The sequence below is a fragment of the Choloepus didactylus genome, chromosome 20 (genome assembly GCF_015220235.1).
Source record: "Choloepus didactylus isolate mChoDid1 chromosome 20, mChoDid1.pri, whole genome shotgun sequence".
NCBI lineage: Eukaryota > Metazoa > Chordata > Mammalia > Pilosa > Megalonychidae > Choloepus > Choloepus didactylus.
The window spans coordinates 15,216,955-15,361,133 of NC_051326.1; the positions used below are offsets into that span (position 1 = coordinate 15,216,955).

At 45.7% G+C, this 144,179-nt stretch overlaps 2 protein-coding genes across 3 annotated transcripts; one reads left to right on the forward strand and one right to left on the reverse strand.

Annotated features, from left to right (window-relative positions):
• Nucleotides 1–1,745: 1,745 nt before the first annotated feature.
• On the reverse strand, nucleotides 1,746–2,123 carry LOC119516258 (60S ribosomal protein L31-like). The gene has a single exon (XM_037812504.1). The coding sequence runs from the start codon at nucleotides 2,121–2,123 to the stop codon at nucleotides 1,746–1,748; it is 378 nt and encodes a 125-aa protein (XP_037668432.1).
• Nucleotides 2,124–13,646: 11,523 nt separating this feature from the next.
• On the forward strand, nucleotides 13,647–114,747 carry DPYSL5 (dihydropyrimidinase like 5). 2 transcript variants are annotated; one of them, XM_037813292.1, is made up of 13 exons: nucleotides 13,647–13,851; nucleotides 57,527–57,791; nucleotides 88,527–88,685; nucleotides 90,688–90,867; nucleotides 91,796–91,864; nucleotides 93,169–93,213; nucleotides 95,283–95,358; nucleotides 96,208–96,364; nucleotides 100,690–100,831; nucleotides 102,021–102,163; nucleotides 104,403–104,610; nucleotides 109,584–109,752; nucleotides 111,803–114,747. In XM_037813292.1, the coding sequence occupies exons 2-13, from the start codon at nucleotides 57,531–57,533 to the stop codon at nucleotides 111,886–111,888; spliced, it is 1,695 nt and encodes a 564-aa protein (XP_037669220.1). In that variant the 5' UTR covers nucleotides 13,647–13,851; nucleotides 57,527–57,530; the 3' UTR covers nucleotides 111,889–114,747. The 2 variants fall into 2 exon arrangements, with proteins under 2 accessions (XP_037669220.1, XP_037669221.1); XM_037813293.1 differs by lacking the exon at nucleotides 13,647–13,851 and adding an exon at nucleotides 14,221–14,291.
• Nucleotides 114,748–144,179: the final 29,432 nt, after the last annotated feature.

Consider the following 144,179-nt stretch of genomic DNA (forward strand, 5'->3'; position numbering starts at 1 on the left):
AAGCCTTCAACTGATTGGAATAAATCCAGCTGATTGAATTCTCTCGTTGTGGAAGACATGCCCTTCGTTGATGTAATCAGTCACAGCTGCAGCCAACTGACTGATGGTTTAATAAACCAGCCTTCTGGTTTATTAACCAGCCGCAAATGTCCTTGCAGTAATGGTTAGGCCAGTGCTTGCTTGACCAGATACCTGGACACCATCACCTGGCCAAGTTGACATATGAACCTAACCATCACAATAGCTATTGAGAAAAAAAGCATTTGCTAGATCAATAGCTGCATACCAGGTACCAGGGGATGTGTTGATTTGCTCAAGCAATGACACCACATCTGGAACAGCAGCTGCAATTGGAGTCACCACCTAGTTAAGTTTATGATACTCCACTGTCATCCTCCAAGATCCACCTGTTTTCTGCACAGGCCAAATAGGAGAGTTGAATGGGGATGGTGGGAATCACCATCCCTATATCCTTCAAGTTCTTGATGGTGGTCAGCACTAATCTCTGCAATCCCTCCAGGAATCCAGTATTGCTTTTGATTTACTATTTAGCTAGGTAGGGGCAGTTCTAGTGGCTTCCACTGGCCTTTCCTACCATAAAAGCCCTCACTTCACTAGTCAGGGAACCCATGTGGGGATTCTGGCAGTTGCTGAGTATGTGTATTCCAATTATGCCTTCTGGAATTGGGAAATAAACACAGAATGGGTCCAGGGACCCACTGGACCCACTGTGAGACAGACCTGAACTAAAACTCCATCAATCACTTGACCTCAATAAGCACCTACTCTGACTGGTGGACCAGAGTGACATTTTGGGTCTTCTGGAATTAATGTTACTTTTGAGCTAATGTCTAATAACCTCTGAAATGTCTGATCATTTCCTTTTCTCCAATGCACAGTTACCCTGGTAAAAGGCCATAGGTCTCAAAAGGGGGATGTGAAATGAAATGAAATAAAGTTTCACTGGCTGAGAGATTTCAAATGGAGTCAAGAGGTCACTCTGGTGGACATTCTTACTCACTATAGAGATAACCCTTTTAGGTTTTAATGTATTGGAATAGCTAGAAGTAAATACCTGAAACTATCAAACTCCAAACCAGTAGCCTTGACTCTTGAAGATGATTGTATAGCAATGTAGATTACAATTGTATGACCGTGTGATTGTGAAAACCTTGTGGATCACACTCCCTTTATCCAGTGTATGGATGGATGAGTAGAAAAATGGGGACAAAAACTGAATGAAAAATAGGACGGGATGGGGGAAATGATTTTGGATGTTCTTTTTTACTTTTATATTGTATTCTTATTCTTTCTGGTGTAAGGAAAATGTTCAAAAATAGATTGGCGTGATGAGCGCACAACTATATGATGATACTGTGAACAGTTGATTGTACACCATGGATGATTGTATGGTAGGTGAATATATCTGAATTTAATTAAAAAAAAAAAAAAGGCCATAGGTCTCTTTCAGGAAGGCTGGGAGGAAGATTAACAGTGTAAATTTTTGGCAGTGTAACAAGGTCCTTCCCCAGGGAGACCCAGCCTCCCTCTCATTCAAGGGGCTCTGGGTCTGTAAACTGTCTCAAGTCTGGGAATTAAGCAGCCATGACTTTCTGGTTTTGTGATTCAAATTAGACTTTTTTCACTTAACCTAGAACTCTTCTGCTTATACAGATCAAGTAAGAATGTCATAGACCACCCTTCTGTTTTTTGTTTTTTTTATAATTTTATTTGACAATCAGCAGTTAGTTTTCATCCACACTGACTGTCTGTAGGTTTTTGAAAGTGGTGACAGGTACATAGGTAACCAGTGTATAGAGCTTGTCTGGGGAATCTTCATCCTCATTACATTTTCTGGACAACCGTACATGGATATGATATGGGACATTCTTTATCCCTTTGGACCGGACAGCCTTGTTGAACCTTGTGTCCATGCACACATCTGGTGTTCCCATCTCCTTCATGGCAAATTTCCGGATCTCTTTCAGTGCCCAAGGGGCATGTTTCTTGAAGCCCACTCCATGGATGCACTTGTGAATGTTGATGGTGTATTTGCTGGTAACCACCTCGCTGACGGCAGAATGGCCCTTCGTCTTCTCGCCACCCTTCTTTGCGGGAGCCATTCTGCCTAGACCAGATCAGAAAGAAGCTGCCCTTTTGTTTTACTTCTAGGTACCCCATGATCTACTAGCCAGTGTCATAGGTCTCTGCAAGTCAGACTATTTTGACTGCTGCTTTTAGTCTGCTGTCCATTATGTAACCACACCCACCTTGTCTTTGATGATTAAGGGCTGCCACTCACCTTCCGCCAACTCGGGATCTAATCCCTGTAGTGTTTAAGGATTTCAGTTCAGGGACAGCAGTTCCCACAGTAATATCTAATCTATAGAGAAGAGTGACCACAGAGTTCTTCAGAGATGATGGAGTCAGTCTCACAAATTTATTTCTCACAGTCCTGCTGAAAGGTGTATCCTCAGGACATTCCTGGGGTGGGTGAGAAGTTCTTCCATGGAAAATCTGTTCTAACACTCCAATCTTTCTAAGCCTTTGGCTCCGCTCATCTATATTATACCAGGGCAGTTCTGGCATTTCAACCTTGGGTAATGTCAGCCACCTTTTGGTCCATGTTTCAGCCAACCACCTGAATAAACTGTTAAAGTCCTTTCTAACCCCTCAAGTTACAACATTGAATCCAGAATCTCTGCTTATTGGATATCAATAAATTCAGACTGATTCAACTTTATATTCCTTCCACCATTATCCCACACCTTAATATGCATTCCTACACATATTCCCCTGATTTCTGTCTATATAAATTGGAAAACTAATGCAGTTCTTTTGGAGTATAGCATACCTCCTCATGGATCACACTTTGTACCTCACCTTTTGAGGTCTGTTTGGACTTCAGCCTAGTTATAAGTCTGGAGAAAAGAGGGGTGCTGGGGGTGGGTCATGAGAAGAATTAAAGGTGTCTTACAAGCCAATTACCTCAGGGCATTTCCTTGCATTTTCATCTGGTGAAACAGGATTAATCTCTACAGACTGGGGTGTGAGGGGTGTTTCCTCAGGGAAGGTGTTTACAGGTTTATCAGGCACTCTAGGGTTTGTCTCTTCAGGCAGATGTTGGATGGCAGATTCCTCAGGGCAGACTGGAGGTTGGGTGACTGTTTCCTCAGGGCAGACCATTACAGTTTTATCTGGCAAAGACTCAGCAGAATCCAGGATTTCAAGTCTCCACCTCCATCATTATCCACCCATATGTTCCCTTGCCAATTTTCAGGATTCCAGTCCTTCCCAATCAATGCTATGACTTTAACAGCAGAGACCCTGCAAGGTTGGGAATTTAGTTTATGTTGTAATTCTGCCACTTGCACAATGAGATCTGGGTCTGGTTTTCAGAGATTTCAAATCTGTGGCTACATGAAATAAGACTTTCTTTCAGGACACACATAGAATAGTTTCACATCTTTCATGCAGTGTTTAAGTTACGCATTTGAAGACTTCAACTCATCTCTTTCTTTTATAAATATATCAAGCATATTTAGGAACACCAGCCAACATCAATATACCTTTTAACTTCACAAAATTCTGTTAAGATGGCAAAAACACTGTCACCCAGAAGTAGATGTCTTTACAATAATAGTTGGAGACTTCAACACACAACTCTCATCAATGGATAGAACATCTAGACAGAGGATCAAAAAGGAAACAGATTTTGAATAATTTCATAAATGAACTAGACTTAACAGATATTTACAGAACACTGCACCCCATGACAGCAGGATACACATTTTTCTCATGTGCTTAGGGATCATTCTCCAAGGTAGACCACATGTTGGGTCACAAAGCAGGTCTCAATAAATTTTAAAAGATTGGAATTATACAAAACACATTCTCAGATCATAATGCAATGAAGTTGGAAATCAATAACAGGCAGAAGGCTGAAAATTCACAAATATATGGTGGTTAAAGAACATACTCTTAAACAACCAGTGGGTCAAGGAAGAAACTACAAGAGAACTCAGTAAATATCTTGAGGCAAATGAAAATGAGAACATAACATATCAAAACGTATGGGATGCAACAAAGGTGGTACTGAGAAGGAAATTTATTTCCCTAAACACCTATTTTAAAAAAGAAGAAAGAACAAAAATTAAGGAATTAACTGATCACTTGGAGGAACTAGAGAAAGAACAGCAAACTAATCCCAAAGCAAACAGAAGGAAAGAAATAACAAAGAATAAAGGAGGACTAAATGAAATTGGGAACATGGAAACAATAGAGAGAATCAAGAAAACAGTTGATTCTTTGAGAAAATCAATAAAACTGATGGACCCTTAGCTAGGCTGACAAAGAAAAAAAGAGAAAGGATGCAAATAAATAAAATAAGAAATGGGAGGGGGGACATAACACTAACCCCACAGAAATAAAAGAGATAATGAGAGGATACTATGAGCATGTGCCAGTTTGAATGTATTATGTTTCCCCAAACACCGTTATCTTTGATGTAATCTTGTGTGAGCAGACCTATCAGTGTTAATTAGATTGTAATTCCTTGAGTGTTTCCATGGAGATGTGCCCCACCCAACTGTGGGTGATGATTCTGATTGGATAATTTCCAAGGAGGTGTTGGCCCGCCCATTGGGTGGGTCTGAATTAAATTACTGGCATACTATATAAAATCAGACAGAAGGAGGGAGCTTGCTACAGCCACAAGGGACACTTTGAAGAAAGCACAGGAGCTGCAGATGAGAGACATTTTTGAAGACAGCCATTGAAAGCAGACTCTTGCTCCAGAGAAGCTAAGAGAGGACAAATACCCCAAGTGCAACTAAGAGTGACATTTTTGAGGAACTGCAGCCTAGAGAGGAACATCCTGGGAGAAAGCCATTTTGAAACCAGAACTTTGGAGCATACGCCAGCCACATGCCTTCCCAGCTAAGAGAGGTTTTCTGGACACCATTGGCTATCCTCCAGTGAAGGTACTTGATTGCTGATGTGTTACCTTGGACACTTTATGGCCTTAAGACTGTAACTGTGTGACCAAATAGACCCCCTTTTATAAAAGCCAATCCATCTCTGGTGTTTTGCATTCTGGCAGCATTAGCAAACTAGAACAGAGCAACTATATGCTAACAAACTGCACAACTTAGACAAAATGGAGAATTTCCTAGAAAAGCATGAACAACCAACTTTGACTTGAGAAGAAATAGAAGACCTCAATGTTTTAGACTAGCCAGAAGGAAATACCTGAAGTTGCTGAACTGTAATTCAGTAGCCTTGATCTTTGATAATGATTGTACAACTACAGAAATAAAACAAAACAAAACAAAAAAGTCACTCTCACCCAGAGTCTTGCCTCTTATAATCATTTGAGTAGCCATAGCCAGTGGTAACATTTTGCATGTCTCTATTGCCAACTCATGCCATGGAATATCGGTCCCAGCTTGATTAATGGAAATAGTCATTAATGTCTTTGAATCTAATCAGAGTAGAGAGCCAATTGCAAAAATCCCAGAGCCAGTTCAGAAATTCCATTTTTAAGATTCTGTTTCTTATGAACCAGTACTCAAGCCGTATTATTCAGAGTTCTCTAGGGAAACAGAACTAACAGAGATATCTGTACATATGAGATTTTATAAAATTGTGTCACGCAACTGTGGGGATATACAAGTCCAAATTCCGTTGGGCAGCCTGCAAGCTGGGAATGCTAATGAAGGTTTTCCATGAATTCCCCAGGAGAAGCTAGCTGGCTGAAGTAGACAAGAAAATCCTCTCTTCTGATTGCTGAAATCATCACTGCTCCTTTTAAGGCCTTCAGCTGATTGCATGAAATATCTCTCATTGCTGAAGGCAATCTCCTCAGTTGATTGTAGATACAATCAGCCATAGATGCAATCAACTTACTAATGATTTAAGTCCACAAAATGTCCTCACAGTAACAATTAGGCCAGGGCTTGCTTGACCAGACAACTGGGCACCATTACCTGGCCAAGTTGACACAAGAACTCAACCATCACACCTCTGATCCTTGACATAACACCTAGAACATAATGAGGCCTCAAGAAATGTTTATTTACCTGAATTGAATAGAGAATATGGAAAGATTTTGGAAAATTTTCCCCATATCAAATCTATACCTGTTGGAGAAAAAATTTCCAGGATGATGAAGAAAAAAATATTCATTATGAAGAAAGTCTTCTTTCAGAGTTCACATCAGATACAGACGATAGAGATGGGCTGGAGACCTTAACAAAATAGGACCAAAATATAGGTACTAAATTTACCTTTGCATGGTTGGTACCTCATGGTGGTCACCTGCAAGGAGGGCTAAAACTTTTTTTTTTTTTTTTTTGGCCAAAATGGTTAGGAACTTAGGAACGAGGCTGAGAGGCCTATACAGAATATGTGGGCTCTTCTCCCAGTTTAGATTTGCAGAGCTTTATGTGAATGCCTTTCCTCCTGAGAGCAAGTAACAGATGGCATTTTGTAGTGTCCATTCTGGCTATTGGGCAGGGAAGCTTATCTTCTGTGGGAATCCCCTAAAGAGGTGAGTGAGTCCACAAGATTTGTTTGATGAATAAACATTCCATACAAAAACATAGGCTTTATCCTTAGCATGTATTCTGTTCCTATGATGGTAGATTCTAATTTGATTTCCCTCATTTACTACAGGGGCTAGACCTAAGTTTCAGCACTACTTGTTTGGACAGTTATTTGTTTTTGTTCCACCTTATGAAAGCCTTTGAGAGGATAAAATCAGAGACTTGAGAGATTTAACTTTCTTCTCCATTAGGAATAGAGCAAAAAGATGGCTGGCCAAAGCACAGCTACAAAGTTATGTTATAATTCCAAACTTCACCACCCCAACCCCACCATCTCCTCCCAAGGACTTTGGAACAGCACATCAAGTCTTCCCTGGTAGGATTTTCCAGGCCACCAGATCACACTGCTCTGACTTGCCATTTTCTTCCCATTCTCAAGCAAGTAATGAACCTCCTTCTCCGTCTTAAATTTCTATTTCCAGAAAAAGTTATGTCAATATTTCTCTGGAAAGGTTTTCATAAGCTTCTCAATTCTTTAACTCTCTGTATTTGGAGTCTAGTGGAATGACAGGCTACAGACCACACCCATCACATTTCCATTGATCCAGGTAACATGTTACTTCAAGGCTAAGAATGGCTTACCAACCCCCACCCCCACCCCCAGCAAAAATAAAAAGCAAAACCAGGGGACTTTTTAGGCTCCAGATCCAATCATAATGACAATATTGATTGTCTTTTGTGTAATGGTTTATATTCAATTCAGCAAAAAGCTGGGCAATTACTTATATGTTATCTCATTTGATCAGGAGCCCAGAGGCATGGTCTGACCTTGGGGCACTTTGCCTGGACCCACGTGAGCCCAGTTCCCAGCACAAACGAGCATCTGCTGACAAGTCTGAAAGCTGAAAGCCTGCCGACACTGCGGCCAGCCCCAGCACAAATTCTCCTCCCCGGAGCAAAAAGCCGGCGCTCTGGCTCTGGGGTGTGGCATAAAGCACCCGTGTAGGCTGCTGGCCAAGGTTCTAAGCCTAGTGGAGAACCCCTGCTGTGGGCCGCACGGAGCTCTGCAAAGCAAGCAGGGCTCACTGCAGGCCAGCACAGCAGTCTCAGCACAAGGCGTCCAAGCCAGAGAGGAGTGGGAGAGGGAGGCAGTGGGGATGTTTGGATCCTGGACGCGGAGAACAAAGTCCCAACGCTCATTTGTCCCAGGTCATCCAGGCATCTGCCCCAACTGCCCGCACAGGCCATGTCCTTCTTCCAAGTGCTCTGAGTCCCTGTGGGGTTAAACAGCCGGCTCTTGTTAGGAATCCAGCTAAACACTGAATTAGGGGCCGGACAATTCGGGGAGTCAAGGTACCCATAGTTGGGGTGGGGGTGGGAGGGGTGAATGCCAGGAATTGCAGACTATTTCCATTGGATGTATGATGAAGCCAAGTAGAGTTCTTTTATTTCTACCAGGATTACGATCTGTCTACTCTAGTTTCACAATAATAAGGACATTTGTTTCACTGAACAGATAATCGTAATGATTATAAAGATAATTGTTAACAAGTTTTGAGCACTTCCACGTACCAGGCACTCTTCTAACCTATTTAGTCTTCATAACCCCTCCAGAGTGCTCTGCTAGAATGGTAAATTTCAATTGTGTGGTGCTTTCCATCATTGAATTTTCACTTTGTCAATTATAAACTTTTGCTTGAACAGGGCACCTTATGACATCATCTCCTTTATCTCCCACAACACCTGTGGGCAGCACTCGGCTACTTCCTGTTCCAGAAATGGAGAATGAGACTTGGAGACGCTGAACGATGCAGGCGGGTTTCAAAAGGTGGAAGGTGATGCGCCCACCTAAGAACATTTTTATATTTGTACCATTAATCATAGTCATCGTCCACCACAGGGTTCACTGGATTATACAGTCCCATGTTTCATCCTCTGGCTTTCCTACTAGTGACATATATGACCCTAAATTTCCCCTTTCAACCACAATTACACACATAACTCAGCGCTGTTGATTACACTCACCCTGATGTGCTGCCATCACCTCTATCCATTTCCAAACATTTAAATTCAACCTAGTTAAACTTTCTGCACACATTAAGCACCCACTCCCCATTCTCTACCTTCATTCTATCTCCTTGTAATCCGTATTCTAGATTTTAACTCTATGACTTTACATATTATAATTAGTTCATATTAGGGAGATCATACAATATTTGTTCTTTTGTGTCTGATTTATTTCACTCAACACAATGTCCTCCAGGTTCATCTATGTTGTCACATGCTTCAGGACTTCGTTCCTTCCTACTGCTGAATAATATTCCATCATGTGTATACGCCATATTTTGTTCATCCATTCATTGGTTGATGGACACAGGTTGTTTCCTTCTTTTGGCAATTGTGAATAGCACCGCTATGAAAATCGGTGTACAATTGTCTGTGTATCCTGCTGCTTTTGATCCTCACCATGGCAGAGTGCAAGCCAGCATCCATGCAGTGGAGAAGCAAAGTCTCAGCTGAGGATGGTAACTTGTCCCAGGTCATCCAGGCACCTGCCCCAGCTGCCTGCACAGGCCATGTCCTTCTTCCAACCCCTATGGGGTTAAATAGCCCGACACATGGCTACTTCCTCTGTATCTTATGGAGCACCCACACCAACCAAATTCAAAGAAATCATCAAGCTGGAGGGGGTGGCTACCACCCTGAAAATTACAATACAAATTCAAAATCACCATCACAGAATTGGGAAATGGGCGCATGGAAGTAGAATATTGTTTGATAACAGGCAGTGTGATCTAACAGAAAAAACATGGACCCTCCATCAGGGCTGGGTTTTGAGCTTGGTGCTGCCCCTTTTGCGCTGTTTGACCTTGGGCAAGTTACTTGCCTTTTAGAGCCTAATATTCCTTCTTCCAGAAAACTGGGGTCATGACATCTACCTCACAGACCTATTGTGGGGATTAAATGAGTAGCATGCATAAAGCATACAGGAAATGCTCCATAAATAATAGCTTAAGTTCTGATTAATTTGACTTAAGAGGAAAAATTAGCTCAACAGAAGGGCTCACTTCGTGAAAGAGTATCAGACAAAGTCAGGTAAAGGTAGTTTAACTTCAAAAAGGTAGTTAACTGGTCTTTTTTACTATTTTATTTCTTTGGACTGATTTTAGATACAAAAACCTAACTTGAGAGTAGGGAGGGGTGACAATTCTTTCCAATATTTTCAGCTCCTCGCAGGGTGGCCAGATGTGTAATAAAGCAGTGTTGTCGTGGAGTGTGACAAGTGGAAAACAAAAAAGGTACTTTTGTTCTCTGGAGGTGATTGGTTTTATGTGAGTCTGTTCCTTGCCTTCACCATTATTCTTGCTAACATGCAAATGAATTTTATTTGTTCAGGGAGAAAAGGGCTTAAAACAAAGGCTCTTTATCCTTATCTGTCTAATGTTGGCATTGAGACTATGCAATTTCTAGGTTCCTTTTGGCTTAAAGAATCTTGATATGTGTGTGAAATAAATGCAAATTTAAAAGTGTAGATTTCTGATACAGGGGGCTGGCGTAGCTGGAATCAACCAGCTGGTTGCTGGTTTATGGCCATTTTAGTTCTGAGAGAAAAACTTTTATTTCAAAACTCAACTTTGAAATTTAAAAAAACCAAAACAAACCCACTTCCTGGGCCAGAAGGAATGAGTTAAAGTTTTGTTATGTTCATCAGCATTTCAAAGACGGTGATAAATCATTGGGATATTCTTTGGTGTTTTCAGTTCAAACCCCACCCCACTACCCCAGCACCCTTCTTCTGGCTTGGCTGATGCACCTCTAGGGTCTCATCTCCCTGCTGTCCCTGTTAGGACATCTCACGGTCTCCTCTGTGCTTCCTCCTGTTTTGTGTAGTCCCTGGCTCCTCGCAGGAGTTCAAGAAGCATGTTCTCCCCCACCGCCACCCTGTCTTCTATTCGTAGCCCTTAACTTGTGGGTACCTCATTTTGAAGTCTGTTGTGAAGGCTATTTGGAACCCAGGACACAGTTACTCAAAGAGGAAAGGCCAGTCGCCCAGCCTACCCCACCACTCTCCTCTCCCCACCCTTGACCTTCAAACCATGGGTTCCTCAGCTGTCTTCCAAACACCCCTCAGCTTCCCCACCCACAGGCTTTTGCCACTTCATATTGGAATCTCAAGCCTCTGCCAGCCATCAGAACTCAAGCTCTCCTTCACTATCCAGGTGAAATCCAACTCCAGCACCTCCATTCCCTGGAGATCTGTTCAGAACTGAATTCTCTAGGCTGAATTCATATTCTGCTTTGTGTGAACTGGTCACATGAGCTTTATAACGATCTCATGGCATTTGCCTTTTGTGACTGTTAGAGTGGTGGGTTCGCATATTAGTATATTTCTTGACTGTTCAATAATCATTTGCTGTTGAATAAATGAATAATAATAATAGATACATTTGTTGAGTATGCTCTATGGAAGGCAGTGTGCTATGCCCTTTATAAGTAACTGAGAAGTTAGGATTTAAGGACTGATTATGATTACTGAATCATTATATAGATAATGATTTTTACTTTTTATTTTCTGGTATATTAGAGTAGACAGAGGGAAATACCAGAAGCCTGAACTGTAGTCCAGCTGCCTTGATCTCTGATAATGACTGTATAGCCTTTATCTTGTGCTCTTGTGATCGTAAAAACCTTGTGACTAATCCTCACTTGTACCCATTTATCCAGTTTTTCAACTTTAAAGTCTTATGATTGCTGAAGACAGGCCCTAATATTTATTAATGAAGGGTGTTGGGTCAGCCCAGAACTAACCCACCCCAAGCCCAAAGTTATCTTGATAACCAAAGCTGGATCTAACCAAAATGGGCCCACCTGACATGCTCAGTAGCTTACACTTTAACCTACAAGTCACCTATACCTCATTATAATACTAAAAATCATGCCCATCATCAATCATTTTCTTACATACGTTCTGTGACTAAGCATGCAATCTGCGCATGCTCAATAATTAGATCATTTCTAAATACACAAGCCAGGGCCATTGTACTCATTATCCTAAAACCTGCCCATCTTTTGAAGCTATAAAACTATCAGAATTACTGCAGTTCAGGGAGACAGATTTTGGACTGAAAGGCCATCTGTTTTCCTGCTTTGTGCCTAGCAATAAAACTCTTTCTCTCCTTGAAGCCCCAGTGTCTCAGGAATTGGTCATTTGAGCACATTGAGCAAAAGAATCCACTGCCTTGGTCTGGTAACACATCTCCTCATGTAATTATCACTATGTTAATAGAATGTATTATGACTCCTATTTTCTGCAGAGAGCTGAGCCTAAGATGGAATAATTAATTTTCCTAAGGTCAAATACCCAGAAAATGTCAGAGGCTAGGTACATGACTCCAAACACTCTGTTGTTTCAACGTCCTGGGAGAGAGGGCCTAGATTAAAAAAACAAATGCTAAAATCAAGGGCTAGGATATTTGCAATCTCAGGTTTGGGCGCGGCGATTATCAAAATCCCAGGCAGATGGAGGACCTCGAGGTAGCCCTTTCCCAGGGGAGGTGAGGCCCAAGAAAGCAAGAGTCCTAATTTGAGGTCCCCAAAACGCTGCAGAAAACGTTTGCTGCCACTAGAGGGCTCCCTCCCCTTAGGCAAAACTTGCGGCATCGCCCGCGCGCAGTGGCCTGCGGACCCGGCTGCAGGGAGCCGGCTGGGCGCTCCCCTTACCTTCCCAGGAGCTCCATCCATTTTGCCTGGATCCGTGGGTTGGTGTCCGAGCTTGGCCAGCCCTCTCAAGTTTTCCTGCTCCCGTGGCTTGGGGATGCCCTAGGCCCATTTGGGGGTTCCCTGCCTAAGCTCACGATGCAGGCCGGGCGTGGGAGAAGCAAGCTTTCTCCTGGGAGACGTGGAGATCCCATGGAGTCATCCAGAACCGCCTTCCCCCCAGTGTCAGCCTGGCCTGGTCCAGGGCTAGGACGTGCCATGCTGGGCCCGGCGCTGCGCAGGTTTCTTTACTGAGACCGGGATGGGCGGGGGGTGGGGGGTGAGTGGGCACCCTTCCGAGGAGCCAAGAGAAGCACTATTTTGTTTTGAAAATACCCGGTAGGGAACCACCTCACAAGACTCGGTTGTAAGGCGGAGGCAGCTACGGGACTCCCCATCCTCACCCTCACCCCCATTCCAGGAACCTGAGAGGGCAGGAGCCAGGTGGGGTCCCCGGGATGGGTTTGGAGGTGAGGACTCAGCGCTGCATTTTATCACTCTCAGTAGCAATGGATTCAGGGAGACCTGAAGTGAACAGAGGCAAATTATACCGCGTCTAACTACCCATACAACCACCTCAACTAGGCTCTATGGCGAAAGTTGGGGAGGGGATTAGGCTGCGGAGGTGAGACAAAGGGGCGCCCCCCTTTTCCTTTTTTAGCTTTGTTGTTTTTGTTCCATTATGTGTGTGGAGAAACAAGGTGAAGCAAATGTAAATTAGGTTATAAAACCTTTCCAGAGGCCTCGCCGTCCCCGGAAATAGGACAGGCCGCTGGGCCTGAGAGCCCTGGACCAAGCCCCGGCGCGTCGCGGGGCCACATCTTGGCCGCCCAGGAAGGCGCTCCGGGTTCGAGACCGCGGACGGGACAGAGACGGCCTGAGGTGGCCCCGGGTCAGAACCGTTTTCCTGGAAGGACGCCCTGCCCCCTGCACCGCGCACTTCGACCTCGCCGAGCGCCCACTTCGAAGGCGTCGGGCAGGAGCTCGGCGGGTCGCGGCGGCCCCGGCCGGGCCCCGCAGCAGCTGAGGAGAGGGGCCCGGGCATTGTCTGCAGGGGGAGGGGAGGCGGCGTATCCCTCCCGGGGGACCCGCGCGTTGGCGCGGCCCAGCGCCCGGGCTTTGTGAAGTGTCGCGAGTCACCATGGAAACCCCGAGGAATGCGGAGGAGGGCACGAGGGGGGCTGAGGGGGTTCTCGGCCGCGCCCTCTGTCCTCCTCGGACCCTGGCCCTGCGCAGGGCTTGTCGGGAGTTGTAGTCCGAAGGCGGCGGCCGCGCGCGGCGCCGAAGATGCGGGGCGCCGCCTGTCCCCGCCTCCCGCTAACCTGCTAGCGCGAGGTGGGGAGCGCCGGGGAGGGGACGCGCCACCGGTGATTGGCGGAGGCGGCCGCCAGCCCCCACTCGCATCCCCTCCCCCGCTCGTCGCCTCGGACTCCCGCGCCCGGCGCGTGCAGCCGCCGCCGCCCCGAGCACCCGCAGCTCCGGCGCCACGGCGAGACCCGGGAGAGGCGCACCGACCCTCGGATCCTCGCAGCCGCCGCAGCCCAGAGGAGTGGGTGATGGCAGGGCGGGCGGCGGGCTCACCAGACCTGGGCTGGGGCATCCATCTCGTCCCCTCCCTGTTTCTCCGCGAGGCGCACAAAAGGGCGGGGATCTGGGGGCCCGCGCTGCAGGGGACGCGGCGGAGGGTGTGGTTTGGACTTGGGGGCGACCTTCGGAGCTAAGCTGGGCCCTAATCGGGTCCTCTTTGTACGCTCGCAAGCGCGGTGCAGTGCCTTGCTCACAGTAGGCATTTAATGTGTGCCTGTGGGATTGCCCAGAACTGCGGAGAGAGGCGGCTGGGTGGCAGGCTTCACGTCTAGCACGCAGTAGGCGTCCAGCTCTCGCCGGTGGAGGGGCGGTGACGGCTCCGAGCCTGGGCCGGGGCTCATCGGTCGCGGGCGCGTCCTGCCGAGGGCTCTGGGTCGCCGCTGCTTCCGACCCACCGCTCGGGTACACACACTCTCGGTCCATCTCGCCTCAGGGTTGGGATTTGCCTGGCTGGGGCCGGACCCGGCGGCCGGTCCCACCCGTCCCGCCGACGGAGCGGACGCCCGAGGGGGCTCGCCCGCCTTCTCCGAGGCACCTGCCTGAGCCACAAAGGCCTCCCTGCCGCTGCCGGGCCCGGAGCCGGCGCCGAGGTCCCCCGGCTTGAGCCCAGTGCAGGAGCCCGCCCGGCAGCGCCTCGAGACTGGGGAGGGGACCCAAGTCCGAGCTGGAGAAAAGCCGGGAGGACAGAGAGGCGGAGGCCGGGCCTCGGTTTGAGCAAAGATGGGGAAGGATGGGTAGTTGGGGAAGGATGGGTAGATGGGGAAGGATGGGTAGTTGGGGAGGGATGGGAAGATGGGGAAGCTGAGCGGGGGAAAGTGGGGAATGGAGACCAGGGTTTGGGGAGGAATGAAAAGGGGGCGGAGGCCATGCCTGACGAGGGAGGGAAGGCGTTTGGTGCAGGTGGCAGCGAGGCCAGACTGGGTCTGCTGCGGACTGAAGAGGCGAGAGACGCGGGAGGGTGGAGACCGCCTGGGTTTGAGGAACGTAGACGCGAGGGAGGAGCAGACGCGAGCTGTGCAGGGGAGGGGTCGCCGTGGGGCAGAGGGGCTGTCGGAGAGGGAGGGACAGGCAGCTGAGGGGCGGGTCTCGGGCCCGAAGACCCTCGGCTCTAGGCGCGGGGCCTGGCGGCCCAAGTGGCCGCTGGGCGTGGCCCGTGGACCGGGCTCGGGCAGGGGATGGTGGATCCCGGACAGCGGTGGGCCGGCTCCGCCAGGAGCTTTGTCCCCAGCTTCAGACTAGCCCGTGGGGACTCTTTTGGGGTTTTGCGATGATCCGCAGCGCCCCTGGCACACCCCGTTTTTTCGTAGAGCTGGGAGGCTTTGCCCAGCGGCAGATGCTGCTAGCGAGGCTGAAGGGGGGTCGTCTCCCTCTGGGGAGACCCGGAGAACAATAGCCAGCACCGGTGTACGCCCGACAACGAACTGGGGCACCCCTCAGAACGTATTTGCCGTTTTCAGGTGCAGAAAATGCGCCTGGAGAAATCTCAGGGCACGTGGGAGCGAAGAACACTCCGTAATCTCTGCGGGGTTTGCGTGGGGGCACCCAGCTCCGCCGTGAATTCCGGGGTGGGAGTCGCGCGTCCGCCCTGGCCGTGGGGCCGCCAGACGGCCGCCGCCCTCCGTCCCTGGTGCCTTCTGGCTACGGCGCCGCCTGCCCAGCGTTGGTGACCAGCGGCCGGGACGTGGCGCGGATCGCGACGCTGAGCGGCCCGGCGGCGACGCAGGTCCCAGGGCCGGAGGTCCCCTCGGGGCGGAGAGGGTACACCCTCGGGCAGCTTGGCTTTGTCTGCCGAGGGGGCCCACGTCGCATAGAGGGAGCCGGCAGGGCTTGTGCGAATCGTAGGGAAATCGAGGAGACGCGGCCACGGAGATCACCCACCAAGGGTGCGACCCCCTGGCTTAGAGCCTGCAGCCAGGGGACACATGCGCCCCTTTGCCAGTGGCCGCACCCGAGCCGATGTGTCCTTTGCAGACTTCGCCTGTATTGTCTGCTGACCTAAGACTGGGGTGGCTCCGTGATAGGAGGTGGCCGCTTGCCCGTGGGAAAGCAGATGAGCAGAAATGCAAAGCACGAAACAGGGATTCAGCACAGCCTTTCCTTGGTCCCTGTGTAAACACCCTTATGTCACAGCTGCGGCCCCTTGACATGAGAAATGACAGCCAAAAGCCAGAATTACATTTTACAGGTTTTCTTTGAAAATTGTTTAGTTGATAAGTTAACAGTGACTCTTGAGCATAATAAGGTTTATAGGTTTATACTTTTAAATTGGCATTCCCTTAAAAAAAAAAAAGGAGTAGAATCATTTTTGTTCCAAATAAGGAAGAAGCTTGGTGAAATTTTGGAGCTTCATAGCACTCATCAATGCTGATAGATTAACTGGTGAGCCTTTGATGCTCTTAGTCCTGCCTTGAAACCTCACAATTTCCTTTCTTCAGCAACTTCGTCTGTAAGGTGAGGGGCTGTGCTGTGACGTTGGCTCTTGCCCAGAACAGATGGTAGTTGACAGTCATGATGGCTTCTCATCTGGGCTGTGAGTGGCCTTGGGAAAGCAGCAGCGGGCTGTGTCTGGCTGGTTTTTAAAAATGGTGCTCCGAGGCAGTCCCTCTCACAATTTACAAAACTGGTCTGGAAGGATTAGCTGGAATGTTTCTCATTGGATGTTTTTGACTGAATTAACAAATATATGAGCACATGCATCCAGAATAGGTGAAAACCAGGAATCCCAAAAATAGAAACCAGAAATTAAACAATGAAGGGTTTTTGTCATGAAAGGGTTTCAATGGGAAATGTGTTTTCATGTCATTACCCAAGGGGAAAAGTTTCAGGGGGGAATGTTTTGTTGGTTTATTCTTCCTGTAACAAATATTACAAGTTTTCAAAGGGGGTAAATCTGTTAGCGCACCATGTGAAATCTTTTTGTCATGATGGGGTGTCCATAGAGGCAGAACTTAACAGGGAAAAGAAAACAGCATCTCTCTCCCATGTGTTGCCGAAGCCCTTCCTGTGAAAACACCTGGAGCCTGGGTCCACAGGGAGAAAGGTAGAGCGGCCCCAGAGGAGGACTTTATGGCCTCAGAATTCTAGGGTGTCATTCTAAGTCCCCCTCTTCCTGAGCTTGGGGACCTCGGCTAGGTACACAAAAGAAGTTCGTGGGAATGAAGAGCTGGCCATTTTCAACATAGCTTCTCTGATGTGAAAATTTAAGTCAGGGTTGTTGTATCCTTCTCAATATGCTGCTTGTTTCCACCTCTGGAAACTGTTGCACAGCAAGGAAAGTTTCCACGATTGGCCAAAATTAGGTTTGAAACTTGGTGTAGGCTTCATTTGGGGTACCCTCACCTCTATCTACCCCTCATCGTGGATATCTGAGAATTTCCCTTCCTCAGTAGCTCCTCTAACTCAAGACTGAGCGTAGCCCTTCATTTGGGGAACTGCATGTCTCTGGAGTAAAAGTGAATTGTGTTTGCAGATCTTTTTCCTTTAAATTTGGGCTCAGATAAAAATTGAAGGCCAGAGAAATTGGTATTATAGAAAGAGTATCTGAGACTCAATGTATCTTTCTGGTGTAAAAATTTACCAACTTCTGATAGAATCTGATCCTGTTTATACATTTTTATTTTCTGAGCTATAAGAAAATATTTCAGAAAGGTCTTTTAAGATGTTAATGCAGACAATCTTTGTAGATGTGAAATTCCATAGGGAGAAGTAATATAATATGGGATCAAGAAAGAATAGGTGTGTTTCTTTAAAAAAAAATTTCAACTAAGATGTTTTTATTTCACTCATAATGAATAAATGAGAAATAATTTCAAGATTGTTTTGCCTTAAATTTTTTATTTGCTGATGAAAGGCTCAAATACTGCAGTGTGGGTCTTTAATTAATTTTGATATTTATTTATAAAAGTGGGCACAAATTATATACTTTAACAAAAGAAATTAATGAAGGAACACTGTTATTTGTTCTATTTCAATCTTTGAAACTGTAATTTAAAATAAATTGACTCAACCATAGCATCTCCTGAGCCCCCCAGTTCTCTCATCAGTCACTGCCTCGTTTTGTACTGCTTTCCTTGCCGTCCCCCCACACTCCCTCCTCACAGTCCCAGAGGAGTTGGAGCTTGGGCTCCAAAGCCAGAATGCCTGCGTTCTGTCTATGCCATTTTCTGTCTATGCTTAGGTGAATTACTGTCCTTTCAGGGACTCAGTTTCTTCATCTATAAAATGGGGTGGTGGGATCTACCTCGTAGGGTTGATATGAGGATTATATGAGTTAATACATGTAAGTCACTGAGAACAGTTTCTGGCCCCTAAGTAAGTAGTCAGTAAATGTCATTTATCATCATCATCATCATCATCATTTTCATCATACTCTCCTCCCAGAATGTGTGCCCATGAAACGACATTTTGACCTTCCATTTACTCTTTTGTCCCACGGGGCCTGTGGGAAGTGGGAGCAGAAAGAATGATTAAGACCCCTTTCTGAAGCTCCCCCCCACAACCCCGCAAATAGTAGGGGTGGCTCTGGATTGAGTCTGTTCCCCTGCAGCCTCGTTAACTACAGCTGCTTTCAGCAGCAGAGAACTTGAAGAGTTAAGAATGTTCCAGAAGTGCTGTCTCCAGCTTTGTCAAGTCATCCCCGTGTGTAGGGCTGGCTTGGAGTCTCCTGCACCATCGGAAGGAACAGACACCTGTGGTGGGGGCTGTTGTTCCAAGGCTGTTCTGGTCTTGGTGTGGGAATGAGTGTTTGTGTTTGATACAAATTGTTGGGAATAAAAATATCTTGTTTCCAACTAAGAAATATAGAATTTTGGCACCACTCAGCACCACAGAATTAGTTGTTTTATTTAACAAACACTTGCAAAACAGTTTTTTGTGCCAAGTGCTATTCTAGTTCCCATGATTAGGTGCTGTTGGGATCCCCGTTCTACAGGGGAGTCAATGGTGGTGCCCAGGCCACCCATCTAGGGAAGCCGCAGAGCCAGGCTTCAAACCCAAGGGTCCACTGCTGGGCCCGTGTGTGTAAAAAGCTGAGACTCTTACTAGTGGGTGTTCAGTTTACAATACGGTAAAGAATTTAGTTTACAAAATGTGTCCACCTCAACCATGATTAAAATAGAATTTGGACCTCTCTTTTCCCTCCATGTAGCTTCTAGCACAAAATAATGCTTGTCGGCATTCAATTGATAGTGTTGAAAGAATGACTGACTGGTAACAGGAGCTTTCAGCCCCTGAGGCCTTTGGCTCCCCATTTAAATTTAAAACCATTTGGCCCAAGTGAGGTTGAGGTTTTATGAATGACCAGATTCTTTTGAAAAAAGACTTTCTGCATTCTGAATTGAGCAGTTGTGTTACTCCCCGCCCCCTGACATCTGTCTATTTTCATTTGCTAGGCAGAATTTGGGGGGGTTGTGTCCTCCTTGTGAATATGTGTCTCCCACACATTAACAGTGCCGCATACTTAATCACACTGTCTTTGTGTCACCTCAGTGTCCATTTCCAGGCCGCCCGTTTGTTGACCTCACACCCTCCACAGGCTGACTCCAACTTCCCAGGCCTTGGGTCTTTATTCTCTCTTCTTTTGTCTGGGCCTGTCCTTCCCTTTGTCATTCTGCAGAGCAGGCTCCACTCGATGCTGAAGTCTGTCTCCTTTATCGTTTTTACCACTTCGAACAGATTTCTGCCCTTGTGGGTTGAGATGTTCATTCTATTATAAAATTCAAATGTAGCCCCCAGTTTTTTTGTGTGTTTTTTTTAATGTCTCTTCCCTTCTGTTTTCAGCATATATAAAACGCTTTCAGCTTTGTGAATGAAGGTACCTGGGTTTTTAAAGTGGGCCGCACACGTTCATAAAACGGTGACTTTGGGAGGGTGGAGTGGGTGGGGGTGTATTTTGAAAAAGGGTTGTATTTTTGAACTTTTTATTGAAGCATATACAGAAAAGTAAAGAAACCTTATGTGTAGAGCTTGATGAGTTTTTGCAAACATAAACCCATGTAATCAGCACCCAGATCAGGAAACTGGAATTTCCCAGGCCCCAGAAGCCCCCTTGGGCCCCTCCCAGTCCCAGTTCCTTCGAGGTAACTGACCACTCTCCTACAGACGAGCACCGATTAGCTGTGCCTGTTTTTGAAGGTTTTGCAAACGGAATCTCTTTGTGAGGGGCTTCTTTGGCTCACTGTTATGTTTGTGAGATTCCTCTTGTTGTGGCCTTTAGTTTGTTCCTTTTCATTGCTGTCAGGCCTTGTGTTGTGTGACTGCACCACAATTTATCCATTATGTTGTTAGTGAGCATTTGGGTAGTTTCCAGTTTAGGGCTGTTATGAATAGCGATGCCATGAACATTCTAGTACGTGTCTTTTGGTGAACATAAGGCGTCTCTGTTAGGTATATACTTTGGGGTAGGCTTGCTGGGTCAAGGGTATGCATATGTTCTGCTTTGGTGAATCGTGCCAAACAGTAAAATGAATGGTGATTTTTTTTTTTTTAATGGACACTCCAAGGTATGCAATGGTGTGATGAAACGGTTTTTAGACTTTCCATAGACTGGTATCCTGATGTGGCTTGATCAGAGATTGATTTCAAACTCTTATTCTTCAGCAAAAAGTAGAAATTTAAACTTTGTCTCTGACTTCACAGTAGGCTAATAGTTAAAAAGAAATTAGACTCATCTTCATGAATTATCCAGAAAGCAACTGGTTGATTGGCTGAAATGAACACTTTTAAACTATGGTTATGTATCAGACTTAGTCTTGCTATTAGAGTTTCTTAACTCCCATTTCTTAAGGAAAAGATGAGAATAAAACTAAAATTGCAACACTGATCCAAAGATCTTTCCAGAGGTGTCCTGAAAGCCTGGGACAAGATTTGACACATGATTTTTGTTCTCATTCATATTTCTTGTGTTGGGTCAAATAGAATTTTGAATTGTGTGATTTCTGTGGCTTAGAAATGTCCCCCCAAAAGTGTCATCATGGAATTACAGATTATAGCATATATCTCCCTTTTGTGTGTGTTTCTAAAAAGATTTAGGATGGACCTGATTTTTATAGTTGGATTATGATGGCATGAATCATTGCAACTAATGAAAAACAGTGAAGACAAAGCACAAAGATATGAGCAATATAACTTTCAGATTGTGTATATAAATAAGGCAAACAATCTCATCTCCATGACTTGTTTTTTACAGTGTGGCCCAGGGGGTGACAATGAAAAACATGGGCAGTGTGGATTAAGAGCAGTGATTTAAAAATAATTTTAGGATCGTGGTAATGAATCATACGCAGCCAAAGGAGCATGTGGTAGCTTGAATGATGTTCCCCAATTTAGTCATAATCTTACTCTTAATCTGCATTCCAGTGGGGTGAAACTATTGGAAATAGGACCTCTTGAGATGTTATTTTTGGTTAAGGTGTAGCCCAGGTGAATGAGGGGATGTATGAGTTTCCTGGCTGCTAAAGCAAATACTGTACCATAAAATGGTTTGGCTTAACAACAGGAATTTATTGGCTCACGGCTTCAGAGGCCAGAAGGCTTGCTTTCTCCAAGGGTCAATATTTTCTGGCTAACTGACAATCTCTGGGATTCCTTGGCTTTTCCAGCACATGGCAATGCACATGGTGGCATCTTCTTTCTTTTCTGGGTTCTGTTGAGTTCCAACTTCTAGCTGCTCCCTGTGGCTTTTCATTTCGTGTCCAATTTCCTTTGCTTTTAAGGACTTTAGCCGAATTGGATTAAGGCCCATCCTCATTCAGTTTGGACGCACCTTAACTAACAACATCTTCAAATGTCCTGTTTACAATGGGTTCACCTGGGGTTTACAACCCCAGAACCCGGGGTTGGGACCTGAACGTGCCTTTTGTGGGGAACATGGTTCAGTCCCCGGTAGCGTGAGCCTTAATCCAGATTATCGGTGGTACTATAAAGAGCCAGAAGCTGGAAGCCACTGGAAAATGGGAAGAGCAAACACAAGAAAGGAGAGGACATCACCATATGACCTGAGGCAGAGAAGGAAGCCGAGAACGCCGGGGTTCACCAGCAGCCAGCAGCAGGCACCAGGGTCTTCAGGGAGAAGGCAGGCCTTGCCCATATCTTGATGTTGGACTTCCAGCTTCTGAAACTGTGAGCCCATAAGCGCATGTTGTTTAAGCCAACAACATGTACGGTATCCGTGAGAGCAGCCTGGCAAACCAAGACAAAGCATGGCAAATCCATTTCCACTGTGGGCTGGTTTTCCCTCATGAGACCCAATCCTTACCTGCGTTGTTCCTGAGAAGGAGAGTTTTCCTACCAGGAGCCTGCTATCTCTGTCTTGTTCCTCATACCAGCAAGTGGGCAAGATCAGACCAAACAGTGATTTAAAACTAGATTTCCTGCTTGAACACTGAGTCCCATAAGCACTTAGATAGTTCGTGTCTTTCATAAGGTAGGATTTAATTTTGTCTTTTAAGATGTATAAATATTTTATTATTTGAATATTTAAGCAAACATAAAATCACCTATAGGCCAATGCAGCTAATGTAATTTTTGCTCGTTCCATTCAAGCCCTTGAACATATGCTGACATAATTTTTACAGAGTTGCAGTCACAATAAGGATACTGTTTCATATTCTGCTCTTTAACCTGACTTTTAGAGAAAACTTCTCCACGTTTCTACCTAATTTACAAATCTTGGCTTTTAAATGGCTAGCATTTTACTTACTGATGCCCAATTTTTTTCGTAATTTTGGATAGTACATCATTATTCGCATTTTTGTGAACATCACATATATGATTTTGTTACCCAGCTGATAATACGTTTTTGAGAATAGAGCTTATCTTTAAATTTTGTTTTTGGTATGGGGGATGTGATTTCACCCTTAGTGCCTGAGAGTTTACACATAAAGAGAAGTGCATAAATATTTGTTAATTCTTTGGCTTGAGGATCAATGTCCCATGTTCTCTGATCAGAGAATGCTTTCTAGTCTCTTAGTTGGGAAGTTGGTCATTAATGAATTTGTGTAAAAGTAGGAATAAAATTGTCTGAAATAATCATTCAGCAGAAACAGGACCTACAACAATAGTTTTGAGGGCAAAGGACTCCAAGTAAAGCTGATTTCTGTCAATCAAAATCAATTTTGATTTTATTAAAATTGTTCTGCTCTTACAAAGTTGGCCATCGTGAGAGAAATCAAATTGTCTTTCCTTCTCGAGGAGAGATGAAGCAGAGTCACGAGGGGCAACCAATATGTAGTTAAGCTCTAAATACCTGGAAAAGAATGTAAATTGCCAGGAACTGGAAATGAATGTTGGAGCAGCTTGGAAAGCAAGAGAAGTTGAATAACTGTCCAGTGATGGTGAAGTTTAGTGCAAAGGGACTTAGTTTACCCAAGAGCTGCTGTTTGCAGTGGTTTTGCACCTCCCTCAGATCTGCGTAAGGTACAGTGTGATTTCCAGGAAGGACTTGCACGCAGACGAGAGATCCGTGGTTTCAATCCTGACTGCTGCTCCCTAGGTGTGAGAGATCTTGGGCAAAAGCAATTTAACCTCCCCAAGCCTCAGTTTCCTTCTGATTTGAAGGAATAAGGAATGTACTATTTTCCTCACAGGTTTGTTAGAGGACTATTGGGATAACATGCATGAGCCTCAATAAGTGGAGCTAATGACATCTGAATGCTGAGGAACATAAAGATGTCTGAAAACATGGTCAGAGGTCCATGACTGTCAGACAACAGGGCGAACTGTGTGATTGTTGAGGCAGAGGTGATGGAGAGCTCAGGAGGAGAAGTTTAGTTGAAACGCCTCAATTTCTTTCTCTGTAAAATGAGATGATCGCGATGAGATGCTTGGCTGTCCTATGACACCCACATGGTGTTCTTGCTGAGACCGTCAAGCTTTCCTTCAGCTCAAACCGGCAGACCTGCTGATTGGCCCTATCTGAAATTGCTTACACCCTTTCACCCCGCAATGCCACTTCTAGGAATTTACCCTAAAGATCAATAAGCATATGTGCATAGTGAAAAACAGCAAGGAATATGATTGTGGTGTTGTTTGTACTAGCAAAAAACTAGACACAACCTAAATGCCCATCGTTGGAGCACTAATTAAATACATTACACTCCGTTCTTACAAAGGAATATTACGCAGCCATTCAAAAGAATAAGACAAATCTTCCTGTTCTGATAGCGAACCAGTGCAGAAGAATATTCATGAGAAAACAGAGCAGAATGGTATTCGGTGCATGCTACCATTTAAGAATGCAAAAGGGAGTATCCTTACATACATGCTTAACTATGCATAGACTGCCATAGAAGGAAACACAAAGAAACCTATGATAGAGCTTTCTAGAGCATCATCTCTAGAAGAGGGACCTTGAGAAACTGCCACTATTTATGTGTTTTTTTTTTTAAAGCACTTCTATTGAGATATATTCACATACGAAACAATCCATCCGAAGTATACAATCAGTGGTTCACAGTATCATCACGTAGGTGTGCATTCATCACCACAATCAATCTTAAAACATTTTTATTACTCAAAAAAACTGTATGATTTTAAATGTTTATCATGTATGTGCTTTACATGATAAACAATAAGAACAATAATTTGGCAGCCCTGGCTGGCTCTGGCTTACCCTGTTGAAGACTCAAGAAAAGTTTACAAGGGTGAAGTTCATGGCCCCACGCTCAAGTTCATAGCTTATACTCTCAAGTGGACTCCAGATGCAGCCCCCCTAAGACACAAGCATGCAGAGTAGGGCTTTGGGATCTGTCCTGTTTGCCAGGGCTGCTATGACGAATACCACACAACCGGCTGGCTTAAACAATGGTAATTTATTGTCTCATGGTTCGGAGCCAGAAGTTCAAGGTCAGGGTCTCTCCAGGCCCTGCTTTCTCCTGGACTCTGGCGCTGACCGGCTACCGTCCTTGGGGTTCTGTGGCTTGCATCTCTGCCTCCGGCTCTTGGCTTCTCTTTCTGGATTCTGCTTCTCCTGCTCAGGTCGTCTGTGCTCTTTGGCTAGATTTCTTCTCCTTATGAGGACTTAAACCATGTGGATTAAGGATTAAAGCCTGCCCTGACTCAACTTGGCCTCATCTAAATAGGATCTTTGAAGATCCTATTCACAAACGTCTACATCTCTCCTTAACTAATAATTTCATCTTTAACGGTCCTAATTACAAATGGGTTCACACTAACAGGAACACAGATTAAGACTTGAACCTGTCTTCATGGGGAACACGACTTAATCCCCAGCAGGGCCTACTGAAGACACAGAATGTGGAGCTCATTCAAAACAGAAAGGCTCTGAAGCCAGAAAGTGGGAATGACCCATTACTGCCATAAGCAAAGCGTATTTCCAATGCTTTCCCTTTCAGTTATTTTTACTCGGGAAATTTAAGCTTAAATCAGAATGCAAGTGATGAAAGCCCTGGGTGGGCATCATGAACCTCCGCACGATAACACATGCGTGTGCTCATCCCTTCCACCCTGCCTTCATCAGCAGGTGCTTACTGAGCACCTGAAATGGGCCAGGTGCCACCCCAGGATATCTGAGCTAAACGGAACCTAAGACAACATTCAGCCATTGCACAGAGGAGGGACCTCTGGGGCACCTTGTGCTTCGGGTGGCCTGTATCAGTGCAGAGAGAATATATGGTGGTGTTGTGCCCTCTTTGGTCCTAGGTGATGGGTTAGGAGTCTGGATCCTTCTGCAGAGTAGGTTCCCTCATGTAGAGTGTTTGCTCCATTCTGCTTATGTTTTGGTGATTTGTGGACACGTTCTCCCTCCAAGGACTGTGACAGACTTTAAGGTGGCCTCCATAATCCCCAATTCCTAGCCTTTTTGACATCCCCTCCCCTTGAGTGTGGGCGAGACCTGTGACTTGCTTCTCCCCATGGACTGTGGCAAAGGGATGTCATTCCCATAATTGTGTATCCTGTTGTGTAAGACTCCATCTTGCCAGCAAACCCACTCTAGAGGCTCCCTGCCGGCTTCGTGAGGTGGCGGAGTTGGGAAAGCCCACTTGGCAAGAAACTGCAGGCAGCCTCCAGCTGGCAGCCATCAAGAAGCAAGGAACCTCAGTCCTCCAGCCACGAGGAAATGAATTCTGCCAGCCACCTAGTGGGCTTGGCAGTGGTTCTTCCCCAGTCGGTCCTCCAGGTGAGAACACAGCCCATCCGACCCCTGGAGCAGAGGATCTAGTAAAGCTGTGCCTGGAGTCCTGACTCACAGAAAGTGCGAGCTGATGATGTGTGTTGTTTTAAGCCGCTAAGTTGGGTCATTTGTTATGCAGCCTGGAAGACTAACACAGGAACTCTCCTGTGACACTTGGCACGAGGCCTGTTCCCCACTTCCTAAGCAGTGAATGTGTTGAGTTGAATATTTTCTATTCCTTTTTGTAAATGTGTCTCAAAGTAACTGCCTGAAGTGCTCTCACTTGGGTGGCCATATAATTTATACTTCAGAGCAGGGCATTCCTGAGAGAAGGAGTTGCTATTAATATTTTAGTTGGTTCTATAGGCATAAATGACCTGTACCAAGCAAACCAGGATATAGGGTCACTCAGAGAATTACACTGTTTGTTTTCCTTGCCTGTTTTGCCCTATGAGCCCATTGCTTCATTTGTTTACCATTTTCTCCGGAATCTCTCTCTGCTCCCCCCTTCCTGGGTGGAGCTGGAGAGCAGCTGTGTGACTGTCAGAGGCAGCTGGCACCAATGGCCCCTGGGGTACAGGTCCAGCAGGGAGGGGAGGGTGTTTTGCTTGAGGTGATGGGGAGGGAGGCTGGGGTGGAGCTGTGCAGAGGAATTTACTAGAAGCAGTTGTGGGGAGGGTCAATCGTGTGTCCCTTTTCATTTTCTACAAGCTATTCTGGAAGTTGCTTCAGCCTGCTCCGGTCGTGTTTCATTTTGGTGCAGAGAAGGGTGCTTGTTGAGGACACCCTTCCTTTTTCGTCTTCTCTTGTGATACTCCTTGTAGCTGGAATCTGGCCCTCTGAGTGCCTCTCTCCACAGAGCAGGCACCCTCCCTCCCCCGCCCCCACTCCATAATCATCTTTCTTAGAACCCAGCTGGGGAGCCCAGCCTCTCCCCACATGTCACCTGAATTTCTACCCCCTGTGCCATTGGCCCATCCCGTCCTTCCGTGCTCAGCCACACACCTCTTCACGCTCTTGGCCACAGCTCTTACCTGGGCTACAGGTCCCTCTCCCTGGTAGGAGCCCCTGGCTTCTGACACCACCACACTGTTTCACAGGGTCACTTTCAGCTGCTGGCCAGGACAGTCTTGCCATTGCCTCCCAAAGCTGTACTCCAGTCACCATAATCTAATTTTAGAACACCCCCCCACACCATATGGTGGTTTCAAGCTGTATGTACCCCAGAAAGAAACATGTTCTTAAACCTAATCCATTCCTGTGTGTGTGAACCCACTGTAAGTAGGATGTTTTGGTGAAGTGACTTCAGTTAAAGTGTGGCCCACCTCAATCAGAATAGGTCTTAATCCTATGACTGGAGTCTTTCATAAGTTGAGTGAAATCCAGACAGAGCGAGAGAGAGAGCCACAGAAGGAAGAAGCTGAAATCAAAACCCAGAAGGGAATGGAAAGGCTAGGAAACACTGCTATGTGCATTGCCACACAACAAGCTAAGGACCGAGATCGCCAGCAGCCAGTCCCAGCATGCCAGGATGAAGGACTGCTTGGCTGGTGTTGAAGGAGGGAGGTGTGGGCAGCGGGCAGGGGGGGCACAGGCGCCACTGGGGGCTGGGGGCAACGAGAAGCACCCCTTTCACATCTCCATCTCTTCCTGGCTGCGCCCTTTGGGGTCTCTGTGCTGAGGGGAGTAAAAAGGCTGTCTGGGCCAAGAGAGGGTGGAAAATGAAGAGAGCTTGTCTTTATCTGCATGAGTTCACACAAACCCCTAGTTCCCCTGGGCCTCCAGATCACCCTTAGCAGTTTTTCTTTCCTAATTAAAATCAATGGCAATATAGGACCAATTGGAATATATGAGTGCATGTTCAGTGCATGTTTTTTAAAACTAAGAAAACTGCACAAAAATGCAATGTGTTTTTTCTCTTTTTAAGTTTGCATTAAAATAATGTCCCTTATTTCTCCTCTCTCTGGGAACCTTAGTTCACGTCCTTCATGCTCCAAAAAGCCAACAAATAGCACAGAAAATGCGCTTTTCTCCTGATGCTTGCAGAATTCTCTGTTCTCAGTTGAGCTGTGTAGATGGGTTTTTGTTTTTAAGTTCTATGGTGAGCTCGGAGTAATACAAGCACATTTTACTGTGTAAGAATTTTATAGTAATGGGCATGGCCCTTGATAAGAAGTCTGTGGGTGAAGAGGCAGTCAAGGGCCTGGGAAATGCAGCTCAGGGCCTCGCTAAGTAGAGCCGCCCAACCGACGGTTGCAGACGCTGGTGCCAAAGCGCAGCCCAGAGGTTAGTGCCGGAGGCCTGTGGCGCAGCCCTCACCCCTCCAGCCCTTATGGATCCAGGTGATAACAGAGTGACCCAGGCTGGAGAGCCCTGAAGGCAGGGAACTGGTGGGACTCATTCTGAACCCGTCCATCCCAGAGGGTGAGGGGTTCTTGACAGGCGCCCCTGGATGCAGGCAGGTGAAGGGGCACAGGGGTTGTGAGTCCGCAGGTCAAGTCCCTGAACTGAACAGCCCAGAAAGCGAGAGTGCTGTGCAGAGGTGGGGAAGGGCGAGCCTCGGAGGCCCACCTGGGTTCAGCCCTTGCCTTCCCACACTTGCTGAGCACCTGTGTGATTGCAGGTGACTGACTGGCTTACCCGTTGTGAACCTCAGTGTCCTGATTTGTTGCAGGATCGGGGTGAGGATTCATCCTGAAGTACACAAAACATCTGCTGCTGTGCCTGACACACTAGGGGCTCAGGAAATTTGGCTGGCCTTAAAGAGTACATAGTTTTTGCCTCTGTGAAAATGATCTCATTGCCGCCACCCCCCCAATTTTATAAATAATGCATATTTTTTTGTGAAAATTTTAAGAATTTTACTTAATTGTATAAGGAAAAAGTGAAATCCCACAACCTGTAATAGCCACCATGAACATTCTGGAGACTACCGTTTTTTGCATCTCAGTGTGCAGGCACGCGCGCGCACACACACACACACACACACACACACGACGTTCGTCATTGACATTTTTTCTTTCTTTTTTTCAAAACGAGACACTTTTGCCCTCTCCCATTCCTTCTCTCCTCCCATCCTCTTCTCTAATTAAATAATACCCCCTCCTCACCCTTTTGTAACCCATGTAAAGAAATGGGAGTCTTTCCACTCATGCTTTACTCCATGCACGTGCTATTGTCTATAAATATTTATACATATAGATAGATTTTTTTTCTGCTGGTTCATTTGACCAAAAATGAGGTCCTTCTACATTTGTGTCTGTGTGTGTCGTGGACTCGTATTGGATTTCCATTTTGGTAAAATATATGTATCTCTACAACTTGCCCTTTCTTCCTTACCAGTCTATCTTGGAAGGAGCAGTGGGTCTATTGGTATAGATCTAACTTTGATTTGTTTTATTGCACGATATTCCACGGCACGGATAATACCACGGCTTATTCAACCAAGCCCTGTCAATGCACATTCGTTTTTCTGTTTGTTTGTAGGCTGCCGACACTGCTGCAGGGAACAGCTCTGTACACACCTCCCCATGTCCCGAAGCCCTAGTGCTTCTGTTCTTATGGAGAGTCCTAAGGGTGGGTGGAGTTGCTGAGTCAGAGGCTTGTGGAGATTTTAGATGTTAGTGGAAGTCTTTCCAGGCTGTTTTCCAAAAGGGGGGGCAGTAATTTACCTTTCCATCAGCTAAGTGTGAGACTGCCCTCATGACCGCTTTCCTGCACCTCCACCAAGGCCTCCAAGGGGTTGCTATCACTCTTGCCTGGCTGCCAGTCTGACGGATGTAAGGTGGTACCTCACTGTTACTTTCCATCTGCATTTCCTTCATTGCTGGCGAGGTGGTAGATGTAGTTTCCTGGGCCACCTTCTAATATTTTTTATTGCTTTATGTTTTACATTTAAGTAAATTTCAGATCTGTCTTCAGATGGAAGACAGATTTTGGTATATGCTGTAAGATAGGGAGTCAAATTAATTTTCTTCAAGATGAATAGCCTGTTGTGCCCGCACCATTTAATAAGTAAGCCAGTTTTTTCCAGCTGAATTGACATATCACGTTAGGTGGATTTTAACTCAGCTCTGCTACCAAGCATCATTCTGCTCCACTCATCTATGTGTCTAATCATGCTGGTACATCGATTTTATTAGTGATCTCATATGGCATCTTTTAATATTTACTAAATAAGTATGACTACCCCACATCGTATCTTTTAATAATTTTCTTGATTACTTGATTCCATTGTTGTCCATTTCAACATAAGCCCATTGGAAAATCTAATAGGATTAATTTTGGGAAGATCTGACATTTCATGATATTGTCTTCCCAACTAGGTATGTGTTTGTTTTATTTTGTTAGGTCTATTTTTAGGTGCTTCAGTAAGTTTTAATAGAAGCTTTGCCTTTCTTAATGTTTTTTTTTTTTTGAAAGCCACATTAAGGTATAATTTATATACCATAAAATTCACCCATTTCATGTGTACAATTCACTGATTGTTAGTGTAATTACAAAGTTATGTTGTGTAACCATCACACAAACTAATTTTAGAAAGTATCCATCATCCCAAAAAGAAACCTTACTCCCCAGTCCCACTCCCAGCCCTTGGCACAGACTAATGTATTTTGTATATGTATATACATATATAGAAGAATAGTTTTATCTATACAATAAAAAAGAATAAAACACATAATTGCTTTTTCTGGATGCTTCTTAATGTATTATTCTTTATTCTTAAGTATCATACAGTGTTGTTCACTACTGTGAATACATTTTTTTTTCTGTTTCTCTTCCCAGCTGGCTGTTTGCTAATATAGGAAAAAATAATGATTTTGTTGTATTTACCTCATATTCTGTTATTTACCATTTTTTTTTAGGTTTTCTAGGTATACAATTGTAACATAATTTATCTCTTTTTTCCCCGTATTTATACTGAGAATTTCATTTTCTTATCTTACTTCATTTTCTAGGAATTTGCAAGCACTATTTAATAATAGTGGTCAAAGAAGGTATTCCTGCTTTGTTGTTGATCATAATGACTATGGCTTAATGTTTCACCTTTTAGAATGATATTTGCTATTGTTTTTTGGTAAATAGTCTTTATTACTCATGAGTAGTTTTGTTCTGTTTCTATTGTTCCTAGAATTTTGGGGGGGAAAGGCACATTTTATCAAATGTCTTTTTGGCATTTATTTATTATTATTATGAAAGTGTAGTTTTCTCTACTGATTTGTTGATGTAAAGAATTACATTTATGAACTCCTTGATATTGAATTGTCTTTGTCAAAGTATATCATCCTTCTGATACACTGCTACCTTCTGTTTGCTAGTACTTTACTTTATTTAGAGTTTTTGTATCTCTGATCATGAGATTTGTACAAGGTTTTTTTTTGTTTTTGTTTTTTTATGTTTTGTGTGTTCTTTTTTTAGTGCTGTTATTATTAGGTTTTGATAATGAGTTTATACTGGCTTTATAAAATGAATTGCAAAGCTTGCTATCAAAATGTGATTTTATTGACAACTCTGGATGAACTGGTAGAGGCAGGGAGAGTCAAAACATCGAAGTTAAAGAGAGAGTTATCTTTCCATTTACTTTTTTTTTTTTTTTTTTAAGCCCGGTATAAAATAGTTATATATTTAACTTAAAAATTGGTTAGTTCAGTGCCATAGCCACTATCCACATGTAACTAATTAAATTTAAATTAATTGAAATGAAATGAAATTTAAAATTCAGTTCCTCAGTCATACCAGCCACATGTCAAGTGCTGAATAAGCACACGTGGCTAGTGGCTGCCGCACTGGACAGTGCAGAATGGACATTTCCACCACCGGGCAGGGCAGCTCCTCTAGACAGGGGTCGGCAAGCCGCGGCTAGCGGAGGTTTTGTATGGCCTGGAGAGCTAAGAACGGCTTTTATGTTTCTAAGGGTTTTTTTAAAAAGAATATGTGACATGGCCTGAATATGGCGCACAAAGCCTAAAATATTTACTCTCTGAGCTTTTACAGAAAAAGTTGGTGGTGAGCCCCGGTTTGGAGTGTTGTCCCCTGACTTGGGTCATTTCCATATCCCCCCTTTACCGTTTTCATAGTATAATACCATTGTTTGTTTAATGGCTTTCTTTAAATAGATTTACCCTTTTTACATAAATTTATTTTAAAAAGAAGCATTATATCAACACCATAAATGGAAATATTTTATATAAATGGATAAGTAACTAGAAAAATAAACACAATGAGAGCAAAACAATGTATTAAATTCTGGTTACAAACTAGATCTTGCTCTTCCCTGTGTTGCAAAGGGAGGTTAGCAAGCGTTAGGTGTGAGAAGATACACCTACCAGCTGAGGTGTTTTCCTTGTAGTCAGAAGTGTAGAAAGAGAACAGATAAGGGAGCTGCCTCCTCACTCCTGGTTCAGTGTCGTTTAAGTCCAGGGACGTGTACTTCCTAAACCCACCTGTACACGCGGTCCTCAATTTTGGAGCACTGGGCTGAGGAGCGAGGGCACTGGGAACATGGGTTTGGCAATGGCTGGAGTTGGGTAGTCTAACCAGAGGAGACATTCAGGCACTTTCCTTACCATTACCAGTAAAAGAATGTACAAGATGTAATTTGCATCATCTGCTTTATTGTTGTGTAGGTTAGAGCCCTAGGTGGTAATTTATAGTTGGACCATCAGTTTAACATTCCACAGAAATGCCATAGCTGGGTATAAATTTGATTTTATTTCCTCTGCTTTTATTGATACATGTCATGTATTAAAAACGGCTGTTAGAAAAGTATTTCTGCACTTTTTGCAAAACTACAGTCAAATATATTCATTCATCATGTTTCTTATTTTCCTTAAAGAGTAAACCACTAAATTCCTCCTAGAATTTTTATCTACCTGTAGAGCAGGACTGCTTTCTCTAAGACATTCTGAATGAGACCTTTTTTTAAAAAATGTTTGATTTGATAGCAGAGAGCAGTTATTTAGGGTTCACACGACTTTTGGTGGTGGGTGAGTCAGATTCCCCTTTCCCTAACAATCAGAAGAGTTTTCCTTTCCCAAACCATTTCTCCCTTTGCTTTAACTGCAGGAAGCCGAAGCTAAATGTAATTGCTACCAAATAATACCTCCTCTTTTTCTGATTTCCTTTAGCAATCCTCTTTTAATGTGTTTTTGTTGTTATTTTTTAAATAAACTTTGTTGAGGTATAATTTACATATAATGAATGCAACCATTTAAAATGTACATTTCAAAAGAATTTTGGCAAATTTATATACCTGAATAATCACCACCACAATCATGATAGTGAATTTTGGTTTTGTTTTTGTTTTACTCCAAAAAGTTCTCTGTGCCTCTTTCACTTAATCCTTTCCCCTCCCTGGCAATCAGAGATCTGCTGTCTGTCCCTGTAAGCCAGTGTTTCTTAACTAAGGGATATATGGCAAGGTGTAGAGACATTTTTATTTGCCACAGCTGGGCAGGTGCTACTGGTGACATCAAGTGGGTAGAGGCCAGGGATGCTACTAAAGACCCCAGAACAAAGGATTATCTGGGCAGAATTTCAATAGTGCCAAGATTGAGAACCTGCCAAAGAGAGATCAATGGGTACAAATGATGGCCCATGAAATCCAGCCCATTGCCTGTTTTTGTATGGCCCATAGGCCAAGAATGGTTTTAACATTTTTAAATGGTTGAAAAATCAAAAGAAGAAGAATATTCTGTGACCCATGAAAATTGTATGATATTCAAAATTCTGTGTCTGTAAAACAAGGTTTTGTTGGCACGCCACCACACCCATTCATTACCTATTGCCTGTGTCTGTTTTCAGGATACAAGGGCAGAGTTGAGTACTTGTGGCAGAGACCTTATGGCGGCAAAGCCTGGAATATTTTTATCTGGCCCTTTACAGAGAAGGTTTGCTGGCTGCCGGGTTAGATTAATCTTTTCTAGAGTTCCGTGTCAGTGAAATCGTACAGTGTCTGGCTGCTTTTGCTCAGCATAATGTTTTTGGGACTTACCCAAGTTGTTGCATCTATCAGTAGTTGATTCCTTTTTTTATTTGACTTTATTGAGATATAATTCACATCCCATACAATTCATCCATTAAAAAATGTACAATTTGGTGGGTTTTATTACATTCACAGAGCTGTGCAACCAGTCCCACAATCCATTTTAGAACATTTTCATCACTCCAGAAAGAAACCCTGCACCCTTAGCAGTCACTCATTTCCCCCAACCCCCCCCATCCCCAGGAAACCACTAACCTTTTGACTCTGGCTTTGTCTGTTCTGGACATTTCATATAAATGGAATCATACAATATGTTGTCCTTTGTGACTGATTTCTTTGACTTAGCATAATGTGTTCAAGGTTCATCCATGTTGTGACATGTATCAGTACTTCATTCCTTTTTCATGGCTGAATAATATTCCATTGTAGGGATCCACCACATTTCAATTTATGCATCATCAGTTAGTGGTCGTGTTTGGGTTGTTTCCATTTTCTGGATATTATGAAAATGCTGTTGTGAACATTAATGTGCAAGTTTTCATGTGGACATATGTTCTCATTTCTCTTGGGTAGATACCGAGGAGTCAAATTGCTGGATCACATGTCATCTCTATGATTAACATTTGAGGAACTGCAAACTATTTTTCAAAGCAGCTGTACCATTTTACCTTCCCACTAGCAGTGTATGAGGTTTCCAGTTTCTCCACATCCTTGTCAATATTTGTTATTATCTGTCTTTTTATTATTGCTGTCCTATTGGTTGTGAAATGGTATCTTATCGTGGCTTTGATTTGTATCTTCCTGATGGCTAATGATCTTTTCATGTGTTTATTGGCCACCTGTATATCTTTGGAGGAATGTCTATTCAGACCCTTTGCCCAAATTTAAATTGGGTTATTTATTTTTTTATTATTGAGTTGTAGGAGTTCTTTATATATTCTTGATACAAGTCCCTTATCAGATATATGATTTGCAAAATTTTCCTCCCATTCTGTAGGAGTTAGTTCCTATTTATTGCTTAGTTTTTATTCCATTGTTTATTTGGAATTAGTATTACATTCCACAATTTGTTTATCCACTTACCTGATGATGGACATTTGGGTTCTTTCTAGTTTGGGGTTATTGTGAATAAAGTGTAAGCACACAAGTATAAGTCTTGGTGTGCACATAATTTTATTTCTCTTGGGCAACTATCTAAGTAGTGGAATTGCTGAGTCATGTAGTAAGCGTATGTTTAACTTAATAAAAAAAAACCTGCAAAATATTTTCCAAAGTGGTTGCACCATTTTATGTTCATACCAGTACCTCATGGTAATACCAGTTGCTCCACATCCATGCTAACTTTGATATCATTAATCTTTTTAAGTTTAGTCATTCTAATGGGTATACAGTGGTATTTCATAATGGTTTTAATTTGCATTTCCCTGATAATTGATGATGTTGAACATCTTTTCAGTTGACTATTATATCTTTGTGAAGTGTCTGTTCAGATCTTTTGCTTATTATTTTTTAATTGGGCTGTTTGTTTTCTTATTGAGTTGTAAGCATTCTCTTTATAGCCTGGTTTTAAGTCCTTTGTCCAATAAATGTTTTGCAAATATTTTGTCCTAGTCTATGGCTGGGTATTTTATTTTCTTAACAGTATCTTTTGAAGAGCAAAAGTTTTAGATTTGATGAAGTTCCATTCACCAATTTTATTATGCTTTCTTTGTCCTAACCCAGGTCCTAAAGATTTTCCCCTATGTTTTCTTCTAGAAGTTTATGGTTTAGCCTTTATGATTAGGTCTATGATCCATTTTGAGTTTTTTTTTTTTTCCCCACATGGATATTCATTTGTTCTAGCATCATTTGTTGAGAGATTACCCCTTTCCCCCATTACATTACCTTTGTACCTTTGTGAAAAATCAATTAACCATATATATGTGGATCTATTTCTAGGCTGTCTTTTCTGTATCATCCATTTATTTGTTTATACTACACCAATTCCATTCTGTCTTGATTATTGCAGTTTTACAGTGCTTCTCAAATTCAGATAGTGGTAAGTCTTTAAAGCTTTGGTCTTTTTCAAAATTGTTTTGCATATTCTATGTCCTAAGCATTTTCATATGAATTTTAGAATCAGCTTAACAATTTCTGCAAAAATGCCAGTTAGGTTTTGAGTGTAGTTACATCAAATCCATAGATTAAACTGGGAGAACTGACGTCCTAACAATATTGAGTCTTCTAATCCATGAATATGGTATATCTCTCAATTTATTTAGTTTTTCTTTAGTTTCTCTCAACTGTGTTTTTGTAGTTTTTGTTGTACAAGTTTTGAACATATTAGGTAAATTCATCATTTTTGATACTATTATAAATGAGATAGGCTTTGATATTGTAAGCTGCCTCAAATCTGTCAGTTATCAGAGATGCAATGGATCACTTATTAACTACAACAGAGCAAGGCAGATTGGAAGGGAGGACCAGAACTGTGATGGGTGGGGTGGGGGTGAGGGGACAACACGCCCTTAGACACTGGAGCACCTTCTCCCACCAGGCAGACCTCCCCGACAGCAGAGGAGCCCAGGCAGGCGTTTGGCATGGACACAGGCAGGTAGAGCACAGTGACAGGAGTGCAGGCACAGGTGGTGAGGGGTGGCAAGCCACTGGTGTCAGGAGTGTGCCAGCAGGTGGAGGGGCCTCGGACACGGGGCAGGCTCAGGGCTAGGTCCTGACTCCCTGGAGAGAGTGATAGGCAAAAACGAGGAAGAGGCGTGCCATCCCATGGAGGATGAGATACTAAGCCCCTTACCAAACAGGGCTTGGGCACAGGAAACCAGGTACCTGATGTGGAATCTGGGGTCCACCCCTCAGTGGCAGGAAAGGCGGAACCCACGTCAGGGCTTGTGCAGAGCCTGCAGGTGTCCTAACCTGGAGTCTCAACATCATGGACTCTGGCTCTTTAAAGTTGCCTTCAGGGATTGGTCCTGGGCCTGGGCTGGGGGTGCCCTGGGTGTGGGGTGAGGTGAAAGGGGCTCCCAGGAATGGAGGTGGGGGCGGGGGGAGGCTGTCAGGGACCAGGGATCAAGGGAAACCGGCAGCCCTTCTGGGGAGTAGAAGGGGAATGGAGTGTAAGTGTTTGCGGAAGTAATTAGGTATCTGCCATCAGTTCCAACTCTACCTTTCTTCTAGCAGTGGCAGGTGAATAAGAAAAAGAGGCAATGTTAGTGTTCAGGGATGAGTCAGATAGACAGACAACCAGCTTTCCCACTCCACCCATTTCCTTGTTCTCAAGAGCTATAGATCGATTCACTCCTTTTGCTGGTAGTTTACTCGGAGGATGCTGTGCAGTGGCTGGAAGGAAAGTCTCATTACCTCTCTTTGTTTAAGCAAATGAAGATATTGCCACCTTTTCAGACTTCACTGTCAGGAAAAGCCTTTGGAACCCCAAACAGTTAATTGCTGCATCTGTGTAATGATTTGGTCAAGGAATGTGGCACCCAGAGAGGCTGGGCTGGAGAAGATGTTCTGCTCCTACTTTGCAGGATCTGAAAAGTGGTGTTGCTGGGGACTGGAGGCTGGGCGGATGGAGGTGGAGGAGGGAGGCCATTTGCTGTTACTGGTGGAGATGACCTTTCATTTGTGCTCCTCACTGAAGATGATGCTTTGCTGCTGGCTCGGTCCCCAGGTGAGGGGGCTGTCCTTCACTAGGATGGGGAACCTAGAAGAGGAGCCAGGTGGAGACAGTGTGATGAGTTTAGTTTTAGATGTGATGAGCTTGAAGGGCCATCAAAGTAGCAAGATCCAGTAGGCCATTACATACACAGACTGATGCTTGTTAAATAAATATGCCTGAGATGTTAGCTTGCTAGTGAATTTGCCTGCCCTGACACAAACTTTCTCAGTGTATTCTACCACTTGTGCTCTCTTCACCAGGGCTGTTGATTCCAAAGCCAGCTCATTATAAAATATTTTAAAAATTTTAAAAATAAATAAAAAATCAAATAGTACAGAGAGATTGAGTCCCCCTACATTTTGCTTCCCTGAGATAACCCCATTTAATAGTGTCGTGAATAACCTTCTTACTGTTTTATGCAAAAAGTTTATTTGTAAGTGAGAGTTCATATATATAAAATGTATGTAATATTTCTCTCTATGTATGACTCTCACATATATAAATGCACATGCAGATATACAAACCATGAGTCCTGTTCTGTAACCTGCTTCCTTCACTTAATACTGAATCCCAGATAACCTCCAGCACCAATACTTAGGGGTCTCAGGCCAGGTGGGACAAGCTGAGAGGGAGATGCAGATGCTGAGTACAACAGGAGAGCTTGCTGGACTCTCAAGCAAGGAAATGACATTATTAGATCTGCATTTTTGTGTAAAAATACAAGTATAAAGTACTAGAAGAAAATACAGAGAGACATGTTTATAAACTTTGGTGGGGTTAGGCTTTTCTTAGCATAATTCTCAAATCAGAAACCATAAAAGATAAGACTGATTTAGTGTGACTATATAAACTGGAAAACTTTGATACAACAAAAGATACCACAAATTACTTTTAATAAAGGCAAATAAAAACTGGCTGTTCTAGTTTTCTAATGCTGCCAGAATGCAAAACACGAGAAATGGACTGGCTTTTATAAAGGGGGTTTATTTGGTTACACAGTTACAGTCTCAAATCCATAAAGTGTCCAAGGTAAGGCATCAAAAATCGGGTATCTTCACTGGAGGATGGAAAACCTTTGTTAGCTGGGAAGGCACGTGGCTGGCATCTGCTCCAAGTTCTGGTTTCAAAATGGCTTTCTTCCAGGACATTCCTCTCTAGGCTGCAGCTCCTCTTCAAAATGTCACTCTCAGTTGCTCTTGGGGTGTTTGTCCTCTCTTAGCTTCTCCGGAGCAAGAATCTGCTTTCAACGGCCGTCTTCAAACTGTCTCTCATCTGCAGCTACTCTCTCAGCATTTTCTGCGTTCTTCAAAGCGTCCCTCTTGGCTGTAGCAAGCTCGCTCCTTCTGTCTGAGCTTATGTAGTGAGGCTGAAGGTCCAACTAATCAAGGCCCATGCTGAATGGGCGGGGCCACACCTCCATGGAAACTGTCCAATCAGAGTCATCACCCATAGTTGGGTGGGGTGCATCTCCATGGAAACACTCAAAGAATTACAGTCTAATCAACACTGATAGGTCTGCCCACACAAGATTACATCAAAGATAATGGCATTTTGGGGGACATAATACATTTAAACCAGCACACTGCCTGTGACGTGTTTGCAGTATATAACCTAGGATTAATATCCTTAATATGAAGAAGCTCTTGTAAGTCTTAAGAGAGAGACAAATACTCCAATAGAAAAAAATAGGTGAAGGATATGAATAGGCAGCCCATGGGGTGGGGGTGGGGGGCCATAAATGGCTAATAAGCAAATGAAAAGATGTTCATCTTTATGATAATCACAGGAAAGCAAATGAAACAATGAGATTACATTTTTCACCTCTCATAATGACACAGACGAGAAAGGACAAAGCCCAGAGTGAGAGAGAAAAGCACACACTCTCACCCACTGTTGAAAGGAATCCAAACTGGTACAACCATACCGGGAGGGAACTGAAAATCTATATGAAAGCTTAAAGTGGGTATGCCGGTTTGAATGTATTATGTCCCCCAAATGCCATTATCTTTGATGTAATCTTGTGTGGGCAGACTATCAGTGTTAATTAGATTGTAATTCTTTGAGTGTGTCCATGGAGATGCGCCCCACCCAACTGTGGGTGATGACTCTGATTGGATATAATTTCCATGGAGGTGTTGGCCTGCCCATTCAGGGTGGGTCTGAATTAAATTACTGGAGCACTATGTAAGCTCGGACAGAAGGAGCAAGCTGCTACAGCCAAGAGGGACACTTTGAAGAACGCACAGGAGCTGCAGATGAGAGACAGTTTGAAGATGGCTCTTGAAAGCAGACTCTTGCTCCGGAGAAGCTGAGAGAGGACAAATATCCCAAGTGCAACTAAGAGTAACATTTTTGAGGAACTGCAGCCTAGAGAGGAACGTCCTGGGAGAAAGCCATTCTGAAACCAGAATTTTGGAGCAGATGCCAGCCATGTGCCTTCCCAGCTAAAGGAGGTTTTCTGGACACCACTGACCATCCTCCAGTGAAGGTACCCAATTGCTGATGTGTTACCTTGGACACTTTATGGCGTTAAGACTGTAACTGTGTAACCAAATAAACCCCCTTTTATAAAAGCCAGTCCATCTCTGGTGTTTTGCATTCTGGCAGCATTAGCAAACCAGAACAGTGGGCATCTCACATCTAAGAATTTCTTCTAAGGGAATAATCGGACCAGTGCACAAAGATGTATTTATGAGGACATTTCATGGCATTGTTGTTTATAATGGCAAATATTTTGAGAATAAGCTTAAGGTCTGTTCATATGGGGATGGTTTAAATAAATGGGGTCTGTTCACACAATGGAGCACTATGCAGCCATTGAAAATGTTCAGTATCCCAGCACCTAGGATGGTCCCTGGCACGCGGTAGCTGCTGACCCTCCTCTGTGACGATTTGCATTTTAGCAAGTTCCATCTGCTAACTGTGGAGGCCGGGCACCCAGGTAGAAGGTGGGGAGATCAGTTAGAAGGTGCTTGGAATAGTCCAGGTAGATGATGAGGGCCTGGACTGAGAAGTGGCTTTGGAGACAAGAGGACAGATAAGAATGGATTTCGTAAGTGGGGCTGACAGTGCTCGGGTGCGGGATTCTCTTTGAGATGTCTCCTAAACCGTTAAATGCACCAGCGAATTGAAATGTTAGCCCATTAGCACAGTTCAGATCTTCTGGTTCTTGTGTCATTTGTGCCTTCCATACAGCTGTGTGACCTTGGGCCGAAATGGCACCTTCTGTAAGATGAAAATGGCTTATCGACTCCAACTGTGAGGTTGTGTTCCAGTTAAATGCCACATATTTAGAGATTTTGCAGCCCCTGACACACAGTAGGGCTCCATGAGCATTAGTTCTCTGGTCACCTTTACCCCATTATGTCGGGTTATTGGGCCAGTTGTCACTTTCTGACTCATCTAAAGGATTCCTAGAGAGAGAAGCTGAGCTCAGCCTTTATTGCTGGGTTTCCACAAACCCCCAAGGTGCCCCGGACAGCTGGTCTCTGCCTGGGCACGCCAGCTCTCTGCGCGGTTGCCCGTGCTGCCCTTCTTAGAGTCCCCAGTCTGTTTTTCTCCAGAGAATACCTGGCCTCCAGTTCTTTTTCATCCCTGCTCTGTCCTTTTCTGGTCCATGAGCACCACCTGATTTACCCTCTGCACTCTCGTGTATGGACTGTCGCTATGTTCCCTCTCCCTCTCTCCAGTCAAGCTGTGCCATGTACTGAGGCATAAAGATCAGCACCCAAATCACATTTGCATCCCACGACCACTCTCAGCAGTCTGCTCCAGATGCTTCCAGGTGTCCCACGACCATATGGCTCATTCAGAAGCCCTAGCCAATTGTGCTCAGCACATCCCTTTATCCCTGCCTCTCCAAGCTGCTTCCTCATCCCAGTTGGACCCTCAGCCCCACGGCAGCAAATCTGCTGGCCATTCCCAAACCATACTTGCTCTCTTCGCCGCTTGTATTTTTCTCATCCCAGAGAATGCCTGCTTTGTCACTCTGCCCCAGCCTTGCACCAAACACCCTCACAGCCAGCAGAGAACTCTCTTTTGAGAAGCCTTCCCTCCCGCCTCTAATAACCCGTTACGCGTGGCTAACACATGGTGCATGCAAAGCATTCACACCAGCGTCCCATTAGACTCTCACAGCTGCCCTTTGTCTTTCCTTCCTTCAGCCAGCTTTTAAGCCCTTCTGTGTGCCAGGCCTCTCAGAAGGATGAAATAAGGCATAGGCTTTGCTGTTGGAGATCCAGTCTAATCGTGTGAAACCCACAGTTTCCTCCATGATAGAGTGGGGATAATAATGTTTAATTACCTCAGAGTTGTCGGGAGGTTTCTGTGATATCTTGCATGAGCCTAACTCAGAAAGAGCTCAGTATAAGCTGTGACGTGGTGCTGGTGGGGTTGAGGGGTTATAGCTGAGGGGACAAGCATGGAGCAGGGAAGTAAGGTGCCCCTCAAGTGGCGAGAGGGGACAAACGCAGAGCCGGGAAGGAAGGTGCCTCTCACGTGGTGACAGGGGACAAAGCCAAGGTCGGGCCTCTCTGTGCCCCCTCACCCCATAGCCTGCTCTGTTTCCTCCTCACAGCCCTTTGCACCCCCACTTACTCCCATTCATCCTCTTCTCTGAAATCTGGCCAAACTAGGGGGTGGGGCATCCCTACCCCAGGCCAGGGCAGTTGGCCATTTTCACCCCCCGGCCTTTCTCCTGAGAGTGCCCACCTGGCCAACCACTCTCTGCGGGCACAGTGCTTCCCGCGTGTGCCAGGGAAGAGCCTGCCCCGGCAAGGGGGCGATCGAGCTCCATTGGATGCCATCAGTCATGTGTTTCCAAGAACACTGAAGAGATTTGCTTCCCAGGCTCTGAGGATTCTGGATTAGGGTAAAAATACCTGTGTGCCTCAGTGATGGAGGTGAGTCAGGCCCGCAAGGCAGTGGGAGATGTTGAAGTCAGCAGCAGGTGTAAAAGAAGTTGCTTTTAGGTGAGTGAGCTGGAAACACATTTTAGCACAAGATGAACTATCCAGTGCTCTTTGAAGGAGTCTTCCATCTCAGAGAAAAAGGGAGCTTGGCTTGTACTTTTCTAAAATCGATTTAATAGTTGAAATAAGGAAGGACACAGGGTTGTCCCAAAGCCCATCCCTTTTAGCAAATATTCCCAAGGGAGGCAGATGATTGTAGGACTTCCTGAAAAGAGGAGGGAAACATATTCCCCCTATTTCAAAAGTAGTTACGTGTTTGTAAAGCACCATATTTATTTCTAATTATAAAATCAATATATAATTATATAGAAAGTTGGGGAAATCATTTGTAATCCCACAATGCAAACATCATCATTTGCTCCCTTCTGGTCTGTTTCTGTGTGTGTGTTTTTACATGACTGTAACAATACTTGACATCATTTTTGTATATAGGCAGGCAGTCATTCTAATTTTTTTATTTAAAAAATTTTTATGATACATGCAGAAGAATGCAGAAAAATATATGTGCAGTTTAAAGAATAACTTTAAAGCCAATACCTGTGTAGCTCCCACCAGGTAAAAGACAAGCACTTGCAGCAATCAGGAAGCTCCCCTCCGTGTGCTGCCCACACAACCCCTCCTTTCCCGTAGAGACAACCACACTCCTGACTTCCCTGATACATATCTCCTTGCTTTTCTTCATGATTTTATCACTATGTGCCTAACCAATATAATTTTCTTTTGCTTGATTTTGAATTTTATGTGAATGGAGTCTCTCTTCTTGCCTTCAGTATCGTCTGTGAGATACTGTACATGCCTGTGGTTCATATTAATATTTAGTTTAGGAGAGAAAAAGCTGGAAGTTGTATATTCTTCCTGCTCAGTTCCTACCCCAAATCTATCTTCAAAAGGTCACCCAGGTTTGTGGTGCTCTCACAGTTAGGAAAGCGTGCTCTCTTCCCCGTGATCTCGCTGCTCCCCACCCAAGGGGGGGGTCTCACATTAAGGAAAATCCTCCGCCCCCTCCTTTCTGGGCTGTGGGCGCTGGCCCTCCCTCTGCCCTCTAGCCCCCGTCCTAGGTGACTGGAGGCCCTTGAGCTGCAGCTGCTGTCCTTCAACCTTCGGAAGGAGCTGATGGGTTGGTTCCTGTGGCCTGGAGACAGCTGGCAAGGGCCTGGGAGCACAGCAGGCCAAGGAATCTGCCAGGAGGGCAGCCAAGGGGGAGCCTGTGCCCATGGCGGTGACCCTACTGGACAGGCAAAGCCTGGCACTCTCCGGTTAACACCTTGGGCAGGGTCAGGAATTCTGGTCCCCAGTGTGTGCCGCCCCACCACCCTTCTGCCACAGTGCTGGAGATGCTGGGCCTGTGGAAGTGAGACGGACTCCCTTGTGTTTGCTGGTGCCTGGTCTCCAGGGCTGCGGAGGGAGAAGCCCACCTGCCCTGAGCTCGGTGAATAAATGAGCACTTAAAAGGAGCTCAGCTTCTGCCCAAATGCCAGTGACTGGCACTGTGCACATACAGGTGCACATGTGCAGAAATACCCGGGTAAGCCTCTCCTCTCCCAGCAGCACACACACCCACAGGCCCTCAGCTCCGGCTTCCAACAACTGCCCTGTTTCCTTTCTGCTCCTTAGAGCTAATCTCATTGAACAAGTGGTCTGCGGCTCCGTTTCTTACCACCCTCTTTCAGTTAATCCTTTGGAATGAAGCTTTGGCCCTCTTCACACGATGGTGCTTGCTCATTGAATCCGGCCACCCTGGGTCAAAACTTCTTACTTGATCTTAGCTAGTTAGGGATCTAAGCCCCCTTGGATTTAAATACGCCTCCCCAGAAGCTCTTCAGGTTTCATTGAACTCCTGCGTGGCCTGTGCTACCTCTTGGACTTCACTTGTTGCTGCTCCTTGGTTCTAAGCTTGGTTTTTAAATCTTCTCCGGACCTGCCCTTGTTCATCCTAGTCACTCCCTTTATGTTGACAGATTTGGATCATGTTTCCCTTCCTTCTCCTTGTACTTCCCTGAAGAGACCCATTCCGTGAGCCGGGCTCTTACCAGGAGTCTTATCGTCTCTCACCTACTTGGTCCTGTTCTACCTTCCCAATGGTGCAGTGACAAAGATGGTGGCACATTCCACATTCAGATGTTTCGTGGTCTTGTAGAGATGGTCCCCAAGTTAGAAACACCCTGGGCCAGCCCTCTTGCCCAGTGGTCCCAGGTGACACCTGCCTCCCATGAGTTCGATCCCACCCTGCCCCTGGGATAATGGCTACCAGGCCTGCTGGGACATAAGGGGCCTCCTGACTAGCCAGTTAGGTGCAGGCACCAGGCAGAGCACCCAGAGGCCTCGGAGTGGATGTAACATTGGCCTCAGCCCTCTCTAGCCTCTCCTTCCATGTGCTCGCCCTCTTCCTGTCCAGGTCCCTGGTACCCAGGCCCCCCGCTAGTCCTTGGCAGTGCCTGGGGCCCAAACTGAGCCACAGCTGAAGGAGGGAGGACTGGCCCTTTCCCCACCCCAGTTCCTCTCGGAACATGTGGCACAGAACTCCCAGGTGACCAAAATCAGACCCGCCCACTCATACCAGCCGTGCCCCGGGCGCTGACCCTGGCCTGGGTCGGGGAGGAATCCAGGAAGAGTCCCAGGTCTCAGGATGGGGTGACTGGGGAGAATGGAGCTGGTTTGGGACAGGGTGAGTTGTGGGGCCTGTGGAATGCTCCAGAGGCATTTGGAGAGTATTAGAATGCCCCCACTCCCTCATTCAACAGGGAAGGGGTGCAGGTTCCTGCTTACCTTGGGAGGTAGAGAACTGGTCACGAAGAAATTAGTCACAGGGCAGGTTTGCGGGTGGGATGTGGGGAGAGGTGGTCAAAGGGACAGGAACAGCTGTGATCAAGTCTGTTTTTTCTTTCACTTGTCACTTAATTGTTAATTATTAGTTCATACAAATTAATGGGGGAAGTAATTCCCTCTGAGAAGGGAAGGAGTGGGATGAAGGAAGTGAGTTGGGGATGTCGGCAGTAAGGCGGTGGCGAGTTCACACGTGTCTGTGTCATTATTCTTACATATATTTTATAAAGACTACTTTAAATCTACCCAAAAGTTGGCAAGAACAACTGAGAATTAATCATAAAGTTACACTGTGCTTTAATATTAGTTGCAAATTGTTTAGTAGTTTACTATTTAGAAAACAGTTTACATTTTTTTTTTTCCATTTAATCTATTCACTTAAATGCTCAGCATTTCCCACTCACCTCAAACTTCCCTTTTTTGGCTTTTGTGTTCTATCAAACCTTTAATTTCTTCTCATTTTTTCAGCTCAAAGAGAGTCCCTTTCCTGGATGATCCCAGGGTGCTATTTGTGAAAGCATTCTCCCTGGCCCCCTTCTTTTCGGAACGGCTTTCCCATTGAGAAGGCGGTTAAATACCATCCCCCTGTTTCTTTTAACCATGTGCTGATCAGAGGAAGAAAAATAGCTGCATGTTTTCTTTTTCCTCTCCAAACAACTGCCACATATGGCCTTGGATCCTTTAGCAAATGTTATCAGCTTGGAACAAGGGAAAAGCCGTGCCCTCCTGCTTCTCTGTGGGGCAGGGCTGGTGTCGAATCGCCACCCCAGATGCCATCAGGGTGGGTGGAATGCCTCAGACCCTTCACATCACAAGGCAGCTTTGAAGCTCTCCTCTTGCCTGTTCCTGGATATCTGTAAAATCATGCCTTTTCTTGTGGATTCCAACAAAAGGGGAGGTGTGTGTCTTGGACCAATTACTGTCAAGTTAGTAAGGTGTTACGCAGGAAGTGTCCCTTTGCCCCATTCTGGCGCTGAGCCCCAGGGTCTCCCGGAGTCCTCCAGCCGAGCTGCTGGCGGGAGGCAGCTGTGCGGGGCAGGTGCACGGCTCTCCTCGTCTCACACCTCCGTGCAGGCACGGGGGAGCTGTGGAAGGCGATGACAGAAGCAGGCGACTCCAGAGCACCGTGTCGGGGCTGGCACTTCCTTGGCAGGGCTGCCACTGTGCGCCTTCGAGGAGCCTACATAGGGTGTGTGCATTTCATGAACAAGAAGCAGTTGCCATGACTTGACTTTCCATTCCACAAGATGCTCCCTCTGAGACCTACACTGGAAATTCTCAACTGCAGTGAGAACAAGGGGAGGGGGTGGGGGTTCCCTGTCAACCCACAACCCAAATGGTTACAGAATGACAATAACTGTTACTCTTAAACGTGAAGAGGTTTCCTCATGAAAGGCTGCACTCTCTGCTGAGAGCCTTGCCCCCTGCCCCCCGTTCCTCTCCACCCCCTGCCCGCCAGAGGCCCCTGTTTTCCCAGCTTGTGTACCACCTAAGCTCCAACCCATAGCTGATTCAGGAACATAAAGACTCCATATCAAGGAATCAGGAAATTGGGGGATATAAGCTGGGTACAGTTGGATAAATCTTGGCATATCAAAAATATCCACTGTCTTGCTTTGAAAGATGCTTCCCCAAATGAATAGAACGTTCTTACTATTCTTCTATTTGTAGCTTAACACCTCCCCTTGAGTCCCGCCTGGATGGGTAAACGGAGGTGCCCAGGCCCTGAGGGAGAGCCGGGGTGGACTTGAATGTCTGCGGAGCTAGAATCCTACACTTCTCGTCTGTTCTTTCTAGTAGCTTTAACCAGCCGGCAGGTTTCCCATTTCTGCCTGGGAAGACAGACGTGTTTTGAATTCTTTCATTTGCATAGACAAAATAGCTGGATGGTTGAAGTTCCTGGTTGAACATATGGACACGGGGGATATAGTCAGAAGTGTTAAAGGAGGTGACATTTATTTTAAGGCCCAGTTGTTACCTAATAATGATTTGATTATAATGTTCATTTTTGTCTAATGTAGTAAGCCAGTGGGCCAGATTCTGGCTCTGTCTACATAGTTATCATGTTTTGGAATAAAATAGGTGACTTGAAGAATCTTGAGCTGGTAAAATGGATTCCGACCTCCTCTAGCTCTTAAGTTTCTTTCTGACCACGTCCTCTGACAGGAATGCTCCCCAGGGCAGAGGGAACGACAGCCATAGCCAGCGGCGTTTGTGCTGCTTAGGAGCATGCTTACAGCTATTACCCTCAAATCTTTTCACTTCAGGGGGACTTTCCTAAGAGGTTCAAGATATCCACTCCATGATGTTCATGGCTCCGTAGGGGCTGCAGCTGCACCCTAGAAAAAGGTGCCAGTACAAAGCCAAGCAGGGAAGGCTGTGGGGCTGAGGCGCTGAGGAGGTTACTGGGAGAGGCCATAACGAATATCAACAGTCAATAATGAGGGGAGGCTACAAGGCTTAGAAGGCTGGTAGGCAACTTGGCAGTGAGGAAATGTGTGACCCGACGTTCCCACCATCATCTCACCGTCAGCCTCACCCCCTTAAAGGCTCTGGTCTCCGGTACACGGTGAGAGACACCCAGGTTAAACCAAAGTCCGTTGAGTTTGTGCGAAGGTTTTTAGGCAGGAAGGGTCCCCTTTGCCCCTGAACCATTTAGCAATGCAATCACGTTCACCCACTAGACTGAGTCTCTTAGGAGCAAGGCCTGTGTCTTTTTCAAAGCTGTCTCCAGTGCCGGACCCTGGAAAGGAATGAATGAAGTTATGTAGCATTTTAGGACATGCAAATGGTGTTTTCAAAAGGCATGCTCCAGGAACAGGGTGTGTTAAGCAGCTGTGCTATGATATTATCCAAACAAACCAGTGCAGGCCCTGAGTGTCCGAGGCTTGGGGAACCCCAAAAGGCAGAAGCCCGGGAGGCGGATCTGATGCCGGCAGCCCCCGGCCTGAAGCTGGAAGTTTGCTTCTGGGCAGAGGACAGGGACGAAGGTCAGTGTTGTGCCAAATCCGGCATCTGGGCCAGGCAATTATCCACACGGAAGGGCTCCCAGGGGCAGCTTACGCCGTGGGGCCTGGGTCACTCCTATTCCATCTCAGCCTGGAAGCTCATGGCCAAGGGTGTGGGCTCTAAAGACAAACTGCCCAGCATTCCACCCTGCTGTGTTACCAGCTCGACCTCAAGAGTTCCCATAAGGTCTCTAGGCCTCCGCCTCCTCATGGTAAGAATGGGCAATGACGGTTTCCACCCCAGGGCTCTGTAGGGCTCGAATATATGATGTCTACGATGGACTTGGCAGAGGGCCCCTCTATAGTAGGTGCTCAGTAATTACTAGTTAGCCAAGTGAACACAGTTCTCTCAGTTTGGGAAGGAATTCCCTCTAAGGTAGTCCCAGGATTTCAGTCTAGCCTATATCTACAGGATTAGTTCAGGCTGGTGCCAAAGGGATCCCCAAGTCACCCCGAAAGAGGCCTGGAGTCTCCAGACCAGCTGGTATTCCTTGGGCCACCTAGAAGTGGAGAAGAACAGGCCCTCGGTGCCCAAGGATTCTGTAGAAGGGGAGTAGGTGTTAGAGCTGCCGGCGACTCATCACCCCCCAGAAACGATGGCAGAGGAAGGCACTGAGTCAGCGGGGCCTGAGTGAAGCGTTGCATTGGATTCCTTCTGGCTTCTTTTTAGCATTAAAAAATAAACCAACATTTTAAACATATTTTTTCAGATTATAAAAGATCAGGCAGATTTATTCTATAAGATTGGAAAATGATAGAAAACTATGAAGAACATAAAAGCTGAGCGTAACTTTTCTACCCATAAACGAATCTGATTACATTTCTGTTAAGTCAGACAGAGCCAGGTTCGAATCCCAGCCTGACCCTTTTGTAGGTGTGAGACCTTTAAGAGGTTATCTGATATTTTCAAAACTTCTGCTGCCTCCTCTTAAAATGGACTAACAGTTCCTGCCTTGTTCCTACCTTGCGGGGTTGCTGTGTGGATTTAATGCCTGTAAGGCACCTGGCACGGCGTGTTCGCTTCCCGAGAGCTGATGTTTTTATCCCTCTTGAAGTGGAGACCCTCGGCTTAGGTCCCAGTGTCGAAGTTCAGACAAGAGTCCCCGGTAAATGATCATCACATCATCCTCCCAAGTTCTCCACCCTCCAAGTGTGTGCTGTGGTCACACGTTCTGGATTAATAAGCAAACCAGTATCCTCATTTACATTGACGTAATGACCATGCGGCAATTTCCCAGCATAAATATTCCCATTCTCCCCCTCTTATCTTAAAGCTGCTCTAAAAGGTGAGGATTATATGTTTGCACAGCAGGTTAGATGTGTGTCTCTTTCAGCATCTGCCACCACCACCATTTCCCATTTCTAAACGGCAATTTGGATCTGTCCTTCTGTGTTCCCACCTGGGCTTGCCTTCGTAAAGAGATGGAGAGAGACTGCAGGCCTTGCCGCTTCCCTTGGGCAGAGTAGCCACGTCCATCGTCTGAGAACCAAACCCGTTTCCTTGTGATTGCGTGATAACCAAAGATCCCCTGAAATGTGTTGAGCATCTTCCTGTATCTCCAGCCAGACTCTTCCTCGCTGCCTCTTTGCTCAGTGCCTTTCTGACTAGGGGAGTGGGGCCCCTCTCTCCAGAACGGTACCCAGCAGGGAGCGGACGTTCACCAAACACAACGGTTGAAGTGTAAGGAAGCGAGGCCCCCTTCCAACCACCTGTCTTGTTCCCAGCACTCCTGCTCAGGGCAGTGGCTCCACCAAGGGCCAGCTTTTCCCAAGAGCAGGAGAACCTGCCGGGTAGGCAGAGGAGGTGCCTACAAAACCTTGGTCCTTGGGTGCCATGCACTCCAGCCTGCCCAACTTGGCAAAAGGTAAACTGCTTTAACCACAGGTGCCCAGGAGAGCGGGCCTAGCCTAGGTGTTTTGTTTGTGTGTGTGTTGCGTTTTTCATTTTATTGTGATAACATAGATATGATGTAAAATTTGCCATTTTAACCATTTTTGGATGCTCATTAAGCATAGGTATTGTTGTTGTTGTTTTTTAACTTTTTATTTTGAAATACTTTCAAACTTACAGGACACTTACAAAAATAATAAACCCCATACCGAGAACATATCCCCCCAGATACCCATATCCACCAATTTTAACATTTTGCCACATCTGCCATATCAATTCTATCTATACATCCATGTCTATCTGTATATTTACCAACCCATTTCCTGAACACCTGAGTGTAGGTTGGATACATCATGCTCCTCGAACACTTCATACTGCCATGCACATTTCTTAAGAAAAAGGACATTCGCTTATGTAACCACCTTAAGTGCACTTACCAAGAAATTTAAAAGATTTTGCAGACCGTATATCAGTTTTTTCATATGTCCCAATAATGTCCTTGAGCCTTTTCTCCTCCCTTCTTAGATCCCATCTGGATCACCTATTGCATTTAATTGTCACTGACTCTTTAGTTGCTCTTTTTTTTTAAATTGTGGGAGCATATATACCACATAAATTTTCCAATCTCAACCACTCCCAAGCATACCATTCAATGGGATTAATCACATTTGTAATATTGCAGGACCCTCACCACCTTCCAGTACTTTCCCATCTCCCTGAACAGAAACCCCATGCCCGTTATGCATTAATTCCCCATTCCCCCCGCCCCCACCCCTGGCAACCTGTACTCTAATTTCTGTCTCTATGAGCTTGCATACTGTTGGTTTCTTTATGGTTACCATGGGGCTTAAATTTAACATCCTAAATTTGTAACAATCTTGTTTGCCTTGATACTAACTTAACATCAATAGTAGATGCAAACTATGTTCCTGTAGTCCTCTGTCTCCCCCCCACCTTTATGTAGTTCTTATCACACGTTACATGTTTATTATCCCTTATGAGTCTCAAACCACTGATTTCTCATTACATTTTATGCATTTGCCTTTCCAATCCTGTAGGAAGTGAAAAGTGGAGTTACAAGTTAAAAATACAGCAGGACTTGCATTTATATTTACTTATGTCATTACCCTTACCCAAGATCTCATTTCTTCATATGACTTTGATCTATTGTCTATTGTCTTTTCCTTTAACCTCCAGAACTCTATAGATTCTCTTGTAGGGCTGATCTAGTGGTGACAAACTCTTTCAGCTTTTGTTTATCTGGGAATGTCTTTGTCTCGCCTTCATTTTTGAAAGACAGTTTTGCCAGATACAGAATTCTTGGTTGGCAGTCTTTTGCTTTCAGCACTTTAAATATGTCATACCACTGCTGCTCTTCCTCTTTGGCTTTCAATGAGAAACTGGGACTTAATCTTTTTGTTGTTGTTGTTGAATTTTATTTTGAAATAAATTCAAACTTACAGGAACAGTTGCAAAAACAATACAAACCCCATACACAAAACTCCAGCATACCCCAGCCACCCTCCACCAACACCCCAGATCCACCAACTTTAACATCCTGTCATTCTACCATTTCTTTCTTTCCCTCCCTATATATCATCCATCATCTATTGCTCTGTCTTCTGAACATATGAGAGCTAGCTGCACACATCCTTGAACAAACAATATAATTCACATATACATTTCCCATGAACAAGAACATTCATTTATGCAATCCCATTAAGCGTAGCTAAGAAGTTCAAGAAATTCAACATTGATACAAAGCTTACATTCTATGTTTAATTTTTTTCTTATGTCCCAACTGTGTCCCTTTGAGCCTCCTCTCCTCCATCCTCAGATCCCATCCAGGATCACCTTGGCATTTAATTGTCATTATCTATTTAGACTTTTTTTTTTCAATTGTGGAAACATATGCAGCCTAAACTTAGCATTCCAACCCCTCCCAAGCATTCCATTAGTGGGATTAATCACATTCACATTGTTGCAATGCCATCAACTTCCCATCATCCATTATTAGAAATTTCCCCTTACCCCAGACAGAAACCCTACATTCATTTCTTAACTCCCCAATGCCCCATCCCCCACTTCTTGTAACCCATACTCTACTTTTCATATCTATGATCATATTCTCTGATACTTTCTTTGTGTTTATCGTGGGGCTTAAATTTAACATTTTAAATCTATAACAATCTTGTTTTCTTTGATATCAACTTAACTTCAATAAGACACATAAACTATGTTCGTATACTTCTCCATTCCCCCACCATTATGTAGTTCTTGTCAAAAATTACATATTTTATATTGAGTCCAAAACCACTGATTTATCATTACACTGTATGTCTTTTAGATCCTGTAGGAAGTAAGTAGTGGAATTACAAATCAAAAATACAGTAGTATTGGTATTTATATTTACCATGTGATCTTTACTGGAAATCCTTATTTCTTCATGTGGTTTCAATCAGTTGTTTAGTGTCCCTTCCTTTCAGCCTGCACAGTTCCCTTTAGCGTTTCTTATAGGACTGATCTACTGGTGATGAAGTCCCTCAGCTTTTGATTATCTGGGAATGTTTTCATCTCCACCTCATTTTTACCTCCAGGTGTTTGTGAATTTTCTAAGTCTCTTGATGGTTGTTGACTTCTGTTTGTATTCCATTGTGGTCAGAGAATGTGCTTTGAATAAATTCAATTTTTTAAAATTTATTGAGGCTTGTTTTATGTCCCAGCATATGGTCTATTCTGGAGAAAGTTCCATGATCACTAGAGAAGAATGTATATCCTGGTGATTTGTGATGTAATGTTCTATATATGTCTGTGAAATTTCTCTATATCTCTCTCTCTTTTCTTTGTTTCTCTGTCGGTAGGGCTCCCTTTAGTATCTGAAGTAGGGCAGGTCTTTTATTAACAAAATCTCTCAGCATTTGTTTGTGAAAAATTTAAGCTCTCCCTCAAATTTGAAGGAGAGTTTGCTGGATAAAGTCTTCTTGGTTGGAAATTTTTCTCTCTCAGAATTTTAAATATGTCATGCCACTGCCTTCTCGCCTCCATGTTGGCCGCTGAGTAGTCCCTACTTAGTCTTAAGTTGTTTCCTTTGTATGTGGTGAATTGCTTTTCTCTTGCTGCTTTCAGAACTTGCTCCTTCTCTTCAGTATTTGCCAGTCTGATCAGAATATGTCTTCGAGTGTGTTTATTTGGATTTATTCTATTTGGAGTTCGCTGGGCATTTATGCTTTGTGTATTTATATTGTGTAGAAGGTTTGGGAAGTTCTCCCCAACAATTTCTTTGAATACTCTTGCTAGACCTTTACCCTTCTCTTCCCCTTCTGGGACACCAATAAGTCTTAAATTTGGATGTTTTATTTTATCTATCGTATCCCTGAGATCCATTTCGATTTTTTCAATTTTTTTCTCCGTTCTTTCTTTTGTTCTTTCATTTTCCATTTTGTGTTTCTCGAGGTTGCTGAGTCATTGCTCAGGTTCCTCTAGTCTCGTGCTAGGAGTATCCAGACTCTTTTTAATTTAGTCAACAGTTTCTTTTATTTCCATAAGATCATCTATTTTTTTATTTACACTTGCAATTTCTTCTGTATGCTCTTTTAGAGTCTTCTTCAAGTCCTTTATGTCCTGTGCCATGCTCTTCTTCATGTCCTTTATATCCTGTGCCATGCTCTCATTGTTTCTCTTCAGTTCTTTGATTAATTGGTCCAAGTACTATGTCTCTTCTGGTCTTTTGATTTGGGTGTTTGGGTTTGGGTTATCCATATCATTTGGTTTTATCATATGCTTTAAAATTTTCTGTTGTTTTTGGCCTCTTGGCATTTGCTTTACTTGATAAGGCTCTCTGATTTGTCAGATCTACAGCTTGGTGGCGTACACTTTCTTTAACTAACCAGCAGATGGCATCCACAAGTCACCTATTCCCCTCAAGTCAGTTCTCCCCAACTTTGTCTTTGTGGTGTGTAGGGGTCTGATTCTTGTGGGGTTCAATTGGTACACCAAGTTTGGGTGTGTTGTTGGTGCTGTCTGCCCAGAATGTGGGGCGTGTGTCTGAGCAGTTAGGGAGTCACGGCAGCTTTAATAATTAAACCTCCCGGGCGTTCCTGGAGATTTAAGGCTGTTCCAAGAGTCTAAACCTTCAGCTCGGTCTCGCCACAGACCCACAAGTCCTTGGTATTGGCGTAGGGTCCTTGGGATTTCTGAGTGGGTCCCTCTTCCCAGCTGTGCCCTTCTTAGGGCCTCTGCTGAGGGATGGCTGTGCTATGTCACAAGTGCGCGCCATCCCTCAAGGGAAGTTCTGGGCTGCCGGGCCGTGCAGGGGCGTTCCCAGCCTGCTGTAAGGATTGCTGAATGTGGTGTATTAATTTCCCCCTTTTCACACAGCTCCACCTTGCCAGCTCCAGGACAATCAGCTGTGGGTGCACCAAAGGCTACTGTCCACGCCTGATATTGTGGTGTGTGCTCATGTTGCTGAAGACACCCTCCGTCACACTGGGTCCCTTGGTGCATCTCTGGGCTGTGGTGCCTACGCCAGGCAGGAGCATTCCCAGCCCGCCGGGAAGATGGCTGCAAGGGGCATGGTTTTTTTCCCCTTTTGGCTAACCTCTATCTTCCTCGTTCCGAGACAATTAGCAGCGGGTGTACAAAAGGCTATCTTCCATGCCAGATACTGAGATGTTTGCACAGCCCGTTCTTGCCACACTTTACTGTGTGGTTCTTGCTGCTGTATCTGCAGCTGCTTTTGGGTTTTTTTTTTAAAAAAGAACTAGTCCGCCTCCAAATGCCAACCCACAGTTTCCCCACACTGCAGTGCGGCCGCCGGACATTCAGCCAGCTCACTCACTCATTTCCGAATGCAGACTCCTGGTTTCACCAAGTGCATGGTCCCTGTGGATTTAGCAGACCTTGTCCAGCTGGTGCATCATTGGAACTGGTGTTCTGGGTCACTTCCTGGCTATTATCTAGTATTTTTCACGGAGGTGTTTTTTTGCCCTGTCTCACCTAGCCGCCATCTTAAGTTCTCTCACTTAATGTTATCGAGGCTCCCTTGTATGTGACATCTTGCTTCTCTCTTGGCTTTCAGAATTCTCTCTTTATTCAACATTTATTATAATATGTCATGGTGTGGATCTATTTGGGTTTATCCTATTTGGCATTCAATGAATATTATAGATGCATATATTCATGTCTTTCATTAAATTTGGGAAGTTTTCAGCCATTATTTCTTGAAGTATTCTCTCTGCCCCTTTCTCTGTCCTCCTGGGACTCCGACAGTGTGTGTATTGGTATACTTGATGGTGTCCCACGGGTTCCTCAGGCTCTGGTCACTTTTCTTCATTCTTTCCCCTTTGTATGCCTCAAATTGAATGATTTAGGTGGTCTTATCTTCAAGTTCACTGATTCTTTCCTCTGCCAGCTCCACTCTGTTGTTGAATCCCTCTAGGGAGTTTTTAATTTCTGTTACTGTGGTCTTTAGCTCTGTTTGGTTCCTTTTCATAATTTCCATCTCTCTATTGATATTCTCTTTGTATTCTTCTATCATTTTCCTAGTTTCCTTAAATTATTTGTCCATGTTTTCCTTTAACTCTTTGAGCATATCTAAGACCATATTTAAAAGTCTTTGTCTCGTATGTCCTAGGTAGGTCCTCCTTGTTGACTGGTTCTGATGCTTTAGTCTTCCCCTTTGCTAGGGCCATCACTCCTTGTTTCTTTGTATGTTTTGTAATCTTTTGTTGAAACCTAGACATTTTGATATTTTACTGTGTTATTGCTGGAGTCTTCTAAGACTCCAGCAATAATGTAAGTCTTCTATAAGCGTATATCCAGCTAGTGTTATGACAGAGGTTTCCTTGAAAGCCAGGAGCTAGCAACAAAAACCACGAGAAGATCCATACAGTGAGTTTAGTGAATAGCTCGAGGCCAGTAGCTTGGGGCCTCCCCATCTTTTCTGCTCATGCATCTTGTCTTGTGCATGCACATGTGGCACTAGGAATGCCACCATTTACACAGATATGAATTTCCCCTCTTCCCTAGGAAATAGTTTCCTCATGGTTCTGGGCACTGTACGGTATGTCCTACAGCCGGCAATCCCTTGCTCCAGGCAGCATGACTTGACTGCTTCTCCCACAGCCTTCCATAGAGAGCTCGGTGAGCCCCCTTCTACACACAGGACAGGTTCTGGGACAGCGAGCCTGCCATGAGTGTCCTGGTTCAGTCCCTCAGGCCAACATGGGACACATTGGGTCCTGCACCCATGCTCCCAGCATGTGCATGAAGGTCACTCTGCTCCCTCTGAAACCAGGACCAGGGACCCGCACTGAGTGAGAGCCAGACCTGGGCCAAGCCAGTGAGGGGCGGTGGGGAGGGCCGGTCAGGGCACCACAAGATCCAACCACTTTTAAGCTGCCTCTTTCTTGATTTGGCACATGTCCTGTTACTGCAATCCTTTAACTGTTTTCTGGAGCTTTGAGAAGGATGTTTCTGTCAGTTCTTTCTGGTTCCCACAGGATTTTAAAAAAATCTCCTTAGATGAGCTTAATGGGCCGCCTCTGTGATAACCTCAATTTGGGGAGTGTCCTTCTTGGGGCAAACCTGAGAGGGTGAACTGAAACAGAATCTGTCTGAAGAATGTAATGAATTAACCAGCTGTGAGGTTTAGAGAATGTGGCTCTGAGACACGCCCCAGGAGCCTCTGATGTTTCCCATGTACCGTGGGGGTGTGGTGGAGACAGAGCATTTGGGTTTGACTCTGCTACTTGGGAGCCACAAATTCCTTACCTAACAATTTTGTGTTTCTCATCTATAAAATGGGATTCCTCATGTTGTTATGGGGATAAAATGAGATAGTAGGTATGAAACTGCTTTATAACCCAGGCAGCATTTCGGGAAGGTAAAAGTTGATGTTTCTTTGGCTCTGGCTTTACCCTTATGCCGCTGTGTCAGGATTCCCTGTAAGTCCTGCTGTGCGTTCAGCGGAAAGCTTGCGACCCAGCTGCCATGGGACCAGGTTCCTCGGGCCGTGGAGAACTTCCTCCCCATCCCTCCCCATCCCTCCCTATCCCTTCCCCCTTACCCTGCCCATGGAGGTCAGCGGTACTGGGGCTCTGATAGGAAGGGTGGGATCTTGGTGACAGCTCAAAGGGAGTTTGACCTTGGCCGGTGTCCCCCTCTCTCCTTCTGCAGGAACATGCTTGCCAATTCAGCCAGCGTGCGGATTCTCATCAAGGGGGGCAAGGTGGTGAACGACGACTGCACCCATGAGGCCGATGTCTACATTGAAAATGGCATCATCCAGCAGGTGGGCCGCGAGCTCATGATCCCCGGAGGGGCCAAGGTGATCGACGCCACCGGGAAACTGGTGATTCCCGGAGGCATCGACACCAGCACACACTTCCACCAGACCTTCATGAACGCCACGTGCGTGGACGACTTCTACCATGGGACCAAGGTAAGGCTCCCCTCACTTGCGGTGGCTTCCTCTCAGCTTCTTTGTTATGTTGTCCAGCAGTTCCAGGCCAGATCCACGTGCTCAGGGCGCTCCCACCATGTGGCTGAAACGAGGCGGGTGTCTCAAGGGGCGATGACGGCTGCTAGACTCAGGAGCTCCAGGCCAAGTAGCTGTCCTGGAGGTGACACAAAAAGGGTGGCATTTATACCTGTTTTGCTGATTGCATCTCTTACCCACATGCCCATGCAGGGAACTGATTTTTATGCTTTTATGTCAGGTGATGGAGGCTGTGCTAGAATCCTAGGGCGACTGTAACAAAGGACCACAAATGGGGTGGCTTAAAACAACAGAAATTTATTTTCTCACAGGTCTGGAAGCTAGAAGGTCCCCAAAAAAGGTGCCAGAGGGCCCTACTCCCTCTGCAGCCTGGGCAGGGAGCATCCTTCCTCGCCACCTCCTAGCTTCCGCCAGCTTCTGCCGTCCTTGGCGCTCCTTGGCGTGCAGCTGCAGGCCTTCAGTCCCTGCTTCCGTGGCCGTGGGTCTGTGCCCAGATTCCCCTCTTCCTATAAGGACAAGAGTCATGCTGGGTGAGGTTCTGCCTGAATCCAGTTCGGCCTCATCTTCACTGATCACATCTTCAAAGATCCTGTTCCCAATTGTCACAGTCCCAGGACTGGGCTAAGACTTGAACATCTCTCTTCAAGGGACACAGTTCAACCCTAGCAGAGGCCTGGAGGAAAAAGAGGAGTCGCTGGTGCCTGTTATCATGTGTGGGTGGGATGGGGGGGGGGGTTGGTCTAATGCACTCTTGAAGGTATACCAAGCTAAATTAAATCCCCCCAAATTGTGGAAAAGACAGATGCCTCCTTTAAACAATTTTAATGGCAGAAATTATGAAATAGACATAGCTGGCTCTTTTCTATTCTCTCCTAGTCTGTCCATCATTTTTGAAAACAGCCTTGAAAAATATTGGTGGTAGGTTCTGCTTTCAGAGTGTTATCCTGAACATTTAGCAGTTACTAAACTGGGCATGAGCTACTGTGTGTTCTTGAAGGCAAAATACAAAAAATCATACCCGTGAAACAAATGAACTAGAAGAAAATTACATTTTGCCAAAAGAGTCATGAATGGGTTCCTTTATGTCTGTTTTTCGGAAACCTCTCATTTCTGTCCTCTCTCTGCATTGTGATGATCTGTTATGGCCTCTCCCTGGACGGCAGAGTGTGGGCAAGGCCTGGCCGTATTCCCCAACTGTCCCAGAGCCTGCACCAACCTGGCACTGGAGCAGCTACTCAGTTAACATTTGCTGTTGCTTGTCTGTGTGGGTCCCTGCACCATAAAGGATTTTTGGACTACAGAACTGACTCCGCGACTACAGAACTGAATCCGCGTCTCGAGGCACACAAGTCCTGATGGGCAGCAGCCTCTTGTACTGTCTGATTTGCAAAGGGTTTGGCCTCTGATGTCCTTGATGAAAGGGGTTCACCAGTTTCTGGCCCGGTGGCTGCAGTCCTTTGTTCTCCTTTGGCCCACAGGTTCAAACACCCAAAGGCCCCGTGCCCTAAAATCCCACCTCTGCTCTCCCTGGGGTTCTCAGGGAAACCCCTACCTATGCTCAGGGCTCTCCCCAGGGGACCATCTTTTGGGGGGTCAGTTGCTCCTACTGCTTGGCAACACAGCTCTGTGGACTGGTCCACCCCAGGCATATGCCCTGAGGTCTTCAAAGACACTGCTTCTCCCCACTCCAGAACCTCGTAGGGGTTGGCCCAGACCATGTGGAGGTGAGGGTGCTCCCAGCCTAATCCTCTGGGGTCTGGGCCGCACCTGCCCACCCAGCGGAGCCCAAGGAAGAGACGCTTCAGTAGGACCTCCCCCACCCCCACTTTCTCCTCTGAGACTCCCCCAGGCCCTGAAGCTGGGGCTTCGCTGGTGGAGTGGGGAGCACCTTCCTCCAAAACTCTGGTCTCTGCCTTCTAATATCATAGACTGTTGGGTTGTCTGTGTGTGCTTTTTTTTAAGTAACAGCTTTCTTGAGATGTAATTCACATACCGTTAAAATCATCTATTGAAAGTGTACAGTTCAATGGTTTTTGCTGTATTCACCCTAGATTGGTTTTGACCATCTTTTCCTTTATAAAAATATCAAGCATTTTGTACCCTTGAGTTGGCTTCTTTTGCTCAGCATTATTTTCGTGAATCCCAGGCATGCTGTTGCCTGTTGCAGTTCATTTGCCCTTCCTGTTTTGTAGTATCCTGTTGCGTGGACTACCACGCTGTGTTTATCCAGCTAGGATCCGGGGGCAGAGGGTGTTGGCCAGGAGGGGCGATTGCAAACACAGTGGCTGGGAACATTCTCGGCTCTCTCTTTTGGCCAATGTGTGCACACATATCTGTTGAGCAGCTCCCGGAAGTGGCACTGCTGGGTCTTAGGGTAGACACATAGGCTCAGCTTCAGCAGATACTGCCAGTTTTCCAAACTGGTTGCAACAGTGTATACAGGCCTACCTCAGAGATACCACAGGCTGGGTTCCAGGCCACTGATAAAGCAAATATCACAGTGAAGCCAGTCACACGAATGTTTGGTTTCCCAGTGTATATACCTATTAAGTGTGCAATAGCATTATGTCTAAAAGAAACAATGTACATACCTTAATTAAAATGTGACACAGAAACACAAAGCGAGCACATGCTGTTGGAAAAATGGCACCAATAGACACACTCGATGCAGGGTTGCCACCAACCTTCGACTGCTAACGAACGCAATGTCTGCAGGAGCACAATAAAGTGAAGGGCAAGAAAACGAGGAGTGCCTGAACTCCCAGTGGTACTGTAAGAGAGCCAGACATTTAACGTCATCCCAGCTCTGATGACCATCAGCCTGCATCATGCCCACTGAAAAACATGCTGGGCATTGACTACAAGCTGTCCCTTGCTGGCTCCTGCTCCCACTCGGGAGGTCATTGGTCCAGGGCTGGCCACCACGCTGTCCCTCCACTGTGCACCAGCCCCTCGGAGGACAGCCTGGTCTTCTGTGTCTTACTTCCACATCATCATCAGCCAAGACCTCCTCAGCCAGGAGTGATGGGTTTTCCCCTGCGAGCCTTCTGCTCTTCATGGCCCTTTGTAAAGGTCTGCACACGGATGTCTGCAAGGTCATGGTGACTGATCTTTTCCAGCCTTCTATGTGGGGTGGGGCAGATGCCACTGCAAAACCCTGAAAGGCCCCAGCTCTTCCAGTTCCACAGACTTAGACTCCCTCTGGCACACACAGTCCATGTCAGGCCCTACTTCTGGGGAATTTAAGGGGTCACAGGCCCTGAGCCACCATGGCTGCTGACCCCCTGTTTTACCCAGCCTCGAAGCCGGGTTGTGCTTTGTCCTTGTGCCCCGGCACTGACCTTGAGCTTCTGCGTCAGGGATGCAGCCCCTGGCCCCCTGCAGTATTCCTGCCTCAGGCCCCCATCCTCCCAGGACCTGGCTTCCAGCCCTTGGGTAGCTCTCCCTTCTATGCCTGGGCTTCTCCTCTGCATTGTTGCTCCTAGAGCTGAAATCTTTGGATTCCTCATTGCTCCAGTTCCTGAAAATCTCCTGGGGAGAGAAAATGCTCTGTTGAAATGTTGATCCAGGGGACCAGTGCATTTAATAATTCACACCACCAGTGGCAGAGTCTGCACAACCCGATAGGCACCCATGACCTATTTTTTTTTTTAAATCTTCATTTTATTGAGATATATTCACATACCACACAGTCATACAAAACAAATCATACATTCGATTGTTCACAGTACCATCACATAGTTGTACATTCATCACCTAAATCAATCCCTGACACCTTCATTAGCACACACACAAAAATAACAAGAATAATAATTAAAGTGAAAAAGAGCAGTTGAAGTAAAAAAGAACACTGGGTACCTTACCTTTGTATGTTTGTCTGTTTGTTTCCTTCCCCTATTTTTCTACTCATCCAACCATAAACTAGACAAAGTGGAGTGTGGTCCTTATGGCTTTCCCAATCCCATTGTCACCCCTCATAAGCTACATTTTTATACAATTGTCTTCGAGATTCCTGGGTTCTGGGTTGTAGTTTGATAGTTTCAGGTATTTATCACCAGCTACCCCAATTCTTTAGAACCCAAAAAGGGTTGTCTATATTGTGTGTAAGAGTGTCCACCACAGTGAACTCTCGGCTCATTTTGGAATCTCTCTGCCACTGAAGCTTATTTCATTTCCTTTCACATCCCCCTTTTGGACCCATGACCTATTTTGTGCAGTCCAAGGAAGTTAGCAGTGGATTCCCTTTGTAACAGAATAATAATCCCAAGACAAAGCTCCCTGGGGTGATTAGCCAGGGAGAGAGAGCTATCAAGTTGCATCTTTTTATTCTTGTCAGACAGATCCATGGGGCCTTGAACCCTGCACCCCCTAAGCTATTGTGGGTTTGTCAGTTTGTTAGCAGCAGCCGGGGCAGGCAAAACAAAACAGTTGAAAGCCAGGCTTTTCCAGCAGCATCTGGGTCTTCATTGTACTTGGTCTACAGGGGTTTCTCTCTAGCACTCCTGGAGCAGAGGCTCCTCTTGCAGAGGCCGTGGCAGGCTTTACCTGGCTCCCCTGGCTCCCAGCACAGCCAGGCGACTCGATCCCCCTCCCTGCCCCCTGCACCCTCTTCCCCAGGCCCCCCAACCTGAGACCCCACCCTCTCTGGCCCAGGATCACCAGAGACCTCTATTCCCAGGAGGTTCCAGGACCATCTGCTCATTAACCATTTAGACCCCATCCAAGAAGGAGGTTTTCTCCCGTGGTGGGGCAGGAGGAGGTAGCCCTGGTACATCCAGTGTAGTAACCCTCTAGGCTTGCAGCTGGGTCATGGGGTCCATTTTAAAATTATTATTAGAGAAATTTTAGGTTAAAAGACCCCCCCACACACACACACACACAGTTTTCCCTATTATTAACACTTTGCATTAGTGTGGTACCTTTGTTACAATTGATGAAAAATTTTATGGGTCCTTTATTATTTCTGCCTAATTTAACATAACAGGTGACATTTCTTTTCAACGTATCTAATTTTACATACTGAAAAATGGTGATGCAGTTTCTTGAGCTCTGTCCAGTGTTCTCAGTGGTCAGATGAGAATATTAGAATCATGGTTTTTAAACTACAGGCACCAGCCCCTTCACCAGACGTCAGTGGACATGTGTCATTTGATGGGGGGTAAGCACGTACCATTGAAAAACTCTTCCTACATGTCCTTTCTGCCTCCCTTCACTCCAAAAAACTATTAAGAACCACTGTTTAGGCCAATTGTTTTCAATCCTTGGGTGCGAATTACATTAACACCACTTGGGGAATTTTGAAAAGATGTCAGTGTCCAGGCTCACCCCCATTCTCTCTAGGGCTGGCCCCTCCCCTGTCGGCATCTGTCCTGAAGTGTCCTCAATGATTCTGACCACGGCAGGCAATGACTGAGGACCTTTCCAGACTGTTCTCCTCGGCACAGTGCCCCGGCCTTCAGCGGTGCACGCTGCTGATATCCGCGTCCCCTCTGAAATCTCGGGCCTACTTTGCCTTGCCCTTGTCAGTCTTATTTGTGTCCCTTTCTCCTCCTATTGAAGTTTCAGCATCCCATGGCTGGGCCACCAACCTCCAGCCTGGGGCCTAGAGCCCCTGTACATGCTAAGTTTCCCTGGCCCTGAGTTCTACCCTCTTATCCATAACCCCTCGCAATCCCCGGTGAGAGAGAAGCTGGCAGTGGCAGAGTGGAATCAAGCAGAAGTCCAGCTGGATCTGTTCCTCTTCTCTGAAGCCCCCACTAACTCAAAATTGGCATGATCAGGACTTCTGTTCTTATAGTCGGCCCACAGGGGAAGCCGGGCATACCCAGAGCATGCTTGGCCACCCTGGGGTCAGCCCAGGGGAAGTGGCTGGCAGGGGCCCAGGCGGACCCCCTTATCCCACCCCCAGTGGGGGTCCTGCCCTCCCCCCTGCACAGGATGGGACCAAATCTGGCCCTGAGATGGGACAGGAGAAGACGTAAAGTGCCCGGCCCTGCCAGCGTCCTTACCAAGGATCCCATTTATCCATTGGACAGACTGTTTTTGCCTCTGAAATTTGTGCTCTTGGAATTAACCCTTCAAATGCTGCTCACGTCCTTTCTTGTTTTCCTTTGACTCGGGTATTCTTTCGGCTTCTGTTTCATTCTCGCCAAAATGTCTTTCCAGTCCTTAAGCTCTACAAGAACCCTTCCTGCTTGTCAGGACCCAGATTCGTATGGTCTTGCTTATTAATTGATGTTCCCAGGTTATTTTTGTTCCTGTAAAAGCTGGAAGGCACCACAGGAATCTTCTTGTCCCACCTTACCGTTGGTTGGAGCCCTTCGAGGATGAACGAGTTGTTGCCGCAAGTCCCAGAAGTGGTTTGGATCCGAATGCAAGTCTCCCATCTGAGGTCCTTTCCCCCTTACCACTTAGGTCTCCTGAAACCCCACAGCTCACAGCCACCCCTTCCAGAGCCTGTGCCCTCTTGGTGGTCTGCACCCAAATAGGCTTGCCTGGGCCAGATGAGAGCATCTCAGAGCTGAAATGCAGCAGGAATTCTCTGCTCGACTCAGACGGTGGCTTTTTTAGGCTGCCACTCCCATCTGGACAAGTGATATCAACGACAGCACCTTGCAGCCAGAGTGTTTCCCATTTGTAAAGCAGTGATTGTATGAGGTAGGGCAGAAATCCATGCTCGTTTTGTGGGGGAACTTAAAAACGGCCGACCATGGAATCTTGGCTAAATGCATGGCCGGATCCAGGACTGGCTGTTAGCTCAGTACTCCTTCCTTATACCATGTTCTGGGTTGTTTTTCACTCACAACAGTATTAATATTCTTGGGCTTAAATTTGATTTGGAGAAAGGTTTTTTACTTAGCATATGTTCTTAAATATAATATCCTTTCAGATTCATTAACCCTAAGTTATCAGTGACGCTTTGGTCTCAAATCATGGGTTGTCTTCTCTTGGATAACCTAAAAAGTCGAGGTCACTGAACTATACTTCTCCCTGCTCCCCATGCCAAGCAATGCTGGACACACAGTAGGTGCTCGGGACATTTTGCTGAATCATCTTGGGACTGTTTCTACCATTATTTTATCTGCCAAATTTGGTGGCATCAGCAGAATATTAGACCATATCAGTGAGTTTTCTCAAACACTTGAAAGCAGCAGAGCCCTTTTGCAAACAAAATCTTAACCCCAAACCCCAGTACAAAAAAGAGGTGGAGACAGAGCCGCTGGGCAGCGAGGTCCTGGGGCCCAGGGCTGTCGCTGCCTCCCTTAAGGTGCCCCAGAGCAGCTGCCGAGGCCCCCCAAGGAACCCCAGGGCTCCTAGAGGCACAGTTTGTGCACGCCCAGAGGATGAGTATGACCCCCTTCCAGGCCTGCAGCCCGGTGAGCGGGGGGTGGTGGAGAGGGGACACTCTCCATCCCCGTCTCCATCTCCTCAGCCTCTCCCCCGACAGAGACCCCCCCCCTTCAGGAAGCTCCATGCCCCTCTGCTGTGGGGCTCAGGGCAGCTCCCGTGGGTCTCCCACTCTGCTGACACCTCCCAAGAGTAAGGCAGAAGGAAAACATCTCCAGGAAACTGCTGGGACACAGCCCTTCTCCCTATCTCTTTTTACTTTCCAACATCATTTCCTCCCCTACTGTACCCCAATACCAGGGCCAAAGCTCCCATCACTCTCTCCCAAAAGGAATGCAGGGGACAGGCTGGACAAGGTCACCCCTCTGCCCTGTAGGCTCGGTGGAACCTGAAGGCCCCAGGGTCTGGCCACCTCCTGCCCACCCTGGGGAGTGAATAGAGCACAGGCTCTGGGATCTGACCCATCCGGCTTCAGATCTGCAACTGACGAGCTGTGTGAGTTTCAGCAAATTGTGTGCCTCAGGAAGCTGTTCTGGAAAACGGAAACAAACGAGACCTCAAAAGGGTTGACATGAGTATTAAATGAGGTGATGCACGAAAAGTACCCCAGGCTGCGACGACCTGCCTCCACCCTGGGCCTGGTCTTCGCTCTGTCTTCTCTCTGTCTTCTGGTTCCTTGGGTTCCTTGAGAAGAGACCCACCCCCTTTGGCTTCACATCAAAATGGCTCAGCCGACTGTCCCGAGTGCTCCCAGGTGCTGTCTCTGTCACCCAGGCCTGTTCTTCCTGCTGGCCCACCGCCCTCTGGCTGGCTTCGCTGGTTGGGATTGGCCCAGCTGGTCCCCTCTGTTCGCCGCCTTCTGTGACTCACCCACAGTTGCCATAGAGCCCAGTGAGCATCTCAGGAAGTGATCGCCTCTCCCCAGCTATCTGGAGAATATCCCTGCCCCTGCCCCTCCCAGGGCTGCCTGGTCCCCTCCCAGGGGGTGTGTTAGTTTTTCTCTTCCTGCATAACAAATCACACAAATGTAGCAGCTTAAAATGACACCCACTGACCAGCTCCTAGTTCCGTGGGTTGGAAGTGTGGGCCCGCGGTGGCTAGGTCCTCTGCTCAGGGTCTCACCAGCCTCCCATCGAGGTGTCGGCCAGGCTGCATTCTCTCTCCAACAAGCTCATGAGGTTGTGACAGGTGTCAGCTCCTTGCAGCTGTAGAACTGAGGTCCCTATTTCCTTGCTGGCTGTCAGCCAGGAGCCACCCTCAGCTCCTAGAGGCCACCAGCTTCCCTTGCCACATGGCTCCCTCCATCTTCAAAGCCAACAGTGCAGGCTCTTCCTCACCTCAGGTCTCTCTCGTGCTTTGAATCTGTCTGACTTTGAATCTCTTTTGCCAAAAAGAGCTCTGTCCTTTGAAGGGTTCTCCTGTTTTGGTCTGGCCCACCAGGGATAATCTCCCCTTCTTAAAGTCAGCTGAGCCATGTAGCACAGAATCCCAGGAGTGAAAGCCCATTATGTTCCCAGGTTCCGTAGGCACTCAACAGGGGCTCATTTCAGAATTCTGCCTGCCACAGGGGATCACGTGCAAATACATGGTTATCCTATAAACATTCCATTCCACTGGCACATTTCCATTCCACTAACTTAAACTATTCAAACTTTTGAAAGACTCTGCATTTACATTTTTTATCAAAAATCACCTTTGCCACCTGTGCTGGTTTGGGTCTATCATGTCCCCTAGAAAAGCTATGTTCTTTTAATCCAATCTTGTGAGGACAGACCTATTGTGGGTGGGAACTTTGGGTTAGGTTGTTTCCATGGAGATGTGACCCACCCTATTGAGGGTGGGCCCTTTTGATTAGATTATTTCCAAGATTTGATAACACCCCTTCGAGGTAGGTCTTAATTTGTTTACTGGAGCCTTCTATGAGAAGATAAAAAGCAGAGACATTTTGAAGAAAGTTCGGAGGCACTTGGAGATGCAGACAGAAAGGTGTTTGGAGATGCTAAGCTAAGAAATGAAGCCCCGAGTCTGCACTAGAGAAGCTAAGGGAAGACCTCCAGACACTTAGAGAGAAATGCCCTGGGAGAACAAGCAAAGATGCAGAGCAGCTGAGAGAGAGAAGCTAAGAGAGACAGAAGCTCAGAGACATTTTGGAGAAAGCCATTTTTAAACCAGAACCCAGGAGCAAAGGATCAGCAGACACCAGCCACGTGCCTTCCCAGCTGACAGAGGTGTTCTGGACGCCTTCAGTGAAGGTATCCTCTTGTTGTTGCTTTAGTTTGGACACTTTTGTGGCCTTAGAACTGTAAAATTGTAACCTAATAAATCCCCTTTATAAGAGCCAAGACATCCATTTCTGGTATTTTGCATAACGGCAGCTTTAGCAAACCGAAACACCACCCTTCCTTCCCACGGCTCTCTATGCTCCAATCATATCACTGCTTGAGGACCTGCAAAGGCTCCCTGTTTTCTAAGGCACCTGGCTTTCCCCTCCTCACCCAGCCCTCATCCCCAGCTGCTCCCCCACATGTGCCCCAAACACCAGAAAGATGGTGTTCTCAGGACCACCTACCCATGAACGTTCCATGCTCCTTTCCACCATCCCATCCCCCTGCCCACAGAACCCCTCCTCCAAGGTTGTCCTCACTCATGTCACCTTCGTTCTCCAGCTGATTCAGCTCCAGGATCCCACTGTCTTCTCACAAACTGAAATTGCTTGTCATCCTGTGGTTTTCAGATCGTTTTCTAGGTTGTCTGACTCAGCTGGGCTGAAGACTCTAGACCATGAAATATGTGTAACCTGTGTCTCTCTGCAGAACCTGCGTAGCTCTCCACCTGCAGCAGACACTCCAGAGATAGGTGACCGTCAGCAGGGCATGGGGATTGTGGACAGGCTGCTCGAGTTTGAATTTCAGCTCCGCCACCTGTGTGGTTTGGGCAGGTTAATCTCTCTCCGTTCCTCAGTTTCCTCATCTGGAAAGTGGAGATGATAGTAGAGCTTTATGAGGGTCAAACGGGTTACTGTTTGTAAAGAACTTAAAATAGTACTTTGTGCTTTTCAAGCACCAGTGTTTTTTAAATAGGTCGTGTTACTCGAAAACCAACTCCTTGAAAATCCATTTGTTAAACTGTTAGACATCAAACAAGAACTAAAAGGCTGGATTCCATTTCTACTCTTAGGGCTGACCCTGTGTGTTTTAGATTTCAAACAGAGTATAATAGAATGGTGGTGAATTCTAGGCAGTGTTCTCTCTTCTCTGTGTCGTAAAAGGAGAAATGGCTAGTTATAAATGCCATAGGCATGAGGAGTTATTTAAAGATGTGTTGCTTCAGATCAGTTATGTGCTTAACAAAACTTTACTGGCAGTTTTCATTCTACATCTGTCTTAATTGGGGGACTGAAATGTAGGCCAGTTTGACCCTTCTTAGAACAAATGTAGGAATGGAGACCTATCATTTTTTTTATAAATTTTTGCATCTAGTCTTGGAAAAAGACCTCCATTGGTGACCGAGCAGCTCTTCAATCCCTAAAATAGTGTTTGCAAGGATTTTTCAATACAGAGAGGTTATTGTATTTAAAAACCTTTGGTTCAGAAGATAAAGAAGCACAACCTCCACTGGCTGGGCCCAAGCGTCTTGGAAACCTTTCATACCTCGTATAAGAAGTTCTGCATTTCCACTCTCATTCTCTGAGGTTTAAAAAAGAAAAAAAGGAAGAACAAAAATACTTCATGTACTATAAGTATCAGTGATTGAAAACTACATAGGATATCTGATGTATTTTTCTTCTTCCTTTTTTTCTTTGCCTGCATATTTTTTTTTTTTTTTCAAATATTTCAAGTAATGTTTGAACATGGCCTTATGGAAGCCCTCAGAAATCACAATCGAAAACTTTTGTTACCTCAAACCTGCTGAGCTTGTCTCTTAGGCTGAACATCAGACTCATATTTAGGAGATGGCTCATTAAGAGCTGGACGTGAGTAGACACCATCTCATGTCCCCTTGGTGGTTTCAGCCTCGTTTTTCCCCCAGGTTGACACTGCAGCCAATCACGTTTCTCTCCTTCTGACCCTTTCTTATTTCTGGTTAATTAAAAATTTGGAGCTATGATCCCCTAGCGTATAACCTGATTGGTCTCTGGAACAATGCATATCTCTGAGACACCTGAAACTCAGAGCTAGAGCTCAGCAGATATGAATGTTAGTATTAGTGCATACAGCCACTGTCAAAAAAAAAAAAAAAAGCTGAAAAAGAGCCCAGACTTCAATTAGTGATATGAATGAAGCAGGTCTGGTTAAGACCAGGGCAAGCCAGGCCAAAGGGTAAAGGTTGAAACTGATTGTGTTTTAAAACTTCAACTTTCATATGAGACCAAGGGAATAGATATCTATTTGGTACAGGATCTAAATTTTCTAAACGGTACAACTCTACAGTCGATTTGTTCAAACACCGCAATTGCATGGAACTTTGAATAGGAAGTGAGATACGGTAGGTTAGTATAGGCTGGAGTGAAATAGTGACACATCCTAGAGTAATAAAAAATACTCTAAATACATTAAAGCCTAAGAGGTGTTATCTATATAGTGCATAAGAATGTCCACCAGAGTGACTTCTCGACTCCATTTGGAATCTCTCAGCCACTGAAACTATTTCGTGGGCAGATAATAAAAAATATATTTACAGCCTCCCCCTCCCCAGCCCCGAGGATCTGGGGGAAGGTGCGGATGTGTTGGACATCCTCACCTGGACTGGTGTTGATGTTGTCACAAACATTGGGACTGGCGGTTTGATGTGCTGAGCCCTCGAGCATGGGACTTGCCCTTAGGAAGCTCATTACCACAAAGGAGGGTCTAAACTTGTATGTAATGGTGCCTAAGAGTCTCCCCCTGAGTACCTCTTTGTTGCTCAGATGTGGCCCTCTCTCTCTCTAACTGAGCCATCTCGACAGGCGAACTCACTGCCGTCCCCCCTACGTGGGACCCGACTCCCAGGGGTGTAAATCTCCCTGGCAACGCAGAGTATGACTCCCGGGGATGAATGTGGACCCGGCATCATGGGACTGAGAGTATCTTCTTGACCAAAAGGGGGATGCAAAATGAGACGAAATAGTTTTCAGTGGCTGAGAGATTCCAAATGGAGTCGAGAGGTCACTCTGGTGGACATTCCTTATGCACTATATAGGATAACACCTCTTAGGCTTTAATGTATTGGAATAGCTAGAAGTAAATACCTGAAACTACCAAACTCCAACCCAGCAGTCTGGACTCCTGAAGACAATTACATAATAATGTAGATTACAAGGGGTGACAGTGTGATTGTGAAGACCTTGTGGATCACACCCCCTTTATCTAGTGTATGGATGAGTGGAGGAATGGGGATAAAAACTAAAGGACAAATGGGGTGGGATGGGGGGATGATTTGGGTGTTCTTTTTTCACTTTTATTTTTTATTCTTGTTCTGGTTCTTTCTGATGTAAGGAAAATGTTCAGAGATAGATTGTGGTGATGAACGCATAACTATGTTATCATACTGTGGCCAGTGGATTGTATATCATGGATGATTGTGTGGTGTGTGAATGTATTTCAATAAAACTGAATTTAATAAAAACAAAACAAAACATGTACTTAAACCTAAAAAAAAAAAAAAATGGAGCTATAAGGATCCTTCATGACTATATGGAGATTAAACTGTAAGCCAACTATAGTAAGAATTTTCTCCCCAACCCAGTGTTTATCTCTTGTACCACACACACGTACACACACATGAACACATACATATACACACATACACACACATGAGCACACACACACAGAGACACACAAATACACACACATACTTAGAGATACATGAATCCAACCCCTAATCCATTAACTAATAATTTTGCTGTTTAGATTTAAATTCTTCATAGTATTCTCAGTTAATATTTTTAATTCAATTTTATTGTTATATATTCACATACCATACAGTCATCCAAAGTCTACAATCAATTGTTCACAGTACAATTATAAATTTGTGCATTCATCACAATTAATTTTTGAACATTTTCATTACTGCCAAAAAAAAAGAAAATTAAAGTAAAAAGAAGGTCCCAAACATCCCATCCCTCCTTCCCTCATTATTCATTTACTTTTTATCCCCATTTTTCTACTCATCTGTCCATACACTGGATAAAGGGAGTGGGAGCCACAAGGTTTTTACAATCACACGGTCACACAGTGTATGCTGTATAGTTATACAATTGTCTTCAAGAATCAAGTCTACTGGGTTGCAATTCAACAGTTTCAGGTATTTCCTTCTAGCTATTTTAATCCAATAAAGTCTAAAAAGGGATATCTGTGTAATGCATATGAATAATCTCCAGAATGTCCTCTCAGCTCCATTTGAAATCTCTCAGCGACTGAAACTTTATTTTGTTTCACCTCTCTTCCCCCTTTTGGTCAACAAGGCTTTCTCCAATCCTTGATGCCGGGTCCAGGTTCATCCCTGGGAGTCACGTCAGGAAGATTTACACCCCTGGGAGTCCTGTGCAACATAGCAGGGAGGGCAGTGAGTTGACTCGTAGAGTTGGCTTAGAGAGACAGGCCACATATGATCAACAAACAAGGTTCTCTGGGGTAATTCTTAGGCACACTTATAAGTAGGCTTAGCCTCTCCTTTGCAGTAATAAGCTTCATAAGGACAAGCCTCAAGAGCAAGGGCTCAGCCTTCTAAATTGGTAGTCCCCAGTGCTTGTGAGAATATCGGTAGTTCCCCAGGTGGGGAAGTTTAATATTTCCACATTTTTCCCCAGTCCCTCAAAGGGGCTTTGCAAGTGCATTTTTATTCTCTGCCCAAATTACTCTGGGATGTATCGGGGCTCCACACTAACCTGTACAAGCCAACCAGATGTCACTCCTTATTCAACGTTCCGTGTAATTATGGTGTTTGAATAAACTGACTATACAAGGTTGATTATATACTGTGCTACAGAAAATATAGATTTTACACCAAATAAACATCTCTTCCTTTGGTCTCACACAGAAGCTGAAGTTTTAAAATGCCATTCCTGATATAATCATATAGTTACGCATTCACCACCACAATCTATATGAGGACATTTCCATTTCTTCCATAAAGGAAGAGGAAGAGGAGAAAAAAGAAAGAAAATGATGACTAAAAAAAAAAAAGAAAAAGATAAAAGTACAATATAATACAATAAAAAGTTCAGACAACAACACTAATGCCAAAAGTTCCATACCCCTCCCTTATATCCCCCTCTTATAGACATTTAGCTTTGGTATATTGCCTTTGTTACAATTAATGGAAGCATATTAGAGTATTATTCTTAAGTATAGACTCTGGTTTGCATTGATTGTATTTTTTCCCCAAAACCATCCCAATTTCAACACCTTGCAAAGTTGATTATTTATTTGTTATCCCTCATTCTTATATTCTTTTATTTGTACATTTAATCACAGTCATTGACCACTCTAGGTTTTACTAAGTTATACAGTTCCAGTCTTTATCTTACATCTTTCCTTCTGGTGCCATACATACCCCTAACCTTCCTCTTTCAACCATACTCACAGTCATCTTTGTTCAGTGTACTTACAGTATTATGCTACCATCACACAGTATTGTGTTATCCATTTCTGTTTGTATACAATCAGTCCTCTTGAACATTCTATACTCCTTCATCTTCAAATGCCCTATCTTTACCCTCTTTCTATCTCCTGTTATCTTCATTTCTGCATTCCTCTCCAAACCTCTCTCTCCTGTCTTTTCCTATTTGTCTGTGGCATTCCCTTTAGTATTTCTTGTAGAGGAGTTCTCCTGTTCATGAACTCTCTCAGTGTTTGTTTATCTGTAAATATTTTAAACTCTCCCTCATTTTTGAAGGACAGTTTTGCCAGATATAGGATTCTTGGTTGGCAGTTTTCCTCTTTCAGTATCTTGAATATATCATACCACTGCCTTCTCACCTCCATGGTTCCTGCTGAGAGATCCATACTTAGTCTTATCGAATATCCCTTGTATGTGATCGATCGCTTTTCTCTTGCTGCTTTCAGAATTCTCTCTTTGTTCCTTGACATTTGAAAATCTGATTAGTAAGTGTCTTGGAGTAGGTCTATTTGGATCATTTCTGTTTGGGGTAGGCTGTGCTTCTTGGATCTGTAATTTTATGTCTTTCATAAGAGTTGGGAAATTTTCATTGATTATTTCCCTTTTCTTTCTGGGATACCTGTAACATATATTCATGTACTTCATGTTGTCATTCATTTCCCTAAGACCCAGCTCATGTTTTTCCATTCTTTTCCCTATCTCGTCTTCTGTGTATAGGATTTCAGATATTCTGTCTTCTAGTTCACCGATCTTTTCTTCTGCCTCTCCAAATCTGCTGTTGTTTGTGTCCATTGTGTTTTTCATCTCTTCTGTTGTGTCTTTCATTTCCATAAATTCTGCCATTTGTTTCTTCAAGCCTACAAATCCTTCCTTATGATCAGATCACCCAGTGTCTTCTTTATAGCCTTCATCTCTTTTGTCACATTTTCTTTCAACTCATTGACTTGATTTAGAAGATTGGTTTGAACATCTTTAATTAGTTGTTTCAACTCCTGAATCTCAGTTGAGGTTAATTTGTTCCTTTGACTGGGCCATATCTTCATGTTTCCTGGTATAGCTCATTATTTTTTGCTGTCTAGGCATCAGATTTTCTTGATTAGTTTATTCTGGAGGTTGTTTTCCCTCTTTTTTCTAGGGTTTTATTGTTGGTTGTCTTTGATTACTGTATTTTCTTTGTTTCTCTCACTGGCCAGTTGTCAGATTGGCTCTGCCCCCCAGTCTTCCCACCAAATCAGGCACTGACCATGGCCCACCACAGGGATGGGAGGTAGACACTGAGCACCCCAGTGAGAAGTATTATGTGTGTAATACTAACCTGCTGGCATCCAGTGGTGCTCTGCTTTCTACTGGCCAGCAAGACCTGGATTTGTTTTAGAGCCCTGCTTTAACACTTGGGTCTTCCAATTTCTCAGCCAAGAGAGGGTCAGGTTTCCATACAGGGCATGTAGGCCAGCTCCTGCCATCTCAAGAAAGGCTCTGGGGCATCTTTTTAAGTTTTTCAATTCCCTTGCACCTTCTGGACTGTCCGGCAGATGGTGCTGTTTGGTAAGGTATCATCCTCAGAAGCTGCTTTGTCTCCGAGCACAGGTTGTGTCTACACAGATGAACTGAAATGCGGGATTCCTGTGCCCTCGATTTGCCGGCTAAAATCTGGCTTGATATGGGGCTCCACCTGTGCTAGAGTCCTGCTTCAGCTGACCCCAAGGCATCCCCAAGGCAAGGAAACGGCCACTGGCTGCTGCTTCCCGCAAGGCAGGGGAAGTGCTTCAGACCCAGGGCTGGAAATGCTGTCTCTGGCCACGTTTTCTCAGTCTCTTTGTCCCTCACTGACCTGGGCCTTGAAATGTTCTCCCCTGTCCCTTGGTCTTCAGATGGTGGGGTATGTCTCACTGCTGTGAGAGATTTTGTAGTCTGTGTCCGTGGTGGGAGGGATCCGTGCATTTCCCACATGGATACCGAGTGAAGGGGAGGGGAGAGGACTGGCTGGTTTGGGACAGAAGATTCCTACCTGATATTTCTTCTCTTTCTTCAATTCGGCATTTGCGGGGTCCTTCTCCAGTCTATGTCCTCTTTCAAAGTTTCAAACAATTCAGTATTGTTCTCTTTTTTTGTTGAATCTCTAGAGACAGGTTTTCAGTAGCTGCTTATGTCGCCATGTTGATGTCATCAGCTCCTCAGTTAATATTTTAAAATAAACTAAAACTCTATAAATAAAATAAAAGTTAACTTTATTCTTGGACTGAGTATGAGCATCAGGGTATAGAAAGAAGAGGGTCAGGATGAGGTAACCTGGGAATCCATCTTTTTTTTTTTTTTTTTCCAAATCTGTGTGTTACTTTTTAAAAAATTACTCGATTTAGTTATAAATGACCGTATAATATGCTACATGATTTAAAGTGTATGTTTGATAAATTTTGGCATAAGTATACTCTATGAAACCATCATCATAGTCAGTAAATAATCATATCCATCACTTCCCAAAGTTTCCTGGAGGCCCTTTAACCCCTCCCTGCCTCCCCTCACCTGTGTCCCAGTTAGTCACTGACCTGCTTTCTGATGCTATAGATTAGTTTGAATTTTCTAGCCTTTTTATATATATGGAATAATACAGTGTGTACTCTTTTTTCTTTTTTTTTTGTCCACCTGCGTTCACTCAGCATTATTAAGTTTTTGGCTATTAGAAATAAACAAGCCATGAACATTCATGTACAAGCGTTGGCAGGGCCATCTGCTTTCATTTGGTAATTACCGAGGAGTGGAAGGGCAGGGCGTGTGGTGGGTGATGTTTCGCTTTGTAAGAAATTGCCAAACTGGTTTCTAGAGTGATGGTAATATTTTGTATTCCTACCAGCAGTGGCTCCGCATCCTTGCCTTCCCTTGTTACAGGCAGTCTTCGTGTTTTTAGCCATTCTGATAGGTGTACAGTGGTACCTCACTGTGGTTTTGATTTGCATTTCTCTACCAATTAATGATGTTGAAGTCTTTTGTGTGCTTATTTGCCTTCTGCATATCTTCTTTGGTGGAATGTCTTCTGCCCACTTTTTAATTGAGTTGTCGGTCTTCTTTTTATTGAGTTGTAAGAGTTGTTTATGTAGTTTTGTTTTGCAAATGTTTGTTTTCTCCTAGTCTGTGGCTTGCCTTTTTATTTTCTTAACAGTGTCTTTTGAAGAACGAAAGTGTTAAATTTTGATGACAATTTGTTGATTTTTTTTCTTTTATAATTCACATGCTTTGTGCTGTAGTCAAGAAGTTTTTGCCAACCCCAAAGTCACCAAGATTTTCTCCTATATTTTCTTTTAGAAATTTTATAATTTTAGCTTCTACAATTAGATCTGTGATCCATTTTGAGTTAGTTTTTGTTGTTGTTTTGTTTTTTTAATATGGAGGTGAGGGTCAAAGCTCGTTTTTTTTACTTTTCCATATGGCTGTCCAATTGTTCCAGCACCTGTTGTTGAAAGATAACCCTTTGTCAAAAACAGAGTGACCATATACGTGTGGGTCTATCTCTGATTCTCTTTTCTGCTCTTTTGATCTCTATTTTCATACCAATAGCACACTGTATTGATGACTGTAGCTAAAATGTCTCAAAATAGGTACTATAAGCCCTCCAACTTTGTTCTTTTTCAGAGCTATTTGGCTATTCTAGGTCCTTGGAAGCAAACATTATAACTGTAGGCTATAAACCAAAAATGTAGAGAACTGAGAACCATGTTCATTAAGCAAGCACGTGATAAACATTCTCAGTTCTTAGCATGGTCTCTTTTGGTTAAGTTTAAATTTTTTTCAAGTTATTTGGGGGGAAAACCTATGACAAGATTATAAGCATTGACTTAAATATATGCCTTCACATCATTTACATCTCAATCTGAAGTAAATGGTGGCTAGGCCAAGGGGAAGAATTTCCTCTCTTCTGCTCCCTCTTTCGCTCACAATTAGGATCAGTGGAGAACAGGTGGAGCTCAGGGAGGCCTGAATAGAGGGGGACAAAATCTTTTCCCGGACGAAGGTCCACTCGGCCTCTGCCCTTACCTCTGTCTCAGGTTCCCATTCCTTCTGGAATCCTTTGTTCCCACCAGGCCCGATCTGTAGCTTCCTTTTTCTGGTTTCTCACCTTGCCAGGCATAAGAACCCTAGGACTTATATTTGAGAGCAGAGCATCTAGGATAACTTCAAACCCTCTGACTCCAAATCTCCAAACCCTAGACCTAGGAGCCCATCAAAGAGTATATTCGTCTTGCCAAGGGGAAAATGGGACATGCACAGCTTCTACTTTGGGCTCCAAGATCCCAGACCATCAGGGGCACCTGGCAGGCAGCATGTGGCTCCCTCTCCCTCCCCTCCCCCCACACTCCCCTCCCCTCCCCCCGCACTCCCCTTCTCTCCCTCCACACTCCCCATCCCCGTTGCAGTGGGGCACACCTGAGCTGTCCAGCCCAGGCCCACTTGACAGAGCACTTCTATATCCAGTATACATTTAATTTGATCACTCAGGCAAGTCTTATTACCCCTGCTTTACAGGTGGGGAAACTGAGTCTCAGAGAGGTGGAACAAGTTGCCAGGCTAATAAATGCAGGCACAGGTCTCCCAGCCTGGACTTGCAGCCCCGTTCCTTGACACCACATATCCAAGCAGGGCCGTGGCAGCTTTCCTTCTGTGGCTTTATGGCTCAGTCATCAATTTACTTTGGGCCTAAAATGAGGACGTTGCCAACATTTGAGCAGTCGAGGGAAGGAGAGCAAGTGGGGTTATCTGTGTTTCATTCCTAAATGTTGACCAGTCACTCCTGTCTTGTGTCTTTGGGCAAGACCCAGATGTTTTTTAATAAAGACCCCCATGGCTTGCTTGCCTGTAAACTTTCCCTGCTTTTGGATTAGAAGGAGCTTTGCCAAGGAGGGGGACGACAAAAGGCCTCTGTGTGCGGCTCTATTTTAGAACGGCTTCCACAGGCCCCTTGGCTTCTCAGAAGCTGCCAGCCACGCTCCCTCTGCCACATAACTCCCTTTGAGGATCATCTCCAGTCTCCATGGTAACTGCATGTCGGGAGACAGCCTGCTCTGTACCGTGGCTTTGTACTAAACACAATGAAATTAAATGGGATGCTCGGCAGTGAAGATAATCATTCTGGATTAGAGGGAAGCCCAGAGCTCCTCATTTCATAATTTTAAATGTTGGCACAATTCTCGGTTTTAGCCCTGTAATTCGAGCCTGAGCCGCACCTACCCGTCTGTTTCCAAGCTGCAGTTAGGTCCTGTTTCCACTTGGGCTCTTCTCCATTCTTTGAGGAATCTGAGGGCAAGGGAGCCCCTCGGTCAGCCCCCGGCTGCCCCTGGCTGGCATAATGTCCAGGAAACCCGGGGCTCTCAGGTCTTTCCATCTGGCTGTGTGATTTCCTCCGAGCCCCAGTTTTCTTATCTGTAAATGCGAAGAGTGACCCGACAGTGCTGATGGCTTCAGTGGGAACGGCAGGCTGCTCCTGTAGCCCCAGATGGGCTACTCGGCCGTGTCTGGGAACGACCCAGTTTATTCCAGGGTTTAAAGGAAAATGTCCCAACTGCAGTAATGTGTATCAAGTCTCACAATAAAAATCGTGCATGGTTTTGCAGTCCTCCCACCAGTCAGAATTCATATATTCCTCATTCCAAAATGAGAAAATGTCAGGGCTGACATATGTTGTACATACTTCCTTACCAGTTGTCTGTGTTAAGCGTATCCTTTGGGGTGAAGCTGGGAAGGGCTTACCCCAGGCTGTGGGGTTTTTGGTGGTTACTATTTCAGCAGTATCAGACCTGTCCTCAGAATCACAGAGTGTGGGATTTACAGTAAAAAAAACACCTGGATCCCAGTCTCGGCTCATCTCTTGAACAGCTGAGATGATGAAATGCCTGTCTCACAGGGTAGTTGTGAAAAGTAGACAAGGGAAATGCTTTGCTGTAAACCTGGAGGGTTTCCTACACTTTGGCAGAAAGGGGGCGGGTCCTGGGGCTGGTTTGCTGCTCTCTAAGAGATTCCTTCCACGTCTAGTGTCATCCCGAGGTGTTTACATCCCCTGCTGCCTTTGACCCCTGCAGGCTGCGAATCCCAGAATCTAGGAATGCTCTTTCCAGGTGGTTCTGCCACCAGCACTGCCGCATGAGCAGCCCGGCAGCGAGCCAGCGCCCCTTTGTATTTAGGAATTTGTGGCAGGTGGGAAGGAGGGGCAGGGGCCCTTACATAGCCCCCTCCTGCCCTGTGCATGACTCAGCTGCTCCAGCAGCCTGGTGGTCAACCCTGTTCTTTATTGATGAGGCCAAAGAAAGGAGTAGTGGTGGGAACGTTGCACCGCATCCCAGACCTTTCTCTCTGTTCTCGGCAGCCGCTGTACGTCGTGTGTGTGTACCTCGAGTCTACCTGTTGGGCTGGACCTGACTTTCTGAGCAGATGAGCTCACGGGCTCGAGAACCCAGAAGCTTCCCTGGTCTGATCACCGATGGGTTATCTGTCTCCACACCATCGAGAGCTGAAGTGCATTTCTACCAAACTTCAAAATGCAAATGTCGCTCTTGGGCCTGCCCTGGGACCCCTCCCCAGGCTGCCCACCCTCTATGAGGCTTTGCTGGACCCCCACTCAGAGCCCTCTGTCCCTGACCCCTGGGCTTCCACCCCCTTCTGCTCTCCCAGCCTGCTCTCTCGGCCCCTGTCCCTGGCTTCCTAGAACTGGCCCATCCCAGTGGCATGTTCATTTTGGCCAAGTCCTGTTACACTCCCACCCTGGTTTGCATCAACCTCATCTTGGCTCAGACCAACATTCCTGATCTCCCCAAAACCTCTCCTCCAGGGATTTGACCTCATCTCCGGTTTTGCTAAGAAGTCTGTGATGAAGGACTGAGCCCCTCAGCTCTCCAGCATGTCACCTCTGTCTCCTTTGTCCCTTCCTGAATAGATGGGAAGAGATGTCTCTCCCAGCCCAATAGATATCAACCTTCAGTTTCCTGGGTAGTGCAGCTGATAGTGACGCCCATTTCACAGGGCGATTGTTAGAACGAAACGGGCTTAGCACAGGGCCCAGCAGAGTACCTGCTCAGTGATGGTATCATCATTAAAGAGTTTCATCTCCACTTGAATGTGCCTCAATCAGCTCTGCCTCAATAGGTCTAAAAGCTTCCTTACCTCCTAAATTTGATCTTCCGTGTCCTGATACTGTCTTTTCAGTCTCTAAGGATAAAACCTCCTCCACACCTTCTCTTCTGTCACCAGACTGTGCTTTTGCATCCAAGCATGTGTTTCACATCTGTCCCTTCCATCTCAGTCCCCAATTTCCGGTCCAGAACCCCAGCCCCAGCGTCCAGCTGGCACACCATGATCAGAGTAATCCTGAGGCTTGAGATCCGTGTCCTTGCTCGGTCCCGAAGCCTGTGTGGTGGCACATGGCCTACAGCAGAGACCCCGCAGTCCATCTCAGCTGCCACAGCAGCCTCCCTTCCTGCCCACAGCCGTGCCCAGGGATGGGGGTGCAGCCAGAGTCCTCTCTGTCAATGTGCCCCTAAGTCCCACACGCCCTAAACTCCCTCATTAACACCATCTCCGCAAACACAAGGTGATGCACTCTGATGAGAGGACGGAATCCAGGTTGTTTTAGTTTCCTGGCTCCTAAAGCAAATACTGTGCAATGGGTTGGCTTAAACCATAGGAATTTACTGGCTCCCAGTTTTGAGGCTAGGAGAAGTCCAAAATCAAGGTGTCATCAAGACATTGCTTTCTCCCAGAAGACTGGCGTTCTGGGGCCGGCTGCCACCGATCCTTGGTCCTTGGCTTTTCCATCACGTGGCAAGGCACAAGGCGGCCTCTTCTGGCTTCTCAGTTCCATTGACTTCCGGGCTCTGGCTTTCTCTCTCTCTGTGACCTTCCCTATAAGGCCCTCAGTGATAGGATTAAGACCCAGCCTGACTCAGCTGGGCCACACCTTAACTGAAGTGACCTCGTCAAAAGGTCCTATTTACAAAGGCTCACAGTCGCAGGAAAGGATTAAGCTTAAGAACATGTTTTTCTGGGTACGGCGCTCCAAACCACCACACAGTCCACACAGTTTAGTTGTAACCAGACTTGTCTCAAGTCAAACAGGTCTATTTTCTGTCCCCCGACTGTCCCCTGACTTTGCCCCCATCATCTCCTGCCCCAGGGCACCCTGGCCTGCCCAGCTCATGCCCACCTCTGGCCTAGAACCTGCCTGTCCTCACATGACCCCTCCTTCCTCGGGTCGTCTTTTGAACTTGATGCCTTCTATCATCATTTAGGAATACTACCTTCTGCTTTCTTGTACTCTCATTTATTTGAACAGTCGTTTCCATTAAAGTTGAGCTTGCTTTCTTGTCCTGTTTGCCCACTGGAATTTAAGTGCAGATCCAATATTGCCTGTTCCCTCTGTGAATGTAAAAAGAATGAAGCGTGAGTTTTAGGCGTGGTTGGAAAGTGGGACCATGGCCTAGCTGAGGTGGTAGAGTCCAGGGACCCAAAAGGTAGGCGTGAAAGTAGAAGGAGGCTTAGGAGGGCAGTGTGGGGCTTGGAGAAAACAAGTCAGCTGCAGAATTAGGGGTCAAGAAGAGGCGTGAGAGCTGCAGCCAGAGGAGCAGAGGTAGTGGCAGGGAATGGACCAAGCATCACTGGGATACCCTGGAGAGAGGCTTTTTTCTTCAGAGAAAAACGGCATTTGACAGAAGGCATTTAGGAGGTGTTCTGGTTTGCTAATGCTGCCTTTTCACAAAACTCCAGAAACGGATCGGCTTTTATAAAGGGAGTTTATTTGGTTACACATTTACAGTCTTAAGGCCATAAAGTATCCAAGGTAAGTAATCAACAATTGGGTACCTTCACTGGAGGATGGCCAATGGTGTCCAGAAAACGTCTGTTAGCTGGGAAGGCACGTGGCTGGTGTCTGCTCCAAAGTTCTGGTTTCAAAATGGCTTTTTTCCCAGGACATTCCTCTCTAGGCTGCAGTTCCTCAAAAATGTCACTCGTAGTTGCTCTTGGGGTGTTTGTCCTCTCTTAGCTTCTTCAGGGCAAGACTGTGCTTTCAATGGCCGTCTTCAAACTGTCTCTCATCTGCAACTACTCGCTCAGCTACTGTGCATTCTTCAAGGTGTCCCTCTTGGCTGTAGCAAGCTTGCTCCTTCTGTCTGAGCTTATATAGTGCTCCAGTAATCAAGGCCCATGCTGAATGGGTGGGGCCAAGCCTCCATGGAAATTATCTCATCAGAGTTATCACCTACAGTTGGGTGGGTCACATCTCCATGGAAACACTCAAAGGATTCCAATCTAATCAGCACTAAAACATCTGCCCCACAAGAATGCATCAAAGAATATTGCTTTTTCTGGGGGACATAATACATTCAAATCGGCACAGTACCCTATTGTTGATGCCTTAGCTTGGACACTTTTATGGCTTTAAGACTGTAACTTTGCAACCAAATAACCCCCCTTTATAAAAGCCAATCCATTTCTGATATTTTGGATAATGGCAGCATTAGCAAACCGGAATAGGAAGGGTCTGAGTAAAAGATGGAAGATGATTTTCTTCAACTCCAAGAGAAGCAGATCCACCTAAACAAATGATGGCTTTCCCCACTGCACTAAGCAGTGTAGGAATGTTTGTGCCACATTTGCTAGTTTACAGAACACACCCAGATGCTTGTCATTCAATTCTCAGGGCAGAATTGTTCCCACTTTCACGATTGAGTTGCCCTTAATCCACGCATCTAGGTAGTAGCAGATCCAGGTTTCACACCCTGCTTTTCTGAGCCCAATCACCTCCCCAGACACACCCCCCTTCCCTCTGCATCCATATGAAAATATGTGCCAGGAAAACCCTCTCTCTCCCCCAAAGAAAAATCCCATGCGTTAGCTCTGACCCACGTGCCTTCCCAGCATACTTGGGACTTGGCCTTGCAGCAACAGAACTAAACATTCAGGGCCCAGAAAAAGGAAGGAGAGGGAGGGAGAGGGAGAAAGAGAGAGGGAGAGGGAGAGAAACTGCTGCTTCTGGAAACTCAGAAAAGCATGATTGGTGCTGCAGCAGTGTAGAAGAAGGTGAGAGGGTGACTCTCTCCAAACAGATTTCTCTCCAAAACCGGGAAGTCAGCAAATAAATCATCACCTGAATGGGCACAAGTACGTGAAATTTCTTCCCAACTTACTAAGCAGGTCCCAGGTGAATTTGGAGACCTTTCTGTACCCCAGAGTGCTCCTGTGAACTTCCAAAGCATAAAGACAACGTTGATAAAAGGTTTAGATTGAGTTCTAGTCCACGTTCCTGCTCTTTGCCAAGAGTCTGTCTGGAAATTGTGCCATGAAGTGGATTACCATTAAGTGTATTAAGAGTTTTTTTAGGGAACAGATAGGCTGGCGACTGTGGGAATTGGCAAGTCTGGATTCTGTAGGGCAGGCCAATGAAGATTTAGATAAATTCCCCAAGAGAAGCTGGCTGGCTGAAGTAGAGATAGAAATTCCTCTTTCTGACAGCTGAAATCATCAGTTCTCTCTTTAAGACCTTCCACTGATTGATGAGCCATCTTTCATTGCTGAAGGCCTCTCCTTTGTTGATTGTAGATGTAATCAGCCGCAGGTGCAGTCAACTGACTAATGATTTAAATTCATGAAATTCCCTCACAATAACCATCAGGCCACTGCTTGCTTGACCAGACAACAGGACACCATAACCTGGCCAAGTTGACCCATGAACTTAACCATCACACTGGGCAGCAAATAAATCCAGATCTACCCAACACTGTATATCATCAATGTCAAAAGCAAAATAACAGTAACCCTTTGAAATAGTAAAATTATGCTTCGTGTCCTGCCAAAAGCATATAATGGTGCTCTATTTTGTTTAAACAAATAGTTCTAATGCCTTTAACAGTGGATTTCTACATTCAGGATAAAAACAATGCCCATACAGAGGGGGACTGCTTGGCTGGCTTGGTAACCGGGTGGTTTTGCCAGGCACTGGGCTCACGAGGCCCTCGTGGGTTTGGCCGCTCTGCAGTCTGCTCTGCGACGGTGGGAAACGCGCACCCCACGGCCTGCAACTCCACTCCGGAGAGGTGTCCCCGGCGCAGGGACAGCCTCTGCATGCAGAGGAGACGGCGGACAGCCCTCAGTGTTGCCCGTGAACTCATAAATGACCACATAATATACAGAGTTAATTAGAATGAATGAAGTAAGTCCACACAGAGGAATAGAAAAGATAATGTTGAGTTGCAAAAGGGTCCCTCAGGAGCCTCAGGGGAGACAGACGGGACCAGGAGGGGAGGGCCTCAGTTGCACCGGGAATATTTATTTTGTTTTAAAAAGGGAATCAGGTAAATACACAAAAGTGTTAACATTTGTTAAATCTGGGTAGGGGATACATGGTTGGGTGTTTTATTATTTTCTTTACTTTTACCATATGTTTGAAGTATTTTATTATTAAATACTTACAAATGAAGTATTTTAAACACATAAGCATGCTTGACTAAATTTTAAGTTGTTTTAGCAACCTCCAAATTTGTTTTTTTAAAATGGGTATTACAAAAGTAATACATCCTATTATTTACATTTTGGAAAAGCAAGAAAACTAAATTACTCATAATCTAAAGACAGCCACTCTTGATATTTTGATATCTTTCATTCCTTTTTTTTTCCTGCTTTGTGGGATGTGTTTAAACCTCTAAGCATCTTGTAAATACATATTAAATTCTGCTGTTTTCACTATTTTCCCATGTTATAATTTAGCCTCCATGAACATCATTTTATTGTGCTAAAATATAAATAAATTAAAACTTGCCACGTTAACGATTTTTAAGTATGCAATTCAGTGGCTTTAATTAGTCACAATGTTGCACTACCATCACCACCATCCATTACCGAAACTCTCCCATCACCCCAAATAGAAACTCTGTCCCCATTAGGCAATCATTCCCCATTCTCACCTTCTTCCCATCCCCTGGCAACCTTGAATCTACTTTCTGTCTCTATGAATTTGCCTGTTTATAATATGTGGAATTATAAAATATGTGTCCTTTTGTGTCTGGCATCTTTCACTTAACATAATGTTTTCAAGGTTCATTCATGTTGTCATGTGTTGAATCAGAATTTCATTCCTTTTTATGGATAAATAGTATTCCATTGTATGTATATACCCCCTGTGTCAATTTGAAACTGTTATGTACCTGAGAAAAACCGTGCTCTTTTAACCCAATCTTGTGGGTGCAGACTTATTTTGATTACGTTGTTTCCATGGAGATGTGACCCACCCAATTGTGGGTGGGGCCTTTTGATTCGATTATTTCCATGGAGAAGTGACCCCGCCCATTCAAGGTGGGGTTTAATTAGTTTACTGGTGTCCTTAAGAGAGCTCAGGGAGAGAGAGAAAGCTTGGAGCCAACACAGACCCAGATGCTTGGAGATGCTTGGAGATGCAGATGAAAAGACATTTGAAGATGCTAAGTTAAGAGATGAAGCCCAGGGTTTGCCCCACAGAAGCTAAGTGAGAACCTGCAGATACTTTAAGAGAAAGCCACTGGAATCAGAAGCTGAAAGCAACACAACCGAGGAGCAAAGGACCAGCAGATGCCAGCCACATGCCTTCACAGCTGAGAGATGTTCTGGATGCCATCGGCCTTTCTTCAGTGAAGGTATCCTTTTATTGCTGCCTTATTTTGAACTCTTTTATGGCCCTAGAACTGTAAATTTGTAACCTAATAAACCCCCTTTATAAAAGCCAATCCGTTTCTTGTATATTGAATTCCAGCAGTTTTAGCAAACCCAAACAATCCCATACATCTGTCAATGGACACTTGTGTTGCTTCCACCTATCTTTACTGTGAGTAATGCTGCTATGAACATCAGTGTAGAAGTATCTGTTCAAGTCCCTGCTTTCAGTTTTGCGGGTATATACCAGGAGTGAAAGTGCTGGCTCATGTGGTAATTCTATATTGAACTTTTTTGAGGAAACTCCAAACCTTTTCCACAACGGCTGCTTCATTTTATATTCCCGCCAGCAATGCACAAGGGTTCTGATTTCTTCACATCCTCACCAACATCATTTTTAATGACTTCCATTGAACCAAATTAGCTTTTGCATAAAGACAGCTATGAACATTCAAGAGTCACATCATCACATATTCTTAAGTGTAAGTCTTTTCAAAGCCTCAGGAAGGGGATTGGGTCAAGCTCTGCTGTTGATTTCTACAAGGCTGTTATGTGTGGGATGACGCTGAAAAGGTCTGTCATAACTGTGCGATCACATTCCCATGAAGACGGAGATTGTCAGCATTCATCCTTTTGGTAGGATCTGTACACATGTAAAAAGCCAGCTCTGTTATGTGTCTTGCCTGGAAGGAAAGAAGTGCTTGTTCAGCCAGTGTCTGGACTAGGCTTGCTAATCCCGTTATTGCCTGGGGTAATGGCAATAATAACTATCCCAGATATTTATGTGTGTGCCCTCTTGTCAGCTTGTAGAAGCTCTCACATCCATTGCCAGCTGATCCTCTCGAGGCCCCCAGGAGGTGAGGCAAGGAGTGGGCACATGGTCTCTGCTAGATTACAGCCAGTAAGTGTCTCAGGCACAGCCACTGCCCAGTGCTCCTGACTCCTTCCTCTTTTCAGATGCTATCCTCAGACCTGGGCAGGAGGAGCCCAGCCCTGGACCTCTGAGACTGCACACCGTCCCTGTACGGCCAAGGGACCATGTCTGCCCAGACCCCAGGAGCCCACTCCGCCACCACGCTCTGGGCCCCTGGAACTCACTGACCAAATGGCCATGAGCACTTTTGGGGCCCACGTCTCCTGCACTGTAAAATCAAGCCTGGCCACCGCAGGCTTTAGGGTGGCATATTTGTCACAATGGGAGGATAGAATATATTTTGTTAAACAGTTTGTCAGTTTGATCTATAGCTTTTAAATATTTAGAGATTTTGTGCATGGATCTCCTTTTCTTTTTTAATCTGGGACCCCCAAATATTAAGAAGAGTCCTGGCTCTTTTCTCACATGCTGCTATTTCCAGGTTCTCTTTTTTTTCTTTCCAAGGCTACAGACCTACTGAGGGCTTGCAATGGAAAGCAATCTGGAACCACTGAAAAACAAAGCCATTTAATGTGTAAAGTCCCAATATATCAGACACCCCCATATTCACATGTACAAGCAAAAATTGCATTTCAGGACAAAATAGAGTACAACCACCTGCTGTGAGGATGAATCAGCCGGGCAGGATCCAGCAAAAACATAAATAAGAAGCCAGCTAGTAGAGCTACAACCTTCCTTCCCTCTTTCTTCACCACCCCCATCCCAATTCCTACATGTGTATCAGGGAACCACCCCCTCTGTCGGCTGCTTGAAGATGTGCAAGAAGTCGGACTCCAGGTTCTCACAGGCCCAGCCAACGGGCACAGGGTCACTATGGGAAGTCAAGGTTGCAAGATTTTTCATTTTGATTGTTGTTTGGCCACTGAACTATCTCCCTACCCCTGCTCCACACCCCCATTATTCCCCAACATTTCTGATTCACCATCAAGTATTTAGATGAATATAGAAGCATGAAATCAATAAGACAATTTTATTCAGCTTTTTTTTCTCCCCTAGAGAGAACAGAGATATGCAGCTAACTTCTGAATAGTTAAATTCCAAACCTTTTGCCAAGTCTATTCCATAAATGACATTTTTCTTGACTTTCACAACTCTCCAAGGTATAGCCATTGTCTGAATCTTAGAGGTTAAGTAACCCAGCTGACGTGATCCACGTGGGAGGTGACAGAGCTGGGACTCAAACCCCAGGCTCTGACACCAAATCACTGTAAGGACCCAAACAGAAGCAATGGTTTTGTCCAAACTTTATTCATCAGAAAAAGAGAGTTGCCTTATATTAGAGCCTTCACAAATTCACCTGTACTATGAGCCCCTTCTCAATTATTTTAATTTTAAACATAAAGTTTTGTTTGGGAACAACATGTTAGCCTGAAACAGCTTTGATCAATGCTAGTTTTGGAAGCTACGGACGTCAGTTGACCAAATTGGTTTTTTAAAAGTGGTGGGAAAATCTTTAATATAGATTTAGTAATTACTCCAGGAGGATAGGTCTTGCAATTGCAAGTGAGGCTTTTTAAAGATTTCTTCTAACATGGTTATATTGTGGAGATTGTGATAGGGTAATATTTCATTGATAAGTCATACATGGATTCAAAAAGTGCTGTATCTCAAGCAAAATAGATGGAAAGTAAGTTAATGTGCTTGGAAAGATTGATGACAAAGATCTTGATGTTGAAAATGCATATAAAGAGTTTGGATAAAATTGTTTCATGGGAAATGTGGAGACTAAACAAAACAATATATCCAAATTAACATTTTAAATATTATGGTTTAGATAAATATGTGAAACTAAATTAACAAATAGTATAAGTAGACTATGTCTACTGATTTGTCTTTTACATCCCTAAGGGATATATATTCAAGTTCGCTAAAAATAATTTCGGGGTGGAGGGAGTCCGTTCCCTGGGAGCATAGGGGTTAGCTCAGGCTTGGGGAACCCACTAAACGCAGAAACTCGGATGTGGAAGAAGCAGGTTTGTGTGCTGGCCACCCCGGCTCCCTGCTCCTCCACCCAGCAACGTGCTCGTGTGGTCCTGGCAGCTGCGTGGGGAGGGGGAGTCTGGGGGTCCTGGGTGTCCTTCGAGGCGCCCAGGCCGTGGGGGTTGGGGCTCTGACCACTGCTTCCTCCCGCCCCCCAGGCCGCGCTGGTTGGAGGCACCACCATGATTGTCGGCCACGTCCTGCCCGACAAGGAGACCTCCCTCGTGGACGCCTACGAGAAGTGCCGGGGGCTGGCCGACCCCAAGGTCTGCTGTGACTACGCCCTCCACGTGGGCGTCACCTGGTGGGCCCCCAAGGTAACAGGGCCGGGGGGTCCCAGGAGGACACACAGATGCTCTCTAGCCGGAGGAGCCATCCAGGCTGGGTCTGCTGGCACTGGTGTCCTCCTGCAAGTTTGGGACACAGTCCTCTGCCCTAGCTCCTCCAGATGCCAAATGATCCCAGAAGGGGGGTGAGAGGGCCTGTCTCCTTCACCTAAAGAGCCAGCTGTGCCGCAGACAGTGCCCGGGCTGCGATGAGGGCTCTAAGGCCGGAAGTCAGGCCTCGGGCGCACTGCCCCTTCCTCTGACCACAGGGCTTTCATGCCTCCTGGTGCTTGACTTTGCCCCTCACTTGTGACCCACGGCCATCAGGTGCCACTGCCAAGGAGTGGGCTGAGCAGGGTCAGCCTCAGCAGGTTGTAACATTTTTGGGCCCAGAGCTGAGGTCTCGGAACTGAGTATCCTCTGTGGGCTCAGCATCTGCCTGGGATGATTGGATCTGGGGAAACCTGCCTACTGGGGCCCAGCCTCTGCTCTGGGGAAGCCCGGAGGCTGCTTCTGGCTCCCTCTGGTCCTTTCTTGGTTCAGCTTCTATATCCAGTTTGTGTCTAAGCCCCTGGCCCCAGGTCTGCCTGTTCCCTCCCTGCCCCAGGCCTCAGGGATGGTGCCCAGATTCCCATCTCCATGCTCCCCCTGAAAACAGATACACAGGCATTTACAGTCTGCTCTGTTTCCAAAGTTTTACTGCTTTATTGACCTAGGAAAGCAGCCTGGATATTAATTTTCTCGTGAAGGATTTATTAAGCACCCTGTACCAGAAGTCAGGTGGGTGCAGAGAACCACAAAAGTAACAAGTATTAAGAAGGTTTATGAAGCTCTTCGCTTGTGGACTGTGGTCTAAAGGGTCTGGCTCCCTTCTGAGATGGTAACTAAAAGCCTCACTGTACTTCTGCCCCCTGCATTTTAGTCTTGAGGGTGGGGCTCACCTGGTCTCCCCCATTCCTTCTGACGGGTCATTTATGGAAGGCCTTGGAGCCCCCAGTGCCATGAAGGCCCCTCCGCCCCGCACAGGGCTGAAGGTCAAGTCCCTTGTCTCAGATGGGGGTCCCCATCTCGACGCCCTCCTGGGGGGGGTGATCCCTCCCTGCTGAGCCTCCCTCCGTCTCCTCCCCCTGGATTGGCCTGGAATAGGGGGTCCACTGAGACCCCAGGAACCGGCCGAGGCCAGGCCAGCCATCCCTAGTCCCCAGAGGTTGCGAGGACTTTCATGCTTTTAGAATTTAAAATTAGTTTTTATAAGTTTAAATATTTTCTTCTAATTACAGATTTTGGAAAGATAAAAGCACACAATCTGATCACTGCAATACCATCATTAGTGTTATTTGAGCTTATTTCTTGCCGGTCTTTTTCCTTGTATATGCTTTTGACATAGTTACTTTTAAAGTATGAGCATTTTCTACTTTGCTGCATAGCTCTCAAGGCCTCCAATGTAATGGCCACCTAATATCCTGTCAAGTAGCTGAACCATAACCATAATTTATCTACCTATCCAATGTTACTTCTGATTTTTTCCTAATATTAACAACATTGGGGCGAATAGTCTTATTCACAAAGCTTTGTTTGTGTTTGGGTTTATTCCTGTTAGATTTTCCCCGGGGTCTCTAGCTTTTTAGCATTAGCGTACCTTCTTTGTATCCCTGCTGGGAGAAATAGGCAACAGAAGTAAACGTCATTAGTGCATTTAACACAAAGGCTGGTTTGGAGGCAGGACACCCAACAGGCCCACGTGATGGGAGAAACACGCCTGTAATATGACAATATAGCACCTATATTTGTGTGCTTGACAATTTTCAAAGGGCTTCTGCCTCCGTTCTCTCCTGGGTCTGCTCAGCATCCTGCGGGGTGGAAGGAAAGAGGGCAAGTGAGAGATTGCAAGTGCTCATTCACATGGTGACCTGCCCCCCTGAGCCCCGTGCCTGCCCGCCGGCCTCTTGAACATCCGTCCTCACGGGCATCACCTTTGCGTTTTGCTCTCCAGGTGAAAGCAGAAATGGAGATGCTGGTGAGGGAGAAGGGTGTCAACTCGTTCCAGATGTTCATGACCTACAAGGACTTGTATATGCTTCGAGACAGTGAGCTGTACCAAGTCTTCCATATGTGCAAGGACATCGGGGCGATCGCCCGAGTCCACGCCGAAAATGGGGAGCTCGTGGCTGAGGCAAGTTTGCAGTAGGGAATGGGGGTGGGGGAAGCAGTGGAGACATCCTCAGGGGGATTCCAGATCACCCATCTTTTAAAAGAAAGTGTGAGACCACTGAATGATATATCTGAAGGTGGCTAAAAGGGGGAAATTTTAAGTTACATGTATGTTACTAAAATAAAAATTATTTAAAAAACGTAAAAAGAGGAAGAAAAGAAAGTGTGAGGTATGAATATAGATGACAAATCTTGATCAGAAAATCCAAACTTTTCTACTGTCTAAAAGAAGCAAATCTCTGTAGTCCCAAAAGATTTCTTAAGTCTTAGATGATGCTGTCTTATTGCTAATGACATTTAGCTCATGTAAATTCCATTATGACAAAAGCATTCAAAGCACCTCCTAGTAATATTTTTAATGAGATTTTCCATGCAGAATAAATAAGAATGCAGTTTTCTTCTTTTCTCAGCCTCTTCAGAGATGCTGAGGTGGTCAAACTATCTATTCACTAGCACCAAGGAAGGTGGGCCCCCTGTACTCCTAGGCTAAATGGGATACTTGGGTAAGGGGTTGTTGAAAGCTGGAGATGTGTCTAGATTTTCAGTGGAGAAATTCTGGTTTTCGTATCAGTAAAGCATGCCTGTCTTTGGTGCCCCAGCCTGTTGGCTAATTACTGAACTGTATTTAAGATGAAAAGATGTTTAAGATGAAAAAATGTGTTGTCATTTTAAAGTGAGAATCAGGAGAGCTTTACTGCGGGGGACCCTGTGCTGGTTCTGCCCTGTTCAGAAGAGAAATACAACAAAAAATGAGAAAAGGAGCAATTCTGTTGGAATGGGCTGTGTTGAGCATATTTTGCTTTTCCTTGGGTTCTCTATGGGTCTTATGTCTCTGTGATTCTCTCAATTTTCTTTTCCTTTTTTTTTTTTCCTTTCCACTGTTTTTTCAGGGTGCTAAGGAAGCACTGGATTTGGGTATCACTGGCCCCGAAGGAATCGAGATCAGCCGCCCCGAGGAGGTGAGGAAGATTTCCTGTGTCCTTTGGTAACGTCCTTCACGTAGATTCACAGAGACTTTGGGGATGGAAGAGACGTTAGTAAATATAAGTTGTCTTGGGTGAAATTTCCATCTGGAAGCTTCCCAGGAAGCAGCTTCCTCCAGGTGAGGCCCCCTGGGCCGTGACCTTCCAGGTTTCTGATTTCAAGGCTCCAGGGGCAACAGTACAGGCACGTGAGGGGTTGCTCTGCCCAAAACTGAACTGGAAAGAAAAGGCAGACTGAAGGACCCTCAGGTGTTAGAAGGAATTCCACCTAAAAGCCAGTGACTCGGCATTTGGGGGTTGAGACCCCTCTGAGCATGTGGTGAAAGCTTCAGACCCTTCCCACCAGAATCCAGATACTTACACGTCCGGAATCTTTCCCTCACTGAGACTGTCGCTAAAAGCCCAGCGGTCCTCCTGCCCTCTGCAGTAGCCTTACAGCCCCCTGCTGAGGAATTCTGCTTTTGAGAGACAACATTAGACAAGTAAAGCCTTCTTGCCCTACGACCCTGCTCGGCTATTCCCTGCCATTCGCGTGTGGTGGTGGTCTGGGAGCAGGGAGCTGCTTTTTATTCTTCAAAGCCTTCAGTGCAGAGTTGTAGTTGGATATCCATGAGGAGCTGATGGAGTGGGCTTGAGGGACAAGGAGGAGGAGGCAGGGTGAGCTCGTACTGGCCGTCATGTAGAGAACCAAACCCGCCCATGGCAGGGCCGCTGGGGAGTCCCAGGAGAGGGTCTGGGCCAGTGATCTCAGCTGGGGGTGGCCGTACCCTCCCAGGGACATTTGGCAATGTCTAGACAGGGGAGCAGTGCTGGAAAGCTGCTAATGGCTTCGGTTTCCCACAAGAAAGAATTCTCCAGCCCCATACGTCAATAGTGCCGAGGCTGACAAAATCCAGTCTAGACTAATTTCCAGCTTGAAATCAGTCAGTACGGCTCCTTTCTACACGTCTGAGGTGGCTGCGGAGAGAATACTCCAGAAAACTGGGAGAGACATGACTCTGGTTTGTTTGTTTGGTTGGTTAATTTTGTCTCATCGGTTTTAAGCCCTGTGTGGCATCCAGCAAGGATGTGCCTATTAAACCAAGTCCCAGGATTCCCTCTCTACGTGAGCCACAATGGTTGTGGCGTGGTGCTCCTGCCCAGGGCTTGTCCCAAGCCAGCCCCCGTGGATGCGGTGGGCCCCTGGGGTGCCGGGTCAGATGGGGGGCTCCCGGATGTGTGTGGGCTCTACTGGAGGAGATGCTGCAGCTTGTTTTCCTCCTCTCCTTTGTTTCTAACAGCTGGAAGCCGAAGCCACGCACCGTGTTATCACCATCGCAAACAGGGTAAGTGCACCCCAGCTTGCTGCCCTAAGCCCGATCTCGGCTCTGGGGTCAGAAACTGACCTCTGCCTTGCGGTCCCATTCTGCTGTGGGCACCAGCACCGTGCCTGACTCATGGATCCCAAAACTGTTTTCCGAATGAACGTTGTTCCCACAGACCTGGCACGTGTCCTTCTCGGCCCCTCTCCGCCCTCTGAGCTGGCTGAGACTCGGTTCATGGCAGAGTCAAGTGGTGGAGAGGTGGGTTGGGGGATCACAGAGCCCCGCTGCAACAGGGAGCTGTTTAGTTAGGCGGAATAGGGGGAGTTTTTGCTTAGAGAACCATCACGTAAACTCATGCCTCTGAGTAGTCATTGTAACTCAGCGTGGCTCCAGTGAGCTCCCCTCGGGATGTCGAGGTGCTGACCTGGTGTGGTGGTGGGAACAGGCCAGTTCTAGCTTGGCCTTTACCAAATACGAGCTTTTCATTCATTTTCAAGTCACTAACCACTCTAATATGCCTCTTTGTTTTTGTTAGCAAAGTTGTGGGTTTACAGAAAAAATCATGCATATGATACAGGATTCTCCTACACCACCCTGTTATTAGCACTGTGCACCAGGAGACTATAGTGGTGTGTTATTTATAAAATCGGAATTTGTGAGGATTGAAGGACTCCTGGAAGGGAAAGCACTTTGGAAACAGTAGAGCCCTGTCTGTAGGCTGTTCCTGCTTCTAATCTGTGATGAAAGCATTTGAGTTACTCAGATAATCTGCACCACCGCCCTAGAACAGTGATTTTTAAAACATGGTCCCTGGACTTGCAGCGTCAGCTTCACTGGTTAGAAATTGGATACCTGAAACTATCAAACTACAACCCAGAACCCATGAATCTTGAAGACGATTGTATAAAAATGTAGCTTATGAGGGGTGACAATGGGATTGGGAAAGCCATATGGACCACACTCCCCTTTGTCTGGTTTATGGATGGATGAGTAGAAAAATGGGGGAAGGAAAACAAACAAACAAAGGCACCCAGTGTTCTTTTTTACTTTAATTGCCCTTTTTCACGTCAATTATTATTCTTGTTATTTTTGTGCATGTGGTAATGAAGGTGTCAGGGATTGATTTGGGGGATAAATGCACAGCTATGTAATGGTACTGTGAACAATCAAATGTACAATTTGTTTTGTAAGACTGCATGGTGTTTTGGTTTGCTAATGCTGCGGAATGCAAAACACCAGAGATGGATTGGCTTTTATAAAAGGGGGGTTTATTTGGCTACACAGTTACAGTCTTAAGGCCATAAAGTGTCCAAGGTAACACATCAGTAATCGGGTACCTTCACTGGAGGATGGCCAATGGCATCCGGAAAACCTCTGTTAGCTGGGAAGGCACGTGGCTGGCGTCTGCTCCAAAGTTCTGGTTTCAAAATGGCTTTCTCCCAGGACGTTCCTCTCTAGCAAGCTTGCTCCTCTTCAAAACGTCACTCACAGCAGCACTGAGTTCCTTCTCTTTGAGTCAGCTCATTTATATGGCTCCACTGATCAAGGCCCACCCTGAATGGGTGGGGCCATGCCTCCATGGGAATATCTCATCAGAGTCATCACCCACAGCTGGGTGGGGCAAATTCCAAGCAAATCTAATCAGCACCAAAACGTCTGCCCCACAAGACTACATCAAAGAATATGGCTTTTTCTGGGGGACATAATACATTCAAACTGGCACACATGGTATGTGAATATATCTCAATAAAATGAATTAAAAAAAAAAAGTGCTGGTTGGGTGGTAGAAAATCTGAGCTCCAGGGCTGGAGAGCCTTTAGCCTTTGCCTGACATGCCCTCGCAGATGGGCCCCCACGGTGGGCCCTGGGGCTGGGAGCTGCTTGCCTGTCCTGGCCTCACACGGAGCGGCTCCCCCACCTGCAGCCTGGGCTCTGGCTGCCAGCCCTGCATTCTTAGGATGAGACTGTCCCCTCGAGGGTGGGACCGAGTGGGGCAGTGGGTGCCAGAAGTGATTTTGCTGGGATCATTTGGGTGCTTCCTGAGTTTATGGGGTTGATGCTCTCTCCTTCCCACTTGCTTCCCGTGATAGACTCACTGTCCGATCTATCTGGTCAACGTATCCAGTATCTCAGCCGGCGACGTTATCGCAGCTGCTAAGATGCAAGGTGAGTCCGTGGGTTTGGGTACACAGGGCGACCAGACAGCTGCACGGATGTGGTGAGCTGGGAGGGTGACGGGTGCAGCTTGGTGCACTGCCTGGCCCTGGCTCCTGAGGCTCGGACCTGAGCCTTCCTTTCCCTTTTTCTTTGTGCTGCTGTTGTCCTCAGAGCCATGCTCTGCTAGCCTGGGTTCAGTCCATTGGAATCAGAATTTTTTCCTCTGCACTTTGCATGCATAACAGCTTTACAGAAGTGTCTGCCACCTCTCCTAGGTCTGGTAAAATTTTCCAAGATTTGAATCGACTTGTTAATTGGTGTCTTTTTGGCCTCTTGGGTTTTGCTGGTGGTTGCCTTGGTAACCAACATAAAGTCCTGGACCAGTTCCAACGGACATTCAGGGAAGTCCGTGGGGAAATAACAGGTGTGGGCCCGACTTCCTTTATAGCCACCTGTGTGGCTTGAAGCCTGTGCGGTGTCTCACCTGGATGTGTCCTGACACCTGCCCACCAGCCCCTGCTGCCGATGCCATCCCCATTGATCTTCTCACAGCTCCCACCTGTTCACAACTGGGGCATCCTGGGGAATCCTTCTTCCATGCACGGTTGCCGTCCTTCACCCTGCCCCACCCCAGCCCGCTCATCTCCCACCGGCACCTCTTGGTGCTTTCCCACCTCAGAGCCAGGCGCCTCCTGTTCTCCTCGCTGGAGTCAGCTCGAATGCCCCGGACGTGAACCCACCCGAGCGAGCCGGGCATGTGCCCGCCTCTCCCTGACGTCAGCCCCTTCGCCTGGGATGCGAGAGCCCCAGTCTGGCTCCATGGCTCCCTAGTTTCAGTGTGAACCCTTCTTCTTCCAGGGAAGGTTGTGCTGGCCGAGACCACCACAGCGCACGCCACGCTGACAGGCTTACACTACTACCACCAGGACTGGTCCCACGCAGCCGCCTACGTCACGGTGCCGCCCCTGAGACTGGACACCAACACCTCCACCTACCTCATGAGCCTGCTGGCCAAGTAAGGCACCAAGCAGGGCCACCGGACACGGCTGCTCCCCGGTGCAAGGCGCCCGCTGCTCAGGGCACTCCTGGATCTTTGGGAAGGTGTCATCGAGGCCCAGAGCAAATCCAACCCAGGATGGGTTTCCTTGTGCCCATGGGGTGATTTTGCTTTTCCTCTCGTCCCCAAAGCCCATCACATGGTGTCCACCCTATCGGACCTCTGGGCTCACTTGATTTTGGTGAGAGCTGAGGGCGTGAGAGGAAAGGGCACATATAAAGCTGGGAACGGTGGCTTTTCAGAATGTCCAAGGACATTGATGACTTGTTCTGAAGCCCCCTGGGGAGCTGTGGGATGTGGTCTCTGACTCATCCTAGGGTCCCTGTGGACCTTAGTCTCTTTTGTCTGCATCTCTTCCTCTTCTCATTTCTTCACACGAGTCTTGTTCTCCTTGTGCGTCCCTCTCCTCTGTGGTTCCCCTCCTCTTCCTCCTTCCCTGTTTCTTCCTCACCTCCCCCAACGTTCCCTTCATACCTTCCCTCCAGGTGTCCTTTCCTCAGCTCCTCTTTTTCTCATGCTGCTTTTTTCCCCTTCAGGCCTGATCTAAGGAAAATGGTTTCCTGAGCAGCCTGAATTTGGTGGGACATGAAAAAAGATTTGTTTTGTCCCCACAGCTGCTCACAGCTTCTTTCGCTCCCCTGGTGAGATTTTGGGGAGAAGCCATTGCCTTGTCTCTTTGCTTTCAGTTATTAAAGTGCAATCCATTTAAAAGTCAGCCTCCCCCATCCTTCCCACCACTCCCCGTCCTGGGAGGGAAGAGAGAGTTTTAGGGTAAAAGGGGTGAACTCATCTCCTCACCCAGAAGTGCCTCTGTACTCCTTCGTTAGCTGTTGCTGCTTCTCAGGCAAAAGGTGGCTGACCTTGGGGGTCTCTCCTGTGCAGGTCACACGTCCAGATGTGGGGGCTCTAGGCCTCCCCCAACCCCCCACAGTCCCATCAGGAAAGGCGATTCCAGCTCGACCCTTCCCCTGCACAGTCTCAGCTCCCAGCACCAGCGGTGCCCCAGGAGCAAGGACACGGGCGAGGCGGTGCACGCCTCTTCACCCTCCACCGTGCCCCCCGGCCCAGAGGAAGCTGCCATCGCTTTGCCACTCCCTGCGGGGGGAGGGGGGCCGCCCCCACCCCACCGGCTCCCTTCACCCCGATGCCCAGAGAGGCTCAGGGGCCCAGGCCGGGCCCACCGCAGACCCTCTCTCCTCCACAAGTGAGTTTCTTCAAATGTCCCCTCCCTGGGCTTCGGGGTGCACTGGGGAGAGAAGGACTAGCTCAGTGCCACGGCCCCAAGGGGACAGGAAGGAGGGGGGCCGGGGACAAGACCCCATTCTGCCTACGCTTCTGTCTCCCTCTCTGGCCCCTCCCTGGTCTTCTGCTTTGCCCGACTTTGGGGTGGGATGGGGCAGGTGAGGGTGATGGTGAGGGGTAGTCAGGGGAATCCACCAGCCCCAGTGGAAGGTGCTTCTCTAGATTGTGGGGGCACTTATTTCATACGCGCCCTTAGTTTTTTTCCAGTCCTGATTGCCAATAAGGAACCGGAAAATTCCCACTCAGCTTGTTGTATTAATGGCCTGCAGAGGTGTTGGGGGGTCCAGCGAGAGGGGAGCACAGCCACGGAGCCTCTGCCGAGAGGCGGGTGAGGCTTGGCACGGTGGCAGCAATCGTGTCCGTCCCAGAGCTTGAGGGTGAGAACCTGCCCCGCGGCGCTTACAGCTGTAAATGAATGGGGTGAGGGCAAGAGAGGGTGGAGGGAGAATGCTAGATCAGCTCTTACTTTTAAAAATGCTTTTCATTGGGAAAAACCAGCCTCCTTTTCATCATTATCAACACAACAAAAACAAGCAAGTATCAAAAGCCCACTGATAATAATTTGGGCTTGGTTCCAAGGTCGAAGAATCTTTTGAAACACCTCTGCTTGCTACAGGGAAATTTACTGAAAGGAAAAAAAAGGCAATAATTCTTATATTCCTGGGTAAAATGCCCCAAACCAGCACAAATTCAAATAGGTTAAAAAAAAAAAAAAGTATTATTAATTGAATAATTTAAGTTTTATATCTAGCCAATTTTGTCAAATTTATTTAAATTATTTTTTTAAGTTCTATTTATTTAAATAGAATTATAATGTCATGTATTACGAGAGTGCTTTGAATCCCTTTTTAATCAGTGCATACTGTAAGTGTGTGCTATTTTATAGGATTTGGGGCATAATTTTAATATTTTAATTATTTATAGGAATTTATAATTGCTACAATTCCACTCTCATGACACGTTGGTTATAATTTCCATGATGCAAAACACTAGATAAAGAGCCCAAAGTCCAAATTATATTCCTATAAGAAAATACCAGTTGCTTCATAACGATCTACTTTAGGATGTGATTTCCAGAAAGAGAGGGAAACGCTCAGGACTCAGAACAACGCCTCTGCTCTGGGGAAGAGTTTCTGAGAAGACCAGAGCTGCCCCTTTTAGCCCCGGGAAATTTCAGTCTGTGCCACAGAAGAGCCGAGTCCTCTTGCTGTCAATTTGTCCACGGCCACTTCGTCCGGCAGGTGCTGTAATGTCTGGCGGGTGCTGTGACATCCAGCAGGTGCTGTGACTGTGACGTCCGGCAGGTGCTGTGACACCCGGCGGGTGCTGTGACTGTGATGTCTGGCAGGTGCTGTGATGCCTGGCAGGTGCTGTGACGCCCGGCAGGTGCTGTGACTGTGACGCCCGGCAGGTGCTGTGATGTCTGGCAGGTGCTGTGACTATGACATCTGGTGGGTGCTGTGACGCCCGGCAGGTGCTGTGACGCCTGGCGGGTGCTGTGACTGTGACTTCTGGCAGGTGCTGTGACGCCCGGCAGGTCCTGTGACGCCCGGCGGGTGCTGTGACGTCCGGCAGGTGCTGTGACTGTGACGTCTGGCAGGTGCTGTGATGCCCGGCAGGTGCTGTGATGCCCGGCAGGTGCTGTGACTGTGACGTCCGGCGGGCGCTGTGACGTCCGGCGGGTGCTGTGACACTCAGCAGGTGCTGTGACGCCTGGCAGGTGCTGTGACGCCCGGCAGGTGCTGTGACGCCTGGTGGGTGCTGTGATGTCCGGCAGGTGCTGTAACTATGACGCCCGGCGGGTGCTGTGACACTCAGCAGGTGCTGTGACGCCTGGTGGGTGCTGTGACGCCCGGCAGGTGCTGTGACGTCTGGCAGGTGCTGTGACGTCTGGCAGGTGCTGTGACATCCAGCAGGTGCTGTGATGCCTGGCAGGTGCTGTGATGTCCAGCAGGTGCTGTGACTATGACATCTGGCAGGTGCTGTGACGCCCGGCAGGTGCTGTGACGTCCAGCAGGTGCTGTGGCGGCCGAGCCCTGCAGGTCCAGGGAGATAGCGCCCCTGTAGCCACCCAGGGACCGTCGCGGTCCCGAGGAACCTGCCTCAGGGTCAGAGATGCTCTGAGGGCCTCCTTGCAGGTTGCTCTCCTGAAGTGAGCACGGCCCCCACGCGCTCTCAAGCCTCTGGTGCCCCCCCCCCAGAGTAAAAGGAGATGACTCCTGAGCTGCAGGGCCCCATGCCAAGGGCCTTCCCCTGGGGCTGCCTGGACGAAGGGGGACAGTCTCCCCCGGCCCTCACCCGTCTGCCTCCCATGTGTGGCAAAGGGTTTGCTGGCCCAGGCACTCTCTCGCTGTTGTGAGCCTCTGCCCCGAGCTCTTATCTGGCCCAGGAGCCCCCTGAGCGCCCACACGGCCTTGCCCGGAGAGCAGCCTTAGTAAGGACAGCTCTGCCAGTGAGTCTGGGACATGGGTGCCGCCGTGGGCGCGTTGGGTCAGACTTCTCTTTTGTGTTGTCCGTCCTTTCCCCTTCTGGGCCATCGGAGCCCCCACGCCCAAGGAATGAGGCAGTGGCTCTGAGTCACCTGGCAAAGCTTCCTGTTGACCTTGCGAATGTTTGACCAGCATGTTATCAGCAGGGTCTGGTGGGGGTGGGAGCGGGGAGCTGGGATTCGATTCCCCGAGAGCAAAACCACTGCCATCATCTCACGTTAGCTAAACCCTTCGTCTGATTTTTCTCTGCCCACTATGGTAATTCTTAATGATGGACGTCCCCCAGGTCCCCCAGGTCCCCCACTGATGTCCCCTGTGGCACTGACAGAACATTCCCAATCTGTGGATGGTAAACTGAGGATCACCCAGTAACTCAGCACATAGCTCCTAAGTGACCAATTCCCAAGCCAAGGTTTTTCCCAGTACCTGTCCCCCACTCTCTCGGGCACCAGCCCCCTCCCCTTACCCAGTTACTTCCTTCTCTCTGCCCAGTGACACTCTGAACATTGTGGCGTCAGATCATCGGCCGTTCACCACAAAGCAGAAGGCTATGGGCAAGGAGGATTTCACCAAGATCCCACACGGCGTGAGTGGCGTGCAGGACCGCATGAGCGTCATCTGGGAGAGAGGGGTGGTAAGTTTTCTGGAACCTTCCCACACGCAAATCCTAGTAAGAGTTTTTACTCTGGGGAATCTTGTCAAGGAAAGTTCTGAGGAGCTTCTTGCTTCGCTCAGAAACAAAACAAAAAAAGGTCTTTTTTTTTTATCTGATTAGAAAGGTAAGAAGGCCTATTATAGAAATGTGGAACATACAGAAAAGCATAACAAAAAGATTTCCATAATTTCATATCTAGAATTACCACTATTTAGAAATATTTTGGTGTATTTCATTCTAGTCTGTTTTTCTATGCTAGGACTATAGATTTACTTTAATAATTGGGCTCATCATTTTTATTTTTGGTTTGTTTTACAGCATATCTTGAGTCCTCATCTTCCTGTATCAGTAAAAATTCTTTAAAAACATCTTTAATGGCTACATCTATTTCCTTCAGTGGAAGTACCATACGTTATTCCCTGATGTTCAGAACTTTAGGTCATTTCAGATTTTTACATTTACAGATAATGCTGCAGAGAACTTCTTTGCTCATAAGTATATGTCAGCATTTCTGATTATTTCCTTAGGACAGATTTCTGGAAAGTGGATTTCTGCATTAAAGGGTCCGAACATTTTTAAGGCTCTTGATATATGTTATCTACTAGCTTTTCAAAAAAGATAGGGACTGGCACTTCATTTGAATACCACCTATTCTGCCCATGAAGAATAAGTATTTTGGGTTGTGACTGATCACGAATTAGATACAGCAAAGAGTATGAGCCCCAAAGAGATTTGAAGTCCTCAAGTCTAAGCTACCAGCTCAGGGAAGGCTCAGGAGTTGGCTCAAGAAATCCCCCTGGAGGAGAGTCCATGTGGGTGGGTGGCGGGGGCAACAGGTGCTTTTCCAGAGCCCAGAATATATGATCCTCTGTGTGTGAAGGGAAGCACCTGATTCATCCATGGTGGGCATATGTGTAGAGCTGGGTTTATAAAGAGGAGGTGAATTTGCACTGGGTGTGCAGACTTTTAGAACAAGAGCCCACTGAGCATTCAGAGCTGGTTTAAAGGAGTAAGGAATGAGTGAGCACCTGGAACCAAGCCAAGCCACCTCCTTGGAGCCATTGCTCCAAAGGCTGAACTAAAAGGCCACAGTTCAGGATCAACAGTGACCTCCAGTTGGAGGCACATGCCTTGGGCCTATTAACTTGCAACTTTTGCAATGTTTCAGGTTGGAGGCAAGATGGATGAGAACCGTTTTGTGGCAGTTACCAGTTCCAACGCTGCTAAGATTCTCAACCTGTATCCCCGCAAGGGCCGTATCATCCCTGGAGCCGATGCCGACGTGGTGGTGTGGGACCCCGAAGCCACAAAGTAAAATTTGCTGCTGGTCTCCAGGGCTAGAGGGACTTGGGATTTTAAGGAACGTGTATTCCAGAACTCCAAAGGCATATTGTTCTAGTTTGCTAATGCTGCCGGAATGCAAAACACCAGAGGTGGATTGGCTTTTATAAAGGGGGATTTATTTGGTTACACAGTTACAGTCTTAAGGCCATAAAGTGTCCAAGGAAATGCATCAGCATTCGGGTACCTTCACTGGAGGATGGCCAATGGTGTCCAGAAAACCTCTGTTAGCTGGGAAGGCACATGGCTGGCATCTGCTCCATAGTTCTGGTTTCAAAATGGCTTTCTCCCCGTATGTTCTTCTCTAGGCTGCAGTTCCTCAAAAAATGTCACTCTTAGTTGCACTTGGGACATTTGTCCTCTCTTAGCTTCTCTGGAGCAAGAGTCTGCTTTCAACGGCCATCTTCAAAATGTCTCTTATCTGCAACTCCTGTGCTTTCTTCAAAGTGTCCCTCTTGGCTGTAGCTCCTCTTCAAAATGTCATTCTCAGCGGCAGCTGCATTGAGTTCCTTCTGTTTGTCAGCCCATTTATATGGCTCCACAGATCAAGGCCCACCCTGAATGGGTGGGGCCACACCTCCATGGGAATATCTCATCCGAGTTATCACCCACAGTTGGGTGGGGCACAGTCCATGGAAACACTCAAAGAATTACAATCTAATTAACACTGATAGGTCTGCCCACACAAGATTACATCAAAGATAATGGTGTTTGGGGGAGATAATACATTCAAACTGGCACACATATCATCTCTGTGCTACTTATAGAGAAGTATGACCCAGGGGTGTGTTCAGTCCAACAAAATATTTGTGTGCCTGCTATATGCCGGGCCCTAGGAATGCAGCAACAAACAAGACAGTCTTGAGCCCCACGCCAAATGGAGTGCTGTCTGCACAGCACTCTACAGTTTGTAAAGCTGTTTCACATCTGTTTCTTATTTGATTTCTTTTTCTTAAATTTTTTATTTTGAAATAATGTCAAACTTACAGGTCAGTTGCAAAAATAATATACAACCCCTACGGAGAACTTCAACATACTCCCCTCACTCAGATACCCAGATCCACCAATTTTAATTTTTTTTCAATTTTGATGTTTTGCCACATTTGTATCATTCTATACATCCATCTACTATCTATCTATCCATCCATCTATCCCTCTACTGTCTATTTTCTAAATATTTGAGAGTAGGTTGTATACATCATGCTCCTTGAACACGTACTACTTCCCTGTACATTTCCTAAGGGCAAGGATATTCACTTTTATAACCCTCTTAAGAACAGTTATCAAAGTCAAGAACTTTAACACTGATATAAAGCTTAGTCTATAAGTCTATATTCCAGTTTTTTCATGTGTCCTAGTAATGTCCCTTCGAGCCTTTTCTCCTCCATTATTAGATCAAGTCCAGGATCATGGATTGCATTTAATTGTCATTGTGTCTTTAGTTGCTCTTTTTTTTTTTAATCAATTGTGGCGACATTTACAACACCAACTTTCCCATCTCAATCATGCAGCCCTGATGGGCATGCAAGCCTGGAATTCTTACTTCCATTTTACCATGGAAGAAACTCAGATCCAGAGAATTAGAGGGGCTCCCCCAACTGCTGAGCTAATAAGTGGCTGAACTGGGCAGGTGTGACACGCAGCTCCAGGCTCCTCCACCAACCCCTGCTTCTCTGATGGGGGATGTGGGTCCCGTGAGTGCACAGAGCCCGGAGCCCACAGCCTTAATAAGCACAAGGTGAATGAATGAATGAAGTGTGTCAGGAGTTACTGGCACCACAGTACCAAGGAGGTGACCTTCTATAGAGCACCAGTTTTAATGAGAGCTTTGGGCAGGGGAGTTGGGAACCACTGTTTAATATTATAGCACGTTGCGTTCAGTCACTCAACAAATATGTTCAGTGCTCCTGTTTGCCAGGCCCTCTTCCAGGTGCTGGGGATATAGCGGTGAACAAAACAGACAAAAAGGTGCTGAGGTTTTGGGGAAAAAAAAAGTTGAATGGCAAAGAAGGCTCCCCCTGTGCACCAGCTTGCACCCTTGTTTCCAGGACACGCACCCCATCTTCTCCTTTAGGGGAGGCGGGAAGTCCTGGTCCATGCACTGGTGTCCGATGCTGGTGGGGAGGCCCCCTAGAACCTCCGGAGAAAGCTGGGACCCCTCCGCCTTCCTCACGCAGATTCTTTCTCTCCGCCATGGCTTCCCCACCAGGACCATCTCGGCCAGCACCCAGGTGCAGGGAGGAGATTTCAACCTGTACGAGAACATGCGCTGCCACGGCGTGCCGCTGGTCACCGTCAGCCGGGGGCGCGTCGTCTACGAGAACGGCGTCTTCATGTGTGCCGAGGGCACTGGCAAGTTCTGTCCCCTGAGGTCCTTTCCAGATACTGTCTACAAGAAGCTGGTCCAGAGAGAGAAGGTAAGATGTGTGGGGCGCGGGCAAAGCCCCCTGTTTTAAATCTCAGAGATGTTCTCACTCTGCTTTCCACCTGATCCCATTGTCTGGAGCCGTCTCAGCCCGGGCCATCCCGCCACAGCTCACTCTGGGAACAACTGCACGGGTAGAAAAGGAGCACCTGGGAGAAGACGAAACTCACTGGGGAGTGTCACCCCGTTTTCCTGGAGCTAGGGGAATGCAGGGCAAGTTCACAGCTCTCCCCAGCATCCTGTCTCCAGGAGGGATCTTCCGGTCCCTAGGGGCAGGTGATTCCGGGCTTGGGCCTGAGTTATCATATGTAACCACAAGTGCTCTTTCCCTGAAAACCCCCTTGTGACTGCAGGAAGTTAGGTGGGCTTTGCTGAGTCTTGTTCCCCAGCACTGGGGAATGGTCAGGCCAAGCCTGGAGCATGCTGCCTTGGGGTGTGGCCCTCAAGTCTGACCTCAAGGGTCCCCACAGTCCTAGGATTCCAAAAGCATCTTAGGTGTCCCTCAGGCTTTGGCCTGCACCTCCTCACCAGTGCTCCTGCTCTCTGATGGGTGATTACCTGGTGCACACATTGACCCGAGGGAAAGCTGGCCATTTCCTCCTTGCTTGGGATTCATTGTCCAGCCTTGCCTTTGGGAGTGGCCCTAGAGAATCCAAACTGAATCCTTTGTGACAACTCCAGGTGCTGAGAGCTGAGCCCTGGCCTCTGCGAGGAGATCCCAAATAATCAGGAAAGAACAAATCTGACAATCTAATAGCTGAAAGCTTCATGCCATCCCCCACCCCCCAGTATAAAAACTGTTGTACTGCACCTGTTGTGGCTTCGAATGCTTCTGCCTGGCTATTTCCAGGTGCTGGCTGAGGAGGGCTGAGTGCTGCTCAGTGCGTCCCCATGGAGCCCCAGGAGGCCCAGCCACCTCTGCTCTAACAGCTCTCTTCTACCCTGACTCCGAGATGCCACTGTTTTAATCAGGGCACACTTAAGAGATATTGATCCTTTTTTAAAAAACTTTATTGACCCAGTTCCTCCATCTTTGTTCTGTTCTTCTGCTCCATTCCCCAACATAGCCCCCATCCTTGTCCTCTGTACACAGCAGGAGCTTAATGTGTGTTCTAAGAAGTAAAGTGCCAGTGAAGCTTTCTGAATGAGAGTGAGGAAAATTGCCCAAATCTGGCCTTGTTGGTCAGCAACTTCTCTCTCCAGAAGGGGAGACCAAGGAAAACAGTCTCTCTGTTTTTCCAGGGTGCTGTCCTAAGTGCCAGCTCAGGGAGGCATTTTCCTGGGTCCCATCCCGGCAACTTCTCCACCCCCTGTGCCCCGCGTTGGAATCGCTGATCCAAACCAACATCAGTTTCCCACTTGTGGTCCTGCCAGCACCCCAGTAGCTCTGGCTTCCCCCAAGGGGCAAGAGGCTTAAAGGACCTTCAGGAAAACGGACGGGGCTGCCACGTTACTGAGGCATCCACTTAAGGCTAAGGAGCCCACCTGTGGTCAAATGGTCCCATGGCCACATGTTTCCCACACATGGCCCATGGGCAGGAGGTCTCAGCTCTGCCTCAGGAGGATGTTCCAGAAGGAGCTGTAAGAACCATGCGTTCACCCTCAAGAATATCTGATAAATTGATGGCTGCAGTCAGACAAATGGAAAATAACAAGTGTTGGCGAGGAGGCAGCACCGTCACCGTTGCTGGGAGGAACATAACATGGTGCGGCCGCTTGGGAAGAGTTCCACCGTTCCTCAACATGTTAAACAGAGTTCCCATGTGACCCAGCACTTCCACCCTGAGGCACGTACCACACATGTCCACGCAGAAACCTGTCCAGGAGGGTTCACAGCAGCTTATTCACAAGTGGAGAGTGGAAACAACCCAAATGGCCATCAACTGATGAACGGATAATCAGTAAGTGATGGAGCCATATGGTGAGCTATTACTGAGCCACAGAAAGGAATGAAGTCCTGACACAGTTCAATGGACGAGCCTTGAAAACGTGCTGACGAGAGGAGCCAGGCAAAAAGCCACATATTGTTGATTCCATTTATAGGAACTGCTTGGAACAGCAGATCCATAGACAGTCAACTAGTAGTTGTTTAGACTGGGGGAAAGAAAGAGAGGGGGTGACTGCTAACAGGTATGGGGTTTCTTTTGGGGGTGATGAAAATCTTCTGGAATTAGATGGTGATTCAGGTTGCACAACCTTGTGTATACACTAAAAGCCCCTGAATTATACCCTTAAAAATGGTGAATTTTATGGAATGTGAATTATATCTCAATTTCTTAAAAAAGACCATCTGACAACAATTCTGTGCCCTTCCCTGAAAGGATATTTTAGTCAGTAAAAGTGGTCAAGAAAGCAGAGAAGATGTTTTGAGCCTTCTAAAAGCCATCCCTGCAAAAATGTAAACCAGATACCCATCCACGGGAGACCGCTTCTGGGGCCAGGCAGGTGGCAAACCTTCAGCTTCCAGAACTCAGTTCAAAGGATGCTTCCCCGGATCTCACGGTCAGAAGACTAATGAGCCCTCTAAGAAAGAGGACTTTTGAGGAAAAGGCACCAACGGGGTGCTTTGCAGCCTCACAGTGTGGTTTAAGGGCCCCCTGGGTCCCATGTGTTCCTAAAATACACCACAAAGGAAAGTCAAATTCTCAAGGACCCTTTTGCCCTCTCACAACACAGCATCTCCGCCGAGTCCAAGAAGAATCCTGGAGCCCTGGCACTGCCGAGAGGTACTGAGGACGGGACGTCCCATGTGGACATTTAGACTTAATACTCTTTAGTTGAAGGAACCTTTGGTTTGTTTTGTCCACCCAGCAACTTCCCTGCTCTAGGAATAGCATCCCCCTCCTCTGGGGCCACAGCATCCTTCCCCATTTGACCTTGGGGATGCCAATTTCGCACCCCTGCTCCTCCTCCTGGGAGGAGCTGGCCCAATCGGAGCACTTCCCGGGAAATCTGCCAAGGGACCAAGGAGAAAGCCCTTCCTCTGGAGATGAGGCGGGATGATCCAGCCTCGAAGCTGCAAGCTCTTGCCTTGTGGAGAAAGCATGAGGATGGGGTCCACTGCCTTCCGGTGTCGGCACCCTCAACCTCCGGATGGAAATCAGGTCTCTGAAGCAAATGGGGCTTGACACGGTGAATGGAAGAAAACCCAATAGAGAACGTCTGGCAGAGTCGAAACATTGCAGATGGATAGGGAAGATGTTTTATTAAGAACAAGAAACAAGTTGGGGAAAGGCCTTGGAGTCAGTAACAAGTCGAACGTCACCGTGTTTCTGTAGCGGCCAGGGGTCACGGACTGTATTATTGTGCCGAGACAGCAGGCCCTAGAGCCCGAGTTCAGCCTGACTCCTGTGTGACCTTAGGCAGTTGCTTAACCCCTCTGGGCCTTGGTTTTCACCCCTGTGCATGATGCTAATAATAGTACTTCCCCCATAAAGCTGCGTAAGAAATGTGTTAATACTGTAAGTCCTTAGAACAGTGTCTGGCCCGTGATACGTGCTTAATATTCCCTTCCCCACCACGAAGAGGAAAAAAATGAAGCAAGTTGATAGAAAAAAGTTCAGAAGGAACGTTCCAGTGAACGTACTGGGGGTGATACCCATTCAACCCCAAGTTCCTATATCTAAAGCACTTGCCATAGTGATTGCTTAGAGTTGCCAAGTAAAAGCCAGTCGTGTTTTCTGTTCTCTGAAACAGCCCTTGTGCAATGGAATGCGGGGATGCAGAAAGAGAAAACGATCCAAAAACCTTCTTTTCCAAAAATTATATAAGCAATCTCTAAAGGGAGAGGGTCTTGGGGAAGAGGCGTAGAGGCCGGGTACAGAAAGTGAGGCAGGAACGCTTGGGAAGCAGGGACTGCTGGAAGCAGTCACACGAGAAGCTGAGGAACAAGTTGGCTCCATTAGGATGTGTCAGGCGGGGTCCACACCAGGCCTGACTCCTCCCTGCCCTTGCCCCCGGACCTCAGCCCCCGCTTGCCGCAACACCAGGGTGCTACTTAAAGGCCCAAACCCTTTAGACCAGGTTGGAAGTTCTGAGAGTTGGTCGGAGATCTGTGGTCAAGAATAGGGCAGAACGTGTGGGTGGAATATCCATCCAGAAATCCCAGAGTCTCTCGTTTCTTTCAACAAGATTTTCGGTAAGCAGCCTTGGGCAACGAGGAGATGGGGTCACATCCCTGATGAGTGTCTGGGGTGTAGCTCACCCATGTGACTGGTTCAGACCAAACACACAGCCCTCAACCCGCTTCTCCCTCCGTAGAATGGCACTTTTTAATCTGCCGAAGCACCCACAGATGACCGCTCCCGTGGTGAGAGGAGCTGACCTGTGTTCCTTGCCGTGAGGCTGCACAGTTCTGAGAGCTTTGCATGTATCAGTTCATTGGATCTCATCACAACTCTGGGATGTAGCGACCATCTTCCTGATTTCACAAGGGAGGAAACCGAGGCACAGAGAGATTAGGCTTGTACGAGGTCACACAGCTTGCGCCTGGCAGAGCTGGGATTGGAGCCCGGGCCGTTTGGTTTCAGATCATGGGCTCTTAACCCTGCTGCTTCTGTGGGTACAGAATTAACTGGTGTTGCTTCAGGGGCTCGGTCTCCAAATCGGTTCTTTGTAGCTTCTGTCCCTATGGCGGTGTGAGACCACAAGAAAAGGCCTGGCCCCTCGGGAGCCTGGCAAATAGGGAGATAACACTGCCTTGCCTGAGGGTGCCATCCAAGTGGAACATCTCAGAAGTCTTACCTGCTGCCCCGGAGGCTCCTCCAATGCCAAGGGGGAGCTGGCGGCCATCTCCTCCACGCACACCTGCACACGCTCACACACACACAGTGTTTAGGAGGTACAAGAAAAGAACTCTCCAGCCCCCGAGCTTGAGGTGTGAGAGTCCTTGGTCACATGCAGTAATCCGGGCCACAGTGGAGTCCCTTGGCTGATGGTGTTGCCTCTTTTCTTATCTTTCACCAGACCTTAAAGGTGAGGGCAGTGGACCGCACTCCCTACCTGGGGGATGTGGCCGTGGTCGTGCATCCTGGGAAAAAGGAGATGGGGACGCCACTCGCAGACACCCCTACCCGGCCCGTCACCCGACATGGGGGCATGAGGGACCTCCACGAGTCCAGCTTCAGCCTCTCCGGTAAGAGCAGGGGCTGCTGGGTACCAGCATCTGACCATGGTGGGCTGTGGGCTGGAGAGATTGGCAGGTGCCCACCCCAGGCAGGGGAGCTGGGGCCTGCTTCTCCTTTCCAGCTCCTCCCTCCCTCCCTTTTCCCAGGTCCACTGCAGAGCGCTGGGTCCAGCATGAGAGCCACATAAACATTACGGGAGGATGGAGGGCCTTCTAGGGCTTGGGGCACAGCTGCTCTGATGGGCGTGGCAGCCCTGGGCTCTCCCATGTTCTTGAAGCTCAGAAACACCATGGGGGCCCTGCACACAGCGGCTGCCCCAGACATGGCCTGAATTCACAGCGGTGCAGCCTCTCTGTGGCTTATGGGACTAAAACCCATAACCCCTCCCCACTCCCCACTCCCACTCGCCCTCCCCTCTAAGGCCCCATTATGCCGATATTCCCTTTCCTTCCTCTGACCTTCCCACACCTTTTGCCCACTTGGATCTCTCCTCTGTCTTCTTTTCTGCCTGGAGTTGTATTCTGTATAATACATTTCATTCCCTTTAAGTAAAGTACTTTTCTCTTGCTTTTCTCTCTTGACTTCTGACTCCTCTGTCCCCTGGGTCATGCCCTGGCCCCACTCAGTCTGTAGGATCTCGGGGTTCCCCAGAAGCATCCTGCCCCACGTCTTAATGCCTGAGTCTCCTATTCCGGCCGTTCTCAGTGACACCAGCAGGCCAAGCCCCGGCTCCTCCAGTCACGACTTTCTGTTCTCGGGGACTTTTTGTCTGTCAACGAGACACAAGCCAGGCGCTGTGCAGTGTTTAAGGCGGGGTGGGGAGAGTGTCGTTGCTTCACAAGTCAGAACCCTCAGTGGAGGTCCCCAAGACTACCCTCAGATTCAATGATTTGCTAGAAGCACCCACAGAACTCAGAAAAGCTATTCCGCTCATCTTTAAGGTTTATTATGGCAAAAGATGCAGATTCAAATCAGAAGCAGAAAAAGGTGCAGAGGGCAGGGCTGTCCTCTCCCAATGGAGTCATGCCGACAGCACTTCCTCCTCTCGGAATGACAGGTGGCAACATGCACTGAGTACTGCTCACCCGGGTTTGTGCTGGGGTCGGTCTCGAGGGCATGGCTGACCACCCACGTGGCTGACCTTAGTCTCCAGTCCTCCAGCCTGGGTCACACTGATACTGTGTGGATAGACTGTCTGGTGTGGCCCAAGGCCCCCAGGGGTAGACAAGACAGTCTCATCAGGGGCTTAGAGATTGTCTCCCAGGAGCGGGTCAAGGGCAAGGTTAACCCTTCCCGGCGCAGGGGCTGAGGCATTCAGACTCCACTCAGGCCCTGCCAATCCGATGGCCACCTTGGCGTGTCCCTCCCTGCCTTACCCGGCCCCTGAGAGGTGGCACAGCCCCTGGAACTGGGGGGCCCTCACTGGCCGGTTGGCTCCTTTTGCTCCCACCCAAGCCTGGGCCGGGCAAGACTGGGCAGAACAAAACTGCCCTCACGCACAGCAACCCCTGGCAGCACCCCCACCTCCTCCACCCCCAGCCTTGTCCCCCGAGGGTAGGATGGGCCACCACCTACCCTGGGGCACTGGCCCTCCTGTTCCATGTCTTGGGATTTCAGCACGTGAGCATCGCGAGGCTGTTCTTTCATTTTCCAAAACAGCAGTGCCCCTTGCTTCTCCCTCTTTCTGACACACTGAGGCCTTTGTGCAAAGGCCCAGGGGCCAGCAAAGGGGTGTCTGCTGTGGTCTCCATGCACAGGGGACCATGTACCCCAAGCCAGGGGCAGCGGAGGCAGCCGAGTGGGGTAATTCATGTGGGAGGCTCAGAATCAGGAAGACTCAGGTCCAAATCCAGGCTCTCCCACTGGGGGACAGTAACATAGGGCAAGTCAGGTAACTTCTCTGCACCTCCGTTTCCTCCTCTGCCAAATGGGACAGCGTTTGTGAGGGTTAAATGAGCGCGCACCTCACCCTGCACCCGTGAGCCTCCCGGAGGCGGCCGTGGTTTGCGTGCCCAGGCCGGGGCAGCTGGGCTCACCCATGTGCTTCCTTCCCCGCAGGTTCCCAGATCGATGACCACGTTCCAAAGCGAGCCTCCGCTCGGATCCTTGCACCCCCCGGAGGCAGGTCCAGCGGCATTTGGTAAAGGCACTGACCAGCCCCCCAGGCGAGGATGCACAGCCTCCACCAGCCCCACACCCTCCGGCCACAGCAGTGGGGTGCAGGAGGGGCTGGGCTGGGCAGCACACCACCTGGGGGGCCCGCAGGACCCAGGGAGCCCCTCCCGTGTCTGAAACGTGGTACACTGTTCTTGGAGCCAGCCCGAACAGGCACTTTGAGATGTGTTCCTCCCCCTAGAGTCCTTCCCTGCCTTGGCCTCGGCAGACTTCTCTGGGGGCCGGACACCCCATCACCCCACACTATGCACAGAGCCCCACGCATGGAGCCTGGCCCCGCCCCTCCTCTCGCGCCCGCCTCCGTGCACTGGCTTTAGGGCCCTGCCCCTGGCTGGCCGCCAGCTGCCCGGAGCACTTTAGCAGACAAGGAAGGTCTCCCGTCCCCGTCCCTGTCCCCTGAGGCCCTGGGGCTGCATTTCCTAGAGCCAGGCAGGATGTCGGCTTCCCAGCCTGCCTCCCCACGGGCCCCTGGGTGGCTGTGGTTGGGACGCCCTGCGCCCTCCGCCAGCTTCTCCCTGTCCCCAGTCCTCCCCGCTGGGAGCCTCAGACCCAGAAGCGTGAGCTGGGCAGGGTGCGAGGCTGGTGCCAGGCGCGTGTAAATGATTTTGTTTTGCACGTTTGGTTTGCGCAGTGGTTTGGTTTGACTTGTTTGTGCATCCTGTGAGGAAAAAAAACGGTGCTTTGTGTCCCTAGCATAGCATAGAAACAGGAGTACACGTGGTCCTTAGGAGATGCTGCACTCGACACCAACCAGACAGCCCCGGGGTGGGGGTGCTGACTCAAGGACCCCACCTCCCCTCCGTATCCCTCGGTCTACTTTCCCCCTGCTGGGCCCTGGAGACCTCTGGGGAGCAAGGCAGGCTTTCCTGTCTGTCGCTGCTCATCACAACCCTAACCCCCATGCACGCCCAGCTTCTGGTTACTTTCCCCTACTGGACACGGGCCCAGCTGCTCCTCCTTGGGTGATTGGCAAGAGGCCTCATGCCTGCTAAGAGAGGGGGAGCGGGAGGGGGCTGGCTAATACCAGGAAGAAGAACCAGGCCATGGGACCTGGCTGGGTCCCACAGTGTCCTAGGGTCAGTTCCACACCCTCGCCCAGCCATGGCCTCCACCTCCTCCCGCGTCTGGGTGGGCCCTCCCTGTCCCCATGGCTCCACAGAGGTTCCCCAGGAGCACTGGGGTTGGGTGATCTCCATCCTCCTGAGCGATCTGGGAAGGGACTCCACCGCAGCCTCGTCCTCCCTCGCGGAAGGGCTTCCGTGCTACACATTTGGTTGAGCACCCCAGGCTTGGTGCAGCTCTGGACTGACTCTTGGGTTACTGGTCCTCCCTGCACGTTCCTACAGCGGTTTTCACGGTTTTAAGCGCTTCTGAACAGGAGCTCACATTTGCTCCTCATGACCAACAGGGAGCTGGCACTCCTCCCATTCTATGGAGGAGGAAAACAAGGTCCACAAAGCTGGGACCTTCTGCCCCCCCGAAGTGTCCAGGACTCTCCTTGCAGCCCTGGCTATCTACCCCAGCTGTGGAGAAGAGGCGTGGGGCAGCGCCTACTGTCAGTCCCACAAGAGGGTTTAACCAGCTAGAAAACTTGGTCCCTTGGTAGGCCTTCTGCCCTGTTTTGCACAGGTAGATGCTTTTTTCTCATCTTCGTTGTCAACCAACTAATGCATATCCTCTGTTTGAACTAGGGCTAGTTAAATGTTGAGGGCTTGCCATGTGGTTTGAAATGCGTCCACGTGCTCACTTCCACCCTTATGCCCCTTTTCCCCACTTAGAGACTGAGAGGACAGAGGTGGTCATCCAAGGAGCAGCGATAGCAGAGAGACTAATGGAGGGTGGTAGCCTTGGGGACAATGGGTGGGGATCCAAGCTGGGGAAAGCCACTGTGTATAAGGAAATTGACCCTTCATCCATATGATATAATATCCCATTTTGTTACACCCTTTGTATAACAATGCACATCATCTCTATCCCTTTCCGCCCTCATTGGGTCATGGGCCTTGGGCAGATGCCAAAGAGCAGAGCAGTGGTGGTGACCAGCTGGGCAGAGCATCCCTGCTTGGGCTAGGAAAGCTTTACCTTCTCTGAGTGCCTCCGCCTAAGAGATGCATGGTCCATGGCACTGGGAGACCACATCTTGGAGTGGTCCACCTCAGGCCTTCCACTTCACCCACCCCAATCCCTACCTAGACCCACCCTTGCCCGGGAGCTTCCAGATGGGAAATCAGAAGGAGGTTCAAGGAACCAAATGAATAGCCAGCCTTCCACCACCCACTCCTTGCCCCTTTGCAGAGCTCCAGCCAGCCCCATCACCAGTCCCACTGACTCCTGGTTGGAATGAAAAGGGTCTCTGGTTGCATTGAATGCAGCTCTCAAACTGGTCTTGTACTTGCTGAATAAATACTGTTGTTCTTGCCTTAGCTGCTCTCTAGGTTTGTGGGGTTAAGTTACCAGAAATATTGTACTGCTGTGTGTGCGTGTGTGCGTGTGTGTAGTGCTAGGAGTCCACAGTAGGTCTCTGTCAAGCCAATGCCATGATGAGGGCTTTTCCGACACGGACCCAGAAACCATAGAACCACGCGGAAACCCAACTCCCCACCAACTGCCGAGGCGGCAGGCACAGCCCGGGGTCAGGAGGGAGCCTCTGGCACTCCAAGCACCCAAGTGACTTCTTCACTCCTCTGTAAATGTCATGGTGCTAAAATCGTGTCAACCCCAAGACGACACATGGTCCTGTGCTTTAGCCACCCGTTCGAGGCAAAAACAAAACACCCCGACACATTGTGTTCTGGTGCAGGTTTGTATTAAACTGTAGCTACTTCTCACTTGGTCTCAGTTGTGTTTCTTCTAAGAAGAGGGCGTTTGGTGGGGTGCTCTTCTCCTGTGGCTGGGAGCGAGGCTTCGGTGCTAAGAACACTCAGCTTTGGTCCGTCACCCCTGGTTGGTGGCAGGTGGCACCTCACTGGTGTACCTGAGCAGGATCTGGAGATAAAGTTGAAGGACACGATGCTCAGTGACCCAATAGCCATTAGTCCGTCCTCTCTCCTAAGAGCCTAGACACTCTGGTGGGTGCTGAGTTATATGAAACAGGGATAATTAGGGGGAAGTATGAGATAGAAAAGAGAAAAACCCTCCTCTCCTCCACCTACCCTTTGCCACCTGTTCTCTCAGCTGCCCTTTTGGAAGCTCAGAAGCCCCATCTCCACACAGCTGGGCTCCTGACTGATAGAACTATGGCCTCATAAAGTCACATGGTAAATGGCTGTCCTGAGGCCAAGGGTGTCCCTGAAGAGCCTTCAGCCTGCTCTCTGGCTCTCCAGAACCCCGTCTTTCGGGTTGGCCCACTGTGCTCTCAAATCCCTTCCACCTTTACCAAGACTCCTCTCCCATCTCTACATAGCTCAGCTAGATGTTGACAGGGATTATCTGCTCAAACTCACACTAAAGGATAGATTTGAAATTGTTGCTTCCAGAACTGTGGGGTCACTTGAACTTATTTCTTAACCCAAAAAGACAAAATTCAAATGAGGGAATTTTGGGTTGTGTGGGGAAAATCATTGGGGTCAGGGAACAAGTGCCAGCGCTCACTAAATAAGTAACCCTCCTACAGACAAGACAGGCCATGGCAAAGACCTAGAGCTCTGCACATGGTTGTAATGAAACGGGCTCTGGTGTGCCTTCTAAGCCACATGTGAACACCATTACCCATCTTGAGAAGGATGCCAAGTCCCCAGGATGGTACTGGCCAAAGGGTCTGTGTTACGGTTTTCCCATTCATAACATGGGAGCACATCAGAATCTGATGGACTGCCAAAAACCACACAAGTGTTTGGATGAAAAAAATGACATGGCCACACTTGGCAGCCCTTGTGCATGGAGTCATGCAGTCCACGGACAAAAAATAAGAGGAGATACTTGGGAAGACATTGGCTGCCTTTGAATGTATGTAGTTGTGGAAAATAAAAGACCACAGACTCAGAACTTGAGGCGCTACCGTTTATGAGAATCTGCATTTGGGGGAACCCAAACGAGCCAGCAGCCAGGCAACCATTACCCCTCAATTTCTTCACTCAGAATTACAGGTTTGCTTTTTTTTTTTTTAGTATTTTTTATTGTTATGATTCTTTTAATAATGGGAAAATGTTGAGTATATAAGAATGAAAGAAAATTTCACCCAAAAGTTAAATGTCTATATGTATAGAAACCTGATAATACTGCCTCAGAAGATAAAAAGAAACATTGACAAAAATGCAAGGATTATTTAACAACCAATAATCACAATGGGATATTTTAACAGACACTCATTAAATGAAAAATATATTAATATTTCTAAGCACAAAATGTGAAAAAACATTTTTCTAAAAATATATATATGTATAAAGCTTATGTTTATCATTGGAGACTGCATTTGGCTATGACAAAACCCCCAGTCCCCATAAAGACATGAAGTGCTTATGCCACGGAAGAATTACAGGTTTAAGTGCAGCCCTCAACAAGGCATCCGGAGAACAACTTTTTCTATGCTTCCGGTTGAGGCATTGCATTTTTCGAGGTGGAATCAGGAAACAGAGCTAACACGTCACTCCCCATAGAAATTACAAACAAAAAGAAAGAGCTAGAGAGAAAGGAAGTCAGAGGATCAGGAAAGACCAGCTTCAGCCCTGAGGCAGTGGCCTGGCTGGACAGTGGAGGCTTGCAGGAAAATCTAAGGGGCTGGGCAGGAATGGCCACCAAAGAGGGTCTATAAGGGAAGTGACAGGGATGGCAGTGGGGACTGTCACCTCTGAGAGAACAGACGTCACATCCTGGATGTTTGCTGTGAGGCCACTGACATTTGATGGTGCCAATAGGCAGGAAAATACACTGAAAGCTGCAGCCACCAAGGCCCACGGGTTTACTTGTACAGACAGGTGAGAATAACACTTAGAATTGCCTTGTAGGCGGTGGGGACAGAGGGGCCTCACGACACCCCAGGTATGAAGACGAAACCTGGTGCATGGGGGATAGTAGACCTTATAGTCGTGAGAGAAAGGGCTGTTTGACACTGTGGCAGACAGCATTCATTTGAAAGCGTGCTTGGTGTGTTTCCAGGAAACACTAAAGGGTCTATCATTGTGTTGACACTTGGTACTATCACGTGATGGCCGCTGAGTCTTTAGGTTCTTCCCCTTGTGGATTTACGAACCGCACAATTATGCCGTATGTCCTGGTTTTCCCATGGCCATTTTGGTTTAAATCTGTTGTCCCAGAATGATTATTCCTAGTGCCCCCTTTCATTCTCAAAGGTGTCCTGCTTTGGACAATAAATTATCTGGTTGCCTTTTGTGGACCTGTGCATTGTTAGGTTGTCTCTAGGCCTGGCCGTAGTCATACATTTTTCCCGTCACTGATACTGAACATGGAGGGAGGTTGGGAAGATGGTCTTGGGGTGGCTTCAGGGTTTCCTGTGCCACACAGCAAGCCTGAGTCTCCACACAGCTCTTGGAGGCCTTGTGGGGTCTTAGTGGACTGTGGAAACCACAGAATGGTGACGTCCCAGGGCCTCTTTTCTAATCTTTTCAGTTTAGCTGATAAACCTTATTATTCCATTAAGTCATAAGTCTAGCAAATTTTATCATTCACTTTTTTTTATTAGCAAAGTTGTAGGTTAACAGAAAAACCATGCAGAAAATAGAGTTCCCATATACCCTCTATTGTTAACACTTTGCATAGTGTTGTAGCTTTGTTACAATTAATGAATATTATTATAATTGTACTATTAATTAAAGTCCATTGTTTAGATTAGGGTTCACTGTTGGTGTTGTACACTCCGATTTTTTTAAAAAAAATTTATTCTAGCAAAATATACAACCTAAAATTTCCTCTTTTAAATACATTCAGATACATAATTCAGTTATGACGGTTGCATTCATAATGTTGTGCTACCATCCCTCCAAACAAAAATCCTGTACCAATTAAGAATTAACTCCCCATTCCCTAATCCCATCCCAGCTCCTGGTAACCTATATTCTAGTGTCTGACTCTGAATTTGCTTGTTCTAGTTATTTCATCTCTTGTGAGTACATACAATATTTGTCCTTTGGTGTCTGGATTATTTCAACTCAACATATCTTCAGGGTTCATCCACATTGTCACACGTATCAGAACTTCATTTCTTTTTACTGCTGAATAATATTCCATTGTATGTATATACCCCATTTTGTTTATCCATTCATCGGTTGATGGACACGAAGGTTGCTTCCATCTTTTAGCCAAGTGTGAATGATGCTGCTATGAACTTTGGTGTGCAAATATCTTTTCGAGTCCCTGCTTTCAGTTCTTTTGGGTATCTACCTGGAAGTGGTATTACCAGGTCATATAATAATTCTATACTTAGCTTTCTGAGGAACAGCCTGTTCAGGTTTGCTAATGCTGCCTTTTTGCAAAATACCAGAAATGTATTGGCTTTTATAAAGCGGGTTTATTTGGTTACAAAGTTACAGTCTCAAGGCCATAAAGTGTCCAAGGTCAGGCCTCAACAACAGGGTACCTTCACAGGAAGATGGCCATTGGTGCCTGGAAAACCTCTGTTAGCTTCGGAAGGCACGTGGCTGGCATCCGCTTGCTGCCAGGTTAAGTTTCAAAATGGCACTCTGCAAAATGTTGCTCTTGGGGCCTTTTGTCCTCTCTTAGCTGCGGCTCCTCTTCAAAATGTTACTCTCAGTTGCTCTCCAAAATGTAACTGACAGCTGCACTGAGTTCCTTCTCTTTGTCAGCTCATTTATATGGCTCCAGTGATTTAATTCAGACCCACCCTGAATGGGTGGGGTAACACCTCCATGGAAATTATCCAATCAAAAGGTTCCAACCTAATCAACACTAATATGTCTGCCTTCACAAGACTGCATCAAAGTTAATGGTGTTTGCGGGGCCATAATATATCCAAATAGGCACACAGCCAAACTGTTTTCCACAGTGGCTGCACCATGTTACATTTCCACCAGCAATGAATGAGTGTTCCTATTTCTCCACATCCTTTCCAATACTTGTAATTTTCCACTTTTTTTTCATGGTAGCCATTCTAATGGGTGTTAAATGGTATCTCATTATGGTTTTGATTAGTATTTCCCTGATGGCTAATGATGTTGAGCATTTTTCATGTGCTTATTGGTCATTTGTATTTCTTCTTTGGAGAGATGTCTATTTAAGTCTTTTGCCCATTTTTAAATGGAGTTATCTTTTTGTTGTTGGGTTCAAGGATTTCTTTATATATTCTAGATATTAAACCCTATGTATGTGGTTTCCAAATATCTTTTCCCATTTTGTAGGTTGTCTCTTTAACTTTCATTATGAAGTCCTTTGATGCACAAAAGTTTTTTAATTTTGATGAAGTCCCATTTATCTATTTTTTCTTTTGTTGCTCATGGTTTTTGGTGCAAAGTCTAAGGAACCATTACCTAACACAAGGTCCTGAGAATGCTTCCCTATGTCATCTTCAAGGAGTTTTATAGTTTGGGTTCTTATATTTAGGTCTTTGACCCATTTTGAGTTATTTTTTAATATGGTCTGAGGCAGAGGTCCACTTTCATTCTTTTGCTTATGTATATCCTGTTTTCCCAGAACCATTTGTTGAAGAGACTACTCTTTCCCCACTGAGTGGATGAGATACCTTTGTCAAAAGTCAATTAGCCATGGATGTGAGGGTTGATTTCTGAGCTCTCAATTCCATTGGTCTTAAGTCTGTTCTTGTGCTAGTACTATTTTGTTTTGATTACTGGAGCTTTGAAATACATTTTAAAATTGGGAATTGTGAGTCTTCCAACTTTGTTCTTCTTTTTCAAGATGGTTTTGGGCATTCAGAGCCCCTTACCCTTCTGTATAATTTGCTGATGGCTTTTCCATTTCTGCAAAGAAGGCTGCTACAATTTTGATTGGGATTGCATTGAAGTTGTAAATTGCTTTGAGTAGAATTGACATCTGTGCTGGTTTGAATCTATTATGGCTCCCACAAAAGCCACGTTCTTTTTTTTTTTTAATTAAATTCAGTTTTATTGAAATACATTCACACACCATACAATCATCCATGATATACAATCCACTGTCCACAGTATGATAACATAGTTATGCGTTCATCACAACAATCTATCTCTGAACATTTTCCTTACATCAGAAAGAACCAGAACAAGAATAAAAAATAAAAGTGAAAAAAGAACACCCAAATCATCCCCCCATCCCACCCCATTTGTCCTTTAGTTTTTATCCCCATTTTTCTACTCATTTCATACACTAGATAAAGGGGGTGTGATCCACAAGGTCTTCACAATCACACTGTCACCCCTTGTAACCTACATTATTATATAATTGTCTTCAGGAGTCCAGACTGCTGGGTTGGAGTTTGGTAGTTTCAGGTATTTACTTCTAGCTATTCCAATACATTAAAACCTAAGAGGTGTTATCTATATAGTGTGTAAGAATGTCCACCAGAGTGACCTCTCGACTCCATTTGAAATCTCTCAGCCACTGAAACTATTTCGTCTCATTTTGCATCCCCCTTTTGGTCAAGAAGACACTCTCAGTCCCACGATGCCGGGTCCACATTCATCCCCAGGAGTCATATTCTGCATTGCCAGGGAGATTTACACCCCTGGGAGTCAGGTCCCACGTAGGGGGGAGGGCAGCAATTTCACCTGTCGAGATAAAGCCACGTTCTTTAATCCAATCTTGTGGGGGCAGAATTACTAGTCTTTTGATTAGGGTGGAATCTTTTGATTGACTGTTTCCATGGAGATGTGATTCACCCAAATGTGGATGAGAACTTTTATTAAATTATTTCTATGGAGATGTGACCCTGCCCATTCTGGGTGGGTCTTAATTAGATCACTGGAGTCCTTTAAGAGAACTCATGGGAACAAGGAGCTGAGAGAAACTGAGAGAGACATTTTGGAGGGGAGCTAAGATATGTAATCCAGAGTTTGCCCCTGGGAGAAGCTAAGAGCCATCACAGACCCAGACGCTTGGAGATGCAGACAGAAAGAAGTTTGGAGATACTAAGTTAAGAGATGAAGCCCAGTTGCTCTGGAGAAGCTAAGAGAGGACCCACAGACACTTAGAGAGAAACACCCTGGGAGAACAAGCAATAATGCATAGTAGCTGAGAGAGAGAAGCTAAGAGAGGCAGAAGCCCAGAAACATTTTGGAGAAAAACATTTTGAAACCAGAACCCAGGAGCAAAGGACCAGCAGACACCAGCCACATGCCTTCCCAGCTGACAGAGGTGTTCTGGACACCATTGGCCTTTCTTCAATGAAGGTATGCTCTTGTTGATGCTTTAGATCAGATACTTTTACAGCCTTAGAACTGTAAATTTGTGACCCAATAAAACTCTTTATAAAAGCCAATCCATTTCTGGTATTTTGCATAATGGCATCTTTAGCAAATTGGAACAACATCTAAACAATATTTAGTCTTCCAATCCATGAACACAGTGTCCTTCCATTTATTTAGGTCTTCTTTTATTTCTTTTAGCAGTGGTTTGTCATTTTCCATGTATAAGTCCTTTATATCCTTGGTTAAATTTATTCCTGGATATTTGATTCTTTTAGTTGCTATTGTAAATGGATTTTTTCCTTGACTTCCTCTATAAATTGTTGCAGACTTTTCATGATTTTTTATATATAGGGTTATGTCATGTGCAAATAGGGAAAGATTTACTTCTTCCTTTCCAATTTGGAAGTTTATTTCTTCATCTTGCCAAATTGCTCTGGCTAGAACTTTCAGTACAATGTTGAATAACAGTGGTGACAGTGGGCCTCCTTATCTTGTTCCTGATCATAGACAGAAAGTTTTCAGTCTCTCACCATTGAGTATGATGTTAGCTGTGGGTTTTTTTATATGCCCTTTATCATGTTGAGAAAGTTTCCTTCTATTCCTAGTTTTCTAAGTGTTTTCATCAAGAAAGGGTGCTGGATTTTGTCAGGTACCTTTTCTGCATCAATTGAGATGATCGTGTGTGTTTTTTTTCTCTATCCTGTTAATGTGGTATATTACATTAATTGATTTTCTTATGTTGAACCACCCTTACATACCTGGGACAAAACCCACTTGATCATGTTGTGTAATTCTTTTAATGTGCTGTTGGATTTGGTTTGCACGTATTTTGTTGAGGATTTTTTGAATCTATATTCAGAAGAGACATTGATTCTAATTTCCTTTCCTTTGGTATCTTTATCTGGCTTTGGTATGAGGGTTGTTGTTCTCATAGAATGAGTTAGGAAGCGTTCCCTCCTCTTCAATTTTTTTGAAGAGTTTGAGTAGGATTAGTGTTAACTTTTTGGAATGTTTGGTAAAATTCACCTGTGAAGCCATCTTGTCCTGGGCTTTTTTTGTTGTTGTTGGGGATGTTTGATTATTGATTCAATCTCTTTACTTGTTATTGTCTGTTGAGATCTTGTATTTCTTCTTGAGTCAGTGTGGATAGTCTGTGTGTATCTAGGAACTTGTCCATGTCACATAATATTTCTAATTTGTTGGCATATAGTTGTTCATAGCATCCTCCTATAATCCTTTTTATTTCAGTGGGGTCGATAATAATGTTCCCCCTCTCATTTCTGATTTTAGTTATTTGTCTCCTCTTTTTTCTCTTTAGTCTAGCTAAAGGTTTGCCGATTTTCTTGATCTTTTCGAAGACCCAACTTAGTTTCTCACTCTATTGCGTTTTATCTTATCATTCATTTTTTTTAAGTATTTTCATATTTTGTATATTAGAATTTCAAGTATAACAAAATCAGCAGCTGGTCTTTAGAAAGCCATTTTTTAAAGGCAATTTTATTGATATATATTCACACACCATATAATCCATCCAAAGTATACAATCAATGGCTCACAGTATCATCATATAGTTGTGCATTCATTACCACAATCTGTTTTAGGACATTTTCACTGCTCCAAAATACAGAATAAAATAAAAATAAAAAAGAACACCCAAAATATCCCGTACCCCTTTTCCCCCCTATTATTTATTTACTTTTTTGTCTTTGTTTTGTTACTCATCTGCCCATACACTGGATAAGGGGAGTGTCAGTCACAACATTTTCACAATCACACAGTCACACGATAAAAGCTATATAGTTACACAACATCATCAAGAATCAAGTCTACTGGATTAGTCTGACAGATTCAGGTACTTTCTTCTTGCTATTCTAATACACTAGAAACTAAAAAGGAATATCTATATAATGCATAAGAATAACCTCCAGAATGACCTCTTGACTCTATTTGAAATCTCTTAACCACTGAAACTATTTTTTTTCACTTCTTTTCCCCCTTCTGGTCAAGAAGACATTTTCAATCCCATGATGCCAAGGCCAGGCTCATCCCTGGGAGTCATGTCCCAGGTAGGGGGGCGGGTAGTGAGTTTATCTGCAGAGTTGGCTGAGACAAAGAGACCACATCTGAGAACCAAGGAGGTTCTCTGGAGGTGACTCTTAGGCATAATTATAAGTAGGCTTAGCTTCTCCTTTGCAGGAACAGGTTTCATAAGAGCAAGCCCCAATATCAAGGGCTTGACTTATTAAATTGGGAGTCCCTAATGCTTGCAAGAATATCAGGCGTTCCCCAGGTGGGGAAGTTTAATATTCCCACATCTCTTCCCAGTTCCTCAAGGGGACTTTGTGAATACTTTTTTTTTATTTTTTGTCCAAAATACTCTGGGATGTATCGGGGTATTACATTAACCTGTACAGAATAACTAGATTTCATTCCCTGTTCTAGGCTCCTTGTAATTATGCTGTTTAAACAAACTGACCATACAGGTTAAATTAGATAGTGTGCTACAGAGAATGTAAATTTTGTACCAAATAAACATCTCTTAAATAACAGCTAAAATTTAGGAATAGATGTGACTGTTGTAAGAGTTTACAACCTAGGAACCTTTACAATAAGCCTTATTGAACATTCTGTTCTCCTTCATTGCCTCTGATAACCTATGCTCTCCATTCAGTTCTCAGCATTTGCTTATTATAGTTGGTTTACATTAGTGAGGCCTTACAATATTTGTCATTTTGTTTCTGGTTTATTTCACTCAATATAATGTCCTCAAGTTTCATTCACCTAGTTGCCTGCCTCACAACCTAGCCTGCATTTTTAAGGGAACTTTGAATTTCATTTGATCCCAGTTATGAACTTAATTAAATATATTTTAAAGTACATTTAAAATTATGTTTCCCTTTCAAGTATTTGACTTTTCCTATATACTACATAATTATAACAATCTAGTAAATTAAACTTATAGTGAGCTTGAAGTTCTATTAGATGTTTCAATGCTGAGCAGAATCTTAGTAAGATTTCAACTTAATGTTACACATTTTAAATGAGTCATGAGGTGCTCATTCTAATATGCCAAATTTGTCTTATACAAGTACATAATATACCAAATATGCACAGATTTGCTCTAACACAAAAATATTAACACTATAGTTTTGATTCTTTAAAACCTTCATTTCCTTGATTCCATATCTTCTCGCAGTTCTACATGCTCACTGGGCTTTAGTTACTTGTCTTTTCTTTATGCCAAAAGTCAGCTCCTGGCAGACACAAGGAGGAGTTTATTTACCAGTTTCACTCAACTGACTCACAGCTTCAAAATTCTGTACACGGTTTTCATTTTACCACTATGTGGCCCATGTACAATAACTGGATGCATAGTTATTAGTGCCAGATTTATATATAAATCTAGCCAAATGAATTTGGCTTCCTATTTACATTTTTGAGTAAATTAGATCCCTTTATTTTCAGGTTTCCTCAAATTTAAACTTAACGAATTCTGTCCTGGTATAGCTTCTTTGTTGTTTTTTAAATAAGCTATTTTTAGAACAGTTTCAGATTTACAGAAAAATTGTAAAGAGAGTACGGAGTTCCCACATGCCCCATACCCAGCTTCGCCTCTTAACGTCTTACATTAGCACAGTTGTTACAATTAATGAACCAATGCTGATACAGCACCATTAACTAAATTTCATCGTTTATTCATATTTCCTTAGTTTTTAGCTAATGTCATTTTTCTTCCTAGGACCCCATCCAGGATCCCATATTACATCTAGTCATTATGCCCCCTCAGGCCCTTTTTGGCTATGATGTTTTCTCAGACTTTCCTTGTTTCTGGTAACCTTCACAGTTTTGAGGAGTGCTGGGCAGGTATTTTGATGAATGCTATTGGAATTTGTCTGGTCTTTTTCTCAAATGTTTATACCGTGAGTATGGGTATTGGGAAGGGAGACCACAGGGGTAAAGCCATTTTCATCACATCATATCAAGGGTACCTGCTCCCAACTTGATTTATCGTTATTGATGTTGACCGTGTCACCTGGCTGAGGGCGGGCACTGCTTTTTAAATTTATGTAGTTTCCTTTTATGAGCTACAATATCCTCTTTACAGTATACAACTTCGGTAAGCAACTAAATATATCTTTACTATATATAGTTACACCAAGGTTTGCAGGAATTTGCTAAATGATTACCACAGTTAAGATTTTTTTTTAAATTCAGTATCAGTTAAAAAATCTTTAATTTGCTTAAGGAGGATCGAGAAGATACCAGAATCTTAGAATGCCACATGATTAACAAGAAATAGTCACATAAATACAGCTTCTTGAAGTTTGTCTGAAATCTTTTGACTTATGGGTCAAAATTTAGGCCTTTCTTATATACATATAAAGAAACAAACAGTGTATTCTTATTTTAGCTGCATATGCCAATATCGTGATGCCTTTGGATAAATACAAATATCCATTACCTTAATGCTATTTGAATTCAAACTTCCAAAATCCAACTACAGATTCTAGGAAAAAAAAACAGACACTAACGAGACAAAATTGAATTAAATTAATAAGCAGCTGTGAGGGAAATATATCAGATAGTTGTCCTTTAATACTACTTTTTCAGTTTGCCAAAGCTGCCAAAATGCAATATGCCAGAAATGGATTGACTTTGACAATGGGGGGTTATTAGTTTACAAATTTACAGTTCTAAGGCCATTAAAATGTCCCAGTTACGGCATCAAGAGTAAGATACCTTCTCTGAGGAAAGGCTGATGGCATCTGGGGTTCCTCTGTCACATGGGAAGGCACATGGCCAGAGTCTGCTGATCCTCCCCTGGGGTTAGCTTCTGGTTTCTGTGGCTTTCTCCAAAATGTCTCTGGGCTTCTGTCTTAGCTTCTCCTGGGGGCAAACTCTGAATTACATATCTTAGTTCTCTCCAAAATGTCTCTCCCAGCTTCTCTGAACTCTCTTTCTCTGTGAGCTCACATAAAGGACTCCAGTATAGGATTAAGACCCACCTTGAATGGGAAACAATCTAATCAAAAGGTCCCACCCACAATAGGTCTTCCCCCACAAGACTGGATTAAAAGAACATGGCCTTTTATGGGGGCACATAATAGATCCAAACCAGCACAACTACCCAGAAAGTTAAGTTGAAACTTTCCTATTGATGTATATAATTTCAGGTTACCTGAGTTTTATTGGACCAATTCATAAAAGATACCAGTTTTTCCAACTGTAACACATTTCAGTTGCAATATCCATCACTACTATTGAAATCTTATGTTTTACATCATATTTTAGATTCCTAGCTGCTAAAACAAATACCATACAGTGGGTGTGGGGATTTATTGGCTCACAGCTTCAGAAGCTAGAAGGCTTGCTTCCTCCCAAGGTCAGTGTTAGGTTTGGACCCGTTCAAGAATTCATGCAATGCAGTGAGTCAAAGTTTAAGTATGAAGTTTAAGATTTATTAGAGGAAGAAAGCAGGTGGGAGCCAGGAGAAAAGAAGAAAAAGATAATGGCTCCTGCTCTCTATCTGAGAGCAGCATTTTTTAACAAAAAAAGGAACCCACGTTGGGTAGGGTGTGTGCTGTGATGTTCTGTGCCTCGATTGGGTAAGTGCCTATCTAGTTTTGGGCTGATTGGTTGCTAGAGTTCTGAGACAATATTCTTTTTAGGAAAGCAGCTGCGTTATCTAGCCGGGGAGAGCAGGCCTTTTTGCTTGTTTATTTTATGGGCATCTCTGACCTTGCCTTACCCGCCTTTGAGGGGCCACTGGGACAGCCTAGAACAGCTTTGAACAGCCTCATTCTTTAGTCTATGGGGCACCTGTTTTCTTGTGAGATAAGCTGTGGGGCCCTTGAATTAGAAACTCCTTTTACATGTTAGTTTCTTCTTCTGGGATCTAACATTAGTTTCTGCTAGGCTGGCAATCTTGGGTTTCTTGGCTTTTCCATCACCTGGCAATGCATATAGCAGTGTCTTCTTCTTTCTCTTCTGGGTTCCATTGACTTCCGGCTTTTAGCTATTCCCCATGGCTTGGATCTAATTTCCTTTGCTTATAAGGACGCCGGCCATATTGGATGAAGGCCCCCCCCTCATTCCGTCTGGGCATCTTAACTAGCAACATCTTCAAATGTCTTATTTACATGCCTTTTGTGGGGGACGTGATTCAATCCCCAGCACATCACACTTATGAAAAGCTTTAGGGATTTCATTTTAGTGCAGACATTCAAATTCTTGTTGAAATCAATTATGCCAGTTCCAAAATTCTGGATTTCACAGTCTGTATTAATTTATCACCCCAGAAAGAAAAACAAAAGTACCTTTTAAAAATTAACCATTAAATTTCCAAGTGTCATTATATAGTGAGTTTTAATCACCTTTTGAACTTAAAACACACTTAATACTCAATTTTCAAATTTGAAATGAACATTTTAAAATAGCAATAAAATTTACAAATGATTCTTTTACCAAAGAATGGGTGGGAATAATAGTTTCAACTACTACCTTTCTAGAAAGACCTTTGCCCTTTTATCTGTACTTTGACCAATACACTGTTCCTATCAGGATATTTTCTTTTTTGAGCCTAAGACTATGCAGGAAAAAAAAATTGGTTTAAAAGCATCTTAATTTCCCAGTTTTTAGCCTTACACAAATATGCTCATGTTGTCAAACAGTCTTTCTGGCTAGAATCACACAGATGCACTGAATATTTTCCTTGAAAAGCAGATTCTTCACACTTTTACTGTAAAAAGGAAACAATCATTCTTGATACCCTGAGATTTCTGGCTGTCATTTTTCATTTGTGGGAATGACACAGTTATGTCGATCACAGCTCTCCCAGCCCCTTTGGAAGGAAACAGACTCTACCTATAAATCAAAGATCACACTGAAAGACAGTTGCTTACAGTTATGCGTATTTCAAAGTCATTGTCTACTCTGCCTCTTGCTTTATTAGGACTCTTGCTTTAAATACTAACTACCCTCTGAACTTTTGCTGTCTTGGTTTACCTTAAGAGAATTTATTTCCTTTGATCAACTTCCAATTATGCTACGTTTCAAGACACTTGAAGTGGAGACGTTACTTTCAATAAAATAGCCTTCTCGTAGCTATTTCACTGAAGTAAACTAGCCCTTGACTGTGGGTGGGAGCAGCAGCTGCTGGGGAACAACTTCTCTTGGGGAGGATGGTAGGTATTTTGAGCCCTGAAGGAAAGGAAACCCTGGGCAGTGCCTTGAGAACATATTTCTCTCTTGCAGTAGTTGGAAATTTGGGGGCTGTGGGAACTCCTTCAGGGGTGTTTAGGACAAGGCACACCCTGTGGAGCTGGTGAGATTATTCCAACGTTCAATGTTCCGATAGTGGGGCTTTTACAGAGACTTTCCCCCAACATGGCTTGATGGAGAGACAGGGCCTTCTTCTCTAAGTTGTGAGGGTTTGGTCTGAGCTTTGGAAGCTTTCTCTAGATTTAACTTGATGCCCAAAATACAGTTTTCTACCTTCTCCTGGGTATCTGTGTGGGAAGCAATGGAAGGGTCTTGCCTTTCTTTTGTAATTCTCGCACTTTCATCTGGCTAGAATGTTCCCCTTAGATGTTTGTAGGATATCGTGGTCATAGGAGACAGCGAGATGAATTGTAATTTTGGACATCCCTTCTATACCAGTTCCATTTTCAAAACAAACCCAGTAGACTGAGGATAACGTGACCTGGGCAGGGATGAGGGTCACTTCCAAACCCTTGCACTAAAGTAACCCCTGTCATTCTAGCCCAGTGGTTCTCAACTGGAGGCAATTTTGCTCCTTGCACCCACTGGGGGACGTCTGGCAATGTCTGAAGACGTTTTTTGGTTGTCACAACTTTGGGCCAGGGATGGTACCCAACATCCTACCACATACAGGACAGCCCCATGCGACAAAGATGATCCAACCTTGGATGCCAGTCGCACTGAGTTGAAAAAACTTGATCTGGCCTAGGCATGAAAACAGTACATTCAATCACATTAGGAAATCATAGAGGGGAAATTTTAGAGGTGGGGAGAGGTGGCTCCGTTTACGAGGCTTACTTTAAGTTGCAAAGCTTTCAGAACTAAGTCCACCGCAGGGGCAGAACAGACCCACGGCATCCTGGGGCAGCGTTAGGGAGGTAAGGAGGATACCTGGTGATTGAGAGGACCACGAGGCATCCACGGGACTTCACGGGCACGCCCAGGCCAAATCACCACTGTTCTGCCTCCGCTATCAAGGTCCGTGTGGGGCCAAATCCTGCCGTGACTACATTAAAATGTTGCAGAAAATAAAACTGGATTTACAATCAGGTTTTGTCATTTTCTGAGGCTCTGCAAGCAAGAAGGAAAGAGGTTAGGCTCTCACCAGGCAGCATCTTATGATTATTACATATCAGTTCCTCAGCCCATCAGAAGCGTAGCCTTTCTTTATAGATAGGGATAAACTGAGACCCTCTCCAGGAATTGCCTTGTGACCAGTGGAGGAGGGGGGCTTCATAAAATGCAGGAAGAGGAAAGAAGCCTCATGGAACTCAGCAGGGAAGGGAGGGTGGACATTATGGTTAGAACAAAATTCAAAGAGGTTATTTGAAGGGGGACAGCAATATACACCTGTGAGGGGTCACTGTGTGTATTAGGGAAACAGAACTGACAGGAGGGGTGTGTGTGTGTGTGTGTGTGTGTGTGTGTGTGTGTGTGTGTGATATAAATATTATGAGATTTTTATAAGAATTGTCTCATGCAACTGTGGGGATGGGTAAATCCATATTTTGTAGAGCAGGCTGCAAGCTGGGAACTCCAGTGAATGTTTTTGATGACTTCCCCAGGAGAAGCTGGCTGATTGAAGTAGAGATGGAAATTTTCTTTTCTGACTGCTGAAATCATCAATTCTCCTTTTAAAGCCTTCAACTGATTGGACGAGACTTCTCTCACTGTTGAAGGCAGCCTCCTCAGTTGATTGTAGATGTAATCAGCCATAGATGCAATCAACTCACTGATGATTTAAAACCATGAAATATCCTCAGAGTAACAAGCAGGCACAGTGCTTGCTTGACTAGACAACTGGAAGCCATAACTTGGCCAACTTTACACATGCACTTAAACCATCACACTGTGTTTAGTCAGTAAAATATTAAGAATCTTTTTTTCCAGTTTAAATACATCAAGTATAACAGGAATACAAAAGAAGTGCACAAAATCTAAGGGTATAGCTCGATAAATTTTCATACAGTGAATCCACCAGCACCAAAACCAGGACAGAACATCCCCCAACACCCCAGAAGCCCCCTCTGTGCTCCCCTCCTGTCAATATCCCCCACCAGGGTGACAACTCCTGACTTCTAACACTGCGTATTAGCAGACCTGGTTTTGAACTCCATACAAATAGATTCATACACACACTCTTTTGTGCTGGCTTTTTTCACCCAACACTAAATTTTTGAAATTCAAGGGACATCGCATCTTCTTGTCTAACTTTCCTCCTCTACTGATGTGTGGCAGTTTCAGGTGGAGTAGATTTCATCACTAATGGGAACATACACATAAACTTAAATATAAAGTGAAGGCGTATATGTATACATGTGGTGAAAAAGCACAAAGTACTTTTTCCACTGATGTAGTGTGAGACTTGTGCAACTCATTTTCTTTAATCATGATCTTTGCACAGTAGAGAAAGGCTCCCAGTCAAAAATGGCTGACTGGATCCAAATGGAACTCCCCTGTGCCAATTCCAAACTTAGAGAAAATAGAGAGCTCACTTTCAAAATATCTAAAAGGCAGAGTCCATTAAAAATGAAATCATCCCTGTGGACCACTAACAGAATGAAACTCACAGCTCTAAAGAGGGCAGCTACTACAAGGGCTGCAGGTTTTCTGGGCTTTGAAACCAAAAATAGATGGGAGGGGGGGCAGGAATTCATCATGCAATTGCACAGTGGGGACCAAAAGCACTTTGTGGCCAACACAGGGAGATGCTCTATGCAGAAAAAGCCTCTCATGTTTGTGTGCTGCAGTGAAAGAAATGGTGCCTTCCCCATCAGGGGAGCTCAGTAAAGACTAAGTACAGATCTCTCAGCAGAAACCATGGAGGCGAAAAGGCAGCGGTCTGATATATTGAAGACACTGAAAGAGAAAAACTGCCAACCAAGAACCCTATATACAGCAAAACTGTCCTTCAAAAATGAGGGAGAGTTTTAAATATTTACAGATAAACAAGCACTGAGAGAGCTCATGAACAGGAGGGCTCCTCTGCAAGAAATACTAAAGGGAGTGCCACAGACAGAAAGGAAAAGACAGGAGAGAGAGGTTTGGAGAACAGTGTAGAAATGAAGATAACAGGAGACAGAAAGAGGGTAAAGATCAGGCATTTGATGCTGAAGGAGTACGTAATGTTCAGCAGGATTGATTGTATAGCACCAGAAATGGATAGCACAATACTGGGTAGCACAATATTGTAAGTACACTGGACAAAGACGACTGTGAGTATGGTTGAAAAAGGAAGGTTTGGAGCATGTAGGACACCAGAAGGAAAGATAGAAGATAAAGACTAGGACAGTATAACTTAGTGAAATCTAGAATGGTCAATGATTATGATTAATGTACAAACATAAGAATGTTTTTACATGAGGGAGAACAAATGAGGGTCAACTTTGAAAATGGGATGGTATTGGGGAAAAATGCAATCAATGCAAACTAGAGTCTATAGTTAACAGGAACATTGCTTCCATGAATGTCTGTAAGAGGGGGGATTTAGGGGAGGGGTATAGGATTCTTGGCATTGGTGTTGTTGTCTGAACTTTTTACTGTATTTTATTGTATTTTCTTTTCTTTTTTTCTTTTTAGTCATTTTTTTCCTTTCTCTTTTTTCTTTTTTCGCCTCTTCCTCTTTCTTTGTGGAAGAAATGGAAATGTTCTCCTATAGAAAGTGGTAGTGATAGTGATTGCATAACTATGTGATTGTACAGGGAATCATTGATTGCTTGTAAGAGAGTGTATGGTGTATGAATAAAACTGTAAAAAGTGAACAGAGGGATGTGGGTGCTGAAGGGAGTGTGGAGAAAGGGATGTGCCTGTCACTGTTGGTGGGTGTGCCGGTTTGAATGTATTGTGTCCCCCAAATGCCATTATCTTTGTGGGCTTGTGAGGAGACGTTTTGGTGATGGTTGGATTTGCTTGGAATGTGCCCCACTCAGCTGTGGGTAATGATGCTGACGAGATGTTCCCATGGAGGCGTGGTCCCGCCCATTCAGGGTGGGCCTTGATCAGTGGAGCTATATAAATGAGCTGACTCAGAGAGAGGGAACTCACTGAGTGCAGCTGGGAGTGATGTTTTGAAGAGAAGCAAGCTTGCTGGAAAGGAACATCCTGGGAGAAAGCCATTTTGAGGCCGGAGCTTTGGAGCAGACGCCAGCTGCCTTCCTAGCTAGCAGAGGTTTTCCGGACGCCATTGGCCATCCTCCAGTGAAGGTACCCGATTGCTGAGGTGTTACCTTGGACGTTTTGTGGCCTTAAGACCGTAACTGTGTAGTGAAATAAACCCCCATTTTATAAAAGCCAATCCATCTCTGGTGTTTTGCATTCTGCAGCATTAGCAAACTAGAACAGTGGGGAAGCAGTATGGTGCGGCCCATCTGGAGGGCAGCGTGCTGGTTCCACAGCAGGCTAGGCGTGGGGTTGCTGTGTGGTCCCGTAACCCTGTTATTGGGTGTATACTTGGAAAAACTGAAAAGAGGGACGTGAAAGAACATTTGCACAGTGAGGTTTGTGGTGGCAGTATCCATGATTCTCAGTGGATGGAGGTGGCCTGGGGGTACATCGACTGAAGAATGGAGTGGCAAACTGTGGTGTATACATACAATGGAATATTGAGCTGCTGCAAAAAGCAATGAAGTTGTGAGGTAGACAACTAGGTAATGGACATTGAGGACAGTATATTGAGTGAAATAAACCAGAAATAAAAAGACAAACATTATAATGCTTCACTAATACAGACTAACTGTAATGTGTAAACTCAGAACTGAATCTGAGAGCATAGGCTATCAGAGGAAGGCTTATTGTAAAGTTTCCTAGATTGCAAGCTCTTACAGCAGTCACATCTATTCCTGAGTTGTAATGGCTATCTCTAAATTCTGAGATGCTTTTTGTATATAACCTGGTTGGTCCCTGGAACTTTGAGTATCTGTGTGACACCTGAGACTCAGAGGTAGAGTCCAGCAGCTATGAATCTCAGCGTTACCCCATAGAGCAAATGTTGAAGAGTCTGAAAAAGAGTTCAGACTTCAATTAGAGATATGAACAAAATGGATTTGGTTAGGACTAGGGTAAATCAGCCTAAAGGATAGAAGACAATATTGACAGTGTTTTAAAACTTTAGCTTCTGTACAAGATCAAAGGAAGAGATTTTTATTAGGTGCAAGATCTATATTTTTTGAGCACACTATATAATTTAACTTGTATAATCAGCTTATTTAAACACATAATTACATGAAACTTTGAATAGGGAGTGAAATCTAGTTGGTTTGTACAGGTTAATGTGAAGCCCTGATACATCCCAGAGTAATTTAGGCAGAGAATAAAAATGTAATTGCACTTGAGGGACTGGGGGAAAATGTGGAAATATTAAACTTTCCTACCTGGGGTATTACTGATATTCTCAGAAGCACTGGGGACTACCAATTTAGAAGGCCGAGCCCCTGATCTTGGGGCTTGCCCTACTGAAGCTTGTTACTGCAAAGGACAGGCTAAGCCTACTTATAATTGTGCCTAAGAGTCACCCCCAGAGAACCTCTTTTGTTGCTCAGATGTGGCCTCTCTCTCTAAGCCAACTCTGCAGGTAAACTCACTGGGGTGTGACTTCTAGGGGTGTGGATCTCCCTGGCAAATGGGGCATGACTTGTAGGGATGAGCTTGGCCCTGGCATCGTGGGATTGAGAAAGCCTTCTTGGACCAAAAGGGGGGAGAGAACTGAAACAAAATAAAGTTTCAGTGGCTGAGAGATTTCAAATGGAGTCAAGAGGTCATTCTTATGCATTATATAGATATCTCTTTTTAGTGTTTAGTGTATTGGAATAGCTAGAAGGAAATACCTGAATCTGCTGAACTGTAACCCAGTAGCCTTGATTCTTGAAGATGATTGTATAACTATATAGCTTACACTGTGTGACCATGTGATTGTGAAAACCTTTTTGCTCCCACTCCCTTAATCCTGTGTATGGACAGATGAGTTGAAAAATGAGGGCTAAGAATAAATGAATAATAGGAAGGGAATGGGGGTATGGAATATTTTGGGTGTTCTTTATTACTTTTATTTTTATTCTTAGTCCTCTTTTTGAAATGAAAAATTAATGAAAATGTTCAAAAATTGATTGTGATGATGAATGCACAATTATATAATGGTACTCTGAATAATTGATTGCACACTATAGATGACTGTATGGTTTGTGAATATATCTCAAAAAATTGAATTTAGAAAATGAATGAAGGTAAACCTTACCTTGTACTACATACAAAAATCCACTCAAAATAGATCAAAGACCTACATATAAGAACCACAACTGTTAGACTCCTAGAAGGAGACAGCTTGTGTTAGGCAATGGTTTTGTAGACATTACACAAAAATCATAAACAACAAAAGAAAAAATAGATAAATGGGACTTCATCAAAATTAAATACTTTTGAGCATCAAAGGAATTCATCATGTAAATAAAAAGACAACCTACAGAATGGGAGAATACATTTGGAAACCCATATCTGACAGGGGTTTAATATCCAGAAATATATAAAGAAATCTTACAACTTAACAAAACAAAACCAAACAACCAATCAAAAGTATGCAAAAGGCTTGACTAAACATTTCTGTAAAGAAGATATACAAGTGGCCAATAAATACATGAAAAAATGCTCAACATCATTAGCCATCAGGGAAATGCAAATCAAAACCATGATGAGATACCATTTCTCACTCACTAGAAAGGCTGTTATTTTTAAAAAGGAAAATAATAAATTTTGGAGAGGATGTGGAGAAAAAGGAATACTCATTCAGTTTTTGGTGGGAATGTAAAATGGTATAGCCACTATGCAAGACAATCTGGCAGTTCTTCAGAAAGCTAAATATAGAATTACCGTATGTCCTGGCAATCCCACTACTAGCTGTATATCCAAAAGAATTGAAAGCAGAAACTCAACAGATATTTGCACACTGATGTTCATAATGGTATTGTTCACAATTGCAAAAAGATGGATGCAATCCAAGTGTCGATCAACCAATGAATGGATAACAAAATATGGTATATACATATAATAGAATATTATTCAGCCATAAAAAGGAATGGAGTTCTGATACATGCAAAAATATGGATGGATCTTGAAGATACCATGTTGAGTGAAATAAGTCAGACACAAAAGGACAAATACTACATGATCTCATTGATATGAAATAATTAGTATAAGCAAGTTCATAGAGTCAGTAACCAGAAGACAGGTTACAGAGGCCAGTGTGGGTGTCAGGAATGGGGAATTAATGCTTAATTGGTTCAGAATTTGTTTGGGGTGATGGAAATCCATTCATGAGGAAACAAAATAACTTGGCCTGTAATCCTCAAAGGTGTCAAGGTAATGGAAGTCAGAAAATGACTGAAGAAGACTGTTACAGTTTGCCAAAGCTGGCAAAATGCAGTATACCAGAAATGGGTTGGCTTTTACAATGGGGATTTATTAGTTTACAAGCTTACAGTGCTGAGGCCATGAAAATGTCCAAATCAAGGCATCATCAAGACGATACCTGGACTCCTCTGTCAGAAGGTTTTGTTGTTCCTGCTTCTGGATTCAGTGGCTTCCTCTCTGTTTCTGTGGCTTTCTCTGTCTTTCTCTGAATTTCATCCTCTTATAAAGGACTCCATTAAAAGAATTAAGACCCACCCAGGGCATGCCTCAACTGAAATAACCTAATCAAAAGTTCCCACCCACAATAGTCTACACCCATGGGAATGGATTATCTTTAAGAACATGATCTTCTGGGGTCCATAAAACCTCCAAACCATCACAGAGACTCAATAGAGATGACAGCTAAATGCAGTGTATGACTGCTTTAAAGGATACTATTGGGACAACTGATGAAACTTAAATGGCATCTGAGGATTATATAATAGCAAAATAACAATGTTAATTTTCCAGTTTTGATGGTGGCATTGTGGTTTTCAAGAAGTGCATCCTTGTTTGTAGGGAATACATTCCAAAATCTTGGGGCAGGATGGGGCATCAAGTGTGCATCTTACTTTTGTATGGTCCAGAAAAATGTTAATTGTACTTCACTTGAGACTTTTCTATTTCAAAATATAAACAAATAAACATCATATACACACACTTTGAAAAGACCCACAAAAAATTAAACATAAAAGAACAGAAAAAGATTTATGGAACAAATTCTAACAAAAATAAAGCTAGAACAAAATTGCTATCAAGTAAAATAGAACATAAAATAAAATAGAGATTTTGGTAAATGGTTTTAATAAGGATAAAGAAAAACACTACCTAATAATAAAAAGAACCCATCAAGAGGAAATAACAATGACTAATTTCCTTGAATTTAACAACATAAATTCAAAATATGTAAAACAAAAATTAACTTAATTAAAAGGCAAATTTGACAAGCTTACAATCCTAAAGACAGATATTAGTATTCTTTGCTAAAAAGAAAAGATCAAGATTAAGCAGACAAATAACAAGCAAGGACAGATTTAAACAGCAAAATTAACAAGATATATTAACACCTAGCATATATTATTTTCAAGCACAGAAGAATTCTTTATAAATTCACTAGGCCTCCAAGCAAGTTTCAGAACATTCCAAAGCATCAATATTGCACAGATTTTGTTCTCTGCCCACATTGCGATTAAATTAGAAATAAGTAAACTACAGCACTAATAAACCCATATGTTTGGAGACTGTTTTAAGCTGTTAAATAACTTACCCATTAAGAGGAAACAACAAGTAAATTGTGATGTGTTTATATAAAATATAAATATTTTAGTGCAAAATATAAATCGTAATATTTAGCTAAAGTGGAATTTAATTTATAACCTTACATGCTTTTAAAACAAGAAACTTAAAATCAATGAGCCGATTAATGTTTAAATGCGGCAGTTTAACAAAGCTATTTTTCTCTATTCCTTTTCAAATCTTCACTAAAATTGTATTTAAAAAAAGGTACTAACACACAAGGGAAAAGATAACGGGAAATGACATGACAGCAGATGAGGGACATCATCATGAAATTTCTGAACAACGGGAAGAATCCTTCAAGAACTAGCAAGAAAAACAGATACTGGCCACATTCAAAGGATTGGAAATTGAATGTCACCTGATTTTTTAACAGAAATACTAAAAAATGGAAGAATCATGGAGCATGTTTTCAAAGTTTTGAGGGAAATAGTTTCAAACGTAGAATTATATATTCAACCAAACTGTCAACCAAGTGTGAAGGTAGAATAAAGGCATTTTCAGACATGTAAGTTTGAAAAGATTGACTTTAGGGTGTATGCCACCAAAATGAAGTAAATTTTTAAAAGATTATTTTTTAGTAGAAGGATGGAAGAAACAGGATATTCGGCATAGGAGAGAGGTTAAGGGAAGCCTCGGGTGGTGATCCTGAGAACCCTCTGGAAGGCAGCTGCGCTGCAGCCTAGAAAACAACTGGTTCAGAATGTCGGACTCTTGAGAAAATCCTGACCAGAAGCCTGGAGCTTTGGAACAATGTGCTGCAAATATACTTAGCTGAAAGAGATGCTCAGAAATGCCAGAATGGCCAGAAATTACTGCCCTGGCTTTTGATAGAGGAAATTTTTTGAAGAAGAAATTTTTGCTGCCACATCCCTGACAGATTATCCAGCCCAGGATACAGGACAACTAGTCCAGTCACAAAGAAGTGCCTTTACCAGGTGTCCTATCCCACTCCCCCAAAGCACGATTTGTTTGAAATTAATTCAAACTTAAATCTGCCTCTCTGCAACGTGTGCCCCTTTCTCCTAGGTCTTCCCTCTGGAGGCACACAGAACAAATAGCCTTCTTATCCAGGTAACAGCTCTTCCAATATTTGCAGGCTATTGTGAGCATCACCCCTGCCTGCTTCACTCATGTTTCCTCTAAGCCAGTGGTTCTCAAACTTTGGAATGCATCAGAATCATCTGGAAGGCGTTTAAAAGACTTCTTGCTGGCTGCCCACCTCCCCACCTTTCTGACTCAGTAGGTGTGCTGGTTTGGATGTATTATGTCCCCCAAAACGCCATTATCTTTGATGCAGTCTTGTGTGTGCAGGAAACGTACTGGTGTTGATTGGGTTGGAGACTTTTGATTGGATGTTTCCATGGAGATGTGATCACTCAATTGAGGGTGAGATCTTTCATTGGATAATTTCCATGGTTGTGGGGCCCCGCCCATTCAGCAAGGGCCTTGACTAGTTTACTGGAGCACTATAGAAGCTCAGACAGAAGGAGGGAGCTGGTTACAGCCAAGAGGGACACTTTGAAGAACGCACAGCAGCTGAGAAGAGAGGAGCTGCAGATGAGAGACAGTTTGAAGACAGCTGTTGAAAGCAGACTCTTTCTCCAGAGAAGCTAAGAGAAGACAAACACCCCAAGAGCAACTAAGAGTGACATTTTTGAGGAACTGCAGCTTAGAGAGGAACGTCCTGGGAGAAAGCCATTTTGAAACCAGAACTTTGGAGCAGACACCAGCCACCTGCCTTCCCAGCTAACAGAGGTTTCCCGGACACCATTGGCCATCCTCCAGTGAAGGTGCCCAATTGTTGATGACTTACCTTGGACACTTTATGGCCTTAAGACTGTAACTTTGTAGCCAAATAAACCCCCTTTATAAAAGCTGATCCATTTCTGGTGTTTTGCATTCCGGCAGCATTAGCAAACCAGAACAGTAGGTTTGGTGCAGGACCTAGAATTTGCATGTCTAACAAGTTCCCAAGTAATGCGGAGAACTACACTTGGAGAACCACTCCTCGGCCAGTGTTCCTTCAGCTGTCAGTTAGGTCATCGTTTTCCTGCCCCTCTTCCTCATCTGAAAATGTGGCACCAGCCTCCAAGAAGGGAGTTCTCTGACCTAAGGTGTCCAGATGCAGCGCTCTCCCCAAGGCAGAGCAGCGGACTGACCCAGGCTTTGCAGAAGCCAAGACAACACTCCTTAACCCTTAACCACCTGGCAGGTGCTGATCCCCAAGGCAGAGCAGCGGACTGACCCAGGCTTTGCAGAAGCCAAGACAACACTCCTTAACCCTTAACCACCTGGCAGGTGCTGAAGTCAGCACAGAGGCAGGAGTCGCTGCCAGGTTCCCGCTCAATGGCCCGCGCACCTGCCCTGCGGCCACCCTGATCAGTCACCTTACCCCTAGACAGGGGTTCTCCCAGAGGCCCTGAGCCACCCCTGCTCCAGGCTACACCCCCTTCCCCAGACCCCCTCCCCCAGGGGGCTTTAGTGAAGAGCAGCGTCCCTCACTCTCTCCGGACCGAGAACCGGGTCTATTGGGCCAAAGCCCGGGAAGGGGCAGCGCTCCAAGGTGGGCTCTCAGGTGAGGCTCCTGAGCCAGAGCCGGAGCCACAACTTCGGGAATTAACTCTCTTGGATACAACTTCCCTCCGAGAGGTCTGCTTCAGCCTCAGTCTTGTGTTGACTCCTGTATGCACTCACTGGGGCTTCATTTCAACGTCTTCCCTTGTTTTGGTCCTGCCAGATTACCTGCTCCAGCTTCTCCATTATCTCCACTCCCCGGCCCCGTCCCCCCTACCCCGCCGGATGCAGGAGCCTGACCCTGAGCGGCGGGAGATGGAGGGGTCCCGGCCCTCCAGGGCCCTGAGAGGAGATCCTCTGGAGAAGCGCAGACCATGCCTGCTCGGAAGGTACGTTCGTCGGAAGGGACTGCAGCCCGCCTCGGAGGAAGAAGGAGCGGCTGAGGGTCGCCGTCCTTTCCATCCCAGAGCCGCGGAAGGTAAGACCAGGTGGAAGGAAAGGCATTTTCCCACGAGCAGCAGCACCCTCCCAGCCGGAGGAAAAGGGAAGGGACGCCTATTAACATGTCAGGTATTTTTGCTTTATGGATTCTTAATTTAGGCTGGAGTGGAGCTGAAATCCCCATAAGATTAAAGATTTTGTTCTCCCCTGAAAGATAATGATGTCTGACGAGCCTCTGGGAAGAGAGGACACAGTTTAAAAACCCACCCTTAAGCCTGAGCGCCAGTACATTCAGCCAACCCCATGATGCTTCCATAGGGCATCGCTTCCAGCCTGGGAAAGAGCGGAGACCGCTGGAGGGGCAGAGGATCCCGGGAGAGTGACGCCCTTAGCGATAACTCCCTTCAGCAACCAGCTGGCCAGAGCTGCAGCGGCTGTGAAGTGGAAACGGCGGGAGTGCACGTTTCCCCTGCCCCATCCCCTTGCGCCTCGTCTCTGCCTGGTTTGACCTTTCTCTGCGCTCCCAAGTCTCGCATCCACGGCGGGCCACAGGCCACAGTGTTACCCGTAGACGCCGCCAGGTGGCGCTTAAAGCCCACCAGTGGCTGCCGCTTTGCTTTCAGACCGCCACAGCCGACCTGAGCTAGGTGAACAGGTGAGGGAGGTGCAAGGAAAGGCAGATATGTCGAGGTTACCACGGCCTCAATCCCAGTCGCCAGAAGCGCTCAGGGCCAGGCCAGCCTTGAGTGGGAGGGGCCATAGCCGCCCTTCCCCAGAGCCCCCTGGAGAAGCTGTTCCTTTCAAGACCAGTCAGTCTGAGGGTTTAGCTTAGGGTTGCCGGAAATAGCAAATAAAAATATAGATGCCCAGTAAAATTTTAATTTCATAAATGAATAAGTTTTAGTATTTTAAAAGCATAAGTATGTCCCAAATAGTGGGTATGGTATACTTATACTAAAAAATGATTTGTTGTTTATCTGAAATTCAAGTTTAACTGGGTGTCCTGTTTATACAGGTGTGATTTTTCCACCTTCCATTTAACACGTGCTTGTGGAACACCTGCTGTATGTTAAATGCTGCAAAAATGAATCGAGTGTGGTTCCTGAATTTGTAGATTAGTTTGGGGAAAAGACACACTGACAAGTAATTATAGAACAGAAAGTGCAGGAAGAATGGATAGTGGGAGACGTGAATTTTGGTGTTGGCTTTAATTTCAAAGCCCATTTCCAGTGTTTGCTAGCTGTGTAAGCTTGGGCAAGTTAGTTAATCTTTCTGGATCTCTGCTGTTTATTGTGAAAATGGTAGTGATACCAACCTCAGAAGGTGACCAGGGAAGTTATGGGAAAAAGTATACATCTCATGCCTGGCTGTGGTAGGAGCTGAATAAATGCTAGTTTCCCCTTAATAAGTAAGAAATGCTGTGAGAGAGACACAACTAAAAGTGCTATGGAAGCAAAGAGCTTTACCTGCTATGGGAAGGACTATACCAAAGACCCAACACTGCATTTTTAAAATACAAATAATAGCCCATGCCATTTATTGAATGCCCACAACACTCCAAACATTGTCCTAGGCACCTGACAAGTATTATTTCATTTAATTCTTATATTGACTCTCTTAGATATGTACTATTATTATCCCCATTTTATAGAGAAAGAAACTGAGTTAAAGAGCTTGGCATAGGTCACAGAGCTAGGAAGTGGCAGAGTCAGTTTTCCAACTTGAGTCCATGTAATTCCCTAACCCATACACTTAACCTCTCCCCTATGCTCCCTTTGCATGGATTGGACCCTGAAGTCTGAGTTGATGATTTCCAGGAAGAGAAGCAGGGATTGAGCTTGTTGAACAGTAAGAATGACAAACGCAAAGTTTGGGAAGGTTGAAGGAGAATAGTCCCAGAACCATAAGGCCACCTTGAGCTCATCCAAATTAATCCGATTCTTTATCATCACGGTGGGCATCTTCCACAAAAAGCAGGGTAATATCTTGCAATCTAAGCTGCTATTCTAGCATTCCTTGTCATCCTGAATAGTCAGTAGTTAATGTTCACAGAAGGCTTGTCCCAAAACATTTGCAAATTCAAGATTTGCATGTTTGTGCCTATATAACATAACAATGTATAACTGAAGGAAAAAATCAAGTGACCTCTTCAGACCCTAATGAGAGTTTTTGGTAATTATTGATAGTTACCATTTATTGGGTATTTGTTGTGTGTCAGCCTCTGCTAGGCATTTTCCATACATTATCTCATTTAACCATCACACTAATAGATGAGAAAAGCCCAGGCTGAGAGAGTTCATGCATCTTGCCCAAGGTCACAGAGGCAAGAAGCTGTGGACCCGATGCTTGTGTGACTCATTTGCTTTGACGCATGTGATTAAAATTCATTCCTCAGCAAAATCACATATTTCTTTCAAGGGTCTTGTAAATTTTCAAAGCCACGGCAGGGATCTCCTCTATGTGAGAATCAGTCCTACTTCAGTGCCCTCTTCCGCTTTTAGCGAGCTTCACATGAATAATGGATGCGGCTGGAAACTGTTATCAGCCTTGTAACTCCTCCCTGCCTCCATCTCACAACTGGCCAGAGCACCCCTGCGTGCTTCAAACTAAAATCTAGCCCCCCCACTGGCCAGAGTCAACGCACTCCAGCCACCCGGGAAAAAATGCAGAAAGGTCAGATTACTTTTAACTTGTTTGGCTGTTTTCAGTCCCATGTGAGATGCTAAGAATCCACAGGTAAAGAAGTGGGGTCTTTGAGTGTGAGGCCCTCCTGTGGGGAAAGATGTGAGCAAACATGTAGCACAAGGCGATGGGGAAAAGGGGGACATAATGAAATGATGTACCCAACACCAAAGAGAATGGGGTCATAAAGGAGATGACACTACAACTTGCCTTGGAGAATGAGTAGGCATCTACCAGAAGAAGAGAAAGAAGGGGGTCTAAGTAGGGAGAACCCCATAATACAGTATCAGCCGCAAAACAGAACCGCTTGCTTGGGCAACTGCGTAAGAGCATAAACTACTCTTTGTAGCTGATATACATGGTGAGAAGTAATGAGCTGGGTGGGGTGAGGTTGGGGGAGGTGGAGCTGGTTGGTGGGCACCAGATGGGAACAGGGCCTGTTCACCATGTAAAGGAATCTGAACTTTTATCTTTTAAGCTGGTATTTCTCAAACTTTTCTCCTAAAGTATTCCAAAAGGCTGGGTATAGAACAGGCCCAGGTGTGGAGAGCATTCTGTTTTGAGCTCAGACTCTATTTAAAAATCTTATCTTTCAAATCATGTGATTCTTGGGGAAGGAGGGAGCTGTTTAGGAGAAGCAGTGTGCAGAAAAGAGGCTGGCAGTGTTCTATATCTTGCTCTGGGGGCAGTGACATGGGTGTTCACTTTATAATAACTCATCAAGCTGTATAATAACTCATTCAGTTGCTTTGCATACTTTTCTGAGTGTGTTATATTTCAGAATAAAATGAGTTTCTAAACTTTTTTTTTAATCATGTGGTTCTTACATTCTACTCCATCATTTGTCTGTTTGTTTTAATATTTTTTTAGTTCAGTTTTATTGAAATACATTCACATACCATACAATCATCCATGGTATACAATCAACTGTTCACAGTACAATCACATAGTTATGCATTCATCGCCACAGTCTATTTCTGAACATTTTCCTTACATCAGAAAGAATCAGAATAAGAATAAAAAATAAAGGTAAAAAAGGAACACCCAAACCATCCCCCCATCCCACCCTATTTGTCATTTAGTTTTTGTCCCCATTTTTCTACTCATCCATCCATACACTAGATAAAGAGAGTGTGATCCACAAGGTTTTCACAATCACACTGTTACCCCTTGTAATCTACATTATTATACAATTATCTTCAGGAATCCAGACTACTGGGTTGGAGTTTGGTAGTTTCAGGTATTTACTTCTAGCTATTCCAATACATTAAAACCTAAGAATTGTTGTCTATATAGTGCATGAGAATGTCCACCAGAGT

Coding starts and splice junctions, on each gene's coding strand:
- LOC119516258 (XM_037812504.1), bottom strand. CDS start 2,123: ATGGCTCCCGCAAAGAAGGGTGGCGAGAAGACGAAGGGCCATTCTGCC.
- DPYSL5 (XM_037813292.1), top strand. CDS start 57,531: ATGCTTGCCAATTCAGCCAGCGTGCGGATTCTCATCAAGGGGGGCAAG. Junction 95,359..96,207: donor CGCAGCTGCTAAGATGCAAG/GTGAGTCCGTGG, acceptor TTCTTCTTCCAG/GGAAGGTTGTGCTGGCCGAG. Junction 104,611..109,583: donor AGCTGGTCCAGAGAGAGAAG/GTAAGATGTGTG, acceptor ATCTTTCACCAG/ACCTTAAAGGTGAGGGCAGT.